At 48.2% G+C, this 121,896-nt stretch overlaps 9 protein-coding genes across 13 annotated transcripts in view; 5 read left to right on the top strand and 4 right to left on the bottom strand.

The window, feature by feature from the left end:
* The first annotated feature begins 3,911 nt into the window (after nucleotides 1-3,911).
* Nucleotides 3,912-49,678, top strand: LOC142890713 (uncharacterized). 2 transcript variants are annotated; one of them, XM_076029941.1, is made up of 15 exons: nucleotides 3,912-5,043; nucleotides 8,729-8,794; nucleotides 14,108-14,294; nucleotides 15,762-16,250; nucleotides 16,721-17,143; nucleotides 20,640-20,792; nucleotides 24,459-24,650; nucleotides 26,683-26,747; nucleotides 28,081-28,150; nucleotides 33,386-33,577; nucleotides 42,427-42,497; nucleotides 43,224-43,334; nucleotides 43,495-43,592; nucleotides 47,681-47,750; nucleotides 48,864-49,678. In XM_076029941.1, the coding sequence occupies exons 1-15, from the start codon at nucleotides 4,915-4,917 to the stop codon at nucleotides 49,116-49,118; spliced, it is 2,571 nt and encodes an 856-aa protein (XP_075886056.1). In that variant the 5' UTR covers nucleotides 3,912-4,914; the 3' UTR covers nucleotides 49,119-49,678. The 2 variants fall into 2 exon arrangements, with proteins under 2 accessions (XP_075886056.1, XP_075886055.1); XM_076029940.1 differs by having other exon boundaries at nucleotides 3,913-5,043; nucleotides 8,729-8,824; nucleotides 48,864-49,677.
* Nucleotides 49,679-52,818: 3,140 nt separating this feature from the next.
* Nucleotides 52,819-55,135, bottom strand: ascl1a (achaete-scute family bHLH transcription factor 1a). The gene is made up of 2 exons (XM_076029939.1): nucleotides 54,204-55,135; nucleotides 52,819-53,932 (listed from the first exon to the last, which is right to left on the bottom strand). The coding sequence occupies exon 1, from the start codon at nucleotides 54,897-54,899 to the stop codon at nucleotides 54,228-54,230; it is 672 nt and encodes a 223-aa protein (XP_075886054.1). The 5' UTR covers nucleotides 54,900-55,135; the 3' UTR covers nucleotides 52,819-53,932; nucleotides 54,204-54,227.
* A 2,754-nt stretch (nucleotides 55,136-57,889) lies between these two features.
* Nucleotides 57,890-64,639, top strand: itfg2 (integrin alpha FG-GAP repeat containing 2). Of its 3 annotated transcripts, XM_076029937.1 has the most exons (13): nucleotides 57,890-58,328; nucleotides 58,516-58,611; nucleotides 58,708-58,749; nucleotides 58,840-59,017; nucleotides 59,114-59,253; nucleotides 59,336-59,484; nucleotides 59,826-59,920; nucleotides 60,077-60,130; nucleotides 61,364-61,455; nucleotides 61,577-61,694; nucleotides 62,577-62,750; nucleotides 63,492-63,551; nucleotides 64,454-64,639. In XM_076029937.1, the coding sequence occupies exons 1-12, from the start codon at nucleotides 58,233-58,235 to the stop codon at nucleotides 63,518-63,520; spliced, it is 1,263 nt and encodes a 420-aa protein (XP_075886052.1). In that variant the 5' UTR covers nucleotides 57,890-58,232; the 3' UTR covers nucleotides 63,521-63,551; nucleotides 64,454-64,639. The 3 variants fall into 3 exon arrangements, with proteins under 3 accessions (XP_075886052.1, XP_075886053.1, XP_075886051.1); XM_076029938.1 differs by lacking the exon at nucleotides 63,492-63,551 and having other exon boundaries at nucleotides 58,689-58,749; XM_076029936.1 differs by lacking the exon at nucleotides 63,492-63,551 and having other exon boundaries at nucleotides 57,891-58,328.
* A 6,986-nt stretch (nucleotides 64,640-71,625) lies between these two features.
* nrip2 (nuclear receptor interacting protein 2) lies at nucleotides 71,626-86,737 on the bottom strand. Its single transcript, XM_076029935.1, has 6 exons — nucleotides 86,019-86,737; nucleotides 77,889-78,209; nucleotides 74,604-74,686; nucleotides 73,929-74,023; nucleotides 73,026-73,078; nucleotides 71,626-72,145 (listed from the first exon to the last, which is right to left on the bottom strand). The coding sequence occupies exons 1-6, from the start codon at nucleotides 86,172-86,174 to the stop codon at nucleotides 72,011-72,013; spliced, it is 843 nt and encodes a 280-aa protein (XP_075886050.1). The 5' UTR covers nucleotides 86,175-86,737; the 3' UTR covers nucleotides 71,626-72,010.
* Nucleotides 86,738-89,895: 3,158 nt separating this feature from the next.
* Nucleotides 89,896-101,607, top strand: LOC142890695 (endosome/lysosome-associated apoptosis and autophagy regulator family member 2-like). 2 transcript variants are annotated; one of them, XM_076029916.1, is made up of 22 exons: nucleotides 89,896-90,178; nucleotides 92,610-92,730; nucleotides 92,817-93,006; nucleotides 93,090-93,237; nucleotides 93,316-93,405; nucleotides 93,497-93,602; nucleotides 94,467-94,616; nucleotides 94,714-94,802; nucleotides 95,274-95,454; nucleotides 95,606-95,734; nucleotides 95,979-96,069; nucleotides 96,182-96,284; nucleotides 96,371-96,508; nucleotides 97,433-97,705; nucleotides 98,622-98,795; nucleotides 98,884-99,076; nucleotides 99,169-99,265; nucleotides 99,346-99,447; nucleotides 99,568-99,694; nucleotides 99,782-99,960; nucleotides 100,860-101,022; nucleotides 101,152-101,607. In XM_076029916.1, the coding sequence occupies exons 1-22, from the start codon at nucleotides 90,056-90,058 to the stop codon at nucleotides 101,224-101,226; spliced, it is 3,042 nt and encodes a 1,013-aa protein (XP_075886031.1). In that variant the 5' UTR covers nucleotides 89,896-90,055; the 3' UTR covers nucleotides 101,227-101,607. The 2 variants fall into 2 exon arrangements, with proteins under 2 accessions (XP_075886031.1, XP_075886030.1); XM_076029915.1 differs by having other exon boundaries at nucleotides 89,897-90,178; nucleotides 101,149-101,607.
* A 977-nt stretch (nucleotides 101,608-102,584) lies between these two features.
* Nucleotides 102,585-106,295, top strand: LOC142890706 (tetraspanin-9). The gene is made up of 8 exons (XM_076029932.1): nucleotides 102,585-102,822; nucleotides 103,830-103,878; nucleotides 104,005-104,084; nucleotides 104,183-104,374; nucleotides 104,446-104,622; nucleotides 104,718-104,849; nucleotides 105,198-105,281; nucleotides 105,833-106,295. Exons 3-8 carry the CDS (start codon nucleotides 104,022-104,024, stop codon nucleotides 105,902-105,904), a joined length of 720 nt encoding a protein of 239 aa, XP_075886047.1. The 5' UTR covers nucleotides 102,585-102,822; nucleotides 103,830-103,878; nucleotides 104,005-104,021; the 3' UTR covers nucleotides 105,905-106,295.
* Nucleotides 105,114-112,481, bottom strand: amdhd1 (amidohydrolase domain containing 1). The gene is made up of 10 exons (XM_076029927.1): nucleotides 112,146-112,481; nucleotides 110,386-110,492; nucleotides 110,228-110,292; nucleotides 109,414-109,691; nucleotides 108,740-108,965; nucleotides 107,933-108,057; nucleotides 107,731-107,824; nucleotides 107,473-107,633; nucleotides 106,545-106,658; nucleotides 105,114-105,900 (listed from the first exon to the last, which is right to left on the bottom strand). Exons 1-9 carry the CDS (start codon nucleotides 112,286-112,288, stop codon nucleotides 106,553-106,555), a joined length of 1,305 nt encoding a protein of 434 aa, XP_075886042.1. The 5' UTR covers nucleotides 112,289-112,481; the 3' UTR covers nucleotides 105,114-105,900; nucleotides 106,545-106,552.
* A 426-nt stretch (nucleotides 112,482-112,907) lies between these two features.
* snrpf (small nuclear ribonucleoprotein polypeptide F) lies at nucleotides 112,908-114,571 on the bottom strand. Its single transcript, XM_076029913.1, has 4 exons — nucleotides 114,415-114,571; nucleotides 113,770-113,895; nucleotides 113,406-113,470; nucleotides 112,908-113,151 (listed from the first exon to the last, which is right to left on the bottom strand). The coding sequence occupies exons 1-4, from the start codon at nucleotides 114,415-114,417 to the stop codon at nucleotides 113,085-113,087; spliced, it is 261 nt and encodes an 86-aa protein (XP_075886028.1). The 5' UTR covers nucleotides 114,418-114,571; the 3' UTR covers nucleotides 112,908-113,084.
* A 3,073-nt stretch (nucleotides 114,572-117,644) lies between these two features.
* ntn4 (netrin 4) overlaps nucleotides 117,645-121,896 on the top strand; it is a 22,103-nt gene continuing 17,851 nt past the window's right edge. Inside the window, exons 1-2 of the mRNA XM_076029924.1 lie at nucleotides 117,645-118,069; nucleotides 119,961-120,526. Of these exons, the coding sequence (XP_075886039.1) occupies nucleotides 118,024-118,069; nucleotides 119,961-120,526 (612 nt within the window). The 5' untranslated portion in view covers nucleotides 117,645-118,023. The remainder of the gene's footprint in view (nucleotides 118,070-119,960; nucleotides 120,527-121,896) is intronic.

Genomic DNA, 121,896 nt, shown 5'->3' with positions numbered 1-121,896 from the left:
CGGGACAAACCCCATCCTGTATCCATTCAAAGCGAGAGGCACCGTTTCATTGTCAAATACGGAACAATTCTGTATTTGAAAGGACGGTTGGCCGCTCTAGTGAAATGAAAGACGGTCAACAAGTTGGCTCCTAAACGCTTCAATGTTGTCACCTGCAGTATCTCTGTGCTCCAGCAGAGGGCGACATATGCCATTCCTGGCGTCCTCACCTACTTCCTCCCTTCAGAGGAAGAGAGCTAGAGAGACACCCCCGCTCAAAACAGCGGCCCCTCCCTCAAAGTCACAGCCTCTCCTAATCCACACCCCCCACCTCCACACCCCGACCACGGCCAGCGCCACCCCTGGTTGCCGTGGAGACGGCTCAGACGAGCAGGTGATGCATTGACAGGGAGCAGATGGTTCCCTGCGGAGGTAAGCACGGCCGAACAATGCTTCCATATTCATCATAAAGTCGCCCCCCCCCTTCAAATACATGTACACACGCACACACACATAACTCCAGAGTTGAATGTGCCATGTTTCCAAACACACACACACACACACACACACACACACACACACACACACACACACACACACACACACACACACAAACAGTGCTTGTTGTGTTGGATTTTGTTTTTATTGTTGTTGTTATGACAGGAAGTGCAGTGATCTCACCCTGCTGGGCCAGTTGACAGTGTTTCTGGCAGACACTATCTGGGGTCTTGGTCTTCTGCAGGTGTTTTCAGATGACTTTTTTTTTTCCCTTCTTTTTCTTTTTTTTTTTCTCCCCCTGCCACCGTAACTCACTCCCTCTTAAAAAGAAGCTCCTTCTTTGGCCACTGTCTCCCCTGGAGATAAAGTACAGACAGCCCACTCTCTTTTCTTCCAGCTAACTCCTGAATAATCCGCCAACAATACGGGGACTCTGGGACGGGCGGGCAGTGTGCAGCGATTCGCCCGCAGGCAGGCCCGACTTGTTATGGGTGGAGGGAGGGGGGGCACAGCGACATTATGGAGATCAGCTAATGCATGTAAAACGCTGCATCTATTTTTCTTTCTCTTCTTTTTTTTTTTTTGCAAAGGTGGGGGTGGGGGGGGGAGGCAAGTTGTAAAAAGAAGAAGAAGGAAAAAAAAAAAAGTGCACGGCACAAAGGAGGCCGTGGAGCGTTTTGCGCTTAACCCGACCACACCTGGAGCACGCCACGGGGGAGGGTGTGGAGAGGGCCCCCGACACCTCACCCCCGCCCGACTCCTACTCCCCTGCCTCACCCATCTTCGCCACCCGTACCTATCAATACAGGCTGCAAAATAGTTGGTGGGGAAGGCGTGGGGGAGGGGCCCGCCTGTATTCACGGCCTGACGATGATAAAGACGCACAGTGAGGAGCCATTCAAGGGCCCTGTGCCCATAATGGAGTCACTAATAGGTGCCCATTCAGCGGGAAAAGTGTTTTCTGCTGGAGGAGAGAGTGCCGGGGGGGAGGTGGGGTTGGAGGGGGAGGGGTGGGGGAAGAGAAAAAAAACTTTTTTTGGGGGGGGGGGAGGGGAGGGAGGCAGCAATCACTTTGTCCGCTGCCTTGTGTATGTAAAATTTATGCAGCGCTCCTCTACGGCCCCCCCCCCTCCCTCCAACACTCCAGCTCTTCTCCCCCCCCCCCCCCCTTTTTTTTTTTTTCTTAAAGAAAAGCGTCTCCCGTGAATAGGCGTCGTCCACAGTCTGGAGTCTTCCTTTCATGCTCACTTGAAAATTAATTGAATGCCTGTTCTGGAGCGGGTCCAGTCCGGCCGCACTGAAACTTCCGTACAATGGTTTCTTATTTTAATCAAAATGTAACGTAACACTGCACGCTCAGGCCCAGCACGAGGCTTTGCTGTCGATTGAATGTTTAATTGGCCGTGGTGAGGACCCGACTGAGGCCCGACTGCCTGGGTTCGGTTTTTTGCTCGTGTTCGTCAGGGAACTTTAACTTGGAACCTACTGAGCCAGCTCAGCTCAGCTCTGCACAACGTCCCACTTCAGCTTGTCTGGGCAGTGATGGGATGTACAGGGTGTCCCAAACAAATTGACACCATTTCGCAGGCCAATATTTTGGCAATTCTTGTTGAAATAACCTCAAATTTTTTGCAGAATGTATAGAACCAGATTGAGAGTTTATATTTGTTTTATTTTTTTCTGTTTTCAGGTTGAACCATGGCGAAATCGGTCCCATAATAAACTTATGATGTTCACCACTTAAAGTGTTGAATTTCATTGAGCTAGACTTAGTAGTTTTCAAGATAATTGCCCTTGAAAAATTCAAAAAAAAAAAAAACTTCAAATATTGTAAAACTTACTCCTTATTTTAATGTTATTAAAGACTTATTAGAGTCACTCAATGAAAACTGAAAATGAAAACTTATAGCTAACAGCTTAGAAATAGAGAGTTCCAACTTGTAATGACTGTGTATCCACAGTATATTATTATTGCTAAATATTGAGTGCAGGTGTGATTTCAAACTAAATTGCTGAGCTGAGCAGCACTAAAAACGAAAATTCCAATACAAATTAAATCTACAAACAATTTAAATCCATTGCATATTTTTTGCTCTGTTGTCGAGAAACGTCGTCTTTAATGAACCCTTCATTGGCTAAACAGCCCCCCCGCATCCCCGGCGGACCCTCGTGGGTGAGCCGACTAATCTGGAAGTTCTGGAACCATATTGAAAAGAGCCGGGGCTCGAGCCGAGAAATGCTGGGGCCATATTGTGCAGCGTGTCAAGGGGCTTAGCTGACAGATTGATGAGATGAGGGAATAACAGAGCCAACCGGGGGGGCTGGGGACATGGGGGGGGCAGCACCGGTGTGTGCAGCGCGGCACTGCAGGGACTCCCTGCAGGCCTGCTGGGCCGGGCCGCTGCAGGTCAGCGCTCTTTGACTCCGGGTCGGGCAGCGCAGTGGGCAGGGCGGCCGTCCTCTGAGCAGCCGCGGAAGGAAGCTCTTGTAATTGTGTTTTTATGTGATGGTCGAGAGGCTTTGTCAGCTTTTGTGGCCGTGATGTATGTGTTTATTCTGTTATTGTCATCCAAAGGGGGTTCGGCATTTGCATGAAACCACCGTTCGGTGTGAAAAAGCCACATTTTTTCCAAATCATTGTGGTCTTTCTTACCTTGTGACTGAAGACTGGGTTTCAATGTTCGCGGCCTGATAGCTGTCAAAGAGGTGATTATTAAACCATTATTAAATTAGCATAAATGTTTTTGCATTGGCTATTGCATAACATAATATAAAATAATATAATGCTAGCCTTTTCACTTATATTGTAAAGAGTGACACCGATGATGATTATGATGATAAATGATATATATGTATGTATATATATATATATGTACATATACATATATATATATATATATATATATATATATATATATATACATATATATATTTATTCCGAGTTTTATGAGTGTTTATTTATGTACTTTTTGGTGTCTTTTAGACCTGCTGCTGTCTCGGTGAGCTGTAATTGCATTGCCTTCCGTTTTGACAAGTGAACACGTGCAAGATATTTTCTAGTTTGCTTCAACCGAAAATCAGTTACTGAACGCCGAAATTAGCCATTAAAGTGACACAGCTCGGACTCCCTGTCAAGCCAACAGGAACAGTTTCAGCACGACGGTGGTCAAGCAACAGGAGCAGCAGGTCGAACCTTAATATGAGTCGATGAGTATATTTATTTAGACAAACACCTGTTGCATCTCCTTTTCAAGGGGGGGGTCGTAGACGCCGGAGCGGAACACATTTTACACACTTGAATCAAGAAACACTTCCACTTTAAAACTGCCTCGTTTTGGCTTCATAAAAAAAACAAAACCTGTTGCTCCCCTCACACATTTTCCAGCAGTGTCTTAGCAACTGGTGCTGCGGCATCTGGATTACCCAGAGAGAGAGAGAGGCAGCATGGAGCTCCCGTGGTGCTGGACAGAGGGACGCCTCGGGGTGCCTCAGGAAAAGGAGATGTAAAGTAGAGGTTGATCTTGATCACAGATTATCCCGACAGCTTTATAACACGTCGCCGGCCGAAGCTTTCCCCTTTGTCTCGTATTTTATTCTGCCGTCAGTTTTAGAAGGAGAGAAAAACATGAATAAAAAACACAATAAACAAAACCTGATTCCCCCTCCTCTTCCTCCTCCTCTGACTCGGGGAGTATCTGGTCTACATATCTGCGCGCTGGTGGTGTTTGGCCCCGGTCGCCATGGAAAACACCGACCCAGCGCTCGTTAATATTACACCACCAGCGTGTTTGCCAGGCCGGCAGACCTGCAGATGAACAGCCCTCCGACTCAAGTCACACTCTGGATAATGAGCTTTGATTGGGGATGCAGATAGAGGGCCTGTTCAGAGCACACACACACACACACACACACACACACACTTGACCGAGAGCTCTGATTTGCTGAATTAATAGGCTGCATTGTTTCCACAGAGCTCCCCAATGCCACGATGTGCCCTGTAACGTCATTAAGTCCAGGAGATTTATGCTGCTGTACAACAAACCCAGAACCTGATCCGTGTTGTGTCTGGAGCTTCTTCTTGAGAAAAGCTCCCTGCACTCTGTCCAGCTGCTCCCTGATCATCTCAGATCTGGTCTCTGTCACTTCCTGGTGACGAAGGGCCCTGCTCCATGCCTATTTACTGCAACAGTCGTCCAACTGTTTCCTTGCATAAACCTCGAAGGGCCGTTTTTGTCCCAAGAAACCCTTAGTGTGCCTGCAGTGTTGCAGCACCAGAGTTGGTAATAATTAACTGCTATTTAAACAGTTTCTTCGCCTCCCACAGAGGCATTTCTCAGCTCCTCTGCCCTCTGAAAGTTGCTTAACGCCATGAAGCCACCAAAGGCACCGGAGCACTGACGCATTTTTTATTCTTCCTCGCAGAGTTTATTTCCCGTCATGTCTTTCCTGGAGCGCAGGAACCAGGATGTGAGGCGCCGCCGGAGGCTCCTGACTCGGCCCAGGGCCGCCGGCCGCTCCGACACCTGCCGGCCCCAGGACTCCCACTCTGCACGCCGCCTGCCCAGGGTGAGTCCGTCCGGCCGTCTGTCTGTCCGTCTCCACCCGGCACCCCCCTCCTAAATCTGCAGCCCGCCACCGCTGCCGCCGCCGCTGCCCACAAACTTCCAATATCCCCCCCGCAATGAAAGACACGTCGAGGCGGCCGCCGAGGGAGCCCCACGCGGAGAGGACGGCTAAGAGCCGGCGCATCTGTCCACCTCTCTGACACTAATGAATGTTAAGTAGGTTAGCCGCTGGTGTGCCACCGTGGCGGCGGTCATTGTGGCCCGGCGGTGGCAACAGCGGCGGCAGCGGCGGCTCTCGGCTCCCTTTTGTGCGTGTGCGCCAGCCCCCCTGTGACACACCCAGAGTGGCTGCACAACAATCCCGACACCAGTAGTTGCCATATTGATCCGCCTTCCTGGCAGATTAAAGCATAAAGGGATCTCTGTCCTGCCAGCAGGGGGTCGTGGGTGTGTGTGAGTGTGTGTGTGTCTCCGCTGACTCACTCCCGGGGCTCATTTCAGGGTCAGGGAGCCCTTGCAGCTCCCTGACCCTGAGCCCGAGGTGAGCGCACACGGGGCGGTCCGGTGCGAGGCCGGACGGACCGGGTGCCTTTCCAGGGACCAAGCCCATTAAACGGGATCAGCGGGATGCTCCGATTCACGGCTCATTATAGCTGACCCCGGCCTTTCTCTCGCCCTCTGTGTCGGAGGCCTAACCTGGCCGCAGACATGCTGAGGTGTCGCCCTCGCCCTTTTGTGTCGCTCGGTTCGCTCGATCGGATCTCCTTGTCACTCAATTGAATTGTCCGGTTCCTTTGGTATGCTTTTAAAGTTCTTTTTTTTCTTTTGTTTCTTTTCTCTTTCTGTGCTTTAGATACTTTGTAGCGCCTTTGTCTCCGGGAGACAAAAATCCGGCTGCTGAGTCTGTCTCCGCTGTGTTAAGCCAGCAGCTTTGACGATGAAGTGAAACACTAAGAACGGCGACTTTATCAATCTGCAGCTAATCATTCCTGACATTTGGAAATGAATGAATTTAAGGGGTTTTTTTTACATCGGAGATGCAGCTCCGCTCTGTGGCGCCCCCTGTTCACCGCCTGGCCCCTGCAATGAAAGCCCTGATTAAATGTCTATTAATGCGCCCTGACTGCCATAATCAGGTGAAACGGAATTAATAAAGCATCCAGTGCAGTGCCCTGGAGAGGAAGAGGAGGAGGAGGAGGTGCGCTCCCATGAGAAAGACAGACAGATGGCGGTGGAGAATCAGGCCCCGGGAGGAGTCGGCCGAGTGGGAGCCGGGATAAAGCAGAAAACCAGCCACCACTTTGGTGATTAGCTCCAAATTGGTAATTTGATATAACCCCCTTCCACCTACTCATTATTGATAGGACCGGCCGTGTTTGCTCAGCGGGGACGGCGGCGGCAGCAGCACGGCGCTTCCTGTCTGCTGGCCCACGCCGCCCACCCGCCCCAACCTGACAGGAAGTACCTTGGCCTGCCTTGATGGAGCTCATTTGGGGGGGGGGGGGGGCATGGCATACACTCTGTGGACACACGCACAAAAGGGAAATCCCATCTCTGAGGAATCTCCTTAATCTCATCATCTGAATTGAAGGAGGAAAAGGGCAGCAGCAATCACTTTAGACAAACCTTATAAGGGATTATGTGTTGTACTCTGGGCGACGGGTCAACTGTCGACATCAAAGGAAGCGGGAGGACATTTGTCATCGTGTTGCACGCCCGCATTGTGTGTTTCTGCGTGCGGGAAAACAAAGGCTGAGACGAGTGCAAAGAGCCCGAAATTCGATTCTATGCCGATGAGATGTGCGATCTTGAGGCAGGTGTTTTGTTGACTTTTTTTGTTCTCAGTATGTCAACATACAAAGATGGATGGTGAAAGGTTCAAAACAACGAGTCGTCAGTGTCAGATTGTACTAATAGTAATCCCTGGTAAGATTTCTGCTGGTAAAATGAAATCAGTTATCAGTTAATAAAGGAAAAAGTTTTGATGCCTGAATGACACAGTGACTGTTGATGTCCAGTCTTTGTTTTTGGTGGGTTGCAGTCATGGATGTGTTATAAGAACTGGAGCGGACTGGCAATATGGCAGGGCGCCGATTTTTCCCAGTGGCCACTCGAGGTACTGCAGCAAAAAAAATCCCAAAGGCCCAAGAAGCATTTTTCCCATAGACCACAATACAAAAACAAAGGCCTTTAAAACAGCTGACAGGACGACTGTGACCTGAAACGCGATTCATAGCAAATATTTCGACTGTCGATTTTTCACTTATGGTCTATTAGACGTTTAAAAAAACGATAAAGGCCAGAAAATCACCAGAAAAGAGTTTATTCCCAGAATGACGGCACAACATCGTACCTGCTGCTGTGTCTCAGCTCGTTCTGATTGGCTGTGTCCTGACATGTCTGTCAGTGACATTCTCCAGGGTCGTTCTGATTTGCCAAATAGATTGTGTGGGTTACAGAGGCATGATGGGAAGTGACACTACTGCACATGCTCTATGGGCCCATTAATGCGGAGATCAAAAACCTTTTCAGTGTATGCACTGGGTGAGCAACTTCATTGAAATGAATGGGCCGCCATCTTGGAGTCTGGGGGCTTTCTCAGGAGAGGGAATGTACCGAGTCCCGGACATAACAAAGCGTGCTGCAATCTAAAATATAACCACTTGTTTTTTCTTCAAAATCGCCAAATGATAGATAGATAGATAGATAGATAGATAGATAGATAGATAGATGAATGTGTTTTATTGATCCCAAATTGGGAAACTACACTAAATATTATACTTCATCTTTAAGGCTGGAATTAGAGCCAGCAGAGTTTTTCAGCGAAACCCGGCAGGTACGTCAGGAATGACGCCTGGAGGCGGAGACAGTCGAGCACCGCTGCTCTCTGGCCTCTCCAGTGAGTCTGGCAGTGTGACTGGCAGAGAGCTCCACGTCAGTGCACTCCAAAGAGGAGTGGGAGCACACACACACACACACACGTCCTCGCCTGGCCATTGTCCTGCCGGCCTGCCAGCCTCTTGCCCTCTGTCACCCACCCTGCTCCGGGGTTACGGCCCCTGAAAAGAGGGGCTGATCCCTGGGAGGATCCCTGGAGTGGAGCCACTCCGGGGCTGACTCGGTGCTTCTCAGGCCTGCCGGGAGATGGATGAGCGCCGGGCATCGGGCAGTGGAGCGTCGCCGCCGTGATTGATGAGTTTTAACGCAGCACTGAGGGTCAGCGCGCACTGTCTGGAGGAAGCTACGTGTAAAGAAGATAAAAGAAAGCAGAGGTGGGGCGTGGGGGGGAGCAGACGTTTTTGTGAGACCAAGCAGATGTTGGAAAGTGGGCTGCGTGGGAGGGTGGAGTCTATCAGTGAGGGCTCAAACCACTGGAGGGGGGTGGGGGAGATTTGTTTTGCCAGGCTTCGGCTCATTGTGCTGATGCTGAAAGGTGTCAGAGGCAGGAGATGGACTCAGTCAAAGCAGTTCATCTCCCCTCAGCTCCTCTGACTCATCAATCTCAATTTGGCCCAGATAAACCATTTTTAATTGATTGTGCACCGGTACCTCTGTGATCAGCGAGGCTTCCCCTTTGTTGCACTGACCGCTTTTGTTTTGTTTCTCTCTCTCTCTCTCTCTCTCTCTCTCTCTCTCTCTCTCTCTCCCTCTCTCTCTCTCTCTCTCCCCCTTTGCTTTTCTTGCAGGAGCCCATTTATCTGTCTTTTGTCACCAAGGCCGTCCTGTGGGACCGAGGAGTTCCCCATCGCACCGTGAGTGCCGCAAACACCGACCAAGCACCAGTGAAAGACTCTCTGCTGAAAAACATCAATACAAAAATTGATGAGAATCACTGAATTTCTCCAATCTCAAGTCAATGTCTAAGAACACGTGTCTGCATGTTGAAAGGGATGAACAGGATGACGTAGGCTGAACACAGTTGCCATCATGTTTTTGTCATGCTCATTGATAATTCAAAGTAAAGAAATTACAAGTTACGCTTCAACAGACATCATTGTCGTAAAAAACTAGCTTTGATGACAGAGCACATTTCAATAATAATAATGTACAATGCTGTGGACTTAATTTAGTTTTTTTTATTATTATTATTATTAATTTTCTCCATAATTCCCCCTGTGATCATAATTATTATTATTATTATTATTATTATTATTATTATTACTATTATTATTATTATTATTATTATTATTATTATTATATCCTCCAGAATCCTTATTAAGACATCCTCCACTAGGTGGCAGTGAAAATGATTTGGCCTTGAATAACGTGAATAAAGACGCAGGTTTTCGTTTTGGCAGTTGAAGAAACACCAAACGTGGATTTAATTGGTTAAACAGACAACAGTCGCTCAGTACGTCTCACTTAAAGTTCTCCTGAAAGTTCCTGAAAACCTCTCCATCAATCAATCCGATGTTGTAAACATTACATATATTTGAGGGTTTTTTTTTTTGGAGGGGGACATGTCATAAAAAGACCCCAAAAAAAGTGCCTGAAATGCTTCGTTAAGACTTTCCGTCCAGGAAGTGATTCAGTCACAGACTGATTCAGTGAAAGTCTTTCACAACATCCACCGAAAACCTCAACAAGTTTGCCACTCTCCCAAACACACACACACTGCTCCTCTTCTTTTCTCTCCTCCGACACTCCAACCACCCCCGCCCCCCCCCCCCCAATCCCCCGCCCCACTCAGCTGCTGAAAAGACTCCGGGAGTGGATGTGCCACAATTAACAGTGGCGTTGCCGTGGCGACAGCGGCAGAGTTGTGTGGGCCGGCTTCCTGTCTCGGCCTCCGGTTAAACAAACACGTGAAGTCGGCAGGACAAAGGCGCTCGCTGCTCCTCGCCGCTGCTCCTCGACGCCTCATTTACATCCTCGTGCCGCAGGGCAGCTCGTCGGGCCCCCTGGCAGCGGCAGAAGCAGCGGTGGCGGCGAGCGGCCCATGGTGGCAGCCCCCGCAGCTCCGCCCTGCCCCGCTCTCGCCGCCGTGTCTCATAAATCAGCGGCGCTTTGTGCCGCTGAAGCTACATGGCAGCCACACGGCTGTTTTCACCATTGTTCCCAGTGCAAACAGGGCCGACGGCCGGTGACAAGAGGCTGTTGACCCAACGGGCCGCTGCCGTACACCGTCACCCAGGACACGAGTCGGCAGAGTGGTTCGGCTCGGCTCAGCTCAGAATGCACAGGTGCCCAAACAAGGAGTTGGAAGCGCTTTAAAATGCAAAAACTTTCAGTTCACCAAGTTTTATGGTTTTTAGCGGAGGCTCCCTTTAGATGGAGGGGAGATGAACTGCTTTGACGGAGTCTTCATTGCTCTCCAGCTGTACTGGTCGTGTGACCCAGTGGTTCAGAATCACAGTCATTGATGTTCAATCTCATGTAAGGGGACAGAAATCTAGACATATTTTGAACATAAATTTTTAATCTTTTGGGTTTTTTGTTGTTGTTTGAATCTGCATTGATTCAAAAGTAGATTCTGTGTTATTATATATTTCACTAAGAATTTTGTTCACCCTTTCTTTTACATTTTTTTTATCATATGCGTGTTGGTGGATCTGTTGTTGTGCGCGGTTCAGTGTGTATAGTGTGCCTGCATGAGTTGTTATCATGGCGACGGGAGTTTAACTCTTGTCTATGTTTTTGTGTAGTGAAACACCTCATGTTGCATTTTTAATTTTGCTGTAGGAATCAGAGATTTGAGTTGAGTTGAGGAATTAGCCCAGCTGTTTTATTTTTCTGGACTCACCCACACAGCAGAGCATCCGTTTGCAACCTGCAAAGCTCCCCCTGCTGGCCAGTTGAAAGACGGGCAGCGTCACTTTCCAGAACACTGCTGCTCCCGGCGTGTGGCAGCGGCAGCGGGCAGAGCCTCAAGGCTGATATTTACTATTATTGTATTTTCCACAGTTTTCTCCTTTGTTTCCAAGCAGATGCTGCCCAAATGGTGACGTGCTGTCACTCGTCGCTTCAGGTCTGTTGTGCGGCAGAGTTGTGTTTCCGGAGGCTTGTTGGGGAGAGGAGGAGGGGGATGGGGGTGCTCCTCTGGGGGCTGAGCGGCATTGAAAGTAGAAAGTTGCAGTGAATGCTAAGCTGTATGTGAGCCTGGGTTCTGACACGAGCTGATAATCAGATTTGCTCCCCTGGATCCTCCGGAGCGCCACAATGCGCCCCACTGTCATCAGCAAAGCTAATTACACCCCGCAGAAACACAAATCTCCGTGATTTAAAAAGTCACTCTTTTTCAGGGGGTGGGGGGTCGGGGTGGGGACGGAGGGGGTGGGCTTTAACCTTGTTAGGCTCCGAAGCCTGGCCTCGTCTTGTGCTGCAGCCCTCTGTGAGGAATTCTCTGTTCCTGCAGGACAGCGGGGACATAGACACACTTCTGTCCGTCCGCCTGTCGCAGGGTTCACACGGAGGCAGTGTGATTAAGTGCGCAGTCTGTGTCGCTGCCTGTGCGTGTGTGTGTGTGTGTGTGGGCGTGTGTTTAGAGGTGGGGCCCGCCGGCGCGCACGCAAGCGTCTCCTCTGCAGGCCATCTGGGACTCGGACTTCTGCACTTAATAGACTTCCTACATTCATGGAGCCCTGCTGCCGCTGCATGCTGCGTCTCAATTTAGGGAGCCGCTGACCACCAACAGGCCCGTAATGAAATTAGGCGGCTCTGGCAGCGCGGGGAGAGCGTGTGGGCTGCCTGACGCCAGGAGGTCAGCCCCGTTTCCTGGGGGCCTGCCGGGTGGGGCTGGGAGTGGGGGGGGGGGGGCCACACAGGCTCTGACGGCGGCCTCGCACCTTCTGCCGGACCGGGCCTCCCTGCCTGACATGTTCCAGCCGCTGGTCGGCCTCCTTCTGCAGCCGCGTCGCTCCTTTCATCCTCTAATCAGTCAGTAAAGCTGATTGTACTCTTGACCCGACTCAACTTAGAACATTAAAATCATCTTTTAAAGTTTTTTGTTTTTTGGGGGGGGAAATACCAGTGTTATAACGCGCTTCAGTACGAGTGAACGTGCAGTTTGTTGTTTTGTTTTTTTATCGAGTACTACGGCTTCACATCAAAGCCACGTCATCAGCGGCAGCAATTTAGAGTTTAAATTCACCTCGCCGGAGCCGGAGAACCCGGGGGGAACCCACGCAGACACAGGGAGAACATGCAAACTCCAGACCTGGAATTGAACCTGCAACGTTCTTGCTGTGAGGCGGCAGCACTGACCACTGCGCCGCCGTGTCGCCCGAATTTGATTCATTAACATTTTAAAAGGATAACCTGTGCAAAGTGTGTTATTCACTTCTCCGTCCTTCAGGCCGCGCTCTACATCGGCCCTCTGTGATGTCACAAAGGGCATCTACGCCTCTCCCACAGTAGTGACCGCACCATTGGTGCCCCGCCCCCTTGTATTTTGCTGTAAACACAGTGTTAAATACACTGTTTTTTTAGGATATTGAGAGGTTTATTTTTATGATCAACCACAGGAGGCTGCTGCACTGCTGACGAGGAGGAAACTTTTTTTTTTTTTTTTTAATTAATTGAATCTTTAATTTGAATCTTTATCATAAGCTGTACCTGCTGGTTAGTCGTGATGAACTTTCCCGATGAGGGCAACAGTACGAATGAAAATCTCACTGTGGGATTGTTCTGCTGTTCTGTTCTGGGAGATTTAGTTTTTTTTTTACCAGTTTTAATCAGTTACTCTGAAAGTCTGTATTCGTTACTGTCACCTGTGCTCGTGCTGCACTGTACAATAGCACGCACGGCTGCATCCAAAGAGCCTTTCTTGTCCCTCGGCGGGTGTTCGTGTCCGGACCTGCTCCTGCAGAAGGTCGTCAGCTCGACAACATCGGTCCGAGTCGCGCCTTTCACAAAGCCGCCGCCGCCGCCGCTCAGCCCTGAGCGACAGGTGATGGGGGAGGCCGGGGAGAGGAGCGAGGGGGTCCGAGCCACCGCAGCCACTGCCGCCTCTTGTTCTGCCCTTTTCTACCTCTTTAAATCACAAGAATGCAGATCTTTAAAGCCCTGAGATCTGAGGGCAGCGGCTCGCCGGTGATGGTGCAGGGATTTAAAAGCTGATCCTCCCTGTGTGAGTCACAGACAGCGACCCCTCCCTCCCTTCCCCTCCACCACCCCACCACCATGACCCCCCGCCTCAGGTCTCCCGGTTCATCGTTCTACGCAGACACATGCATCTGTGCATTTTCCCTTTGTTTTGTTTTGTTTTGTTTTTACTGTGTGCAGAGAGGGTGAGGAGCCTAAAATCCAAAGTCAAATAAAAGCCCTCCGTCCAGGGGGCATTTGTTATCATTGTTTGCTCTCTGGGGGGCCGGAGTCCACGCTTTGACTTAACACAGTTTGCTCGAAAAAGAAAAGTTTATCACCTTCAGGATGAGTGTTTCTTTTTTTTTTTCTTCTTCTTCTTCTTCTTTTTTCTTTTTTCACCGCTTATATTCTGGGGAAGAAACTGCAAGCAAGAGATGTGATGCCTTTGTCGAACACAAGGGGGCAGTGGTGACAGCACACAGGCTCTTCTGTCTCGGTTGCCGGAGGAGCGGCAGCAGTTCACTGGAGTGACTTGTGTGTTATCCGCTCAGGACTTATTTTATCAGCTCTAATGCAAACAGCAATCTGCAATCACACTTACCGCATTTTTTTATGACTTGCTTTGTTTCTTCTTACTATTTGATATGTAGTAGTTGGTTTAAATATGAGTTATCTGGGAACTGAGTGACTGACTGCCTTGGTTTCTTTCTTTTTTTATATAATACTATGATAATTGATCCTAATAATTTATTTATTTAACTTTTAATGCCAGTTTGATTTTTTTTGTCCATGTTTTTTTATTGGGCATTTATAATACAAACATTACAAACATACAAAAAAGAACTGTATTTACACTCTTCCATCAGTTTTTTGACTATTATGAGATCATATGGAATAGAACACTGTTCTGTTTATTTTATTTTATTTTTTTAAAGGATTCAGGTAATGCCAGTTTGATTTGGAATTTCCTGTTGATTTGCCATCACTGCTCTGGTCCGCGTTAAAAAAAAAAAACACGCTTCACCTTGTTCATCTTCCAGGCTGGTGAGCGACCTCGTCACTCTCCGCAGCCGCGCCCTCGCTTCCTCTCCCTCGTCAAGGCCTCCCCTGATGACCTCACACCTCCTCGCGTCCTGACCTCCGGGCCGCAGCCACCGCCGCCGCCTCATCTCCGGGGCGAGACGTCCAGTGGTGGTCGCACTCCAGCCAAGGCACAAACTCCAGAGGGTGAGAGAGCGACGCTAGGCCTTCTGACTTGACAGCGCCCCCGCCGCCTCAGGAGGAGGAACTGCAGCCCAAAACCTCATTAAGATATTCCCTCACTTTTTAATCTCCCTCTTTCTTCCAGCCGTGTTTGGTTTAGGGTAAATCTCCTGTTTCCTGCAAGTCGAGGAAGTGCCCACAGCGCCGCCCTGCTGGTGGCCCTCTGCAGGGAATGAAAGGGCCCTGGGGCGGGGCGACCTGCCGCTCTTTTCAGAGCCTGTGAAGGCATCTTTTTCCCAGCACGCACCTCGCTCCATCACAGGGCACCATGCTGGAGAGTGTGTGTGTGCATGTGTGTGTGTGTAGTAAAGATGGGGGGCTGCATTTCTCAGCATCAAGGTCTCATAATACTAATTATTCCACCATATGGTGGCACAATCGCCCTTAACCCCTGCTCCCTGCACAAACGTGCTGCCGTGGCGCTCTGACACATGTCATTCACATGCACGGCGGCAAACGCGGCTAGGCGTCTGCGTGCGTGCACACGCCCGGGTGTGCGCGTGCGCGTGTGTAACAGATGGGATACGCCGGTGCATTGTAAGAGTGCAGAAATGTGCTCTCCAGCGCCTCCTCTTTATCCAGCCCTCCACCCACCCACCCCCCCGTGCTGACTCCTCTACAGGAAAACAAGAGCAGATTGTCCCCGACACCCTCCACCACTCCACACACACACACACACACACACACACACACACACACACACACACACACACACACACACACACCCTCCCCGTGGTCGACAACAAAAAAATATAAGACCCAGGAGAAAGGAAGGGGTGTGCAAAGGCGGAGAGGGAAGAATGGAAAAGGGCTGGAGGGGAAAAGGGAGGGCGGGGCTGGATGGAGTCGATTTTTGCAGTGGAGAATTTCAGCCAGATGAAAGGGGGGAAAATGTTCAGGAGGAGGAGGAAGAGTTGAGATAATAAGTGCGGTGGAAAAGGAGTGCGGCGTGCTCCTGAAGAAAAGGGGGCCACTCTGTCATGTATTGTTCCAGCTGTTCTGGTCAAATTCCCCAGTTCAGTTCCTTTCAGCTTCTTGAATTGCCCGATTGGCGACTTTGGTGGGTTTTAACACGTTCCCCTAAAAACATTTAAAAAAAAACCCTTTCATCAGCATTGTTAGGATTTGTGAAAAGGAGCGGGGACATGAAGATTGAAAATGGCTGAAATTTGTCTTTGAAATTCTCGAGAAATTATTAGAACTTTTTCTTCTAGACAAACTAACATTTGTCTAGTTGAGCCTCTGGCATTTGAATTTTAGTCAAGAATTTATGACGGTCCAATATTGAGTCCTTTCGTGAGAAGACATGAAAGACCACGAGCTGCGACTATTGATCACGGAAACATTCTGCTGCTGCAATTCGAATTTGGCAGCTCTGAAAGTGACATTTAAAAGATTATTATTTTTATTTTATTTTTGTCTTTCTTTAAGGTTCCTGTCATCTGGTTCCAGCTAGGAGAACCGGTCCGGTCCAGACTGAGGCTTTGCTGGGAGACAAGAACCGAGCTGCTGCTGCTGCTCCTCCTCCTGCTCCTCCTCTTGATCCTCCTCCACCTCCAGTCCCAGCTACTCCACCATCATCCACCAATATTCCAACACCTCTCTCCTGGATCTCTGGAGGTCAGCCCAGCCGTCCTGACTCTCTGCCACCGTCTCCAGCTGAGGTCCAACCAGCTGCTTGGGAAAAACATGCAGCTTATTATCATCATCATCAGCAGCAGCAGCAGCAGCAGCCTCCTGCAGCGCTGTCCGTCACAGAAACCACCCCAGCACTGACTCCGCTGTCGGCCGGATGGAGCAGCCCGCCGTCGCCGACCTCCGCGGCCTCCTGCGTGTCTCTCTCAGACTTGAGTCGTCCCTCCTCCAGCCTGTTCAGCCGCAGCACCAGCCTGTCCAGCGGCAGGAGGAGCTTCCTGTCTGGTAACACACTGGTCTCCCTGTGCTTGTGGGACTAGACTCACCCCACAATTCGCACCAAAGGTTCGCGGCCATTAAAGTCAGTGTGCAGGTTCACACCTGGCATGGCAAAATAAATAAAAAAGTAAATACACAGCTGTTCCATTTTCCACGCTTAACGCATCGCGACCGCTCAATCCCAGCAGGTAGAATCGTTCATTCAGGAAGTCAGTGATCGGAAAACACGGTGGATCCAGTTTATTTTCATCATAATATACATATGTTGCTGGATTTAGTTTTTCTATGTGCTGGATTTTACTGTGAAAGGTCAACGTGACTCATCGGCTTCAACACTGTTCAGTTCAGCTGTCAAACAATGAAGCAGATTTCACTTTAAATCTGAAACTATGAGACTAAATTGGATTTTTCTTATGGTCTAATTTTTAGCTAATTATGTGACTCGACTGCCGAAAACCTTCCTGTGTGGTTTGCAGCCGTTTGCAGAGACTGGAACCCAGACGACGACCCCGCAGCCTGTTCCCCGCCGCTCCGGCCTTCACCTTCACCTTCACCGTCTCCTCTGCCCGACCACCTACCCGTTGCCAGCCCCGCCCTCCCGAAGCCCACCTGTGGCCCACCCAGGACACGCCCACCTCGCCGAGCCTCAGCCGTCCAACTTCTGAGCAGGGGTCAGAGTGCGCACGGCCTGCGTCCAGACTCTGCTTCCTGTGTGGCTGCTGAGCCGTCCTCTGGGGGGCACCCCGCCCTCCCGGCCTCCCTGACCTTCCCCTCCACCACCTGGTCGTCCTGCCCGAGCCCTCAGAGCTCCACGGCACCGAACCTCAGCCCCGGCGGCCCGGCGGCCCGGCTGGAGTCCCTGCGCTGGCCCGTCCTGCCCTCCATCTCTCCCGTCAGAGGTGAGGAATGAGCCGGGACACATCTGGTGCCGTTCACAGCCTCCTCCTCCTCCTTCCTTTTACTCCCCCCTCCCCCCCTTGTCGCTGCCGCCCGCCGTCCTCTGAGCCCGATTGTCCCGAACATGGTCGGACATTCAGCCCAGGACAATAGCCAGTGGTCCAGACAGCCGCTCTGATGCTCCTCCCCCACCGACACATTGTGAAAGCATCAGTGTCAACATCACCTCCTCCTCCTCCTCCTTCTCCCCTTCCCCTTCCTTCTTCACCTCCTACCCCTTCTCACTCCTCCTCCTCCTCTTCCTCCACCACCAACTCCATCGCCTCCTTCCTCTAAGCCACCTCCTCCACTTCCCCCTCCTCTTAATCCTTTTCACTCCCCTTCTCCTCTCCTACCTCCTTCTACACTTTCTCCAACTTTCCCTCTCCCTCTTCCTCTTCCACCTCCTTCTCATCCTCCTTTTCCTCCTCCTCCCCTCCTTCACTTTCCCCTTCCTTCCCCATCTCCTACCTCTCCTCACTCCAGCTCCTTCTCATTTCTTCCACCTCATTTGCTTCTCCACATCTACCTCACCCTTCTACATCCTTTCTCCATCTCTCTCTCCTCCTCTTCCACCTCCTCCTCTTCCTCCACCTTCTCCTCCTACTCCACTTCCCCTTCCTTCTCATCGTCCTGCTCCCCTTTGCACAGCTCCTCCTCCATCTCTTCCTCCACCCCTCCTCCTCCTCCTCCACCACCACCCAGCTCTTGATTAATAACCCAGAAAGCTTTTCTTTTTCCACTAAATCAGGGGCCAGAGATGGAGGCCTCTGCGATTGAAAAGCCGGTACCATTTGATTCGCCACTCAAAGGGCGCGAGACCCCGACAATAGGCGTTGGGGTGCCCACCTCGTGCACCGCGGCCCCTCGGGCCCCACGGCTCCGACAGCGAGCCGGCGTGCAGCCGACGGTCATAAATCCACGCGGGCCGCCGCTCGCTGGCAGCGGGGAGGAGGGGGGCCGCTGCCACAATAGAATAGCTGGGCGGCTCTCCTGCGGATGCTAATTTACCGTCCCCAGCGGGGATAAAGGACGGGGCCACTGACATCTGACTCCGCCGGGGGGAACTTTATGAAAGAAGGCAAACAATGTGGAAATTGTGCAGGGATTTTCTCCCCTTTTCTGCCGCAGCCGTCCACTGTTCTGCGTGCGGCGCTGCAGCCGTGCACGAGCAGCGGCGGTGAGAGTGGCTGCAGATGGAGACGGAGACGGAGCTCAACGTGGCAGCGTGTGGAAGCGGGGAGCCGTGCACTGGGATTATCACAGGCAGGGCTTCACTTCTCAGCTGTTAGAGTTCACTGCCCCTTGAAGTTTTGAAGTTTTGTACACTACCAGTCAAAAGTTTGGACACCTTCTCATGCAATCTTTTTTTTTTTTATCTTTACAACTTTCTACACTGCAGATAGATACTGAAGACATCAAATGTATGAGCAAGATATACAGTATGTAATTCTGCAGCAAAGAAAAACACGTTCCATAACTCTAAATATGCTTTTTATGAAAAGTGGCTATTTTGAAGAATTGAGATATAAAACGTGTTATTTTACACTTTTATTGTTTCCTACATAATTCCATGTGTGTTCATTCGTAGTTTTGATGCCTTCAGCGAGAAACTGCAATGTCAATAGTCATGAGAATGAAAGAAAAGACATTCAATTCTTAGTCCAAACTCTTGGTCTCGAACTCCAAATGTCTCGATCTGGTCCCCATCTCAACACTCTCTAGTCTTGATAATGTCTTGGTCTCGGTTGGTGCCGTCTTGACTACAACACTAGTTTCCGGTCACATTTGGGATGGCTGGAAACCGTTTCAATGGGGAACTTTTTAGGGGGGGGGGGATTCAGATCTAATGGAAACCGTTCGTTCCTCACAAGAGAGTCGAATGTGTGGCTCTCGCTCTGTGTGGCTGCAGGGGCCGATGGGAGCCTCCTCACCCGGCTTGGCCCTTTCTGATTGTTCCGACTCTGAACAGAACCCCCCCCCCCCCCTCCCAGACACCGACCCTTACAGTCCACACAGTGACCCCTGAGCCGGGCTGTTTTCAGCCAACGTCTCCACACTGTAACTGTCCTGCAGAAAGAAAGCCGGGCCACGGTCCCGACCCGATCCGACCCAGCTCAGCCCCCTCCCCCAACCTAACCAGGAAAGGAGCGGTGGCGGTGGCGGTGGTCCCACAGAGGAGGCCTTGTGTGCCTCAAACACTGTGGTGTCAATCTGGCCGAGACCCCGGGACTCACCTCTAACCTCCCTGCAAAACTCACTGCGGCTCTGCCAGAGCGACGGTGGCTTTGAAGAGGCCAGTCAAGTCCTTCCATTGTCCGCCTGAGGAGGGCACCGCGCCGCTCAAGTGCACAACAGGCCAGCGGTGTGTGTGTGTGTGTGTTTGTGTGCACAACTTGACGGCTCTATATGTACATTTTCTGTCAGTGTGTGTGGGCAGAAAGTGCTGAGTTTGCCTTTTTTTTTTTCCCTACATAAGGCCTCTGTGCACTGCCAGTCAAAAGTTTGGACTCACCTTCTCATGCATTATCTTTACAACTTTCTACACTGCAGATGGATGCCAAAAACATCAAATATATGAGCATGATATATGTAATTATGCAGCAAATAAAAATGTGTTAAATAATGCTTTTTATGAAAGGTGGCTATTTTGAAGAATTTAAATATCAAACGTGATCGAGTTATTTGGCACTTTTATTGTTTCCTACATAATTCCATGTGTGTTCATACGTCGTTTTGATGCCTTCAGTGAGAAACTGCAATGTCAATACAGCAGTCATGAGTATGAAAGAAAAGACATTCAAGTCATAGGGTGTGTCCAAACCTTTGACTGGTAGTGTATATATTATCCCTTTTGTGCTGCTACTGCTGCTGCAACACACACACACACACACACACACACACACACACACACACACACACACAGACACACACACACAAACGGCCTGTCAAAACAGTTTCCCCAGCTTAATCCTCTGACCACTGACGGGGACAAAGTGCGGCAGGTCTGTTGTGATGTTGGAGAGGAGATAAGTGATCAGTGATTATCTGGACGCTCTCCGCCTTCTGGTTTCAGCCTCAAGCCCCAAACCCAATCATCATACCTTCATTCCTTACCTGAGAGGGAGGAAGGGAGGTTGTTAGAGGGGGCGGGGCTTTCGCTCAGTCTGACATGACACCCAGCCAAGATGTGGAGGCTGATCGTCGGAGAAGGTCCCATCGCTTCCTTAGAATAATTCATCATCCCACATTGCACATAATTGCTGCAACAATGTAGTGCAAAAACAAGGGAAATTATATTAATTAAAAATAAATAAAAAAATAAAATACCATAAAATATTTAAGATGAACAAGATATTTACAACCGCTGGGTTTCTCTGTTTCTTCAACATCTCAGCGGGCTTGGAGTCTTCATTGTTTTCCTGAGGTGAACCTTCAGAGACGCTGCTCTCATTGCAGGGCGCTGCAGCTCGGCGGCTTCGGGCTCCTCGGAGGTCAGCTGCAGTCCGTCCCAGGTCTTCGACCAGCTGGAGGCCATAGCCCCTCGTTCCACTTCCTGTCCGTCTGTGGACGATGCGTCGGACTGGTCCGGTGGCCGTTCGCCCGATACAGGTAGACGCACAAATCTGGTCCAAAATTATTTTTTTTAAAAATGAAGACTGTTCACACATTTTTGGTTTTGAGTTGATTGGGTTGAGTTGTGGCCTCCTTCAGGCCTCCTTTAGGCCTCCAGGCCGTCCATCCACTCAATCACTTGTCTCAGCCAGTGACGTCCTTATCTGGGCCGTGTCAGACCGACACAAAGGCCACAGTTTGTGTGTGTGTGTGTGTGTGTGTGTGTGTGTGTGTGTGTGTGTGTGTGTGTGTGTGTGTGTGTGTGTGTGTGTCAGCTTGTTTAAGAAAGTGTATGTAAATGACTTCCTGCATGGCACGCTGGCCGCTAATCCCCGACAAGGTGTTTAACCTGCTTCGCTTGACCCGGAGCTCCATCTGACCTCCAGTGACCTTTTGCCCCAAGGATGTGTGGCCGGGAATCAGGGCGGGCGGGCAGGCGGCCCCTCGCCATGGTAACTGGCGGCTGATAAAATCAACTCAGGACTTGGGAGGAGCCAAACGTGCTCCTCCACGTGTGAGACGATGCTGATTTTTATCAGATGATGTGGCTTCAGCTGGCAGGATTTTTATTAAAATGTGCGCAAATCCCGATGACCCTTCCCCCGCCCCCTCCGAGTTTTAAGGGGGGATTCGTCGTCAATGGTTTGGGGGCTCTGTGATCAATACAGAAACTCACCAGTGTCAAAAAAAAATGCAGATCCAGGCGGATTTGGAGAAGCCATTGAATACAATCCGAAGATCTTTCCTCATCATTTTTCACATTTGACTGGAAAGTGAGGATGCAGCGGTGGTCCTTTCAGAGTCAAAGCGTTACGTTTCAAAACAACTGCTGTAAAGAATAATCAAGTCATTTTTGGATCAGCTCACATTTAGTTGTTTACATTGTTTTTTAAATATTGAAATGTAATAATTTTATTAGGGCTGTCAAACGATAAATTTTCTAACCGCGATTAATAGCAGAATCTTCATAGTTAACTGCGATTAATCGCGGTTTGAATTGCAACTGTAAAATTCTGTTATTTTCCATTTAAAGCAATGTTAAGCCCATAATAACCAGAGTCTTCATTGGGAATCAAATGAACACAAAGAAATAATTTCCTTTTTGAACTTTTCTTTCGAAAATTTGCAATGTAGACAAGCTTAATACAATGTCTACTCTAAATACAGTTTTCAATTTAAAGTGCCATGTAGACCCACTTGTCTACTTCAAAAATACAGCTTCAATAAAATGCAACAGTGTGGCCATGAAACCAGCCGATAGAAAACAGCTTCCAAAAGTGAACAAAAATAAAAATACAGTTTTTCAATTTGAACAAGCTGTTTAAAAATCCAGTCGCACTCTTTCCATCCATCACTGTTTTGTTTACTACAGAAAGCCGCTTCATAAAATAGCGCCACAGCCAGAGGGGCTAACGACAGGTTAGTAAAAGGGACAAAAAGGCTTATGTTTGAAATGTGATTTAAAAAAATGAACACGTTATGGGTTGTATTTAACTAATCATGATTCATGCATTAACGCTGACAGCCCTAAATTTTATATATTCTTGTTTTCCTCCTGAATAGACTTTTAGATTGCACAATTTAGTGACCTTAGGTCTTACCAGTTTCATTATCCATTAGGTGTTTGTGTGTGTGTGTGTGTGTGTGTGTGTGTGTGTGTGTGTGTGTGTGTGCGCGTGTGTGTCTGGCAACAGTCCAGCGCCTCACTCCTGAGATTAGCCGTTTGTTAGCCGCCCTATTGTTTGCACAGTGTCTTCCAGGCTCGCTGCTACACTCCCGGCTAATTGCGCGCTAAGACTCGGCGCGCGCGCGCGCGCGTGTGTGTGTGTGTGTGTGTGTGTGTCACTGCTCTGTGTGCCGTGGTCGCCGTTATCCCAGGGATTTCCTCTCAACGACTCGGCCGTTTATCAGCCACGAGCCGGCAGTTTCCGTTTTGCGAGCCGCGGTGTTGCCTTACCTGAGCGGAGGTTCACCTGGAGCAACGGACAGCAGTGGTGGAGGAGGGGATGTGGATGGGGATGTGCGAGCATGCGTGCACACACTCCAGTTTAACTTCACAAACGTCAATCGGAGCTGAAACCAGTGGTGTAGTCTAGTGCTTTTAGGAGGTCCGAATAACCACTTAAAATGAGCAAAAAATACGTATCAGTGTGTTTTTTGACACTAGGTTTACTTTCCCCTTGAGGAATGTGATTAAATGAAGTTTTTATGTTCTGATCTGTTTGAGAGTCAGCCATCGCTTTGGTGCCGCTTCACAGAATTGATTTGTGTCTGCATCACTTTTTGCACTTGATTGCTGAACTTTCTTTTTTTTTTTTTATGTATGTTGTCTTGTGACTGCTTTTTTTTTTGACTTTTCATTGAAGTCCAGTTGTAAATGACCGTTATATATCTTGTGTTGCCTACACAATACATTTACATTTAGACAGCACATTGTCAGTCTTTCATGATCTCTCATACACCACTAGCTGAAACTGACATGTGGGTTTTGAGAAACTACCTCATTTGGCTGGAATAAAATCATACAATAGCAAATGTTTATTGGCAAAAATTCACTTTTTTTTCCTCAAGTTTGATTATGAGTAAAAATAACAATAAAATATATGTACATTTAAAATTTGTCAGTGCAAACCTTCCTGTCTGCACAACTGAGTTGAAATCCGTTCATGAGAAATCTTGATTTCAAAACTAATGTGAGCAAATAAAACTCAAAATGAAATAAACCCCCCCCCAAAAAAATGTAAAATTCAAAAAAACAAGAAAAGAAATCAAATCAATATCCATTTTATGTGCATTTACAGTGAACCCTTAACTACTTTAATGTTAAAAGGGTGTAGAGACTGAAATAGTGTTCAGAGCTAGGAGTGTGTGTGTGTGTGTGTGTGTGTGTGTGTGTGTGTGTGTGTGTGTGTGTGTGTGTGTGTGTGTGTGTGTGTGTGTGTGTGTGAAATCCCCTCTGAGGCAGGAAGAAAGGCACCTCCTCCTCCCTCCACCCCCTCCCCCTCCGCCTCCTCTGCAGCCAGCCAGCATGTCTTGGTCTTGTCGGGGATTTGCATGAGCGCCGAGCTCCTCCGACACTGATCCACTTTTAATTGTGTGTGACGACGAGAACTTTGGAGCCTGGTGGAGTCGGGGGTGCGGGGGATGGGGAGGGGCCGCTGTGTAGGCAGTGCAATTTACTGTAATTACATAATCCAGTTATGCAAGTTGCTCAATCTGATTATTTTCAAAGGTCAACGGCTGTGGATGTGCAGGTTGTTTTTGTGGTGGTGGTGGTGGAGAGGGTTGGGGGGGGGGGGTTCCTGCGTGTGCCGCTCCTCATTTATCACTTCTCACACACACTTTTTTTTTTTCCCCCAAGCGGATAGTGAGTCCATTCTCATTTTGCCAGTATTTGAAGCAGCAGCGGATGAGCTCACACGAAGCTCCGCCTCCGCAGCTGCTTTAGACAATTTAGGGTATCGAGGAAAATGACTTGTTTGTCTTGTGATTATCAGCAGGTCCATTGCAGGCCCATCAGCTGCTGTTTAGTTATGCAAATAATTCAGCCACTTGAAAGGAAACCAGTTTTATACACACAGACTCAGACTGTTTCTGCCAGTTGAATTTTCTTTGAAAAAAAACAAAAAAAACATGTATGACTATTATGTGTGGTGTTTGCAGATCTGTCCCCCGGCCTGGCGGCGCTGACGGTGGGCTGCGACTCCGGCAACTTGGGCGCCCTGTCCCGCGTCCAGCTGCTGCTCCTGGACAGAGTGGAGGCCGGGACACCGCCGAGCCCCCTCAGCCTGGAGGAGGAGCTCCCAGCGGGGCAGGACTGGTCCCAACTCAGGCTGCAGCATCTGGATCCTGCAGGTAAACCAGGTCTGAGGAAGCACGCACCAGTAGCACCAGTAGCACCAGTAGCACCAGTAGGCCGAGACCTATTCTGCCCTCTGCCGGAATTTTGCTTTATTTTGTCGCACACTCTCTTGGTGCAGCCTCGGATATTTAGCCCTCTGTTCTCAGTCTCCTGCTAAAAACGGATGACTTGTTGTTCCACGGGTTTGGGAGTAGACGGAAAACAGGGTGGTTTTAAATAAATAAAAACCTTGTTCAAGAGGAATGTAACTGGTCGGGCAGGGAAGGGAAGTGGGGCAGATTTGTCGACCGTGTCATATCAGGATGAAATTAATCCAGACCTCGTCGACACAAAAGCCACAGCAGCTGGAGACGTAGCCAGAAAGAGGAAGTTGAGACTCCAGAGATAAAGTCTGAGTCAACACCCACTCAATATGCTTTTTTTAAGAGTCAACACGTATGAAATCAATCCCCCCCTGCAAGCCCATGATTTACCTTTGTCTTCTTTTAGTGATTGTATTTTATTAATCAATTCTTAAAAAATGTAGTTTTGCCAACAAGCAATCTCAGTTGTGTGACTGCGAGCCGCCAGCCGCCAGTTTAATGGAGATGCTGCTGCTGATAAGCACAGACGGTTGCTTTAGTGATGGGGAGGGGGGCAGACAGGTGCGCTGCTGTGTTTGGTTTGTGTGCGAGGAGAAAACATGACCACACAGCAGACACACACACACACGCGCACACATACAAAAAAACAACCAAACTTGTGGGCGTGTCACTGTCTGGGCCGGCCGCCGGCCGCCCGGCCTTGATGGCGGAGCGGCTCATCTTTTAACGGGCCGCGGCGGCAACTCTCATCTCATCCTGCTGCGGCAAAAGATTTTATGGTGGGGTGGTGGTGGGGAGGGGGGGGGGGGGGGGGTCAGGTTGTATTAGCAAAGATCAAACCGCTGGGGTGGATCATTAACCAGGGAAAGTCCGATAGAGATACGAGCGGGAGACTGTCCGAGTTCAGTTCGGCGTGTGGGCGGGGGGTGGAGGTGGAGGTGGGGTGGGGGGAGGGGACTGGAGGTGAAGCCATTTAGCCCGGCGCCTGTCGCTTTTATTGTACTGATAACACGCAACAAGGAGAAAACCCCACCTCCCTCCCTCCCTCCCTCCCTGGACCTGCTGGTATGTGATCACTGGCCCACTTACTGACTGTCGTAGTGGAGTCATTCATGCTCCTCCATTGCCAAGCAGTTCATCCAGGTACCTCATAAGCAACAAATTGTGACGGTGGCAGCAGGTGCGTGACGTAAAAAAAACAACAAAAAAAACAAAACCAAGCCCTTTTCTTTCATGTGCCGACACACACTAGCTAACCGCAAAAAAAAAAAAAAAGGGGAAACACGTCTGACACTGAGGGCTTTTTTCGTGATGTTTGCACTCAGAGAATCAGAGTCTGACTTTGCTGGAAGCTCGTCTTCAAACTGTCTCTGTGTGTGTACGTGTGTGTGTGTTTGCACCTGGCACGCTCCTGCGGACAGGTGCTCCTCGCCGGTTTTTGTTCCTTTAAAAAATTTTTATAAACCCCCCCCACCCCCCAACCACTGTTTGCTCAGAGATTAGGAGCCATAATTGGAGCTAATGCGACGCGTTGCTCGTATCTGTGTGCGCACAAGAGACGAGCGGATGTAAGCAGGGAGCGCTGGGGTCGGCTGATGCTCAGGCGCACTCATGCACGACTGCTCGCCAGCAAAACACACACACACACACACACACACACTAGTGTTGTAGTACTGGAGGTTGGTCTCGGTCTCCTGACCACTTTTTGAGGGTCTCGATTTTTACTGGGTCTGGTCTCGGTCTCGGACTGGACCGACTCGGGTTTTTTGATCCAGACCAGTCAAGACTGAGCCAGTACTGTAATGACACGATAGTAACAGAGAAGCTGCTGTTTTACGCTCTGTTTGTGGCACCTAGAGTGACACCCTGCCCCCTTATTCCTACTTAATTTGTTTTCCACTTTCATGAGGTTTTTTCATGTGCCTCTCTCCCTCTCTGTCAGGGGGTCTGCAGCCCCTCGCCTCTGATTGGAGCGACTCACCAGGGGAAGTCCTGGATCACAGATCGGTGAGTCTCCCACTGTGGATTTTCCTCCAGCAAATGAAGCCCCGCCTTCCCGCGCGTCCGCCCGCCGCCCTCACAGCAGCACAACAGCAGAACTGCCGATCGTTTGCATCCCGTCACTCCGGCGAGGGATGAGCCAAATTGTTGTTGATAATTGAGACGGGGGGCCCACCGCCGAGGGCACGCGGCGTGCAGCAGGTGCGTGGTATAATCGGCCGTGGGGCCCCCGACAGGGGGGCGGAGGGGGTTGGAGACGTGTGTAACTGTACAGCGAGTGCACGCTCCGCTTTTACAAGCGGGCTGCTTTTCAACCAAAGAGCGACTCTGTGGGATTGTTTTGGAGGACGTTGCACCACCTCTGGGATCAGGCAGCGGGGGTGGGGATGGGGTATGGAGAGGGTGGGAGGGGAGGGGTCGGGGGGTCAGGGATCGTGTGGATGCAGTGGAATGGTTGCAGGTGCTCCACACCAGCCGCAATTAATCCCCCCCAGCGCTCCCACCGGGTGGGGGGGGTCTGAAAAAGAAGCATGAATGAAAGTCATAACACCCCCCCCATGCAATTATGCCCCCCCAGCTCCTTTCATATCACACTGAGATGGATGAAGTGCAGGGAGCAGAGTTCATATGGTCATTTGCATTCCCTCCCCCGCCTCCATAATCCCCCCACCCCCCCACCCTCACCCCCCCGAATTTAGCGGCCGCGCGCTGGATTAGTGCAAAAACAGAGACTGGGCAGCGGTGTGTTGTGGGCGGAGCCTCAGGCCCTCCATCGGGCACACACTCTGGACGCTCACCGCCAATTCACACAAAAAAGCGTCTGCGGTGTCGCGTGGAAACTGCTCTGTACCATCTCACACCAAACCAAAAGTTTCCGAGCGGCGGCGGCGGCAGCGTGCCTGAACGATTCCACCTGCTGCCATTCACGCGGTGGCGAGCATGAAAAAGAGAACGGCCGCAGATTTTTCCAAAGCGGTACGCCTCGCCTGGTGTGAACCCGCAAACTGACTTTGATGGCTGCAGGTCAGAGCGCAGCACCGTGTGTCTCATACAGGAACCATCTGCACAAGTTGAAGTTGTTGTTCAAGTCTTAGAAGGCCGACGACGTCCCTGCACTCAAGTGAAGGCTGCGGGGTGTTTCCTGCACGACTCCCCATACACACTGAGAGTCACATGCGCTCCTCTTCTCCTGCTTCTTGCCGCCTCAAACCTGTCTTTGCTTGTCACAGCAAGACGTGTTCTGTTTAGTCCATGTTGCCCGTCGATGCTCCTGTGCAGAGCTGGCTAACCGCTTAAACCAACCGGTCCCTCAAGGTTCATCCTGCTTCCTCTCCTGCAGGACTCGTCGGACGGACGTTCCGGCTCTCCGTCGTCGTGGATCATCGACCGCGAGGACGCTTCCTCTCCTTGTGAGTCCCGAATCCGAGTCGCACTCGCCCTAAAAAATCTCTTTATGGTCTCATGTGCGTTGTTATGTTGTCACCTCTCTGTTGAAGGGGGAGGGGAGGCAAAAAGAAATGCAAAGATGCAGTCAGAAGGATTCTTAATCAGTACGAGAGCCTCTCTGCCATCAGCGTGTGATCCGCTAAAAGCCCTCTCGGCCCTCTCGCCCTCCGCTTGCTGCCTCATCAGCAGCCATTGTCTCCTCACTGTCAGGGCCGTGCTTAGCGTCCCCTGCCTCCGGTACACTTAAGCCAGCCTAATCCTCACTTTAGGAAGGTGGAGGGCGGGAGTGGGGAGGGGGGCAGCTGGCTCCGAGTATCACCTTCACCTGTGCGACGCGGCTCGTGTACGTTCACCACTGTACGGAGGAAGCAGGGGGAGGAGGAGGAGAAGGAGGAAGAGGAGGAGGAGGAGGAGGAGGAGGAGGAGGAGGAAAAGGTCAGGAGCACTGAAGAGCCACTTTTTGTTTTCTGGGCTCTCGGCGTCCGGTGTCACTCTTTGTTTCGCCACGCTAGCAATCCATTTTTCCCCGCTCGCGTCCAGCGTCAGACCACAGACACTCGGTCCCCCGTGGCGAAGCTGCGAGATCGATCAGCACGGCCCACATGACTAGGACGGAGATAACGAAGGTGCGACGTTATCTCCCGCCTGCATCGCATCTCCACCTCCTGCGCGATGACCGGAGAGAAACACCCCCCCCCTCTCTCTCTCTTCCCACCTTTGACCTCTGACTGTTGAGAATGTGCCAGGCTGCTCTGAGAGCTCAGACTTTCCTCTCCAGAGCCGTTTGCATTGAAAGATTCATTAAAAAAAATTCCTGATCAAAAAGAAATTTGTATTTAGACATTTTCTTGTTAGAATCCAACAACCTAAATCAGCATTCTTACACACACACACACGCACGTTGCCATCCTCCTATATGGACCATTCTGCAAACCAAAGCCGTTTGCTTCAATTTAAAAATGTTTTCTGCTTAGTTGTTGTATTTTATTGTATTTCTTCACATAAAAAAATATAATAAAAATGAAAAAAAAATCTGTCATCTGTAAAAAGTCATGAAAAGTTCTCCTAAAACATTGAGCTGCAACCCCCCCCCCCCCACACACACACACACACACACACACACACACACACACACACACACACACACACACACTCACACACACACAAACCACTTTAAACGCTGCATGATTGATTTATCGCCCTAATAAAGTTCTACGCCGTTCATCCATTGTCACGACGTACAATAACGCAGATTCCCCACCGCCCTTAAAAGCACCTTTTCCAACATGAAACAAGCCTTTAACTTGTTTTAACTGCGCGGTGAGAATGAGAGGCGGCGGCTGAGGAAGACGTCACCCTCCCGCTGCCGCTGGTGTCTCTGTGTGCTTTGACCTTTTAAAGGCCAAAGACATGGTCACACTCAGCAGAGGGTGAGTAGAGGGGCAGGAGTGAGGGAGGAGGGGGGGGTCATCAGCAGGGCGTGGAGGGGTCAGGCCCCGAGGTCGTGTCCCCGAGAGGAGCCCGGTGTGTGGGCACGTCTTTGTGTGGAAAGGTGAGCTGCGGCTCCCCCGGAGGTGAAAGAGTCTCCGCAGTAACGGCCGGCCGACGCAGAGCCGGAATGACTCAATACATCTGAGCCGTGGCCTCCTGACACCCAACACTGATCAGTTCACAAGTTCACTGACCGCTCCGCCCCCTCACTCTCTGAGCGCCGCGGAGGGCTCGTCCGCAGCGCAGAGTCGGCCGTTCATTAAAGCGCAAAGTGCAATCACGCCGAGTCTCAGCAGGTCAGAGGAGAAGCGTGAGACGTCCTGCGGTCGTTTCCTTTCACCATCCACAGCAGCTTTTTCTCAGAGTATTACAACTTTGCTTCTCTGGCTGGTATCGCATTTGCATTTCGTTTGTGCAACTCCAGCTCCAGCAATTGTCAAATGCTTTTTCCCCAGCGAACCGCCGGACACCAAATACGACCCTGACCACCTCTTTGGAGGTTGTGTTGTGCACTCCACACTGTTGAATGTTACAGCAAAACTAATACAGACCCTTTTCCCAAACTTTTGGATGCAGAAACCTGTGTGCCCTGAACAAATAGAGCAGAATTGTTTATTTTTGGTACTGTTTATTTAGTGCTGCAAAAGTGTAGTTTCCGAATTTGGGCTCAATAAAGTACATCTATCTATCTATCTATCTATCTATCTATCTATCTATCTATCTATCTGTATGTCTGTCTATCTATCTATCTATCTATCTACCCAGCTAGCTAGCTATCAATTAACTGTGTTATTTGATGAGTAAAGGTTAAAAATTAAGCTCTCTCATCCATCCTTCGTTCATCCTACAACAACATTGCTAATGTCAAGCGTGAGAAAGGAGGCTTTGGAAACAAAAGTAACGCACATTATTTAATTCACAAAAAAAAATCCTTCTGCAGTAAGCCCATTTCCCCCCAGATTTCCACATTTATGAAGCCAATGCCCCAGTCGGAACAGTCGGCTACAATTGCCGATCTGGAAAAAACTCGGCCACAACCGAGAAGCTTCCTGCTCCACCAGCAAGAGCCGCGACAGAGAAAAACCTTTGTCCGGTGGAGCTCATCGGGAATTCATAGGTGGGATAATCCCTCCGCTCATAATTGTTTCACCGCTGCCCCCCCCCCACTCCCCTAGTGGTCACTCGGTGCTGGCTCCAGTGTTTAGCATTCAGCTGCTACTAAAGATGTTGCCCTCCGAGTGAATGTGTCCACAAAGAGCACTAATCTGGACTGACCCCCACCACCACCACCACCCTCCCCAGAGCCTAGGAAGAAGCTGCGGGACAGATTAGACGTCCGGAGAAGAAAAAAAAAGAAAGAGGGGGATGCGGACGTTGCGAGCGGCGATTAGTCGTGTACCGAACAAGGCCTTGGCAAGCCGGTGCGGAGACCACACACTGACAGTGTAGCGTGTCAGACTCATCGTCCCATTGTCTCCCAAATCCTCTGGTGTCCCCCCTGCCCCCTGCCCCCCACCCTTCCAGAAAGAGCCGGACTGCCGGCCTTTGATTGGCACTTGTCAGGGGGCTGATAGAGAGACTGACGGACCCATCGCCCCCCCCCTGAAAGGAAAATCCTCTCCCCATGAATAATAAATTGCTGAGGATTGTCCTCCTCCACCTCCTCCACCGCCTCGTTGCCATTCTTTGGGAGGGACAGAGGAGAGGATTCGCTGGGTGGCATCGGCCAAACTCACCGCTCATCCCTTCGGCAAACACGCAGAGAAAAGAGAAACAAGTTGCAGCCTTCTTGCCTCTGCCTGGCGCTGCATGGTGTGCAGTGTGTTTAGGAGCATAGGGACAGCAAGCGAGCGGCGTGTGTGTGTGTGTGTGTGTGTGTGTGTTTGTGTTTATTGTCGCGGTGGCCTTTTCCCCAAATCATCCCCCTCGGGATTTGAGCAGCTCGGACAAATCCAGCTATCTGCCGCGTTCAGATGCCGGCGTTGGTATGGAAACCCCGTTTGTGTGTGTGTGTGTGTGTGTGTGTGTGTGTGTGTGTGTGTGTGTGTGTTTTCCAGCCGAGGCTCCTGTTTCCAGCTCGGACTGACCAGTAATCACCGCGCCGCACTCTGGGATTAGTGCGTGTTGGAGGCGCGGAGAGCAGGGGGCGCTACAAAAGGAGGAAACCCAATCTGGAATAATTTCCTCCCCCGAAGGTTCCACCTCGTTTCAAAAAAAAAAACTCGCGTATCAGATGAACCTCCTCGACGCGTCTCGTTTTGTTGACCAGCGGAGAAATATTTTTCCCTCGTCACGGACAAATAAAAACAGAAATGCAACGCGTAATAAAAAAATTGATAAAAAAAAAAAACAACAACACAGTAACAAAGTAATTGTAATTTAAATTGGATAAAAAGAAATTAATTAAATATGTTTTCATAGTATTTTGTTTGTTAAACCGCATAATGGAAAAGATGAATAGAAACAAAAGTTTTGTTTCAGTGCTGCTGTTTCTGTTGTTCTGAAAATAGAAGAAATTTGTATTTAAATTTTCTTCTTCTAAAAAATCCCATTTTAAACCCTTTTTTCAGATAGTGTTGCGAGTGATGCAGTACAAGTAAGGAAATCATCCTTGAGGCTTTTGTTTTTCCCCCGAACATTTGTCTCAACCGACACAAACGACCAGTCGGCAAGATGAACGACGTCCCGCTGTCCGTCCGTTTTGCGTGACATTGAACGCGGCGGCCCGCTGATTGTGTGCAGCCTGGCGGAAGACGTGCCGTCAAATGAGTCATGTCTCCACCCGTCTGGGACGCCTGGTCCTCTTTTTTATCCCCCCACTGCACTGGGGGACAAATGAACGTGCCGCCGCCTGTCAGCCGCTCCGCCGGTCAGGCCGCCGGCCGTCCGACCGAGGGGTTGGATTTGAAATATGTTCTGCCTGCCGGGCGTAGGAATTGGGGGAGGGGTTGGGCAAGAAAAGAGAGTCCCCAAAACTTTAAAGGAAAGTGTTGCAAAGAGACGAGCGGCGGTGCCTCCTTTAGCTCCGGCCTGCATGCCCCCTTTTTTTTTTTTTTTGTCTCCGCACCGAGAGCTGCATTCTCTGCACTGAATGGTGGGAGATAATGGGGGCCCTTAATTGGCTATTTGAGTTTTGGGGCCCGAGCATGTTGGTCCCTCAGCGAAGCCTCTAAAAAGGAGCCGCAGGAGATGTGGCTGCCGTGTTTAGAGGGATAAACAAAAGCCGGTAAGAATCAGTGGCTGCGTTTCCATTACGGTTTTTCGCACAGTAAAAGCGATATTTCTAAAATTTCGACAAAGTGCAATTGCAATTTGCAGGTGTGCATCAGCCGCAATTCTGGTGAAATCTCGTCCTGCGAGACCCCACTTTGAGGAGGATGGAGGTACAAAACATTTTGCGTTTTGGAGCATCACTTGAAGTGAACCAGTCACCCAGTGCACGTGACGTGTAAATGCAAAGAAAGTGTTTCCATGACCCTTTTGCGATATACCTCCATATCAATACGTCTGAAAAACCACCTCACGAGAGCGTCAAAACCTGCCCTGGAAACGCAGCTAGTGTTTGCCACATGGACGGAATTTGGTTTAGCGCCATCGATCGAGCGGCCGCTCCCTCCGCAGTAATGAAAGTAACGCAGTAAGAGGTGCGTTACTTTTCTTCTCTGCTGTTACTAAAGCGTCTCCTGACTCGTGCTCTCTGATCGCAGGTTCTGACCGAGGGGATTCGGGTCTGAGCCTCGCAGGACGGAGGGGCCGAAGTGAGTCGCCGGCATCGGGAGAAAGGCGGTCTGGAGAGGAGGAGCAGAGGAGGACAAAGGCCCTTGACCTGCTGTGCATGCTGCAGGAGGACACGCCCCTTCGGCCGGACGCCACCGCAGGCTTCTGCAACTTTGAGGACTGTGAGTTGATATGATTAAGAATAAGAATGAGAATAATGTTCGTTGTCCCACAGTGGGGAAATTGCAGTGTCCCAGCAGCATGTCGTCGGCCTAATAGCAAAGTTGCCGAAGTCATATTGGAACATTTTCGGAAAACAAGAAAAAACATATTTTTTAGCAAGCACATTGGTAAAGTTAGGCAGATATCGCAATTTGGCCAAAAATTGACATAGGCAATTATGCTATCAAGCTAACGATATAAAAAACACACAGAAGCACATAGACAGAATTACAAGGAGTAAAAATATTATATATTATGAGTAGGGATGCATCGATACCACTTTTTTTACAGAAGTAGACTACAAGTACTTGCATATCAGTACCGAGTACTTAATTTACACATTATAGAATTCATTTTTTTTCCACAGATTTTCTGCTATTTGAACAACATTCCTCAGCATGACAGAGTGACTGGCAGTTTTACTGCAGTACAAACACAAAATTGTCACATACATACATACACAACTGGTGTCGGTGTTGTGGTATCAGCACGTATTTTAGTAGTAGTAGTATTTAAGTAGAGTCCTTAACCCCAGTATCGGTACCAACACCCAATACTGGTATCGGTATCAGTGCGTCCCTAATTATGAGCAATTTGAATACAAATACAAATATATGCAATATTGTGCTGGGCGCAAGTGACGAGCGTATGAGGTAGTGGTGTAATTATTGGGATGCTGTGTGATCTCGTCACCTAAAAATGAGTTGTGGTGGAGAAAAACACAACAGATCTCATCAAAAGATCTTAATGTGTCATAATATGCTGTCGGATAAACAAGAACTCGTCAAGCAGCGTGTTTAGAGTGAAGAGCAGCCTGCGCGTCCCTCCCGGCTGCTGAAAAAAAACACATCTCCCATCGTTGCCACACTTGATTCCTTAGAGCAGCCTTTGTTTCGGCTGACGGGAGTTTTTCTAGACCTCGAGTTCTCCAAATCCGTCAAGTGCCTCATTTCTGCCTTCCCCGTCTTTGTCAGCACTGAGGTGGTGGTGGGTGGGGAGGTGGAGTCCACAAAAAGGGACTCACACCTCAGGTCAAGGCTCGGGGGGGCGGGCGCCGTTCCCCTGTGAAGGGGTCGCAGGGGTGACAGCGTGAACGGGCCGGATTGGACCAGTTTGTTCAGAAGAACCCTGAAACTGGCGGCGCCCAGGTTTCCGACTCGCGGGTAGAATCCCGCTGCAAATGGAGAGACGCTTCACAGCCACATTTCCAGACTGGTAGTTTTGTTTTGTTTTTTTTTCATTTTTCTCAAACCCGGAACTGCAGTTCAAACCCACGAGTAAAAACAGAGTGAATCTTAAAAAAAACAATGTGCAAGGTTACAGTGAACATGCAAACACAGCAGAGCAAAAGAAAAATGAATTGATTGCTTTTATTGTCAGAATTCCTCCTGAAATTTGTCTTGCATCCGAGACGCCCGTTCCTGAAACTTACAAGAAATCCCCACAGAGAAAATCGCAGCAAAATTACAAATATAAATATAAAAAACAAAAATACATAAAACAAAACCACAACTCAAACATCAAAGTATAACATCAGACATCAAAGTGCCTGCGTCTGTGACATCACAAAGGGCTGATTTCCGGAACAGCGTGCATTCTAGCATGCACGTTTCATGCACTCTGCATGAAACGTGTCGCAAGCAAAGGAGTTCAAGGATGGACCTGTAGTGTGTGTGTGTGTGTGTGTGTGTGTGTGTGTGTGTGTGGTCCGCTGTATTCCCCTCAGAAAGACACTCTTGTGTTTTCATGGGTGTGGCGTCCTGCCACAATCTGTCATGCTGCTGGCTTGAACATTAGCCAGGGCCCTTTTGTTTTTGGGCCTGCTGCTCGTCCCTGTGCGTGCTGACACACACACACACACACACACGCACAGAGGCGCGTGTGTCTGAGTGTGCTGTTTGTGGACCCGCTCGTGTCCAGACACTCGCACAATGCCGCAGCAATTCCTCATTAGGCGGTGAAAAGGAGGCCGAGCGGCTCCTAATTGTTTGGCAGCCGAGCGCTCGCCAGCGCAGAGGAGAGGCCCCTCCCACCTGCGGCTTCCTGTACGGCCGCCTCCACCGAGTCCCTTCGACTCGGTGACCCTCCCGCTCCGCCGTCGGTCAGCCGCCAGCTGCCGCTGGGCCGCCGTCAGGAGATCTGACGGGGTTGTACAGCTGAGTGTAAACATGGTGTCAGGTCCTCGTGTCAGAGACGCCGCCGTGATGCAGACGGCGGCTGTGGGACGGTGAGCGAGGTAGGTAGGTAGGTAGGCAGGCAGGCAGGCAGGCAGGCAGGCAGGCAGGCAGACAGACAGACAGACAGACAGACAGGCAGGCAGGCAGGCAGGCATGCAGGCAGACAGACAGACAGACAGACAGACAGATAGATAGATAGATAGGTAGGTAGACTGGGGAAATGTTCACATTTCCAGCAACTTGCATGCAAGTGTTAATGTGTTAATGTCGCCTAATGTGTAAGATGTACTTGTTTTATATTACAAGCACATCATAACATAAATTATTTTCAATACTTATAAGCACAAAAGTAAGAGGCATGTTTTTTCAATGTAAGAAGTACAAAATGTAGATATTTGTGCACAAATTTAGGGAGTAAAAGTGAAAAGTCAAATGAAAGAATTACTCAAGTAAAGTGCAGATACCTGAAAGATCTATTGAAGTACCTCCCACCGATGTTGCCAACTCAAATATTGATATGCGATTAAGATATTATTAATTATGATGAATTAATAACAGAGGCCATAATTAATTTGATTAATTTGATTAATCAAGTCTCACCAGTATATTCCCTTGAGTCTGTTTTGACTCTCCTCCATAGCTGACAGACAAAGGGTGATGGTCACAGTAATATTTCCCCTTGTGAATATCAAAGTCAATGGATACCAAGAGCAAAAAGACAACTTGTATCAACCAGCTAGACAGAAACCTTTAACATTTTAACATTTCGACGATCCCGCTCGGCAGCAGCCCGATCACCAGTTGTCCAGACTGCTGTGGCGGGTCTGGCAGGTGGCGCTGAAGGGACCCAGAGTGGCCGGCCGGCCTCGCTTCGTGGTCTCTTTTGTGGCAAGAGTGAAAGTCTGCGTTGATGCGGAACACCTGGCGGTCGGTGCCTGGAGGCGAGCCTGGGCTGTGACTCCGCCCACCAGCCTCCCACCTGTGGGCGGCGGCCTCGGGGATAATTGTTGTTTTCAACGAGCCGGCGAGCGACGGAGCGAGCCCCCGAAATAAAAAGGAGGAAAACAGTGTTAATAAGTATGCATGCATGCGTGCGTGTGTGTGTGTGTGTGAGTGTGTGTATGTGTGTGTTTTGGTACGCTGCCTTTATGTAACCCCTTGTTTGCTCAGCCTCCCTCTGCTGCTGCTGCTGCTGCTGCTGCTGCTGCTGCTGTGGAATACCTGGTTGTGTTTAGCCTGAGTGCAGAATGACTTGGGCAAACAAACAGGAAGCCTATTGACGAGCAGCGGCGTGGAATACACCCCGCCACCGAGAGAGAGAGAGAGAGAGGGAGAGAGCGGGCAAAGTGAATACGTCAAAGGTCCCCATTATGCGGGTGTCCAAACAGAGCGTTGTCTCCACAATGGCCTTATTAATGGCACAATGTCAAGGAGCGGCACCGCCATAATAGCCCCTGATTTGGCTTTTTGTGAGCTTATCTTTGCGACACGGACCTCGTCCACCGCGGCCTCTGGGACCGGTGAGGGCCGGAGGTGACGGCAGCGTCGGAATCACTGGCCGTAGGTGTGTTTGTGTGTGTGTGTGTGTGTGTGTGTGTGTGTGTGTGTGTGTGTGTGTGTGTGAGGGAGGCAACTGAGCTGTGGTTTTGCGGGGAGGAGGGTGGCGTGCAGCCAGAGACGGGAGCGTGGCCCGCTGCGTGTGTCTCTGTTTGTTTTTCCTGCCAGCGCCTGCTTCAAAACACACACCTACACACACACACGCCCACACACACAAACACACACACACACACACACACACACACACTGCTCTGCCTTTCTTTGCTTTCTTTTTTTTTTTAATAATTGTGAGGGACAGGAGGAGGCGGAGGAGGAGGAGGAGGAGGAGGAGGAGGAGGGAGTGCCGTTGTGTTTTTAATGGATCTGCAGTAGTTCAACACCAGCCAATCACGTCGGCCCTCTTCCGTGGCTCTAGTGGCCACTCCGGAGTGGGTTCACGTTGCCAAGTCTGTGCTGCGCCAACACCAACAGCACATTTGATTAAACTGATGGTTGAGTCTTTGTCACGCATCCACCTGGTGAAGATCCCACACCAGGCATTTTGGGCAACAGGTGGCAGGACCTAAAGGGAACCATTGGCCAGACGACTTGTCCGTCACAATGAAGCAGCCTCCTAAGCTCAGGGTTTCCTGTTGGCTTCCTGTTCAGGGAGGACATCGGCCTTTAGGTGACAGCACCTCCTGGTCTTCATCTGTGGTGTTTTCAGAGCAGCTTCTCCCCCTGGAACCTGGAAGCTGCTGATGGAACCTGCTGACTGCTTGACGGATGTTGGTGGAAATGACACACACACACACACACAAACACACACACACACATGCTGTGTTTCATTACCCCTAGAATTGCGCTTAACCTAAATATCGCAAGAAAAAAAAAATGGTCATGGAAACACAGAAACTTGGAAAAACCTCTCCAATGTGGCTAAAAGGTTTTGACGCTCTTATGAGAGGGTTTTCCAGACGCATCCATATGGAGGTAGATCGCAAAAGCATTTACACGTCAGCGGACGTGACGTATGGGGTCACATGACCAGTTCACTTCAAGTGCAAATGGTGCTTTATGTTTGGACGGGCGAGGAGACGCAATATTCTTTTAAGTAATCAAAGAGAAAAGGCAAACGTAATTCTAACGCATAAGCTGTAATTCTTGGCGTATTTTATTTATTTATTTTACTGCTTCTGCGCTTCACACCATTCAATGGAAACACCTGCAAGTCGCTGTACTTTGTACTTTGTCGAAATTTTATAAATATCGCTTTTATTTTGCGAAAAACTGTAATGGAAACGCGGCTCTACACACACGCTCGCCTGCCTCCCTCCCTCCCTCCGTCTGATAAGATTTCCATCTTCACCTCCGATTTGCTTCCACAAACGTACCCACAATGCCTCATCCTGAACTATTGTCGGCCGCCCACACTCTGCCTGCCCTCACAGGTCCACCGCGGCGCTCGGACCCCTCACACCTCCTTATCTCCCGCCACCGCCTCCGCCGCTCCTCTTGACACCCTTTGTCAGGATCATGGCATATTTTTGAGAGGCTGAATCCTCAACGGCCCCGTTTGGATTTCCAGTCTGTTTTTTCCCTCCGCTTTTGAGCTCTTAATCGCGCGTTTGGCCGCTCTGTGTGCGTCTGTGTGTGTGCGTGTGCGCTGTATGTGGGGCATGTGCATGCTGACACTCTCCTGCTGTTGAAAAGGGGGTCACCTCCGCTCCGTCGCTGAATGTCACCTTTGTTAAAGGAATTATGGGGACACTTTCTACACTGTGGCGGTGATGAGGAGGATGATGATGAGCAGAGACAAAAGTCTGGGATTAAGCGGGAAGGAGAGCGATAAACAAGTGAACTCGTTAGAACAACAATGGGGCCCCTGTGTGTGTGTGTGTGCGTGTGTGTGTGTGTGTGTGTGTGTGTGTGTGTGTGTGTCATTATAAACTGCATTCTGATGCTGTTCTACTGCTTATTTTTGGAAGAGTTTGCACTGAAAAAGTGTGCATGCTACGAGTGAAATCTAGAATCATTCCTCCTTTTTTATTACATATAAAACTATTTGTGACGGACTGGAACCATTACGGTTAAACGCTCAACTAAAAAATAAATAAGTAAATAAAAGCACACTTTGGAAACGGTCTGAACAAAAGGAATAACAAGATATTTGTCGTCTCCCAGAGGTCATAGCTGGGGATAAAAATCTCAATCATACACAGATGAGTAGCGGTAAGTTGTCACTGGAGCAGTCGGCTGTGTTCTCCATCCGTCAGCTGTCAGACGCCGGGGTGGGTGTGGTGGGGTCCGAGCGTGCCGCTAAATGAGACGTGACCCGCCGCTGCCGTCCGGCCGCACGAGCGCCAGCGCCGGCGGCGCCGACACCCGGCCGGCAGCGAGGGCGAGCGAGGCGGCGCAGAAAGAAAAGGGACAAAAAGAGGGAAACAAGCGGCGGTGAAAGGCTGAAACCTCCCCGCTCATCACCAGCACCACCCCCGACCCCGCCCCCCCCAGTCTCATTACAGATTACGGCCCTGGCGGAGTGGCTCTCCCTCTTTCTCCCCACACGATCGGCGCTCTTGATTAACATTTTCTGCTAGGCTTCACACCAAAGGCGCAACCTGTGCGCTTTAAAGGCTGCGTGAAAGGAGGTGGGAGGGATGGAGGGATGGAGGTGGTGGCGGTGTAGAGACGGGGGGGTGGGAAGCCATCAAGCGCTGGAGTGGAATCAGATAAGGCTATCGGCCGGGAGGCTTTGTCCTGCTCCTCCACCCTGCGCCCGCTTCCTCCCTCAATCTCTCACTCCGCTGCACCTTTTGTCCGGGGCCGACTCTCCCCTCAGCTGGAGACCCCCGGACCTCCACCGTCACCGCTGGGTGGGTGTGTGTGTGTGTGTGTGTGTGTGTGTGTGTGCACACGCAGGACCGATGTTGAGTTTGAACTTTATTACAGCCTTCTTGCACAGCAAATACAAGGCTGCCTCCACTTTTCTCAGGAAGCAGCAGAAGCCCTCTGTGATGTCACAAAGTGCCCACAGGTTAGTGGCCACACCCCCAGTCAGGTGTCGGCTCCACCTGTTTGTTTTTTATTGTCCTTTGTTCAAGAGACAGCAAGTCTTTAGCCAGATAAAAACTGATAGATTTTATTTTTGGGGCTTTTTTTTGCATGTTTTTAATCGTGTGCATCACTTGTGAAGTTCTGAATTGGTTTTGCACCAAAGTAGAAGGTCTTTTCACAACAAAAATTCTTAAATCCTTGTTCTACTTTTTCTCCACCTTTCAACTTTTATCAACATTCAGCGACTTGTCACATCAAACTTCAATAGTTTATTTTCTTAGTTATTCGTTATACTTCAAATAAAACATCAGATTTGTTTTTCTTTCGGTCCAGTTCTGCGAATAAAGTTCAGCAAACCTCGGCCCAGCCGACTCTGTAACCTTCTTGTAGAAACACATGTGACTCGTCCCTCGGGGCCAGTGGAGGTTCTAATAAGCCAACATGCTTCAGTTGGGTGAAGTCGTCACAGGTCAGCTGCTGATTCTCCTCCAGATGGTCCTGATGGACCTGATTCCCTGCGCCGGATCCATTCAGCGCCGTGCATCTGATCCAGCCTGGGCTTTAAAATGCTCACCGTGCCAGGCCAGGCTGGGCCGGGCCGGGCCGCGGCTGGCAGAATCCCCTCGTCCCATGAGTCCTTCTCATCGCTTGTATTTGCAAACAGATGCACCCCAAAAAATACAAACCACCACCGCTGCTGCTGCTGCTTTCTTCTTGGTTTTTTTGATCAGTCAAGCTTTAACAAGTCAAGTTGACTCGACGCGAATGTAACGCTTTGCATGTGAAAGGCCGAGGCCACGGAAGGTCTGGTTTTGATTAGGCCTAAGCTGATAAATGGCAGATTGAAGCTGCCCCCTGAGGTCCGGGAGCTTTAAATCCAGACTGATATCAACTCTGTTGCTCCTCTTTCTTCTCCGCAGCCACTGAATAGATCCATTATTCAGCCGACTCATTCTCATCTCCTAAATTGAAGTGGCAGCAGCTTAAAAGGCCCCCGTTCTCTCCCCTGATTTTCTTTTTCTTTCTTTCTTTTTTTCCCTATTTATTTTCCAAATCTCTCCCCTCCCACATTTGCCTTCTGAAATATTCATGGATGCCTCCGTTTGTCCCCTCCCCTTTTAATCTGCACTTTTATTTTTTTTGCGGATTTCATCAGTTTTCATTTTAAAAGGCAAACAGATGTCGAGAAATTACGATAAAGGGTTTTAAAAGTGCATACACAAACACATTTTCATTTAACTAATATATTTTTAATAATAACTGTTATTATTCAATTAAAAAGAACGTAAGATGGTAAATAACAGTTTTAGTAACTTTTGTTATATATACAGTATATATATATATGATATATGAATGTATATGTATATATATATATATATACATATATCCATACATCTAAAACACAAATATATACATATATATATAGTAATAATAATATTTTGGAATTAAACTGATTTTAGAATCAGTTTAATTGTGAAGCATCAGAAAATAAATTGAAGAAATTTAGTCAGATGTGTTTGAACTGCAGCTATGAACTGTTGAAATTGTCTTCTTCACCGCTGTAGTTGCCAAAACGCACATTTTCAGTTCAGTGCTCAGCCACTTTACTGGTTGATAAAAGTGGTGCAAAAAAAAAGAATCTCTTCCGCCTGACGACTGTCCAACACCTTTTTTCACACTAATAAAACACAAAAATTGTGTCTGATTGCTGAAGTTCTTGGCCGCTGACCCCTCCCCTCCCTGCGGCTCCTCCAGTCAAGGCCGACTGGACTCCCTGTGAACCCCTCGGACCGTATTGTCCTCCCTCCGTGACCCCGCCGCGACCACGGCAGAGAAATATTGCCCCAAATCCTCTCGGCACTCACACTGACATGTTGGTCCTCAGGCTGGAGATCTTCAGCTCCCCGGGGGGAGGAAGCACAAAACAAATGGGCGTCTTTGACACTGTGAAATGTTGTTGCGCTTCCAGTCAAAGAGGTCCAGTGTCGTCCCAAGACTCTGAAAGTTTGTCCTTTTTCTCCTTCTTCTTCTCTCCGCAGTCGACTTTCTGGCCAAGTACTGCATTTTCAGTCGGGAGAAGTTGGCCGAGTACAAAAGAGCTTTTCAGGCAGTAAGTGAAAAGACGTTTGGAGCCCTCTGAGGTTCTCACAGCAGCACCAAGCGCAACACGTTCTGCAGAAGCCAAAGTGTCACCTGACACCTGCCTGTTATTTCTCATCAAACAGGAGAGAGGAAAAAAAAACACTTGCGCTCTCAAACACAATGTATCAAACAAACACACGATAACGAGGTTGTTGTCGGCAGAAAAGCGGCAATAAGTGTTGATTCATGATGATGATGATGAGAATGATTCTGATGATAGTGATCGCTAGCTGCGTTTGCATTATCTTTACAATTGCACAAGACCATAATACCGCAATAAACTCAGAACTTAGAAAAACCTTTCAAACATGGCTGAAAGGTGGTTTTTCTTCAGACGTATCCATATTAAGGCATTTCGCAAAAGTGTCATGAAAACACTTTTTTCGTATTTATGGACCAGACGTACGAGGTCACGTGACCAGTTCACTTCAAGTGAAAATGGCGCGTTATGATTGGACGGAGGAGGAGATGGAATTTTCTTTACAAGTAATCAAAGAGAAAAACATAATAACCATTCTTAACAGCAAACAAACATAAACGAACAAAAGCAAACGTAATTCTCGTCAAATCTCGAACTGCAAGATTTGACGAGAATTACGTTTGCTTTTGTTTGTTTACGGCTCATGCGCTCCACACCATTCAGTGGAAAGCTTTTATTCTGCAGCTACTGATGATGACCTGGTGTCTCTTGCAGGCGGACGCCGACGGTGATGGCTACATCTCCTGCCTCCAGGTCCTCCTCACCCTGAAGACCATCATCCCTCCGAAGCTGCTGTCTGAGGAGGAGGAGATCTACGTCTACAGGGTCGGCTTCTCATTGGCTGTCTGACCCGGGCGGGACACGCGGACCTGTCGCACTGACTCCCCTCTGTGTGTGTGTGTGTGTGTGTGTGTGTGTGTGTGTGTGTGTGTGTGTGTGTGTGTGTGTGTGTGTGTGTGTGTGTGTGTGTGTGTGTGTGTGTTAGATCCTGGAGATGGTGGACTTCAGGGTGACCGACGGCCTGGTGGACCTGAGGCTCTTTGCCGTCATCGCCAGCCTGGCGCAGAAGGTCGCCTGCATGGAGTAAGTGAGTGCGTGAGCACGTGCGAACGCCACCGCCAACCCCGCCCCCTCCTTGACCCGCCATAAATAAGAACGTGAACAAAGTGTGTACGCAAATTTGTTCCGGCAATTTCGCTGCGTCGTGTGTGGGGCTTCTCCTTCTTCTCCTTCTTCTTCTTCTTCTTCTTCTTCTTTTTCTTCTACTTTGATCCTCGCTGCCCCTCCACGCTTTAAGTGCTGAGGAGGAGGAGGCGGAGGGGGAGGACGTTCAGTCCAACAGTCGAGTCTTTCACAGGAAACCTCTGCACAGTTTCAGGCTGTGAGATGTGATTTCTCTGCATTTTACATTCATTTTTTAAATATATATATACTTTATAAAATGATTGTCGGCACAAGACGTTTGAAAAGTCAAGACTTTTCGATTTTCACGTGTTGAGCACAGGTCAGTATAATGCAGTCGACCAATTATTGTTTAATTGATTAATTATCTTTTAAGGAACATAGAACATAAAATGAACAGAAAAAGAAAAGAGAAAAGAGCAAGTTCATAATACACACATTGTTGGCCTGTCATAAAAAAGAAAAAGAAAAAAAATTACTTCATATTACGCTGCGCAAAATAACAAGAGTCCAAAAACTAAGATATCTGGTCCAAATATAAAGGAGAGAAGGTGTTGCATTCAGTTTCTGGTTTGCCTTGTATAGCTTCAAAAAAGTTCCCATGAGTCCACTCTGTCTTCTTCTTTGCCTTTCAATATAGGAAGCATAGCTTCAAAGAAAGCTGCCTCTCCCATAGCGTCCAACCATTCCCTCAGATTACGAGTCACATTCGTCTTCCACTTTCTTCTGAGCGCTCTGGAGGCAGCAGTTTCTGTTACCCACCACGATAACAGAGAATATTTTTCTATACACATTTGGTAATTGAGACGTGTCCCCCAGTAGACACATAGAAGGAGTCTGGGGAGCAGTTCAACCAGACCGTTCACTCAGGAAATCCACTACTTTGACCCAAAATGGAGCCACTAATGTACCAGATTAATGATTAATTCAAACCCCTTTAGCTCCTGGTGCAAAGCAGCTAATATGGAAGCTACAACCTCAAAATTGCTCTTCCAGTTCCAGCGTCCACGGCCGACACCAAAACCATGTTTGTTTTTTACATAACTTCCTGAAAATGTGCGTACAAATGCAAACTGCTTGGATGAATCGGCCCAGCGTTGAACCCTGAGCGGACGGACACATCTTGACATTTCGCTCCATATGTCGCAGATTCCCACACACATCGTTTTTTTGGGGGTTTTTTTCCCTCTCTCCCTCTCTCCTGCGCCCTCCGCCCCGGGGTGAGTCGCTCGCTGCAGGCCGGAGTGTGCGGAGCCAAGACTCCTCTGGAGGTCCTGGGGGGTCAAGGCCTGCTCCCAGAGCCCGGCGCTGCAGCGAAGAGCAGCGACGGGGGGCCCCGGGTCACGGCTCCTGTGATTTACGGCTGGCCCTTTGTGCTGTGTGTGTGTGTGAGTGTGTGTTAGCCTGGCTGCCCCTGCTGCTCTCCACTAGGAGACCAGGGGGCGTCTCGGCCGTACAGAAGCACTTCTAGGAACCATCAAGAATGAGCGTATTTAAAAACTCGCCGTCCTGGACGATTTGAATAACAAGGAGTCAGCAGATCAGTGTTGGTGACGAGGTCTGCGGGAAAACAAAGGCATCCTTCTGTCATCTGACCCCCCCCCCCCCCCCCCCCCCCTCGACTGGACTGAAATGATCCTCTTACCTGTTTCACTTAATCCTGTTGCCTCTAATCCCATTTTAGGAATGAGCTGCAACAGTAGTTACACCAGCAAACGCGGACGGCTTTGAAACCCGAGGAGCTCCTCCGCCTCTCTGCCCCACGTCCACTTCCTCCCTTTGTGGACTCCCTACCTGCCACTAATTGCACCTCTGGCTCCTTTCACTGTCTCGCTCCTCCTCGGACCTCGTGCCTCTGAACTCTCCGCCCACTTCTCCGCCCTCCACCTCCTCTGCTGCAGTTTTGGCCCTCCCGAGTCAGCCCATCTGTCCCCTCCGAAAACGCCATTGTGCTCCTGAACAAGTCCACCTCACACAGCGCCGCATGCCCTCAGGGCAGGTCACATGATCTGCCCAAAGAGCACATTGCCATACAGGGTAACCCCGCCCCCGGCGCCCCTGCACCCGGAGGAGTGGCGCCCGACGCCGGGGTTTGCAGACATGCACGGGGGTGCGGAGAGTTACTGTAAGCCGCCTCCTTCCTGGAAATGCCTTGGCTGAGATGAGTTGGGGGGGTCATGAGACAGCAGATCTCGTGTTGACACACACACACACCACTCTGGCAGGGAGTGTTTTTTGTGAGAGGAGGCGGCGCCTAAAAACCCGGAGCATCGTCTCTGCAGCCCGCTCAAAACTTTTTCAAACTAGGTCAGGGCATCTTTGGGACCACCCCGCCCACACACACACACACAGCACACATATACTCCACGCCCCCCCCCCCCAACCAAACATCGCCACAGCCGCCGCCGCCGCAGCATGCCCGACTGTCAACAGACCGCCAAAAAAAAAAAAATCTTGTCTCGTTACGTAAGCGTGAAATCTGCTGCGTCGCCCGCCGCCGCAGGCAGCCAGAGGACGGCCTGACAATGAAAAAAAAGGACAACAAAAAAAAAATGGGGTTATCCTCCCCTCCACCCCCCCAACCCTCCCCGCTCTCCGTTTACGCCGGCCCATTATCACGCCAGTGTCCTTAAGCGCAGCAGCTCACATTTGCGAGCCCCCTTTTTTTGTGTGTTGCCACAAACCAAGTGCAATTAACGATCATTAGCTGCCTTGTCTGGCTTCATCTCCGTCAAGGCCCCTGGTTGGTTGGTTGGTTGGATGGAGGAGGACCGGGGGCCCAAGCAGGGGCCGGCGGGCGGAGGCACTCAGGCGTGGCGCTGTACTCGTTGGCCCGGCGCTCGGCCATTCCCCCCCCCCTGTCCCTCCCCACTCCTCTGGCGCACCATTAATGCGGCGGTGGCGAGGAGGCGGCCGGGGCGGTGGGGTCGAAGGGGGAGGGGCCGCTTGACACCGGGCGCTCGTTAGGCGAAGGGAAGCCCGCCGCCGCGCCACACGCTGGACTCCGGAGTCCCCCCACCACCCCTCCCCCACCCACCAGCAGCACAATCAGCCGTGTCTCTCTCTAATTATCCAATCTGGCCGCTGCTTTAATTGCCGTCGGCCTGTTTTGTTTTATTGTACTTTATTTTCCCCAGAGCGGCCACCTCGCCGCAGCAGCAGAGTGTGGCCCCGCCCCCGAAACCTCGGCACGAACCCGGCTCCCCCTGCACGCCCTGTCCACCCAACTCCGACCCCCTCCCCTCCCAACTGACCCCCCAAACACACACACACACACACACACACTCACACACACACACCAAACCAGAGCAGTTTTATCCGTTACTGTGGCGGGACATCCGCGTGTGCCCACGCATTGTTTGGCAGCCAGGCCGCTGTGAGCAACCACAATGGGCTCACAACACTTTACCATCAGGTCAGCGCCGGCGCACGGTCGCACGGGACCGACCCGCCAAAAATAACACTGGCGGGGCAGTAGCGGCGCGGCACGCTGTTCTACTGATGCTCTTGTCTCCAGTGCGGACTGAGAGGCGGAACAAGTGGAACTGCAGTTGGAACGTGATGTGACCCGGTTTGTGTCACTTTTTTCTACGACTTTTCTCACGCGTCCGCCTTGAAAAGCTCCAGTCTGAGGAGTTTTCAGCCGGTCAGAATGTCACTGGGAACTGTCAGCATTTTCCACTGAGGAGAAAGAGGTGGAGCCACAGCCACAGGGTTCAGCTGTGACAGGAAGAGGAAGCTACTGCTCGACATGACTGTGTGTCGTATTCAGTCTGATTCACAGCTGACACTATTTGAGTTTCCTTTACAGTTTTTGTCAAAATAAAAGTGAAAAAAAAATTCACTTTCGAAAATTTTGACAAAGTGCAATTGCGACTTGCAGGTGTTTCCATTGAATGGTGAGAAGCACATAAGCCGTTAAAAATCTCCCGTGAGACCCCACTTTGAGGACGGAGGTACAAAACATTTTTTTTTTGTTTCTCCTCCAGCGACTTCATGCGATCGCTCATCGGCAACATGGACTTCCGCTCATTAGAAGTCAGGCTCTTCAAAGCAAAGGTAACCCCCCCCCCCCCTCCCAAAAAAAAATCTTATCCATACAGCAAAAAGATTTTTTGTCTTCGAGGTTCAAGTGGCGATTCCAACATGTGTGCGCGCGTGTGTGTGTGTGTGGGCGTGTGTTTTGCAAAGCGCTCTCCTTCATTAATGAAACGCGGAGCTACTTATGCATGGAAAACGAGGGAGGCGAGCTGCAGGGAAACACAGAGCCAGGGCTGGTCTTCCCTTTTCATAGATTAGTGCAGGGACTTAATCTCATTAAAGTGGCCGACAGTGAACACGGCATCCACTCCGCCCTGGCCCTGTAATCACATACACACACACACACACACACACACACACACACCGCTGTTCTGAGACAGACCAGGGAACCTCATTCACACACAGGAGCGACTGAAAGGGACGGATTGGTCACCACAGTGATTGGTCGGGAGTGGAGGCTAAGCCCCGCCCCCTGGGCCAGGTAGAAGAGGCGCTGTAATTACAGAGCTGTTAGCGTTGTTAACTGGAGAGGCTGGTGGGAGGTGGGGGAGGGGTGGTGGGGGGGCGTGGGGGGGTGGTTGAGGGTAATTGCCTGGAGGATTACTGCCCTCATGCACACCGCACCATCTCATGCGCGTGCATACACACACACACAATACAATTATTACCTCAAACTGCATTAACTGTGCAAACAGGTGCACTCAAACAAGACAGGAAAAAAGGCTGGAGGAAACCTGAGGCTTCCCAGTGAGCGCACAATAACACGCACATGCACACACACACATACACACACACACACTGGCCTGCTTGTGTCTTTTTTTTTTATTGTTTTTGCCGATATCTGAAAAGCCGATAATGTCCAAGCGCTTAATTTCCGATTCCAATAACAACCGATCCCGATATACACAGGCGTTTTTCCCCAAAACTAATATATAAATCTATATATTATAGATATTATAGACAGACTCGGCTCTAAGCCCATTGCTAAACGAGCAAAAACAAAACCTGCATCCCCACAAGCATCCGTGATTGATTCATGATTCATTCATTATTATTATTATTATTATTATTATTAATATTAATAATAATGATCATAAAACTTGTCTCCTGATGTCTCTGCGTTCTGAGCAGCAACTCTTCCTGTTCCTGCTGGAGGAGCAGCAGGGCGAGCCGGGTCTCCAGCAGGGCTTCATCAGCGCCGAGCAGCTGCTGCTGGAGCTGAAGGCCGGCGGCATCCGGCTGGAGCAGGAGGCGGCCGTCCGGCTGGAGCTGCAGCGCGTCCCGCCGCTGGACCTGCTGGACTTCCTGGCCCACCTGCCGCTCTTCATGCTCATCCACAAGTCTGTCATCTCCAACCCGCTGGACGACTCCTCCAGGAGGCTCTGAGCGCCTCTCGGCACCCTGTCACTGTTTGCTTCTTGTTGTTATTTCTCCCCGTCCTCCCTCTGGGTGTCAACGTCGCCGTCCTGCGGGACACAACACATCAACAGGACAGGTGGCCGAAGGCAGCGACAGTGATTAAAAGTGTTTCCGTGGTCCAGGTGAGTGGCTCCAGCAAGTCGGAGCTACCAGGCCAGCGGAGAATGTTTTTCTTTTTTCTCCGCCCTTAAAATCAGGATGTTGGAGGAGTGGTGGGGGGGGGGGGGGGGGGGGGGTTCGGATTTAGCCTCAAGCAGTCGACGCTAGAAATTAGAGGCTCTCGCACTGCCCTGGCTTTGTGGAGGAAATGTCCTTTTTTCTAACAAGATTGTCCATTTCCCTTCAGACTGACTCAATTCAAAGATCCACGGCATACAAAGTCCATTAAAGTGAGGCCAAACTTATCAGACGCCCCCCATTGGCCAGGTGCTGTCTGTGGACATAATGTCAATCTAATTTAATACCTAATTTTTAAGTTATTTTTATTGAACAATTTCACAAACATCCCACATACATCTGGGACACAATGTCTTTTTTTTTCTTCTTCCTATTCTTTCTTTCTTTTCTTTTTTTTGAAAGGGGACAATACAATTTTATAAAACAGAATACACATACAATACATGAATACACATGGTTAAAAAAGCCAGAATTAGCCAAAAGGCTTTTTCTTTTCTCTTCCCCAACACAGCATCTCAAAAATTGACATGACACTCCTGCTGTCTTTTACTATCAATCAAAATACAAAATAACCACCTTTAAGTTAACACAAATGCAATTGTGTCCAGGGCAGAAGTGGTGATTTACATTCTACCTGATGTTTTGAACAATTATATTAGTTTTGCCATGTCAGAAATGTCCCAAAAACAGTCATTAAGACAACAACAATCATTTCTAAATTCTACTAAATGATAATTATGTAGAATTCATTTATAATTTTGTGTCTCTTGCGTCCCGATGTGAAACATCAGCACACATCAGTACAGCAGCTCTGGCCATGATTTTGTCCTTCATCTGCTGATTCCGGCTGAACATTTCTAGCTGTATAAAGTTTTTTTTTAACGCTTCCACCGCTTGTTTACCACAACCCTGTGCCGAGCTCTCCCCGCCTCGCTGCCCCCGAGGCGGCTCCATGCAAATGCTCTGATGCGCCGACCGTTTGTTGTTCCGCAGCAGCAATTTTAGAGAAGAAGAAGAAAGAAAGAAAGAAAGAAAAAAAGAAAGAACGCCATGTTTGAGCGAGCTGCTGCTTGGACTGTTGTGCTCTTCCATCCAACTTAATCAGCGCTGATGAATGATATTCAATAAGATATTCCACTAATATAGTTGGAGCCATTGTTTCGGCCCCGGCTTTGCAAATTAGATATGGCCTCGCTCTCCCGCGGCTCGTACACGCTTGACAGACCGCCAAACGGGGGAACGTAATGGGCTGTGACAGGCAGCGAAACCCGGCTTGTTAGATCATGGTCGTCCTGTAGGCAGCCACCGTCTTTGTCATGGTAAAATCTATGCGTAAAGAGAAATCCTGAAAAAAAAATGGAGGTTTGTCTTCAGTGTTTTTCCAAACTAGCGTTTTATCTTTTCTTCTTCTTCTTCGGCGCCGCTTTATTTCTTTCTTTCCCCCCCTTTTGTCATTGTAAACAAACCATTTCTATAACCTGCAGCCTGGCAGTGCAGAAATTATTCCAAGCTCATTCATAATTCCTTCATCAAGTCTTTATGTCCAGTCAAAACGTGTGCAATCTCCCTCAGTATTTGAAATAAAGTTGCAATTTACCTCAAATACCAAATAACTCACAAGTGCTGTACGTGTGTTACAGCCAAGTTAGTGGCTAATGTGTCTGAATTAGTCACATCCTACATGATGTTTTTTTTTGTTGTTTTTTTTTACATTGTATTGTAATTATTTTGTATGTATTGTACTTGTCTACTTGGTTAATCAATGCTCATTTCTTAAATGAATTATTGTATTTTATATTTTGGAGATTTGAAATAAACACAAACCATTTTAGATTGTTAAGATCATTTTTTAACTGTTTATCACTGGATTAAGTTTTTTTAATGAACACAAGACTTTTGTACTTTGTTAAAGTTTTTTTCTTAGACTTATGCAAACATTACAGAATCGGGGTAGTTGACAAAAGTCTTGCTCCTGCTTAATTTGAGAGATTCAAAAAGTAAATTAAACAATTCAATTTCAAAAGGCTTTCCTGCAAAGTTGGGGGTCTTTTTGTTTTGCAAAAAAAAAAAAAGGTTTTCATTTTTCACAGAGAAAGAAAAAACCTTTGAGATCAGTCATTTCAGAGTCGATTCATTTGGATTCTATGTGGATTAACAGTCCAGCCAGATGTTTAATTCAGTTTATCCTCTCTCTCTCTCTCTCTCTCTCTCTCTCTCTCTCTCTCTCTCTCTCTCTCTCTCTCTCTCTCTCTGACACACACACACACACACACACTCATCAGACGCCCCCCATTGGCCAGGTGCAGTCTGTGGACATAATGTAAAACTAATAACTCCTCATTTCTAAGTTATTTTCATTGAACAATTTCACAAACATGCCGCATACATCTGGTACACAATGTCTGTTTTCTTTCTTCCTATTCTTTCTTTCTCTCCTCCTCACCAACGCAGTACCTTCAAAATTGACATGACGCTTCTGCTGTCTTTTACTATCAATCAAAATACAGAATAACCACCTTTTAGTTAACACTAATGCAATTGTGCCCAGGGCAGAAGTAGCGATTTACATTCTACCTCACGTTTTGAGCAATTGTATTAGTTTTGCCATGTCAAAAAGCTCTCTCTCTCTCTCTCTCTCTCTCTCTCTCTCTCTCTCTCTCTCTCTCTCTCTCTCGCTCTCTCTCTCACACACACACACACACACACGCACTCCCAGGTGGTGGCTCGCTGTGGCTGCTGCGTGCTCGGCGGCACGCTGCTGTCAGCAGGCACGCGCTCCGCGCCTCCACTCGACCACCCTCCACTCCTCCTCCACTCGCCCATTCACTCTTTATTACCGCAGACACGCGCCCGCCTGCAGCCTCCGCGATCTACCTGTCAAACTTGGTTTCGCACAAAGTCCAGCAGCAGCTCTACCTCTGGGTCCGCCGCGAGGAGGAGGGGGAGGAGGAGGGCTCTCCCTCCCTGACATCCCCTCCTGCTGCCCGTTTAAAGCGAGAACGGCTCTCGAGGTTTTAATCCCTTGATTCACTCGGAAAGTCTTTTTTTTTTTCTTTCTCCTTCCCAACTTTTGTCATTTCTTTTTGCCCATGCGGTTCAAATTCATTTGTGTCTTTTCCGAAGCAACACGCGCTTCAAACTTCTCCAAAACTGGCCCTCGTTGCGGACTTATTTTTCGCACTAACTTGGAAGGGCAAAATCTGATGGAAAAAAAAAAAACTTTCGTTCTGATTGTTTGCTCCTTTATGAGGAGATGACGTTACCTGTTGAAGTGAGAGAAAATCCACCGCTTTGCACGTGATCTGTGCGCACACAGCCAAAACTCCCTCTGAAGACGCTGACTTGGGTTTGCTGAACGTGATGCGTTCAAGTCCCCCCCCCCCCCACCACCACCCCCGCCCTCCAAATGATCTAGACTAGAGCTGAAAGCCGTGGAAAAAGCCCCCGACCCCACTCCCCCCCTTGAAAAATAATAAGACTTAGATAAAGAGCATTCTGTAGCAAATTATTTTTATTCTTGGACTAGAAGTGTAGAAAATATGGTTATAATATCCAACATCTTTTGTGTGTTTGTGTCCCGTGTTGTCGTGAAGACCGTGTGGAGGCGACGACCGGTGCCACCGCCGCTGCTCTCGGTTTGGACAATAGCTGCATAAGTTTGTTTGATCATCGCGAACAGTATGGTAATGGTAATGATACGCAACAACAACAACAGGTTCTGCTATCATTAAATAAGACACGTCGGTGCTAGAGAGAGGGAGAGAGAGAGTGAGAGAGAGGGGGGGAAGGGGGTAGAGAGAGAGAGAGAGAGAGAGAGAGAGAGAGAGAGAGTAGAACAGCGGAGTGCCAAACCCCGCGTTGGGGGCAGAAGGGGGCGAGATAGACTACACGTCTACACAGGCAGGAGGTATAGAAGCAACTTAAAGCAATATATAGACAAAATATATGTACAAAAAACGATGTGTACAAAACATCTATAAATCTCTTACATACAAAAATATCTTAATATATTTCACAGAAAAAAGGCGTTTTTTTTCTCAAGATATAGAATTTCATAGAATAAAATCCGCGACTTGGAAGCATTTTTGTGGATGACAAACAGTCTGACAAGTTTTTATCAAATATTCGGTGGTCTGTGATTGGATTTAGCATAGTTTAAATACTTTTTTTTTTTTTTTTTTTTTTCGGAATGTGCTGCCGAAGAAGCTTGGATTCGCTTTAGATTTTTGTTTTTTGTTTTTCATGGGCGAATTGCGCTCGAGCCTGGATTTCCACGCTGTCAGGAGACCCGTCTTCCTTAAATCCTTTGGCGCTGAACTCTGGCCCGCTTTGCCCTCCCCAAAGTTCTCCTTCTTCTTCCTTCTTCTTTGGGACTGCTTGTCGGTCGGTGGGTCTTGTCTGTCTGTCTGTCTGTCTGTCTTTGTGTGTCAGTCTGTGGGAGGACCGAGCATCAAGCATGGAGGTGAAACGCACGCAAAAATAGACGGCGCGCCTCGTTCTGGAGGTCAGTCCGCCTCCTCCTCCTCCTCCTCCTGCTCCTCCTGCTGCTGCCGGTGGTGCATCCCCGAGCGCTCCAACACTGTTTCGGGTCGATTCGTGTCTCACTGTGGGGAAGGAGAAGATGGGATGTTGTTAAAAACCTCCTCTGAAAGATTGTGTGTGTGTGTGTGTGTGTGTGTGTGTGTGTGTGTGTGTGTGTGTGTGTGTGTGTGTGTGTGTGTGTGTGTGTGTGTGTGAAGGTTCTCAGTCATCCAGGTCCTCCTAAAGCAGCAGGGTTTCAGTCAGAGGGCAACTGGGACTCGTTCCTCAGTTGCCCTCTAACTGAAACCCTACTAGTCTCAGAAAAAAAAAGAGTGCGGTCGCTTCTTCTCTTACCTCGCGCCGTGCACGCGGACGCCTTCAGAACCAGTTGGTGAAGTCCAGCAGCTCCTGCTCCTCGGGACTCAGCGGGTCGTACGAGCCCTCGTCCGACGAGTACGAGGAGACGGGCGAGCCCGCCATGGAGTTCATGTCGGCGGCCGGGTATCCCTGCGCCATGCCGGGCGACAGCACGCCCGACTGGAAGGCGGCACTGACGGCGTCGTGCTCGTCGAGCAGCTGCTGCAGCGCCCGGATGTACTCCACGGCGGAGCGCAGCGTCTCCACCTTGCTCATCTTCTTGTTGGCGGCGCCGTTGGGCACGTGCTCGCGCAGGGTGGCGAAGCCGTTGTTGACCAGCTTGACGCGGTTGCGCTCGCGCTCGTTGCGCCGCGCCACGGCGTGCGGCTGCTGCTGCGGCAGCGTGTAGCCGAAGCCGGCGAAGTTGAGGCGCCGCTTGCAGCGCAGCAGCTCCGGGGAGGAGCAGGAGGAGGAGCCGGAGGAGGTGCGCGGCCGCTCCGCCGCCGCCGACCTGCCGCCGCTGCGTCCCGGGCTCGGCGGGATGATGATGCTCTGCTGCTCCGAGGACGAGGAAGATGAGGAGGAGAAGAAGCAGGCGGGCGGCACCAGCTGCTGCTGCTGCTGCTGCAGGTGGTGGTGGTGCTGCTGCTGGTGGTGGCTGACGGTAATTTCCATCTTGGTTGCGAGTTCCATTCAGAAGATTTTTCTTTTTAAAGTATATATATAAATATATGAATATATATATATTTATATATATCAAGTGGCACAAGTTGTGTAGAATCACCAAGTCTCGTGGTGGTGCGTCCCGCTCGTGCCGGTCACGCGGTGTGGGTGGGCAGTGCGCTATACGCTGCCGCCTCGCGCTCCTCAGACGTGCTTCTGAGGCGTCAGCGAGGCACGCCGCGGCTTTTCAACGCCTTCGGGATGCACGGATGGATGGAGGGAGGGAGTGGCCACGCCCCCTCTGGTCGCGTGGGTCCCACCTTGGGCTCGCCCGCCGGTGCGTCGCTGCGCGCGCCTGACGCGTGCCACTTGAAGCACTAAACAAACAGTCAGAGGTGAGGGGGAGTTTCCCTCTCTCTCTCTCTCTCTCTCTCTCTCTCTCTCTCTCTCTCTCTCGCTCTCTTTCTCTCTCTCTCTCTCTCTCTTTCTCCCTCCCTCTCTCTTTATCTCCCTCGGGCGTCACCGAGGTGCGTTACGGAGCAGAGAGGAGAAGTGTTGGCAGCTCAGGAGGAGCAGAAGCTCTTCAAGGCTCGACGCACGGAGCTTAGTTCTCAAGCCAATGCAGTTTGGGTTTGTTTGTTTTTTTAAGAGCTTCATGAAAAGAGCAATGCGGAACCATGAGAGTTTGAAACCATATTGTTTTGTTTCTGATGACATCAGCCACTGAGTAATAAGAATAATAAGAATAAGAATAAGAATAAGAATAAGAATAATTTAACTGTATATTTGGGCATAAAAAGTTGTTTTCTTGACAAACTGAATTGATTTTCTGCATCAGAACTAACTAGAGGTCAATACATCACGGAAACTTCCTGTCTTTGATTCCGAATGTTTGTGTAGCATTTAAGACAAGTTGCGTCTTCCTTCTTTGTCCCGTCCCTCCGGACCAAAGTGTGGTGCTGACGGTCAGCTCGCCGTCCACACTCACACTGCGCCTCCCTGAAGCTCTGCGCCCGGGTTGCTCTGCCCACCATCGGTTCAGGAGCTCTCAGGCGTTTTTACTCACCTCTTCTTTTTTTTTTCTTTTTTTTTTTTTACTGTTAATTCGCGGAGACGCTCATTCGGAGGCGCCATTGTGCGGCGAGAGTGGCCGAATTTTCCACTTTAGATTGGAGCAAATCGTCAGCGGTGCACAGGCGGAACGGAGAGGCGCAAAATCCGCCAAAGGGGCCCCGAGAAGCGGTTCCCTCGGAGGGGCCTTTTGTGTGTGGATTTGACACACCTGATGTGGTTACAGTAGCGGGGGGCTACTGGCGATGATTGCCGCGACCAGGACCGAGCTGTGTGACACCCTGCTTCTTGTCTGTCATGCGCGTGAGTGTGCGCGCGGCTACGCGGGCAGGAGGAATTGACAGGTTGCTATCTCTTTTTTTTTTTTTTTTTTTTTTTGCGCGTAAACTGTCTCCAACCAGCGTTCGTGCCTTCTCGTGCTCAATTTGTTGTGCGCGCGCCCTACCCCCCTTCCCCCACACACACACACCTTCCCTCTGTCCCTTGACCCCAGCCCCCACCAACAGCACGTGCGTGCGTGCGCATGTGCACGCGCGCCCCGCAGAGGTGATTGTAATAAACTGTGCAATATTTCTGCGCAGGCAGTGGCATTCAGAGCGGAGCCTGCATTGAGCAGCCCCTCAGTGCCTCCTCCTCTTCCTCCTCCCCCTCCTCCCCCCCAGCACCAATACTTTCTTTTATTTCCCTCCCCCCTCTTATTCTCTCCCCTTTTTTCTGGCCCAGCGAGAGAGTTTAGAAAAGAAGCGTGGGTTCTATTCAGGCTCGCCTCCCTCCTCCCCCCTCCCCCTCAGCACCCCTTTGCCATCGCCGGGCTTTCTGAAACCTATCCACGGCCTGTCAGTGCGCTTCCAGAGTCCAATTAGCGCTTTGTGAGCTCTCTGTCTGCAACTGCTGCTGCTGCCGCCGCTGCTGTGGCCGCCGCTGCTCCTCCAGAGGCTGGGAGGGCGCTCATTTTTCTCAAGGGGCTTTCCAGTCATGGCTTGGTGTAATAATTAATATGACATCTGGGCGCCCGAGTTCTCCTTTAACCACTTTTTATCTGTGTTTTTCCCCCTCCGCTCTCGCCGTTTGGAGACAATAAAAGAAAAGAAAAAAACAAAGCCATAAGCAGCCATATCATTCGAGTCGTCTTTGTTTGTGATGTAAAGGATTTTCTTTCAATTTGTTTGTCATTAAAAACAGTTTTTTTTTTGTTTTTTTTAAGGACAAGTTTTGTTTTTTGTTTTCCGCCCGTCTGGCAGGTGCTCCTCTGGCCGAGGGCGGGACAACTGTTTAGAATGGGCTTTTGAATGATAGGGGATTCTGACAAACCTTGTTTTTCTCATCTATGTACAAGTCGATAAACTTTTTTTTTGTTTTGTTTACTTTTTGACCACATCTTGCAATGAGGATTAAACCTTATCTAATATATGAAACTTCATGAGGCCTATTCGTGCAGGAAAATCGGTACATTATTCCATCACAGAGTAAAACATTGCAGAAGTTTGTCAAAACTCTGTCATAAATACTTACAATGAAGAGATTTCTCTGTCACGGATTTCCACCTCCTCTCCTTGCATTTTCTTTTGAGCGTGAAGTTGTAGTAGAACACTACCCTCTGGCGGACCATACTGGCAACGACAGTGCAAAACGTTCTAATAACTCGAACCAAAAATTAATGGGTGCTATTTAATCCTTGATATTAATTTCGAAATGCGTTTGACTCATGACAAAAATTAGCCTTTGGCTTATGTAAACAGAAAAAGTACCATCTATAGTACTGTAGGTAAATACTTATAAAACCATCAACTTCAAAGTAATTCTATTTTTGATATTTATAAGTTAATAAATAAATAAATGCTTCTTTCTAAATGTGTGGCGCATTCAGTTTAACAAGGTTTCAACAATAATTTGTTTTTTCAGTTTTGCAAAGCAGTTAATTTTGGTCTCCATAGAGTTTCCGTAGCTGTAGGTCACGTGCCTTTGTTTACTAGGGAGTAACGTGAGCGATGGCTAACCACCGAGTGCCAAAAACCTCTGTGCGTCATTAAAAAAAAAACAAAAAAAAACGACGCTATATTTCATGTACAGTGTTTTGCTGTAAACTACGTGTGAGTGTTTTTGTAATATTTTAAATGTCAAAGTACTTTCTTGAAGCACGCCGTAACATCGACTCGCCAGCCCGCTCGGGCTACCTTTAGCTAGGCTAGCTCCGGAGGTCTTCACTCTCTTTGCAACTTTTTGCAACCGCTCTTGTCGAAAAATGTTTCACTTTATTGCTTAGCTTCAGTTTGGTTTTGTCACCGCGGAACTATGCGCTCCGTAACCTACGTTCAACGTGTCAGCCTGGACTTCACCGGAACTCTGTTTCCTCACGCCATCTGCCTGGGAGACGCCGACAATGACTCGGTAAATGATGTCATATTTTCCGGTCTTGGTATCAAATTGTTGACTTTATTGATTTCAATGTAATACTAATTTTAATTAAAAAAAAAAAAAAAAAAAAAAAACTGCGCAGTGTTAGGGAGTATGTTTTCAATCTGTTAGAGCAGTTTTACATCATTCCATCATTTAGAATGTGTTTTCTTTTCTCCAGTTGAACGAGTTGGTTGTGGGCGACACCAGTGGAAAGCTGCTGGTGTACAAGAACGATGACTCCAAACCCTGGATCACCAGAAGCTGTGTGGGCATGGTCAGTGAAATGAAAAGATTGTGGGGAGAAAGACTGCAAGTGATACCTTCATTTTAAAGTATGTTCATTCATTCAAGTCTTGTGTTTGTGCACCAGCTGACCTGTGTGGGTGTCGGGGACGTCTGCAACAAAGGAAAGGTGCGTCCATCCTGCAGCACCACATCATGTTCATTCTCTCTTAAGACCCCCAGAACATTGTTTGTATCTGTTGCGTTCATGCCCAAACAGAACTACGTGGTTGCCGTGGGTGCCGAGGGCTGGTTCCACCTCTTTGATTTGACGTCGGCCGCCGCCAACAAAGCCGATTCATCCAGTCAGCACGAATTTGCGCTGTCCGAGGACCAGAAGCCACTGTTCACCCAACACATTCCTGCCAACACCAAAGTCATCCTCATCAGTGACATCGGTAAAGCCTGCCGCTGCACTCCCACTCACTAAATGAAGGTCTTCCGTTGTTCTCATTGCCCCGTCGCGGATGTGTGTGTCTGTGTGTGTGTGGTAGATGGTGACGGCCGCTGTGAGCTGGTTGTCGGCTACACAGACCGTGTAGTGCGAGCGTTCCGCTGGGACGAGCCGTCCGACGGGTCGGATGTTGGATCTGGGCAGCTGGTCCTGCTGAAGAAGTGGCTTCTGGAGGGGCAGGTGAAGTTCATTCCAGCACCTTTATAATCCACATGCTTCAAGTCGTTCGACGCTGACCTGTGTGTGCGTGTGCCGCTCGCAGGTGGACAGTCTCTCGGTGAACCCGGGTCCAGAAGGTTTGCCGGAGCTCATGGTGTCCCAGCCGGGCTGCGGCTACGCCATCCTGCTCTGCTCCTGGACTCAGCAGGACTCAAGCGGCTCGGAAGAAGAGGCCCCGGCCACCCCCAGCAGGTAGACCTCCTTCCAAAATAAAACTCTTCCATATGTAGCAGATGTCAGAAAAATTTCATATATATTCACTAGCAGTCAGAAGTTCGCACACACCTGTTTCTTCTTTATCTTTACTACTTTCTACACTGTAGATACATACTGAAGACGTCAAATATATGACCAAGTCATGTGGATACCTAAATGTGTTATGTTATATATATATATATATATGTGATATGAAGGTTGGCTATTCTAGAGCATCAAAAATATAAAACTTCGACTCGTAGTTTATATATATATATATATATTTTTTTTTTTTTTTTTTTTTTTTTTTTTTTTGCTTGTTTGTGCCTTGCTTTCAGCGAGGGTCCCTCTAGAGATGTAGTTCTCCATCTGACCACCGGGCGGATCCACAACAAGAATGTTTCCACTCATTTGATCGGAAGCATCAGTAAAGGTAGCAGCCACAATCTGTGTTGTTATAAAACACACACACACACACACACACACACACAAAGAGGGATTTTTCTCCTCTTTTTTCACTCCTCAGTATTTTTGTCATACTTAAAAAAAAAAAAATGAAATGATGGCCTGTGTTTTTTTTGTCCTCCAGGTTCCAAAGAGGAATCTTCTACCTGTGGGCTGTTTGCGCTCTGCACGCTCGATGGTGAGTCATGGAATCTGTGTCAACACACTAAGGGTGCAGCTCAGGATGCTGTGGAGTCTGAGTCTGAGAGACTCGGATCAGCTGAGTCCGACTCACAAGGGGGAAAACAATCGGGTCCAGGTCAACACAATAGATATTTACCCACAGCAGAGAAAGTTCCACACACTTGATCATTTATTCCCTTTTTGGCGGGGAGGTATATTTTAGCGGGGGAGTCTGGAGCTGCCGACGCAGTTGGCAGTAGCAAACTGGAGAACAGCAAACGTCTCTCTGAGAGCAGCTGGAGGCTTCGTCAATATTTAAATAGGAGCGGATCAGGCGGCGTGATCATTCTGGAGGGCTTCCTTCCGCCTGCCAGCGTTTGACTCTCACAACTGTTGAGGCCGCCGTGTGCCAACAGTGCAGGGACATCATAGGAGGTTGGCAGAAACATTAATGGAAAGTGCCACCAGCTTTATGATGCAGCTAAAAACTGATTCACCATCCTAACAGTTTTAGTTTTGTCTTTTGCAATGAGAGACCTGAACTGCTGTAGCCATTAAAACCTTTTAACTTTTCGCTTTTGATGAGCCCTGACACAAGTCACTGACCCACAGAGAAACTAGACTAAATATGTTCAGTTTGTCTTTCTTAATAGATGATTTTTATTTTGTTTTATTCAGTAAAATAAAGATGTCAGGATGTTACCTGCTTGACAGTTCGACTGTGACTCCAGTCTTCCTCAGAAGCGTCATCCGACGTGCTGCCCGCTGACGTGTCATTTAACAGCTGGCCGGCTCGACGGACGGACGGATGTGAATCATCACATCCGAGGCCAACAATTTAAAACAGTGGATAAAAGAGGTCCTTGAGATGAGGAGGACGCGAGCGGCACCGCCAACCTGGACGTTGGGGCGTTCACCCTCTCGCACACCTGGGATTCGCTGCTCCAGAGGCCATCCGAGGCCGGGGAGGTGCGGCCGGCTCGACGGGCTCCGATAGGGCCGTCGAGTTGGCCAGCTGTTAAATGACACGTCAGCAGCTGCACGTCGAATGAAGCTTCCGAGGAGGAAGACTGCAGTCACAGTTGAAACTGTCAAGCAGGTAACATCTTCACAATTTGTTTGTCTGAACAAAAGAAAACCAGACTAAACCACAGAGAAACTGTTGCATCAGAAAGCAACTCCTACGCTTCATGCAGCGGCCTCGAGTGGCCAGCGGCAAACCTTGAAATCTGTCTGATTCGTGCGGCAGGGACGCTGAAGCTGATGGACAGTTCAGAGCAGCTGCTCTGGTCCGTGCAGGTGGATCATCAGCTCTTTGCCCTGCAGAAGCTCGACGTCACCGTAGGTTGATGTTGTGTTTGTGTCTTCACCTGTTTCAGGCTGTATTTGATTTATTCATTCATTTATCTTTAGCATATTTCACCCCAACTCTGTGTGTATGTGTGCGTGCGTGCGCGTGCAGGGAGACGGCAGGGAGGAGGTGGTGGCGTGCGCCTGGGACGGACAGACCTACATCATCGACCACAACCGCACCGTCGTGCGCTTCCAGTTTGACGAGAACGTCAACGCTTTCTGTGCAGGTGACACAAACTGAGGTCTCAATTTTGTTGACGAAGATTTTTTCGTCATAGTTATCGTCACTGGCCCTTTTTTTTTTTTTGTTTGTTTTTTCAGATTAAAACGAGACGATAGCTAAATAAAAAGTCATTCACGGGGACTAAGACGATGACGAGGCGCATTGACGTTTTCGTCAACGAATAAAAACGAGACTGAAATGTCTGCCGGAGACGAGAGCCAATCAGAGCTCATTTTGTTTGTGGAAGGAAATGACGATGTAGAAAGTGGCGGGAAGAAAACCAATCACAGTAACGTGCTCAGGAAGTTACCAAGTATGCACACACAGATTATCTGGTACAGACTAGTTTGGTGTTGACTTAATGTCAACACCGGTGAGGAAGAGGCGACGGGACTTTTGGGCATACTTCACATTTGACATGGAAGAAAATAAAACACTTTGACTAAATCTACTGTCAGTTTAGTCGACTAAAATGATTATGATATTTTGTCAACTAAAACTAAAACAATTTAGATGATTAAATAATGACTAAAACTAAATCAAATTTTGCTGTCAGAGGCTGCAGACACAAAACTAAACACACGCCTTCTTCGACACATCTCAAAAACATGTGAGTGAAGGTTGAAATTACGGCTCGCCGTTGTCCCTCTTATTTCAAGTCACCGGTGGAAAGAATTCCACCACCAGGTGGCACTGTTTAACTCAGTCTTAACCTGCTCAGGGGGTCAGAATGGAGCTGATTGAAGGTGTTCAGTCGTCAGCCTTGATTGATTTGCATGATTTTATAGAGGTTTGATGTTTGGACGATGATGATGATGACGATGATGAACGGGTTTTGTGCCGCGTGTGTCATGATGTGCCTGACTTGACTGTGTCTTGGTTGCAGGTCAGTACACCTGCAAGGACGGCCGGAACAGCCCCTGCCTGGTGTACGTCAGCTTCAACCACAAGATCTACGTCTACTGGAAGGTGGAGCTGGAGCGCATGGAGTCCACCAACCTGCTTCGGCTGCTGGAGGAGAAGGAGCAGTTCAGCGGGCTGCTGAAGGAGCTGCGAGTGGGTGAGTTGGGGACGGGGGGGGGGGCCGAGGCGTCCCTCTACTGATGTCATAATCTGCTGGATGGAATCAAACAATAAAAAAATAATCAAACAATTAATAAAGCCAATAGTAATAATACTTTTATATTTTACTGCAGTGAATGAACACACACAGTGGTGCGAAATTCTTATCAGTACTGATCATGTAGAGCCGGCGAGGATGTTGGTTTTATCTGAAAAAAAATGTATCAAAAATCTTCCACATGTTTCAACACTATGACATCAACATAACAATCACTGTCAATAATTACAGCAACAAAGTAATTTGAAGTTAAATCAATTTATAGCTACTAATTATTGCTAATGTGCGCGCTGATCTGTTTGCACAAAGCTTTACTTTTAATTTTTTTGTTTTCCTCAATAATATTTTGGAATATTCTATTGGGTCTTTGTGGGGGGGGGGGTTGTTTTCCCTTTTTTTCGGCGTACACCAAGATCATGATGTGTGTGACTCTCTGTGTGTGACTGGAGGAGACTCAGGTGTTTTTCTGGAGGCTGTAATCCAACTCGGGCCTCTCTGTTTTCTCAGCCTCCCTCTCAGTGAGGAAAAAAAAATTGTCTCGCTCCCCTCCTCACACCCTCTGAACTCGTGACGAAGAGTCGTAATTATAAACCCAGACGCTGCTTTTATTTATTTATTTATTTATTTATTTATTTATTTATTTTTGTTTTGTTTTGTTTGCTTGGCCGCTCAGCTCTGCAGAGGCGTTTCCAGCTCAGCTGCGTGTCTGAGAACACGTCTCTGCGGCCGCCGAGGACCAACGTGATTAAATTCAGAATGTTTCCGCACTTCTGGGTGTGACGCGGGCGAGCAGCCAGGCGAGCGGCCTGGCCGTGTTTTCTGGGCTTCTGTGGACGCACTCCCCCGGAATCCAGTGTATTTTGCTGGCGCTGCCTCCGCCTCCCGCTGCTGCCGAGTCTGCGCCTGTGAGCCGTTTCTGTTTGCTGTGATTGACGATGAATATGTGATGCGGCAGCCTGGCGGGAGACTGCGGAGGGAGGACGCAGCAGAGATGAAAGGAAAACCTTTTCAGGGGGAAACAAGTCAAAAGTGTCATTCCAACTGGTTATGGCTCCAACAACTTTTTTTTTTAGCAGGTCGTAAACACAGGGCTAAATGATGATTTGTTTTTGTTTGTTTTTTTTAAATTTTATGCTGCTTTCCGGATGCTTGGAGAGTTTTCTTCGTTAAATTCGCAGTCATGCGGAGCTGGGCAACCCTTTGGACTGGTGGAGCAGATGGATGGAGTGCTTTGGTGACCCACCTCATAGGAGGAAAAAATCTCTCATGGGATATGTAGAAAATATGTTGCTTTAATGTCAATTGAAAATCAACAAAAGCAAAGTTACAGCAAAATCATTGCGTTACAAGCCCCACCGTACAGTATTTAGCTTCTTTATTTTGAAACTACTCTTAAAACACTGATGAAATACAGCTACTTCATTACTTACTTACTTACTATTAATATCATTTCTTCAAATCTGGCGGGCCGAATTAGAAAGCTCAACGGGCCGGGTATGGCCCCCGGGCCGTAGTTTTCCCATGCCTGCTCCAGGATGAAGGATGATTAAGGGCAGAGTGCAGGTTGGACGATGACGATGGGACCTCTGGGAGAAAAGCAGCCGAATCTAACCCGAATCTGACGTGACCTTCTGCTCCCACAGACCCCGAGGACCCCGCCGCCATCAGAGCCCTGGTGGCCGATGTCCTGTACCAGGATTCACACACGTGAGGCCGGGACGGACACACACCAGCCCTACCGGTGCTACCAGTGCTACCAGTGCTACCAGTGCACAGTCCCGGCTCCCCCACGGCTGTAAATACACTGTAAATAAACGTCAAGTCAACAAGAGGCAAGAGTCGATTTTTTTGCGGTGGAGGAATCTGAACTGTGTGTTTTCCGTCCTCCCAGCCTCTGAGATGTTTCGCTCCGACCTACGCGTGCGTGCGTGCGTGCGTGTGTGTGTGTGTGTGTGTGTGAGAGAGAGAATGCTGCCACTGCCGATGAAAGGTGATCTCTGATTAAACGCACTCCTTCATCCACCTGGGCCTCTTTTTTTTTTCTTTTTTTTTTTCTTAAAAGTGCCACTGGTGTTACGTAACGTAACGGTGGTTACATAATGCCACGGTTGGTTTGCTGGGAAGAGGGGAGGGGGGGGGCGCTTCGTGCCCACCACAGGGAGGATCCTGTAACCTCCTGTGTACGCTGCCTCGTTAAATAATAATGCTGTACGTGTGTGTCTGTGTCTGTGTCTGTGTCTGTGTCAGTGTCTGCCCTTAACCGGATTTTTCTTTTATCTGGTCCCGACGGGTATGTGTCATCCAAAAACATCAAGCAAGCATATTTAGCCCTCTGTTTGCAGCCTTCAGGAAGAATTGATGCTTTTCTGCACCTTCTGCATGTTTGGAGAGGGAACAAAAAAACAAAAAACAGGCGGTCTCAGAAGGCGGGGCCAACACCTGCCCAGGAGAGCTGACGGGTGGCGAGGGGGGCTGTGGTGAGGTATCAGTGCCCTTTGTGACATCACAGAGGGCTGATTTTTATTTTATTTTTTAAATAAAAAAAATCACCGGTCGGTCCAAGGCGACCTCTGACCTTTGGTTCCTTTCACCTCGTCACTTATGGAAGAGGCGACTCTCCCACGTGTTGAACCGGCTTCACTGAGCGTTTTATAAAAAGCTGCCGATGGGAGTTTCTCAAGTTATCCTGCGTTATTTCCAAAGAATTCCCGCGCGACGGCCGCCGTGCGGTTTTGACCATTCATGGTCAGGCGGGTTCCTGGCAGCTGCAGGCTGCACTCGTGTTTTTAGCTGCTATCAGTCGTCCAGGGGTCCAGGTCTGTGCTGTGAGAGCAGTCGCCTGCCCCAGATCCTTCCTCCTGGTGGGGACTCGGGGAAGTCCAGTGGGTCCTGGATGGCTGTTTGCTCCCCAGGCAGCCCGTCAGCACATTGACACGTCCGGCCACATCTTTGACCTTTTGGCCTTTTGTGGTTTGCATGCCTGCAGCCACATCAGCCACTCAAGTGCCCTTATTAAGCAACAGCTGGAGCTTCTTGGTTAGATAGAGAGTTTTGATCCGTTTTTTTTTTTTTTTTTTTAATGTATTCATTTATTTTGCTGCATAAAGAGAAAGAAGACAGCGCACAGGCTGAAGTCTAGCCAGCAGTGACAAATTACCACAAAATATTTTCCTCAATCCTATTGGACAAGTGGAAAAATACTTAAAATTACTTTTTTGATATAATTTTGTCTTTATTTTGCGAGTCCTTAAAAGTCCAGTGTGAAAGAAATGTGGCTTGATTTATGTTTTTATATTGGTAAGGCTTAACATACTGCCCATAAATACATTAGGAAAAGAGTATGCTGCAGTACAATAAAAGTAATTTGGTGTTCCGGCCCTTAGAACGGTTCTCGTATATATAAAAATAGACATAGAGCAATAAGGATCTTGCTCCTTGGTCTTGTGCAGCTATTTTTTAAGGAAGCCCGTCTGACTGTGGCCTGAATACGAAACCCGCTGTCAGGCGGGATTCCTATATACCTAAATACAGAGCTTCCTTAAAAAGTTTACACACTGGACCTTTATTGTAGTTTTTTTTTTTGTTTTAAATATATTTTTCCAATCTCATTTTGCTTGCATGTATTTATTTAGAAATCTCCTCTGGTCCTTGATGAATCTTGTAGGGCGTTTTCAGATAGGAAATGCGACCTGATGGTGGCGCTGCACATAGTTGTCGGGTCCTTGCGCCTGAACTCACTCGGTTTAAAAGCAGTCCCTGCTGTCGCCACGTGATGAAAGCGTCAAATCAGACATGAATCTCGCTCGCGCCCAGGGGCCTCGTGACTCCGAGACGCCGCCGTCTATAAACAAACACCGCCAGCAGACGAGCCAGTGAGTAATAAAGTCGTCACCGGGAGCTCGTCTATAGGAGCTGACAGCACTCCCTGTAGGCGGCTCCTCTGCAGCCGCCCATCACCTCTTATTTCACATCACCATCAAAAGTCCCTATTTCTTGGCCCCGCTCATCAGGGGTTGAACCCGTGACCTTCTGGCTGTGAAGCAACGTTGACGCCCTGGAATTCTTCTCGGTGACGGGATTTGTTTGCGGCGTCAAGATCTCGACGATGGTGAATCGCAAACAGCGCAGACACAACACTCACGCTGCCAAGCCGTTTCGACAGTAAACCGCAAGAGAGGCGTTCTGCAGAAAGTCTTCCCACCTGCCCTCATGCAGATTTCTGCACGACTCCCACTGCCTCTCAGTAGAGCCACAGATTAGGCGGAAACCTGCACCTCCACTTATTTTTGCTACAAGTTCACGGTGGAAACGAGGTCGAGGCAACTGGAGTCAGACGCTAGTATTTTGCCAATATCTGTTTTGACTCAAACGTGACTGAATGCAGCTTTTTTATGAATGATGAAATAAGGGGGGTAGTGGAGGAGAGGGCGGCGTCCATCACCTTCCACAGGAAGTGACAGACAATTTTTTTTGGCCAGCGTCACGCTTGATTGGCTGGTGTTTGTTCGAGCGAGCGAGAGTGATTGAGAGAGAGAGAGAGAGAGAGAGAGAGCCTGAGCTCCAGGATTAAACTGCACAACGTTTGGTTCTAATAGCCGGGGCTGTAACATCCCAACAGATCCAGGGAGGATTTCCCATCTGACAGGCGCTGTCATCATCAAAAACAGACAAAGAGGCTCCTCATAGTGTTTTGGGTTAGCCAATTAAAAGTTACACCAGCACGGCTGAAAATTGGCGCGCCTGCAGCTCAGGAGGAAGAGCAGGGTTGTCCAGTGACCGAAAGGTTGCCGGTTCAAATCCCGCTCTGTCGTTGTGTCCTTGGGTAAGACACTGAACCCGCGTTGCCTCGTATGAATGTGATTGGATGTCGGGTGGTGGTGGGAGGGGCTGTTTGGCACTGATTGGCTGCCACGCCTCCGTCCGTCAGTCTGACCCAGGGCAGCTGTGGCTACACCTGGAGCTCCACCACCACCACCACCAGGGTGAATGTGGTGTGACTGAATAATGAGTTCAATGTACAGCGCTTTGGGTGCCTTGAAAAGCGCTATATAAATCCGATTTGATTGGTCGAACAACTTCGAAAGTCAAGGTAGCGGTTCAATATTTTACCGCAGCACTTTTTGTAGGATGTCAATGGGAAGTTTATTTTTCTCCTCAAGGAGCCAGTTCTTCTGATTTAGCGGCACTGCTGAACAGGTGAGCCAACTTTCAATAACTGACGTTATCAAATTGACCAACTTTGGCCTCTGACGGGTTTGTACGTCGCTATGGTTAGCGTGTTGCTGCGTCGCTAAATGCACCCTGACAATGCAACAGGCCGCATTCATCGCTAATGAGCTTAAGCTAAAGAACATAAATCAGCTTTTTTTGGGGGAATGGGGGGTGAGAGTGTGGAAACGTACTTTAGCCTGCAAAAGTATCCAGCTGGAGCTCGGTGATCGTATTGGTTGTGTTTCCCATATAGAAGGGTTGCTAAGATTAAATTTGAGGCAGAGATTATAGGATAACTTGTTTTTCTCCACTTTCCCCCCTATAATTTGATTATAAACGTCTAATCTTTTTCTTCGGAGGCTCTCCCAGAACCGTACGTCTGTGTTTGTCTTGCGCAATAACTGCAGGAGGCCCCCCCAACACCTTATTAATATTCCCCTCACTGTATCCGGACTTGGCCTTGGGGGTCAAAGGTGGAGGGACAATAATGAAGCTGGCAGAGCATCTCACTGCAGAAGTCAGCTGGGAAAACAACATTTCCTGCATGGTGGATCATGCTGACAGGCGGCTGCCTGAAGAAACATTGTTGTGTTGTGCGCGTGTTTTATTGTCTTATCTGGGATGGAAACTGTTATTTTAGTTGTCGCCCTCCTGAAGGATGCGATAGAACTGCTGCCCCGCAGACATACAGAAGCCTCTCAGTTCAGGCTATGATGAGAGGACGACACCTCTGCTGCTCACACGCCAAGCTGAGCAGCAGCTGCTGGCGGGAAATCATCTCGGAAATAAGGTCAGACATGTCAAGACACCCCGCCTCTTGCCCTCATCTTTTCCTGTGCCTTTCCATCGGCGGTGCTCGTGGTTTTTAGAGACTCGCTGCCTCTTATTCTGCATAGCCCGCAGCGCGCTTTCTGACGCAACTGTTCCTCCTCTTGTGTGACAACAGGATGTGGCTACGAGTGCGATGGAAAGTACACGGTTGGGGTGTGAATAAAGGTGGAGGTACCTCCTCTAACGAGGTGCTGGTGAAATCACTTTCCTCTCAAGTCTTCCTGTCTCATGAGGACTCACCCGGAGCTCCCGACGCCTTTTTTGACGTTTCGTTAGCCGACTGCTCTCATTAGTTTGACGGTGGAAACTATTCCGCTGCCAAAGTGGAGAATTTGAAATTCTCCCACCAAAGCTCTGTTGGAAATTGTTCTACAACGCAACATGACGGCAAATCTCAGAAGGGCGTCTCGATCGCTTAGATTTCAAGTCTGAATTCGATTCAGATCCGTCTTGGGGAAAAAAACTGCAAATGGAATTGTTTTGTTTTTATCCGCTCAGGATTTGAACTGGACTTATCGGCATCCCACATCCTGGGTTCAGCTGTGAACGGGAAATAGGAAGCCAATGCTAGTTTATAAACAGCATCTGTGTCAGCGATGTTGCCGACACAGTGGACAACATTTCCTCATCAGAAGAAGCGCAAAGAGCTGAAGGACCTGCAGCCTTTTCTCTGCTGCTGACAAGACGTGTGAAATTAAACCATCGGACTTGTGAAACTTTCACTCTGGTCGCTCTGATTACAGTTTCATTCCAGATTTGGAGTCTCTCTCCTCATCGTCTCTGAGAGTCTATGAGGAGATTTAAATGAGCTTTAAACGAGTCTTGCGTTGTGGGAACATCTGCTTTCTCTGCTCGGACCGTTCTTTATATAGCAGGATGTACCCGCGAAGGGCACGTACGGGGAGTGCACGGATCATGGGAATTCCTGTGAGGGCCAGTGAAAGCAGAGAGTCTCGGAGTGCCGGCCAACCCACGGCCGGCCTGGTGACTCATTTCGCTGGTACAGATGGAGACTTCAACCTGCTGCCCTCTCGCATCAGCTCCCCTTGCAGCGAGCCGCAGATGCAATGGATGAAACACGGACACAGAAACAGAGCTAGCCAGAATACAGATTCTTTTTAATTTGGGCAGATAAAATACTGTTCAGGAGAAGAAGAAGAAGTAGATGAAGAAGGATAACCAAAAATAAAACTTTTTTCCTCTCGGTACGGCACAGGAAAGTTACGACACGCAAAAGAAAAAAAAACAATGAGACTGTTCTGATCAGAACGCGGAAAGTCAGGAGAGAAGAAGTCTTCTCCTCTCAGAATCAGCCACCGTGAGGTGTCGGTGTGGGCGAATGGAACCAAAGCAAAGGCGAAGCAAAGAGGCGGGACTAAAGAGACCGCCCCCCTGAATGAAGAGCAGAGTGAGTGGACGGAGTCGGCCTTGGCACAGAGTGCATCCTCACTGGGCGCAGTGATGGGCGTCTCCTGGAGGAGAGGGAAGGCAGCTGGGCAGCGTTTTGGCAGATCTCAGAGGGAAGCAGTCCAGGAGCTGGGCTGGTCCAGGACCCGGGCTGGTTCAGCAATCGGCCAGGACCTGGGCTAGTACAGGACCCAGGTTGGTCCAGGATCTGGAATAGTCCAGCACCCAGGCTGGTCCAGGACCCAGGCTCGTACAGCACCCAAGCTGGTCCACTAATGGGCCAGGACCTGGGATAGTACAGAACCTAGGTTGGACCAGAACCTGGGCTAGTCCAGGTCCCAGGCTGGTCCATGACCAGGTCCACTTCTTATTTCCCACGTGAAAGACAAAGTTAAACAATCTGAGCGCACGCATGTGCATTTGGACACATGTGCAACCCCAGCAGAGTCCCAACGTGACAGTCAGACTAGAACACAAACATGCAGACTTATACAAAGGCTTTACAAAGTCATGCAAGATGGAATGTTTTTTTTTTTTAACTATTATTTCTGAAGTCTGACTCAAGTTTCGCCGGCTGACCAGGATCTTTTTTTTTTTAACCCTAAAAACAATAAGAGGGGGATTTCAAAAGGAACTCTCTCTCAGCCACTGAAAATTATGTGTCCTCCGACGGGGGAAGTAAAGAGAAGGGGCTTTTACAAAATGAGAGAGTGTCGATCTCTTTGTTGTCCGCGTCTCTTAAGGAGGTAGCCTCGTCTGAACCAAACTGCTTTTAAAAAATAACATTTAGATCCTCAAAAGTTCCCCGAAACATCCTGAGTACCAACATCTTTAAATCCTTGATTGTTTTTTTTTTCTTGGGTATAGTTTGAGGTTTCAGGAAAATCGCCTTGTTGGCGTCCTTGACCAGCGACTGGTACTAATGCAGTGAACCTAGCCTAGCCTCAATCAGTCCAAAGGTAAACCTATCAACCTTTGATGCCTCACTGGTTGACTTGAGCTTTATTTGTAGCGTCTATTGGCAGAGGTTTTTAGATCAGTGGGCTAAACCAACTCACTCAATGACTCCTTGGCTATGCAACTTAAAATTTGCTAAAATCTTGTTTTGCCCCCTGGTGGCTGATTCCAGTATAGGCATTAGATAAGAAGTTGCAAGTTTCCTGGGTAGTTGGAAACCAATGGCAAAACAATGCTAGTTTTAAAAAAAAAATACTACTTTTGGGAAAATTAAAGGGGCTGTTCGTGAGTTATTTGCCGATAGTTTTACCTTTGGACCTGTGTTTTTGTGCTATTTGAGTGTTTCTCCCCACAGTATAAAAGATCATTTTGGATTTTTTTTTTTCTTAAGGCTGATTAATGATTTAAAGTATTTCTGTGTGTGTGTGTGTGTGTGTGTGTGTGTGTGTCATCAAGTATTCCACTAAAGTTCCATTTAATTGATTAAAATATGTATTTTTTTTTCTCTCCGACAGCGCCGGTGCAGCTCAACACAGGGTTCATTTTGAGTATACAGAAGAATCAGAAAGACGGAGACGCCTCCGCCGCCCACCAACTAACTCAGCAGTCGAAGAAGAAAAAAATCATGGCCACCTACAAACACGACGATGTAAACTGGAGGACAGCGGCAGTGGTGGCCACCGCCTGTCCGTGTGCTGAGAGGGGGCGGAGCTGCACGCCGTGATTGGACGAGTCCGGACACAGACGCCGCCCCATCCAGTGGGTTTTTTTCCAGGGAGCCGTCAGGACGGCTCTCACAGGTTCTCGTTGGTGTCGTGTTGGCACTGGCTGTCAGAGGGCGGGGTTAGGAAGGGCAGCTGGTCCTCGCCGCTGCCGTCCTCGTCGACGCTCTGCAGCTTCAGGACCTGGCGGCTGAAGTCCAGGCAGCACTGCAGGGCACACAGGTAAACATCACCAGGGCGTTGGTCTACAATGTTGGTTTGGCTGTTTGTTTCTTTGTCTTGTTGCTGTGTGTCGAATTTCACAGTTTCCCCACCTTATTTTTGTTTAATGATTCTCAAGATAGGCAGTAAACCATCTGCCTAAACTGTTATGATGAGTTTATTCTCCACTTTAACCAACGATTTCTGCAATTTCCACCTCTAAAAAAAAAATCTGTGATTTTGTAATTCATCATTTTAAAAGAAAATAAACAAACAACGTATTTTGCAATAGGAACTGCAAGCATCACCAGCTGCCAGAATCGCTTAATGAAAAAGCAGACAGATGCGGCGGCAAGCAGGATTTGATATGCGTGAGATGGTGCCGAGTGTCGCAGAGGAATCCCTCAGCTGAGAGCAGCAGCGAAACCGCCGCCGTGTTTACACCACTAATCCCTTCTAACGTTTGTCGTGACGAGAGTTTCAGGCGCCCAACGCTGAAAATGCTCCTGTTAACGTCCTTCAGGGAGAAAAATCTTTTTCTCTTATTTATTTATTTTTTTTCTTAAATTTATACAGAAATCTGAGCTCATTACCGACCTCCCCCCCGGGGTCACAGTGGAAATTAGATCTGTTGCCAGATGCTAACCAGATGAAGCTCATTGGCTGATGACACAAGTGAAAGCAGTTTAGTTTGCGTCGCCTCCTTCGCTGGTCTCCGAATTGCATTTCGCCCCAATCGAATGGCTCTCGTGAAGGTCATTCCTGCACTCAGCTGGAATAAATGTACCCAGCGTGCCCCTCTCCTGCCCGCCTCTGTGACCAGGAGGCTTTGTTTCCCTCCCAGAAGACCCGGTAGTAGAAGTGTGTGACGTGAGAGGGGTCTTACTTGGAGGTCCAGGAGAGTCTGGAGGCCCAGGCACAGCTCAAACGTCTCATCCTCTGTGGGTGAGGAGGGGGAATTCAAACACAACAACACGGTGAAAAATCTCACAATTGTGCTCAAGTCACATCAAGTTCCCATTTGTTCAAGATCCAATGCAAATATATGTTCAAATTCCACTCCCAACAGCTAGGTGGCAGTGTTGCGATCCACCGGTTGATTGTCAATGTAACTGCTAGACAAGTAGATTTAGTTTTCATCGAACTGGGAGTGACATTTACTGGTGTTCCGTGTCTTTGTTCAACTGACTGTTTTCTTTTTGTCGTTTGAGCCACGGCGACAATTGCTGTCCGTCACCGTCATCAAGCTCAAACGACAACATGAGTCAAAGCCTGCATAGAGACTGAATTGTTTGTTGCTCCGACTTGCATAATGTTGCAGCAGCAGCAAGAAATAAAAAATCAAAGCAGAAATGAATGTTATTCTCGTAAAATCCCATTGACCTCGCAGTCATTTTATTTCCTCGGCGCAAGATTTACTGCGAAAACAAGCTGTTAAGCAACATTTTTGCTGCATCTTTTTTTCAAAGTTTAATTTTATTCTTATTTCAAATGTTGATGACATAATATAACCAAAAAAACACTTCAGTGAATTTTGGTTATATCTTAGTTTGCCAGACCACCAGTCGCAGTCGCAACACTTGGCATGCTCACTCACATGTTACGCTAGCACACATTCCGCTACGCCAGTGTTTCTCAAAATGGTTGCCGGGGGGGGTGCAGAGCCATGTTGGCGGAGGCGCGAAACATGAGGTTTTCACCATTGTCAGGGTCAGGGGCCATGAAAAATTGTCGTGACAATCAGCAGAGAACCTCTGAGAACCTCTGAGAACCTCTGCGCTTCGCTCACCTTTGATATAAGCGGAACACTGGACACTCCGTCGGCCGAGCTGCAGCTTCAGACCCGTCACCGAGCTCGGAGAGCTTTCCTGCACCGGCGCCAGTCTGGCAACACAAACACAACATTATCACAACGTCAACATCGCAGACGCCTTCATTTCCACCATTTTTGTTTTTTGCTTCAACTCGTTTTTGGCAGCGAGGAATTTTCTCAGTGTTTGTCGCGTCGCCGTCGGCGGTGAGTTGTTGCTGCTCCCGAGCTGCTTCGACCGCTGCTGTTCTTTTCCAGCGAGGCGCAGGCAACATTGTCATTCTCTGCACACTTTTGCAGCAGCGACGTGCACTGCACACTGCCGCACTTCCTGTCGAACGTTAACGTCTCAAAGATACAGTAGAGGTGATGTCAAGAAGGAGGAGGGAAAGAAGAAGAAGAAAACCCTTCCTGCAGAGATAAGAGGCGGCCGTGATTAAACGCTTATTTTTAGCCGCTTCTTTTAAAGATGAACTCTTCAACTTCCTCTGCATCTTTACTCTCAAACCGCCCCGGTTGGGATGGTTGGGCTAGTCGGAGTGCGTGTGTGTGTGTGTGTGTGTGTGTGCGTGTGTGTGTGTGTGTGTGTGTGTGTACGGAAAGCCTCTGAAGGTGTCAGGTGCCTCGTTTGAGTCGTGTTTCGAGGCGTCTTACCCGAGCCTGCGGCAGCAGGAGGCGGAGATGTGGTTGTGTCGGCTGCCGGTGTCGACGGACGCCTTGACTTCAGTCTCACAGCACTGTGGAGTAAAGAGGAGTTCTCAGAGAATATACATTGTCTTTTTGTTTTTTTTGCGGAATTAGCAGAATTTTCAGGGAAACCTTTGGAAGCCGGCTTTTTAAGATGATTTTTATTTATTGCATATTGAATAATTGAATAATATCCAATTAAAAAAATGAACAGCACGTTCACGATGTGGTGTAAATATGCCGGAATTAGCAAGGACGTAGACTTTCATCTGTAGTCCCCACATGAAGCAATGAACATAAAAAGAAACTACACAAACACAAAGGACCATACGCATTAAAAAAAATGATAATAACTAATTGATCGAAAAAGCTGAGCTCCACCTTAAAAGACCTAAAAGATGGACCCTCTATTCTATTGGTGGCCAGCTTGTTCCAGTTCATGCTGCCCTGAAATAACAGAACATTTTGAGCTGCACCCCACGAACCCGGTTGGTGGTGGCCCTTGTCCCAACCGCCCCTGTTGGGGAACCAGAACACGCAGCTTCATTTAAACGTTCAGGCTGTTTGGAAAATACACCAATTTTGAATTGGTTAGTGATTAATCAGCCGAGCGTGTGGACAAGATAACTCTCCCGTTGCAAAACTGGCACTTTTTTCATCTTCGTCGACTGTTTTTGGCCAAACACTCAGCATTCCGTTAATCTAAAAAAAAACAAAAAACATCACGAGTTGCTTTTATTATTAACCAAACTGCTGTTTTTTCTCCCCCAATTCCTTGCTTCAGCAGGCACGATTCGAGGAAGAAAAAAAAATGAACGATCCAGACGAAACAGAACACATTAGTTTCTCATGAAATATTAACCAAGTATGCTGCATGAGTGGATTGTGCTCATTAGTCAGCAACGACATGCAGCCGCAGCCAGTCGGTGGTTCGATCGGCTGCAAATTATCAGTGTTGTCATCATTATTTTCACATTTTTACATTCATCACCTCATAATTGAAGTTTGCTCACTGGCGATGGCTCATCACATCTCACCTCTATCACTTAGAGCCATTCTTACTTATCAGATAACATTGATAATAAAAGACTATCAATTAGAGCCAATGATTCTCGCATGTGCTACCATGAGCATGAGCAACCGTCGGCAAACTGGCTGCGCGGCTTCAAGAAGCTAATCGCTGCTAATTACGTCCAGAGGTCTGGCAGACCGAGAATAAATGAATGCAAAACCATTTGTATAAAAAAGCTAATGACGCTACATTTCTGCTGTGCTTGTTGGCTGTGCTAAGCTAGGCTATCGCGCTAATGTCAGGGTTGGTTGTTTTGTGGATTGAAAAACCGTCAGCGCAGGTTCGAGGGGTTAAACTTAAGTCAAATGAGAGGGAAGATAACGCCCCTAACTTAGCCTAGTTTAGCTTAGATTTTAATGTTTTGCATAAAGACTTTGCTCCGCTAGCAGAGCATCGCTCACATCGTCGTTGCTTCTGTATGCCTCAAACCTGTACGTCGTGGAAAGCAGTGATGTCATAAGAAAAAAACACAAGAGTGACGTAGTGGAAACAAAATGAGATACATTCTCGGGACATATGGACGCTCAGCATGCCTGAGCTGTGCTAGCACCTTTGCTGGCAGCGCCCGCGCAGCTCACGACCGCGCATCACCACATCCATAATTTAGATGTTCCTCCCTCCCCCATCGACAACAACCGGATCCCCACTGCCAGTTTCAGTGAATTGCCATTCTTCACTACTGTTGAGGGAATGGGGTTGATCTTTAGAGAACCAGCAGTGGGGAATCCTCCTAGTGACCATGGAGTGGGAAATATCATGTTTACTTCCTGTTCCTGTTACAGCTAAAGCCCGGATGCAGCTCCGCCCTCTTTCTCCTCAGAGGACAGTGATTGGTCCAGTCAAATTCTGACTTGGGGGGGAAAAAAAACATGACAGAGAGAGACTTCCTGTTCCCTCAGCAGACTATTTTCTCTCTCTCTCTCTCTCTGGCCGTGATATTCAGATCGACGCCTCCTCCACTCCACCTGATGGCTTTTTTTTTTTCACGACTCCTCGCCCTGATCCCTGACACTGAGCTGATTCGCTCCTCCTTTTGTCTCCGCAGGCCTGTTGTGCTTATCAGCGGCTGCCACAAACCTGCTCCTTTGTCTCTTCTGCAGAAATCCCTTTGCTTCGGAAGAGAGCGAACGCCAGCCAGAGTGCTTTGCATTGAATAAGTTGATGATAAAAACCTGAACAAAGCACCGACTCGTGGCGGCGGGGGTGGGAACACTCAAATTGCTGCAGTCGACGTTACAGGACGGGGAGACTGAGGCGGAGAGCAGCTGCTGGGAGATTATTGATCTCCTTCACATGATGAAAGAGCCTTTTGTCCTCAGTGCCTGTCGTGGCCTCGCTGTTCTTTCACAGAGCAGCACCACTCGGAAAGTAAAATGTGAGGATGGTTCTCAATTCTCCGCCTTCGCTCTGTTTTGTTTCAGTCACGTCTTTAATCTGGCTCCTTTGCGTGAATTTGGATTAAAAACAACGGCAACCTAAAATGGCATAAGGTCAGACTGACCCCCAGTGTCGGTGACCTTTCTGCTCTCATGAATCTCGACGATGTCGGTAGCAGGTTTTATCTGAGGCTGCTGCTGCTGCTATTGACAGCGGCTGAAGGTGAAAACCAGACGGATCAGTCTCATGTGTATTAGCCTGTGATGTCATCAAGATTAGGTCAGAGTAGGGTTGGTGCCAAAAGGACAAATTATCAGGACTCAGTAGCTGCGTTTCCATGAGCCCTGGAATTGCGTAAAACCTAAACATCGCAATAAAAAATGGCCATGGAAACACCTAAACTTGGAAAAACCTCTCAAACATGGCTAAAAGGCTTTGAAGCTCTCATGAGGGGGTTTCCAGACGAATCGATATAGAGGCATATCGCAAAAGTGTCATTGAAACATTTCCACGTCACCGGACGTGACGTACGGGGTCACGTGACCAGTTACCTTCAAGTGAAAATGGCGGAAGAGGAGACAAATATTTTTTACAATCAAAGAGAAAAATATAACAACCCTTGTTGACAGCAAACAAACGTAAACAAACAAAAGCAAACAAACGTCATTCTCGTAAAATCTCAGCTAGATCTTCGGTTAGCAAGCTAATTTTAGTTTCGGAAGACGGATCGTAATTTCACTCTCTTCTGCACGCTTTTTTCGGCAAACATCCACGACCAACCGTGATTGAAGCCACTGCTGTACCTTGCACTGGACCACCAGGGCCGTGAGGAGGCCGTGGCCATCAGTGGCTCCGCCCCTGGGCCGCGCCGCCGCCGCCTCGCTGCTTTCATCGTCCTCGTCGGAGCGCAGGCTCCTCTCGCTCTCCTCCAACGACTCGCGCTCCTCCGTGGAGTCGTCGGCCGTGCTCTCACTGCGCTCCTCAGCCTCGCCGCCGGCGCCGGCGCCGTCCTTGTTGTCGGCCAGCGGCGAGCGCACCCTGGCGCCGGGGTCGCGGGCCCCCTCGCCCCGCAGCCGCGTGATGTTCCCCTCCAGCAGGCGGCGCTGCACGATGCTGTGAGGTTGCTAGTACGGGGGTGGGGAGGGAGCAGGAGAGGAGAGTTTTGAGTCTGGAGAAAATAATCGGCAATTTATTTTTTAGATTTTAGATTTTTCACTCAAGCTGCGTTGCTGTAGATCTGTGTCCGCATCTTATCTCAGAAAAGAAAACATAACCTCTTACACGCAGACCGAGACAGAGTTGTGTGCTTTAAAAAAAAAAATCCACCCATTTGAGTCATTTCGGGCCATTTGTGTGTCAAAGGCAAAGTGACAAAGTGGGCTCGTTTCTCCGCCGTCTGCAAGGTTGGAAAGATATTTATAGGAGTTTTATCTCGGCGTTGCCACCGCCGCTGCTGCTGCACGTCACTGCAGGCTGGTGATGCCGGAGACCTGCTGCTGCTGCTGCTGCTTCTGCTGCTGCTGCTGCTGGGCCCCGTGTGAGGCAAGAAATGTGGGCCAATGTGTTAAAGGGCCAGAGGTTGCGTGGACTCGGCCCGTGTCGTGTGCGCGATCCAGGGACAGAGTCACGTTGGCGCTGAGGCTCATTCAAGCCAATTGATTGTTGTTGTTGTTGTTGTTTGTTTGTTTGTTTTTTTTCATCTTATTTTCCACCACCTCTCTCAACACAATGCGTGCATGTTCTGTGTAGTTTTCGTCGGAAACGTTTTCACAAATTGCCCACTTTTAGCGTCAGTTGGCATCAAATTCTGCCGTCGTCGGAGGCGCTGATGCCCGACGTCGACGTTTTTCCTGGTTTCATGGTGGCCGCTCGGACTGGCAGGAAACTGCTTTCAGTCTCGCTGTTTGTCATGGCTCCCCACGACGTCCAGCCGTCTCCTGCGTTAATGTAGATTAATGAGCGTATCCACACTGACATGGACCTTCTTCCACTGCAGAATCATATCAAGGCCAAATTATATTTCGAGCCGTCTGTTCCTGCGTAATCACATCACGGCCACGGGAGGAGAGCAGGTCGGCCAACACCAGCGCTGACTCACTGTCAAACCGTCAAACTTGGAGGTTTTTCTTTTTTTGTTTGTTTGTTTTTTCAAAGAGCAGCTTTTAAAACGCCACTTTGAGACATTCCTTTTAAACAAACAGGAAGCTAAAGGTTTATAGAAACGCCCGCCCCACAGAGCGAGAACAAGTGCAAGGCAGCAGTGATTCAGGCTCTTTGATTGGCTCTCAGGAGGTGCGGCAGGTCGTCCGCTGATTGGTCGGATTGTCGCTTGCATTCCATAAAACTGTCAGCAGGTCGGTGGGTCATTCGTCAGGACCATTCACCCACAATCACAGCTGACGGACGGTCAGAAGAGGTCAGCACGGCGCCACCTTGCTGTGAGGGAGTGAGTGGACACCGTTGATGACAGCATGGCCGGCTTAGCGCCCGGCTTGTCATGAATCGAAAGATAAACTTTATGAATCCCTGCAGAGGGTGGGGGGTGGGAGGGGAGGTCTCAGCAGGACGACATGAATCGTTCCCTTCCCACCTCCTCTTCCTCTTCCTCCTCTTCCTCCTCCTCCACGCTAACCCTAACCCTACTCTTCTTCCTCCGCCTCCTCCTGTTCCTCCTCTTAATACCCCTTCTCCTGCTCCTCCTCCTCCTTCCCTCTTCCTTCTCCTCTTCCTCCTCCTCCTTCCCATTCTAATCCTCCTCCTCTTCCTCCTCCTTCCTCTCCTCCTCTTCTTCCTCCTCCTCTTCCTCCTCCTCCTTCCCATTCTAATCCTCCTCCTCTTCCTCCTCCTTCCTCTCCTCCTCTTCTTCCTCCTTCTCTTCTTCCTCCTCCTTCCCATTCTAATCCTCCTCCTCTTCCTCCTCCTTCCTCTCCTCCTCTTCTTCCTCCTTCTCTTCTTCCTCCTCCTTCCCATTCTAATCTTCCTCCTCTTCCTCCTCCTTCCTCTCCTCCTCTTCCTTCTCCTCCCTCTCCTCCTCCAAGCGCAGAGATTTAATCCGATAGACGGAAAACTCGACATAATTCCATCCGTTTCTTATCGTCTTCCCCGCAGCTCTCAGACGCCTGGCGCCTGTTTTCAGCCCTGACCCTCTGGGCTGTTACCCAGGATGCACTGCTCAGTGTGTCGTGGCTGAAGGTGACTGAAGGTCAATGGGGAGGGAGGTGATTAAGGTCCTCGAGAGTCCTTCAACCCCTTTGATTGGAGTTTTTGCTCAGCAACCTAACGGCCTCCTGCCGTCTCCCGCTGCTGACTGTCAGATGCAGAGAATCAACAACATTGCGTTGCTGCTTTGTTGACCCTCTCAGTGTTCGTACGTCTGTTTCTGTCCACAACTTTAGGTAAAAAACAGTCATTCAGTTTAAGAGCAGATTTACACCTTTCCTGTGTGTTTTAACGAGTGAAATGTTTATTGCCTTTCGTGGTTCAGCTGTGGAAAATTAACATCCCATAATGGGCTGACTGACCTTTAACCCCCAGGCTCTCCTAAAGAGACCAGTTGTCGGGGTTGTTGCAGGAATTTGTCGCCGTCTTTCAGTGCGAGGCCTGACGACCAATCAGGAGCAGGAGGCCATACGTGACCCCAGTAACCTCTCCCCCTCGTATCGTCCTCTCTCGCTCTCTCTCTCTCTCTCTCTCTCTCTCGCTCACTCTCTTTCTTCCCTCCGTGACTCAGATCAGAGGCTAATTACCTCACAGACTAATTATGGGACTTCAGCGGTGGCCTCAAGTCCGTCAGTCAGTCAGCAGCTCCTCTCTTCCATGTTCACCTTCCACTAATTGAGTTCCATGAGTTCTTCTGTGTTCTTCTGTGTTACTTGTTTAATATAAATATATATATATTTATAGATTTATATGGGGGTGTGTGTGTATACATATAAATATATATATATATATATATATATATATATATATGTATATATATGTATATATATGTATATATATATATGTATATGTATATATGTATATGTATATATGTATATATATATATATATGCAAATGGCCGTGTGGATGTGTTAATATTAACATGTAATTGGATAAATTCCATCAGTTTGTCTCCACCAGGCAGCAGCAGCAGCAGCCCCGAAACACCAAGTCACCAGTCGCTTATAATTGAACTAATCTCCAAAAGTATCTTCAGCTGTCGGCATGAAATCCTTCACTTTGATGAAACGACCCCGACTCTGCCGCTGTGCTGTGAGTCACCAGCAGTTGTTTTTGTTTTTTGTTTGTTTAACCGTGCTACAGGCTGTGAGATGAGTCGGCGTCAGGTCACAAACTTTGCGCTCACGCGAAACCATTGTGACCTATGGCGGCCGCCAGCATCATATTCGTGTGACTTTGAGACTCCCAAAAGATTAAAATAATACAGGAAGAGAACAGCAGCAGCAGCAGTCTGGACCCGGGGGGGCGGGGGGGCGTCACATGACCAGCAAACAAACACAACTCATCCTCCAGCCTCGCTATCATTAGTCAGCTTCTCTGTTTTCTTGTGTTTGTTGTTTTTTTTGTTTTTTTTTGTCTGTCAGGTATTTTTAGTGGAGGCAGCTGAGGCTCCGCCCCCTCCCACGGCTCCAGATGACGCTGAGCGGCCTCAGGCTCACACTCCCACCTAATTGTCCCGGAGATAATGATAACGTGAGCCTGTGTTTAGCTTCGGTTCTGTTTTTTTCGGTGGATCATGAGGAGGAGGCGGGGTGGGAGGGGAGGAGGGAGAGGAGGAGAGACAGCGGTGTTGTTGTATTGTTGTGTTGTCGCGTCGTCGCTCGGCCTTCTGGGCTGTCGCCGCTGCAGCTCAGGGAGTCCGGCGAGGGAGGAGCTCGTACGGCCTGCGTCATCTGTTTTTTGCGGCTTCCCGAGAGAAACGACGCGACTCTCTCGCTCGCTCGGCTAATCATTGAGCACCTGCCTTATTTTGTTTAAGGGGGTTGTTGTTTTTTTGTCTCTTTTTGGGGCGGCCAGCGGCTGATTATAGCTGGTTGCGTTTCCTCCGTCGGTCGGAAACTAAGCAGGGAAAAAAACAGAAGCGTCACCTGAGAGTCGCCTCCTCCGTCCCAGACAGTCAGTGAAAAAACACTGAATTAATGCATTAATAAGCAGGACGGACGGATTGTGGAGGAGTTGTAGCAGCCGAAGCAGCTGACAGATGGGAGTGTGGAGCAGGACGGCGATTTAGTTTCCACGCTGGCGGTCAATTCTGTTATTTCTCCCTCCTCACTTCCTGCAAGCTGCACTTGAGCGTTCAAGGCCCAGTTCTGCTGCTTTTGATCAGGTTCAAACGGACCTGCAGACGACGCGGAGCTAATTGGACAGACCTGCGCGTGCACATACGCACAGAGACACGCACACCACGCACACCACGCACACCACGCACACCGGCTGCCTGGTGTGTGAGAGACGGATGTGAGCGAGCAGACAGACAGTTGAGCCGCAGGGGAAGGAAGAGCAGAGGCGACGTCGACACTTTCTCTTTTGTTTTGTGGCTCTCAGATTCAAAGACTTATGAACCCAGCACCCCTCAATATACACTTACAGTCAAAAGTTTGGTCACACCTTCACATGCTTCACAACTTTCTACACTGCAGATAGATACTTAAGACATCAAATATACGAGCAAGATATATGTCATTATGCAGCAAAGAAAAACACGTTCAATAACTTTGAATGTGCTTTTTATGAAAGGTGGCTATTTTGAAGAATTTCAATATAGTTATTTGACGCTTTTATTGTTTCCAATATAATTCCATGTGTGTTCATAGGTAGTTGTGATGCCTTCAGTGAGAAACTGCAATGTCAATAGTCATGAGAATGAAAGAAAAGACAGTTTGTGTCCAAACCATGACAAAGCTGACAGTGTGTGTGATATTGCAGCCTGTGACCTGCAACACAACTGGGACTGGAACTGCAAGCCTGACCTCTGGAGATCAGCTGCCGCACCTGCTTTCACTTCGCAGAACCTTCAGGTCAGATAGAAAAGCTTTTTTATTTACTGAAAAGTTGCATTTTCAGGATGTCCTCCAGCGACGAAACTGAACCAGACGGTGACTTTCCCCCGAAAACCCTGAACATTTATTTGTGGTGATTCGTTTTAAAGTTGTGCTCCATGCTGTCCTTCTCCTCCTCCAGCTCTTCCTCTTCCTCCTCCATTTCCACCACCTTCCCCTCCTCCCCTCCCCCCCCCTCCCCCCCCTCCCCCGCCCCACCACCGCCTCCTCCAACTCCTCTTCCTCATTTCTCCCTGCCGCTGCAGCTCAGTGAAGCTCAACATGACATGGCAGTTACACAATGAGTGGCTGTGTGCTGAGCTCAGGTGTTGGGACAAAAAAGGGGCCTCAGATCTTTCCGCACACACACGCAGAGATGGGGGGAGAGCGAGAGAGAGAGAGAGAGAGAGAGAGAGAGAGAGAGAGAAAAAAACTTCTCCATTGCCTCGTTACATAAATGGTCCCGGTGTTTGTCCTCCGTGACCCACATCTCCAGCTCTCCATCTCTCCTTCCCCTATGCTGCTCCTGCACTTCAGCGCTGCTTTCTTTTTCCCTTTTTTCCCCCGCTTTTTGCCCTTTTCATGCTCACTACCCCCCTCCCCCACCCACCACTCTCCACCACCACCCTCCACACCCACACACACACACCACCTCCCCTCAGCGCTCGGCAGCACAACATGGCTGAAATGATGCTGCTGCTGCTGCTGAGAGTCAGAAGACCCCCGAGGGCAAACAAGCTGAACAAATTCAGCCTTACATAACATGGGCTCTGCTGCCAAATTACACACTAGACTGGACAGGCCAGTTAGCTGAAATAAATAGGAGGAGGAGGAGGAGGAGGAGGAGGAGGAGTGGAGGAGAAACATCTACAATGCATGAAAAGACAACCGGCGACCAAAACAAAACGAGACAACAAAAAAAAGAAGCAAATGCTGACATTCAAACACAAATAGATTTGAGGCGTCAAAAAGAGTGGCAATTATCATTTTTCCAGAAGCTGCTGGGACGAGATGACTTTTAAACTGTGGACAGCAGCAGCAGCAGCAGCCGCGCTCTGCCGCTGCTCATCCGTGCCAATCATCTGCACAGTTGCGCTCACGCCGCCGTTGCAAAGCGGCTTCTCTGTTCCCAACAAGCAGGAAGACACAGGTTCTGGGTTGAACGTGAAATTGAAAGCAAAGCAAACTATCCAGTTGCTTGACGTTGTTGGATATTAAGTTGTCATATTTTTCGGTGCAGCCTTGCCAAGAAAGGCCACGAAATAACATCTGCCGTTTTTTCGTTTTCACTCTTTGCGTTTGTGTGTTTGACACGATTTTGCGAACGTGTTCTTTGTACATCCAACAGATAGGGGGCAGCAGAGTGACGTTGAGAATCTCTGCTGACAATATCCTCCAGAAAAATGTTGCTCGGCTGCTGTTTTGTGACGTTATTTCACAAAATTTAACGTCAAAAATTGTGTTTTTGTTTGTTTGTTTGTTTGTTTGTTTGTTTTTAAAAATAGACAGTGGAACTCGCTAGTTTTAGTTACCACGTTGCTTTGACGCCCACTTGACGGTTTGGACGTCTTCTGCGAGTCCCTCTGAGGGGACTGTGACCACATTAATGCAAATCCTTTTGAAAGCGACAAATCTGGTGTGTAAGTCATTTAGAAGCACACATTATTTAAAGCCGAGAATTATGACGGAAATGAGAAAACTCGGCTCGGCAGCGGGGAAGGATTAAGAAAAACCCATTTGTGCGAAAGCGGAATATTTTCAGAATATTCAGGGTATTTATTTAAGGGGCTATTTGTCAACGCTGGTTGGCGACGCTCAGCGGCAGATTGATTGTGTGGAGGTTCTCCCAGGGGATTCTGGGAAAAGCCACCGCGGAAGCAAGAGTCCCGTCTCGGGGAGGTCGGGCTCATAAATTATTTTGCGATCTTTAAGGAGGGGGGACGTTCCTGCAGAGTGTGTGGGAGGCCTCTGGAGGAGGGGGCGGAGCTTCAGGACCATCCGTCGCCGTGAATGTTCGCCAGTGAAAAACGTAAATCTAAGGGCGCCGTCGCTGTGTTTCCACTGGGGGGGTCGGTGAGGGTCTCCTCATCTGTATGCTGTATGCAGAGAGCCAGACGCAGTGAGGTGGATTTCACACTGGAAGGATTTTCACCTGTTTCGTACAGAAATCAGCGCGTTTAGCCCGGAGTTTGTAGCCTGCCACTAAGAATAAAGCTTTGTCCACGTTTAGATAGAGGTTGCAAGTGAACTAAGGCACTCTCTCAAAGGGCGGAACCAACACCTGGCAGAGGGCGTGAGAGGTATGAGAGGCTGTTTGCCAGTAGTCAGCATTTTCTGCACAGAGTTTATGAGAAGTCTGAGGACTTGTGACAAAAGTGAAACTGAATAAAGGAACCAAAGGTTGGACTCTTGTTCAGTTTGAGATGTCATCAACAGGTCAGAAACACAGAAAAAAATCCAATATACAGCACCAATATGTGGAGTTAGCGAAACGTGTTATTCGCAGATTCAGCGATAAGAAGCAGAAGCAGCAGTGAGATTTGGCTGCTGGTTGTTTTGATTATTTTACATATTTGCAGGACTATGTTGAAATTTCAAAATAATCGGTTTGTATGTGTTTGTTTGGAGCCACGGTTGGAGGCGCAGCAAAACCAACAATTGAATTGAGAAGGTGTCCTATGATGCAACAGGATGTCCTAGCCACATTAGCTAACATTAGCCGCTCAACAGTCAATATCCAAACCAGCCAAAGCAGAACTGTCTTTTCTTTTATGAACAATTCATCTGGATTTCTCACAATCTGCTGTTGCAACAGTCTGAAATGCATATTTTCTTATGTACTCTCTAGTGCCTCAGACCTTCACACACACACGCACCCTCCTGCGCTCCACTCACCAGGTCTTTGGAGGTGCCCAGCCTCTTCAGCCCGTCCAGAGGCAGGAGGTCAGCCGAGTCCTTGTGCGTGAACTGGGTGGCCTGTTTGAGGCGCCGCTGCTGGTGCAGGATGGCTTTATCCCTGATGGCCAGCTCGCCCTTCTTCGTCTCGCTCATGGTTCCCTCCACTACTCCGCTACTCAGCTCTCTATCCCCACCTTCTTTTCTTCTGTTTTTTTCTTGTGTAGCGACGGTGAGAATCAGCAGCAGCAGCAGCAGCAGCAACCAGGAAAATAAGCCGATGTTGCCTTTGGCCAGGAGGCTTCTGTCGCTCCTCCGTCCGTCGTCGTCGTCCTCCTGGTGCTGCTGCTGCGCCTCCGGGGATGTGTCCAGCCCAGGGAGCTCCTACAGTGTGTGTGTGTGTATTCTGCTTGCAGCGCCAGGATGTGTGTGTGAGAGAGAGAGGGAGCGCGAGAGAGAAAGAGAGAGAGAGAGAGAGAGAGAGAGAGAGAGATGTTTCCTCCGCCCCTCAGCCGTGTCTGTCCTTGGACCGCTCGCTCTCTCCCTCCCTCCCTCTCTCTCTCTCTCTCTCTCTCTCTCCCTCTTTCTCTCTCTCTCACACACATACACTCTCTCTCGCTCCCTCTCTCTTCCTCTCTCTCTTACACATTCTCTCGCTCTCTTACACTCTCCCTCTCTGCTTCTATGTGTGTGTATTCAATCTCTCACACTCTCTCACACCCACCCTTGTGCCGATGAGAGCTGTGTGTGTGTGTGTGTGTGTGTGTGTGTGTGTGTGTGTGTGTGTGTGTGTGTGTGTGTGTGTGCGTGTGTGTGTCGTGAATCTACACCAAACACCAGACTCGCATAGGTCGCTCACACTCTGTCTGTCACTTCCCAATCCGTGAAATGTTTTGATTTCTCAGGATGTGATTGGCTCCCAGGGGGCGGGGGCGGAGCCTGCACCTGCACCTGCACCTGATCAGTTTTCGCCCGTCCTGCTGCACCTCAGCCAGCTATAAAAACCCCAGTCGTCCATGTTCATTCCCTCTTCTTCTTCTTCTTCTTCTTCTTCTTCTTCTTCTTCTTCTTCTTCTTCTTCTTCTTCTTCTCCTCCTTCTTCTTCTTCTCAACTTTATCACTGGGGAAGCCAGGATGGCAATTTATGTGTCAAGAAACAACAAAAGAGAAGACTAAGCAGCTCAGGAGGCAATTGACATAACACTGCCACAGTGAGGCTGGAATCCAACTTTTATAAAAATGAATAATGACTTGAACGTCTTTAAAGACATTTGTGGTTACAATAACATTTTCTCGTAGCTAGCCTGCTGATTTATCTATTTACTCATGTATTTATTTGTTCATCTATTTTTATTTGTTAAATTTTTGGTAAATCTGTATTTATTTAAGGCACTTTTAGAATGTGGAATGTGGTCTTTTTTACTGTGTAAATTTAATAGCAAAATTTTTCTTCATCTTCTTCTTCCTCTCCTGCAGCTGCTGTCAGTCTGCTGCTCTGTCAGCCTTTACCTGAGGCGACACACATTCTCACGTCCGTCAGAGACATGCGTGCCGGTGTCACTGCCCGCTGTCTGTCTGTGTCCGTGGGAGGGAGTCCTTGTCAAAGTGAGGTGGGAAGAAAGTAGCATTGCTGCCCCCTGCTGGTAGGATATTTCATGAACAGCCAGGCTTACTGTGAAATGTGGAGAGATATTGTACCAAGAGGAGGAATTTATGATAATGTAGATGTCAGGTTGAGGCCCGTCTTGGACGTACGTGTTCTCCGTCAGCCGCGCCCACTCGCCCATGGCCACGTTGTACAACTGCACCATTAGCCCGTCGTCTATCTAAAAGGGGCCTCTGCTGGTAGCGGACAACGACAGGGCACGAGTGGGACACGGTCCAGGTGCCGGAGGCCAGCCAGTGGCAGAGCACCGCTAGCAGCTTGAAGTTGGAGCCGGCTTCCTGTCCAACAATGATGTTTGATTACGTTTACAAGGAGCAGCTGCTGGATCTCTTTGGAAACCTCAGCATTGCTCTTCATCTGCTTCTAGCTCTACCAGTCACTGTTGCTTCTGGAGAGAGAAATGTTAAAACTATTTATTTATTTATTTATTTTTTAAAAAACCTACCTCAGGTCAACCATGTCCCAGGAGAGACTTACTGGACAATGTCTTTGGATGTAGACAACCTCGTGACAGCTTTTGCACAAGCCAAGGCTCGTAAGCACCAGTTTTAGAACCAGTGGACCTGTGGGTACCCTGGGATTTTTAGTCCACTGCTATTCCACTGTGAATTTTGCACGAGCCAAGCCTAACTTTGTACTATTTATTTTATTTGACATTATTTATTTCCACTATTTAATTGTTTTCTATATATATATATATATATATATATATATATATATATATATATATATATATATATTGTGGCAATTTTATTTTTCTTTTGCTGTGGCCATAATTGTTTTCTATTTATTCAGGTTTGTCTTGTTTTATATTTAAAGTTTAAATAATTTGCAGTACACTTTTGTAATAAAGAAAAAAAAACATATTTCATATATCTTTGTTGGTGTCACTGTCAGATTATTTACAACAACGATTATTAATAGGCCTGGGCTTTCAGGGACCTCTGGTGGCGGTCCGTCTCTTCCGGGTGGTGACGTCCAACTTTTCCTCGTCAAGTCGTTGTGACGTTGTAGTTTCTTGCTGCCACCTTGCGGTTTGTAGAGGGAATTGCACTAAAGGTTATGTTTTTCTTCCGATTTTTTTTCGTTAGGGTTTTGATTATGTTAATTGATTACTATGTATTTGACTACAAGTCAATTAGGTCACTGCGGTTTAAAATATGCAGGCAATATTCTAAATCAAACATAAAGGACGATATCGCATACATTTATTACATGCAATTATTTCAATTACTTTGTTCGGAAGCGCCATACCAGAAAAAACAGGGCTCGGGATAACGTGAAAACTATCACGTTTTTAGTGATAATTTTCACGTTAGACCGTAAAACTATCACGTTATTTCGTGATATCTTTTTACGTTATAAAGTGATACTGAGCCCTGTTTTTATTCTAGTACGACAGCAATGCGTTTCCGTAGCTTTGTTATCAAAGGCTCTCATCGGGCTTCACCCCCCACATGAATTCTGCCAACTGTGATGTGCCTCGCTCTTGTCGCTGCCTGTGCAGGGTTATATTAAACTCTGCAGACAGCAGACCTGTCTTCCATCTCCGACTGCCAGTCCGGATGACAGTCCTTATCACAGTCCTCGCGTCACCGTCTGTGTGAGGGTTTAGCCAGAGAACACGCTGAATAATCTGGCTCAGGCAGTGGCGCCTTCAGAATAAAAGCCTAAATATAAATCCTGTACTGTTGCTAAATTCATTAATTAAGTTTATTACAGTAGTAGTAGTAGTAGTAGTAGTAGTAGTAGTAGTAGTAGTAGAGGTGTGGTGGCGGTGGTGGTAGTAGTTAGTAGTTAGTAGTTAGTTGTAGGCTACTTTGATATTACCACTTATTCATATAAACGGATATTTTAAAAGAGCACAATCATACGTCCTGTAAGTATTTTTTTTCATATTCTTCAACTACAAAATTTCTATTTTTGAATCAAGTTGTGTTTTTCGTTTAATTTGCTAGCATTCTGAAGTGAACATCAAATATTCTAAAGAAATAATTTCTAATAGTGCACATTGTAGAGAAATATATCACAATATATTTTATTTGTAGTTTGGAAATTAAATAATTAAAAGGATTATCGCAAGAAAGACGAAACGTTTTTGTTTGTTTGTTTGTTTATTTGTTTTGTTTCTCAAACTAGTCATATGTGCTGTGCTCACTTGTCTCTTGCGTGACACGGCTTTTAATTTTCAAACCGGAAGCGGAAACCTAATTTTCGAGCTCAACCGCTTGATGATGGCTGTGGGCAGGCGGTGAGACAAGCAGGTGCGTCAATGACGGAGTCGCCCACACACGAACACGCGCCGCTCATCCTGATTCTCGTCGGTGGTTCCGGCCAGCAAACCAACAGCAGCGTGTGACCCGAGCTGAAGATGGAGCTGGCGGGCTGCTTCCGGCGGTTCCGCCGCTACTTCCCGCCGCTGCTGCCGCTGCTTCTGCTGCTGCTGCTCACCGCCTTCACAGCATCAGCGTCCGCTGTGCGGCCGTGCGGGGAGGTGAGCGCTCCTTGTTCTGCTCTCATCAGACTCAACCTTCTCACTTTACACACTCTCTCTCTCTCAGTGCATGTTTACAGATTTTTTTTTTTTTAAGAATATATACGTATATATCAATGACTCGTGATTTGTATTTAAATTATTTAAAACAACCAGTGGCAATCCATCCAATTTCTTTCATGCGGTAAACAAACCGACCTAATCACTCTGCAAACTAAAGATAAACAATCCGCCATTCTGCTCATTTCAGTGAATAGTAGCGCTGTTAAACCAGCAGCAAATTGAATGTACTGCCATTAAACACAAACCAACGAGCCGTCATGATCGGCTTAAGATGCTCTGCAGCATCGCTCCGTGCTCAGTGTTCCGGCTGGAGGCAGCCTGCTGCCGGCCAGCCGCCTCACAATCAGCCGCGGACATGCCGGGGGTGCCCTTTGTATTAGTAATTTCATCTTCACATTCGAGCCAAGTGCTAATCTACATTCTAATTTCACCTCGGTGTATGTAAAAATGAATGTTACGTACAAAAATGACATTTATTTTGAAAGAAATCTTTCATTTCGCGGTTAACTTCTCTCACGTTAAAGCTGCAGGCGAGAGACGGTGAACGTAAAGTCACAGCATCCTGCCGAGAAGTAGTGACAACTTCAGCTCATTGTGTGACAGATTGTTTGTCGAAGTTCAGAAGTTTAGGTTGAGCTGAGAAAAACGAAATGCAAATGAAATGTTGAAAGGGTTTTGATGCAAATGTAAAGTGTGTTACCCTGTGGAACTTCAGGCTCCCCCAACTGTTGAACCCAACAGTACACAACATACATACATACATACATACATACATACATATTTTTCACCCAAAAAGGTTTAACATCTTAACATTTCCACACTAAAATTGCCAAAACATCAACATCTTTGTTTGCCTCACAGTTGCAATAACTGCAAATATTTCCAGTGACATTTAAAATGATTTCACGCAGAGCATCAGGATGACAAGATGAGTGTCCGTGTTCCTCTGCAGTCGGCTTGACTCAGAGGATGGATCGCCATGGCGATGAGTTTTTTTTTTCTTCTTCTTTTTTTTTTACCCTCCCCCCTCTCAGTCTCCATGATAACCAACAATGAGTCACCCTGGAGACAGGCGGAACACATTAACCCCACCCCACTGTCAACACATTAGTGCAGGGCTCGGCCTCATTGTTGGTCCGCAGGCTGCAGGTGAATCAGTGCAGGTGGCCGTCGACCTCTGTGTTTATGTGTGTGTGTGTGTGTGTGTGTGTGTGTGTGTGTGTGTGTGGGTGTGTGTTTCACGGAGCATGAATGGGGGTCAGAAAGGTGATGTGACCTTTTAAGCTCGTCTGTCACTCTCACACACAAACGCACACACACACACACACACACACACACTCAGCTCCTTTATCTTCACACACTCTCCCTCCGTCTCTGAGTTCTCCTGCCTGCCTCGCGCTAATGACCGCTCACATTTCCAATTCCACCTCCCTCCGCTTTTATCAGCAGCTGATCAGAGGTCAGTGCTCTCTGCCCGGCAACTGAGGCAGGGCTGCCCAGTGACACTGACAGGAAGTTGTGTTTTATATTATTAGAGAGACTCCCGTCTGTTGAATGTTCCTCCCCTGCAAAGATGCAGAAAGTAGAAAACCAGACCCCCAAAATAACAACAGTTAAAAATAATAATCATGATAATAATAATCATGATAATAATAATAATAATAATAATAATAATAATAATAATAATAATAATAATAATAATAATAATAAATACGCATAAAAATTGGAGATATTTTTTACAAGTTCTCAGTAGAATGGCACAAGATAAAAACAGAAACAAGCCACGTCAGTGGGAAGTGTGGACGTCCTGATTCAGCAGCGTCTTGGTCAGTCTGTCGGCGCCTCCCGGTAGTTGCCATGGCGCCTGGCGGTGGCAGAGCCCCTTGTTTTTGGACTTGGTGTCCCTCTTGACATTTTGCCTCAAACAGTCCCCGTCACGTTGCATCACGGCTGCTGCTTATGCTGCTTCTGCTGCTGCTGCTGCTGTAGCCTTGACCCGCTGCCGCCGCTAATGGCCCATTACTGCCCCAGCGGCGCTCGGTTGCCATGTCGATCAGGGTCATCCCGCCCTTCCACCACCGTCCTTCTGCCCACGTTCCCATTGACTCTCCTGTGCAGCAGCTTCACGCGGGTCATTTGCATGAAGGATTTACATGAAGGATTTGATCAGGCGCTGACAGCTGGTCTCGAACCCGCAGCCTCCCGAGCACGGCAGTTGTTTTTATCACACTTCTCTATTTTATTGCCCACAATAAAAGTCAATTGGTTGTGTGCTAACCTCAACTTGTGTGTGTGTGTGTGTGTGTGTGTGTGTGTGTGTATGTGTGTGTGTGTGTGTGTGTGTGTGCGTGTGCGTGTGCGTGTGCAGACGGACTACTACTACCAGTACACTGAGTGTGACAGCACAGGCTCTCGATGGAGGGTGGCCATCCCGCTCAAACCAGGCAGCTGCTCCGACCTCCCCCCTCCCACCAGAGGAACAGACTGCTGTGAGTTCCTTGTGTGTGTGTGTGTGTGTGTGTGTGTGTGTGTGTGTGTGTGCTCCTGACTAAGCGCTACCTCTTCCCCACCGCAGCCTTTTCCTGCCCGGCGGGGATGTATCTGGAGATGACCTCTCAGCAGTGCACGCCGTGCGTCGCCGGCTCCTATTCGCTGGGCAGCGGCCTTCGTTTCGACCAATGGGACGCCATCCCCGCCGGATTCACCAACCTGGCCAGCTTCCTGGACCCCGGGCCCAACGGGGAGGACGTTCAGGCCTGCAACAGGTGACGCAGACGCGAATGGGAAAATGGGAGCGAATGACCGAAAACGGTCTTGTAAAGCTTCTTTGTTTTTCTCTGTGCCGCAGTTCCTCGTGGCTGCCACAGGGGGTGTACCTGGAGTCCAACCGAGACGAGTGCACGGTGTCTCTGGTGTACGCTGTCCACCTGGAGAAGCAGGGCTCGGTCTCCTTCACCTACCAGTACCCCGACAACAACATCTTCTTTGAGTTCTACGTAAGAAGTGGAGGATGTGTGGTCATGTGACCGAGACAACCGAGAGTCTCCGCGTGAACTTGTGCTGTTTTTGTCCAGGTCCAGAACGAGCAGTGTCAGGAGATGGTGCAGAACGACGACCAAAAGTGGATCAAAGTCACGAACAACGGCGAGTGGGGGACACACACAGTGAGTGCCAGCAGGGGGCAGCGTTGACGTCTTCAATTACTCTTCTCTCGAGGGACCCCTCACCACATCCTGTGTCTGTTGCTGCTTTCAGGTGGGTCTGAAGTCAGGGATGAACATCCTGTACTGGAGGACCACCGGCATCCTGGTCGGGGGCAAAAAGGTCAAACCTGTGCTGCTCAGAAACATCCAGATCGAAGGTAAACACCCAGTTTGAAGTTACAGTGTGTCAAATTTTTAAGGAAGCCCAGTACTTAAGGATGCCCGCCTGATAGTGCCCTAAATAATACAAATCTTAGAAGAATAAAATAATAGAATATAATAAGAAATAGGAATAATAGAAATAATAGGATTTCCAAATTACTTTTACTGCACTGCGATTATACACTTTTATTAATGTATTTATGGGCAGTATGTTAAGCTTTTACCAATATAAGAATCATAAATCAAGCCAAATCAAAGTCACAAGGGCCACAAGAAGAGAAAAAAATTTAGATAGAATTTCTTTTCAAGTTTCCAATTTGAGAATGAAGTTGAAATTTCAAGATTATAGTCAACATTTTGAGAATAAAGTTGACGTAAAAAAGCTTAAATTTTGTGAATAAAATTGAACTTTTGCAATTAATGTCAAGGTGAAGTAAGTCAAAATGTCGTGAATAAAGTCGAGTGGAGTACTTCCATTTTCGCTAGTTTTCTGATTACTGTGGGTAACTGGGTTAATCCACCATCCATATCATTAACCTTTAAATTTCCACTTTATTTGCCTCAAATTTATTCATGAAATTTCTACTTGATTCCCAAAATTTCGTCTTTTTTTACCCTCGACTTTATTCATGAAATTTCTACTTGATTCCCAAAATTTCGTCTTTTTTTACGTCAACTTTTTTCATGAAATTTTTACTTTATTTTCACGAAATTTCAACTTAAAAATCTAAATGAAAACTTAAATAAAAATCTCCTTCCTGTAATATTTTTTTCTCTTCTTGTGGCCCTAATCCTCTTTCGTAAAACTCCTCTCACTCCTGTGCCTGTTTTTTCTTTACTGCCACCTGCTGGCCACACAGGCGTGGCCTACACCTCCGAGTGCTTCCCGTGCCGACCAGGCTGGTTCAGCTCGGCGCCGGGCTCCTCATCCTGTCAGCCGTGTCCCAGCGACACCTTCTCCACCAAGGGGGCGTTGTCCTGCACGCCTTGCCCCGCCCACCACTACTCAAGTACGAGCGACCTTCACACTCGCGTCTGTGCGTCTGCGTGTGTCTGCGTGTGCGCGCTGTTGAAACCTTTTGCGCTCCTGCTCTTCCCTCTGCTCAGACGAAGGCTGGCCGCAGTGTAAAGTCAAGCTGCCGTGCTCGCAGAAGGATTTCTTCCAGGTCCACACGGCCTGCGACGGCGAGGGGAAGGTCCGTCTCCATATCTCCATCCTGTCAATCGATCGCATACACACACACACACAATTCTTTATTCAGTAATTTGTAGTTTTCTTTATTTAAGTGTTTATCTCTTTTCCCGTCTTTTTCTGTAATATTAATTTTGTTAACGCTGCTCTATTGTCTATTTTTGTTCACACTATAGAAATGTATTTCATTGCCATTTGCTCTCTCTGTCCCTCTCTATTCCTCTCTCCCCCTGACCTTCACCCGGGTCACACTCTGGGGTGGTAAACTCGATCGTTTACAATAAATCTGTCAGCCGTCATAAAGACATTCGGAGCCGTTGCTACTTGTCATTCAGGCCAGACAGGACGAAATGGGCCAAGAAAGAAACAAATTCAATCAACGTTTATTTCGCAAAGTCACTAAATCACTAGCGCAGGCGTCTCGAAGCCGCTCGGAAATGACAAGCGCCTGGCGTCTGTCTTACTCTGCCCGCAGACGCAGGTGTTGTACCGGTGGGTGGAGCCTAAGATCTGCGTGGAGAACGTGACGGGGGCGGCGGCCCTGCCGGCCGTAGGGGAGAGAGAGCCCTGCCCCCCCTGCAATCCCGGCTACTACAACAGCAATGACTCCACCTGCCTGCCCTGCCCGGCGGGAACACACTCCGACGGCACCAATGGTACACACACACACACACACACACACACACACACACACACACACACACACACACACACCTTTATCTCACAAAATAAGCTGATTGTCGCTGTTGATTCTTTGTCGTTTCCTCTGTATGTGCATGTGTGTGTGCATGTGCACGTGTCGTGCAGCGTGCGCTGCCTGTCCGGCCGGCACGGAGCCGATGCTCGGCTACGAGTACAAATGGTGGAACGTGCTGCCGTCCAACATGAAGACTTCCTGTTTCAACGTGGGAAACTCCAAGTGCGACAACATGAACGGTGAGAGCCCAGAAGGTCCAGGAGGTGGCGCCGGAGCCAGATTGCAACCGGATGGATTGCAAAGTGCTTTTGAGTTTTTTCAGCATTTCCTGTGTTTACCTCCCGGTCAAAAGTGGCTGCTGAGTTTGTGGTGCAGAATCTCGCAGCGCCGCAAAGCAAAAAGTTGACCAGTTGCCGCACAGAAGAGAGAAAACAAGTTTTGAGAGAAGGTCTAAAGTGCCTCCTTCGTGTGTGATGTCATCAGGATGGGAGGTGGCTGGAGACCACATCCGCAGCGGCAGCGGCAGCTCTGATAACGACTATCTCATCCTCACCCTGCACGTCCCCGGATTCAAGTAAATCTTCACACCGCTCAGCGGGAAACTACCATTCTTTTTTCTTCTTGTCTTTTTGAATTGCGTCACACGTCGCCTCTTGTCAGCTCACGTGCTTGTCCCTCTGCGCCAGGGTCCCGGCGTCGCTGTCCGCCGTCACCCGCAGCGACTTCGGCCAGATCACCTTCAGCTTCGAGACCGCCTGCTCGGCCGACTGCGAGCTCTACTTCATGACGGTGCGTTTGTTTCCCACCGCCCTCCTGCTCCTTGCAGTCACTCAGCTTAACGCTGAGTCTCATTCTGTCGCTGGCGCCCCCTGCAGGACGTCAACAGTAAGAGCACCACGGTGGTGGAGTCCTGGGAGGGAACCAAGAGCCGGCAGTCGTACTCACACAGCATGAGCAGGAACGCCTCCGTCACGTACACCTGGGCCTTCCAGAGGACCAGCCGCGCCCTGGACGTACGCAAAGCACACACACACACACACACACACACACACACACACACATGCATACATCCTTTCACAACCGCACTTCTCTGTGCAAGTGTTAACACTCTAAGTTCATCCTGGAATATGAGGGAGTATTGTTTGTTTTTATCCAACACTGATTGAAAAGGGGGGGCGGGGGGGGGATACTCTGCAGTGCAAACAACAAGATATAAACACGACTACGACGACATTTAGCAAAATGGCCGAAATCGCTTTTAACGTAGCTGTGTAGTTTTTAATAACCGCCTCGCCCCAATGAGCAACTCATCTAAAATTAGAGATGACCTGAAGTTTTATCGTGTAAAAGTCAGACTCAAAATGGGCATCAGAAGAATGAACAAACCACAGGATAATAAAGTTAAAGTCCCAGTGATTGTCACACCACTAAGGATGCGAAATTTGTCCTCTGCATTTGACGGATGAGCAGGGAGGCAACGGGTACCATTTTTAAAGTCTTTCTTTGGAAGGTATCTTTGGTACCATCTTTGGTCTCAGGGCGGAAACTCGACCACTAGACCACTGAGCTGGTAATAGGCACTGGAGCAGGCTTGGGCAAACTACGACCCACGGGCCATGTGCGGCCCATTCAGCTTCTCAATCCGTTTTGTTGAAATTATATTAATAGTAAGTCAATAAAAAAGTAGCTGTATTTCATCAGTTATTTTTCGGTGCTCTAAGAGTCATTTCAATAAAGGGCTAAATATCCATAGGGATATTTTGTTGCAATCCTTGTTGCACATGTTTTCTACATATCCCACAATATATTATTTCCTCCTATGTGGCCCCGCTAGTCAAACAGTTTGCCCACCCCTGGGCTAGAGCACCAGAGTGTAACTTTCAGCTCTGTCTTGTGTGTGTGTGTGTGTGTGTGTGTGTGCGTGTGTGTGCGCGCAGTCCCGGAGTTTCGTGGGCGACACGGTGAAGCTCTACTCCATCAGCGTGACCAACGCCGTGGACGGCGTGGCGTCCTCATGCAGGGCGTGTGCACTGGTGCCCCGGGACTCCCGGCGGGACAGCTCCTCCTGCGTGCCCTGTCCCGCCGGCTTCTTCATCGAGGGCGACACCAACCGCTGCCTGGAGTGCCCACCCAACACGCACCTGGCCGTAGGCGTGGCCTCCGGCCAGGAGGCCTGTGTCCGTTGCGGGCCCGCCAGCATCAGCAACAAGGTGAACTGAATTCTTTATTTGAGCATTAGAAAAAACACAAATACTATCAATGAAATAAGAAAAAGAAGAAAGAAAAAAAAATACAAGCCTAATACTCAAAGAAAACAAATATCCAAAAACTTCAATATGCTGGAAAAGGAGCAGGAAGAAGTGGAAAAGTTATTCACTTCACGTTTCATCTGCATTTCATTGCAGTCTTCATCAAAATGTATTAAAACAAGATATTTTATGCAGCTGTTAAACATCATCTACTACCACATCACTACAATTATATTACCATTATATTACAGCATTATGCTACCGTATTTTACGTATTATACCTGGGCACTGCGGGTATTATGCACATACACTATATTAGTACTATATATAGACACTATAAATAATATACACTAATTACCATATTCCAGATAATATATATTAAGTATTATACACACTAATACCATCAATTATGATATATTAGAGGACAATATTACAGTGTCCATATAAACACCAAATCATACACTATTGCCACATTATTTAAGTATAATAAGCTATGTGTAAACACTGTAAATATAATGCACACTATTACCCATTCTTACAAACACATTCCAGTTTTGATAAGCATCAAGGTGGAGCACCAGCTGAGTACAGGAAGTTTTGAATAGAATAGAATGGAATGCCTTGATTTATCCCACATTGGGGAAATTTGCGTAATTACAGCAGCATGTGCAGTGCAAAGAGAAGAAAGAAAGAAAAATAAATAAATATTTATAAAACAGTGAGAAAGGAAAACAAGCATTTACATTGATATGGACAGTTGGATTATTAACTAACCAGTTACATAACATTGAATATAATGTTTTTATTGCACCTTTATTAAATGTAGTTGATTGAGAAATGACTTTCACTCCTAGACCTGATCATATTTTTCGGGCAGGAACACTCTCGCTGTTACAGCGACTGCCTCTTCAGCCACACGGAGAACAACCGCACGCTGACCTTTGACCTCGGGCTCATGAGCGACGTGGCCTCGTTGACCGTCGGACCCAGTTTCACCTCCAAAGGGACAAAGTACCTGCACCTGTTCCACCTCAAGCTGTGCGGCCATCAGGTGAGTCGTGGTGGTGGTCATCGTCGTCTCCGCCAACGTTTTGAGGCGCGACCGCACCGAGCTACCGCCTTCCTCCTCCCACCTGCAGGGGGAGCCGGCCGCCGTGTGCATGGACAACGTCACCGACGTGTCCAGCAGGGACGAGCAGGGCGACGACGCGGCCCAGTTCGTCAACTCGGTCAACGGCTTCATCTGCCAGTCCACTGTCATCCCGGCCGATGGGCGGGGCTTCCGCACGGCCATCTCCTCCCAGTCAGTCAGCCTGGCCGACACCTTCATCGGTGCGACTTTCACTCCAACTTCAGCTTGCAAAATCCTGCGCCGAGTGGCCGATAACGACGACAGCGACTCTTCGCTTCCGCCCCCTCCGCAGGTGCGACGGTGGAGGCGGCGCTGGACGGCGTGGAGGCGGCGCCGGATCTCTTCCCCGCCAGCTCCAGAGACCTTCCGGACATCAACTTCTTCTACAGGTACGGTTCACAGAAAAAGCGCAGACCTGAGCGAGCCCGGTGACACAGAGACACACAGATCTGACAGTGAAGCCTTTCAGGTCGAGGAAGGCGACGGCTTCATGTGAGCAGGGCCGCAGCTCCGTCGTCAGCGTCCGCTGCGACCCGGAGAAGTCGGAGCGAGGAGAGCCGGCCGTGCCCAGGTAGCCGCTGCACACACCTTTATTATTAGAAATACATTTGTGTGTGTGTGTGTGTGCGTGTGTGTGAGTGTATATATACAATCAGAGTTTTGAAGGTTGCTCTTGTGTGTTTGTGCGCAGCTCCTGTCCTGCTGGAACATGTGACGGCTGCACGTTTCACTTCCTGTGGCAGAGTTCCAGCGCCTGTCCACGCTGCACCGAGGATGACTACCATCAGATAGAGGGGGCCTGCAAGGGAGGCATGCAGGTAACACACACACACACACACACACACACACACACACACACACACACACACACACAGAAGCTGATCGGGTCTCTCCTCTTTCTGCAGGTAACGCTCTACGTGTGGAACGAGCCAAAGCTGTGCACGCGGGGCGTTGCCCTGCCCTCTCGGAGCTCCTCCCCCTGCGAGGCCATCACGCTGTGGCTGAAGGTCGGCGTCGGGGGCGGAGCCGTCCTGGCCGTGCTCCTCGTCGCGCTCTCCTGCTATTTCTGGAAGAAAAACAAGAGGTCAGAGCCTGTGACGCAGCCCTTCCTAATCACTGTTGTCTGTGGCGAAGACGTCCGTGGGCGTTTCTCACTCAGCTGTTTTGACCACGATAACCACTTCCTGTTTGGCCCAATGCTGTTCTTCTCCCTTCCCAAAACGTTTAAGCCATGGATGTATTAGAGAAGCTGGATACCGGACTGCCAATATGCCGGCGCGCCAATTTTTTTTCCAGTGGCCACTCGAGGTACTGCAGCTAAAGAAATCCCATGGGCCCAAAAAGCTTTTTTCCGATAGATCACAATACAAAAATAAACGCTCCTTAAAACGCAGCCAATCACACACATACAGCGTTGTGACGTCACTCTGGGAATAAACTCTTTTCTGGTGATTTTCTGGCCTTTATCATTTTTTTAACGACTTAAATACCATGAGTGAAAAATCTGCAATAGAAAGATTAGCTTTGAATCACGTTTCAGGTCACAGTCGTCCTCTCAGCTGTTTTAAAGGCCTTTATCTTTCTATTGCGGTCTATGGGAAAGTGTTTTTTGGGCCCATGGGATTTTTTATGCTGCAGTACCCCGAGTGGCCACTGGGGAAAATTGGCATGCCGCCATATTGTCAGTCCGGTACACAGTTCTTATAATACATCCATGGTCTGTAAGTGACCTTCTCCAGGGTCGCTCTGATTGGCCAAATAGATCATGTGAGTTACAGAGGCATGGTGGGAAGTGACAGTACTGCGCATGCTCTACGGGCCCATTAATGCGGAAGTCAAATACTTTTTGGGCGAAAGCGCTGGGTGAGCAACTTCATTGAAATGACCGGGCCTCCGTCTTGGGGGCGTGGTTTAACCGCCTGGACGCTGGCTGTTCCCTGCGCGAGGTGTTTCTTTTCCTCAGCCTCTGTGGTTTGTGGGCAGGCTGGAGTACAAGTACTCTCGCCTGGTGATGTCAGCCAACAAGGAGTGCGAGCTGCCGGCAGCTGACAGCTGCGCCTTGGCTGAGGGGGAGGAGCCTGAAGACGACGTCGTGTACACCCAGAAACCCTCTCTCCTGCGGAAGCTGCGCGCCATCGCTAACAAGGTGGGATTTCGATTTTGTTTCCTCAGCGGTTTTTCAAAGGACTCGCTTCAACGGGTGTGCATTGAATTGACTTCATTGACCTCAGTCACCGATTGATCCAGCCGTGTTCCATCTTGTGCCCTGCAGCAGAACCAGGAGGGCGAGAGCAGCGAGTCGGTGCTGCTGAACACTGCTGCCCAGTCTGACCGATGGGTCCTGGGATGAACAGGTCCAGACAGAAAATGGGAGGATGAGTGTTTGTATGGTTGAGGAGCTTTGCCCTCCTCGTAACCCCCCTCCCCGCGGTGGGAAGCAGAACCACAGAGCCCCGTGTGTGAGCTGGAAAACGCTGGGAGGAAAAGAAGAAACTGGGACCCAAACTTTTTCTTTCATTTTTTTTAACCAATTAAATCCAGAACACACAAGAAACAGGCCGTGGCTTTGACGCTGTTGAAGTTCCAGTGAGAGACAACCAGGAGGGAAAGGTGCTTGTAAGTTCTGTTTTTTTGTACACTTTTTTTTTTTGTAATTTCATATTGTGTTCAGAGTTAGGTATTTATATATGTATATGTTCTAAAGATGATCCTTTAATAAAGCCCTATTTAACCTTAAGTATTTGGTGTCTTTCTTTTTCTCTCTGGGATTTGCAAATAACACCTTTAAAATAATTGAAAGAGAGGTACTTAAAGTTCAAAAGGTCTTTTTTATATATATATATATATTATTAATTTTTCATTAACATACATACAGACAGGCAGCACAGCTCTAACAAAGATACAGTAAATAAAGCACCAGTGCTGTACATGAGTTTGTTCTGTGAAATGTGCAGTTTGTGTTCAGAGAGCAAACATTCATTCGTGTTAAGAGGACAGAGACAATATTTGGAATTTGCACTTTAATAAAGTTCATTCCAAAGCACTGAGCAACTGTTACTTTATCTTTTTTTTTTTTTTTTTTTTTTTTTTAACAAAGTACTTAGAATAGTCATTAGCAATTGATTACTTATGAAACAAAGTAGTTGAAGAAGTAAGTAGATTACATTATTAAGGAGTAATCGGTCGTTGCATTACTTTTCAGGAGTAATCCCAACAACACTGCCAATATCTGGATATTAATGGACACTGACAGATACAGTGGAAGTATGTTTCAATTTCTTTTTTTATTTACACTTGACGCAGAGGGAGGAGACTTGGGTATTAATGCTGTGCAGAAATTGAGGGGTGCGCTGCAGCCTGTGTAAGATTGACTCTCCCGGAGTCTATTGCATGTAAATACATTCTTCAAAGAGGTTTTTATGTGGAAAGTCTCCACGGCGGTGGTTTACGGAAGTGTGGTGGTCCCAGGGCACTATTTAACTGCAGTACCGCAGCTTGCCACAGGGCGCTGAGCAAAATTATTTATCTCCTCGGCGCCACTGTTTGTTTGAAACGAAGTCGTATCAGGTCGACTGCGACGTGACGATATTTACACAGAGCTCGTTCGGTCAGTGACCGCCCGGTCTGCCACTCTGCGGGCCGGAAGGAAACTCCTCCAGTCCGGGTCCGTCCCTCTGTAGCGCTCCGCCTTCCAACCGGACGGAAACTCTCCTCCCCCCCCTCCTCCTCCTCCTCCACAGCAGCAGCAGCAGCAGCAACAGCAGCCATCGACGGAACTTCAAACAACTCTGCAGCAACTCTCGGACGTCGTCGCTCTTTTCCAAGATGGCACGCTGAGCCAGGGAAAAAGGAGCAAACCAGCAGCACAAGCCGGAATATGAGCGTCTCAGCGGGCGGAATTCGTCACGTCAGCGGGGGAGAGACGAGCTCCAGCCTGTAAGCGAAGGTGGGTAACTTGTGTTCCCGTCCGCGGCTGGAAACAATCACGGCCCCCCGGTCGAGGCTACGCTGCCTGCGGGAGTCGGTCGAAGCGTTCACGGCAAAGGAACCTCGGAAGAAAAACTAATAATAACAATAATGAGTGAGTAAGTAAATAAAGAGATGGGGGGGGGGGGGTCCACCCCCCCTACTCTGTGTGAAGTGGATTAATGATTATGAGTTGGACGGCTGTTGCGGTTTGTTAGGGACCGTCGCGGTGTTTCCCCCGCGAAGACGTGTGGAAAACGCATTTTGAGGGGGAAAAGCTCGGCGTTGTTTCGTGTAATAAATCTTTTGATTGGGCTAACAAGGTGCTCTACTGGCATATTTTTTTTGCGCTCTGTCATTCCGCTTCATAGTTGGTTGTAACAGAACAAGTCATCCCCTCAAGTTAGGGTTGCGAGTGTGTGTCTCGACCCCCTAGCGAAGAGTTATAACTTTTTATTTCAGACTTTTTGTTTTTGTTTTTGTTTTTTTCGGACATGTTGAAATTTTGGTTCCCATCACTTTTTTGTGTTAAAATTCCGTCTAAATGTTACCCTAGTGAGTTTCGGGATGATCTGAGGATTCGGAATTAAACCAAGAGTGCGATGACTATAACTCTTTGGGTTTTTCTTTTTCTTTTCTTTTTTTTTTTCAAACGTGGTGTGACTTTGTGCTCGACCACTAGTTTGGACGCGACACAAATAATGTTTTTGAATTCTTTTGTCCTCATCAAAAATCAACATATGAACTGGAAGGAGGTGAACTGAACTGAAATAACTGTTATGATAGTTGAGAATGAAAAAGACTGATAGTGATAGTATGCAAAAAGTCAACATGAAAATCGGAGGGGAAAAAAGTTTTATTAGACACATTTTAATATTTATTTATTTTTAATCTGGCAATATTAGAAAAATGAAGATGTACAACATTAAGTGACAATTCTCATCACTCTCGGCGTGTCGTTCTCTTTTTTCACGCTTTGACCCGCAGAACCGGTCCACACCAGCATCTCCGTTCTCCAGCGTCTCCTCCTGAACAGGTGAGCTTCACGCCAAACCTTTGCTGCAAAGGTCGGAAAAATCCTGCCAACTAGGCACACGTGAAGATCACAGATGAGTACGTCGATTTTTGCAGCTTGACTGTCGACCACCTGTCTGTCTTGCAGCGCCTCTCCACTCCATCATGGCTCGCGGTTGCATCTGCTGCATCAAGTACATGCTCTTCCTCTTCAACCTGCTCTTCTGGGTACATTTCCGCTCGCTCACCCGGTACCAGTACCTTCCTGTGGATCAACAGGACCAGGAAGCGCTCTTAACAATTCTGATGTCCTGCGTGTGTTTCAGCTGGGCGGCTGCGGCCTGCTGGGCGTGGGCCTGTGGCTCTCGGTGTCTCAGGGCAGCTTCGCCACCTTGTCGCCCTCCTTCCCGTCGCTCTCCGCCGCCAACCTCATCATCACGCTGGGCAGCGTGGTCATGGTGACGGGCTTCCTGGGGTGCCTGGGCTCCATCAAGGAGAACAAGTGCCTGCTGCTGAGCGTGAGTGGCGGGAACCTCACTCGCCTCGTTGACCGGAAGAAGCGGCGACTCACCTCTTCTGTCCCTTGCAGTTCTTCATCGTGCTCCTGATCATCCTCCTGGCCGAGCTCATCCTCCTCATCCTCTTCTTCGTCTACACCGACGAGGTGAGCAACAACGCCAAGCAGGACCTGAAGGAGGGCCTGGTGCTGTACAACACCGACAACAACGCCGGCCTGAAAGACGCGTGGAACGCCATCCAGGGCGAGGTGTGTGTCTCCGTGTCTTCGTGATGCACTGAGATTCCGACGCCGCGCTCACTTTGGTTTTAACGCGCAATTCTTTCTCGTGGTTTCCCCCTCAGTGGCGGTGCTGCGGCGTGATGGGCCACAGCGACTGGTACTCGGCCATGTACGAGAATGTGGTTCCCGACCGCTGCTGCCAGCAGTTCTACCAGGGCTGCGGACGCAACGCATCCAACACCTTCTGGACGCGGGTGAGTCAGGCAGTAGTTTGTGTCGACTCATGAAGTTGGATTTTTCAAAAAGGGGGCGGGGGGGTCGTTAGACGCTTGTTAATAAAATTGGCAGATTTTCCTCTAAAAGGCTTTTTAGAAGAAAATCTGAGATTTTACCTAATTTGTGTATAAATAAATAGAAGTGATAGATAAATGTAACAAATGTATTCAACATTTAGCTTTTTAAGCCACCCTGCATGTTTAAAATCAATGCAGTTTTGACAAGTAATTGAACACTTGAGATTTTTGTTTTTTTCCTCCTTGACTTTATTGAAAAATTGCAGTTGAGTCAGTGTTGAGGTGAACAGCAGTCGTTTGTTGTTTCAGGGCTGCTACGAGAAGGTGGAGGAGTGGCTGGACGACAACAAGCACCTGCTGGGAACCATCGCCATGTGTGTGCTGGTCATTCAGGTGAGTTCCTCGGGTGGGGCGAGTTCACTTCCTGTCGGTCCGTTCAATCGCCCGGCGTGTCTCTACCACTTCCTGTGTCGAGTCTCGGAGGCTCTTTTCTCCAGACGTCGGCGATGCAGTTCGTCCCCAGGTGTCGGACAGTAGGGGGCGCCCTCCTCAAAGGTCAATGGTCCTGTGTTGGACCTCCACAGCCTCTCTGGTGCTTCTTTCTGCTTTCCACACAGAGGACCTGAACACATTTTCAGGTCTGTAATGTGCTTTTGTCTTTAGCAGTGATCAGATATGGCTGCTTTTTTTTCAACTCAGCCATATTTGATCACTGCCACAGAGAAAAACAGGTCATGGACTGGAAAACGTGCCTGGGTTGTCGGTGTAGAATGCAGGGAGAAGCACCACAGAACCAGAGAGGCTGTGGAGGTCCCAACAAGTGAGGAGGGCGCCTTCTGCTGTCCAACAGGAAGTAGTGGAGACACGTTGGGCAGCTCGAACAAACCTCCTGGCCAACGAGCAGCAAGTTGACCTCCCCTCCACTTCCTGTTTTGCCTCCTCAGCTCCTGGGAATGGCCTTCTCCATGACCCTCTACCAGCAGATCCACAGGTTGGGGAAGAAGTATGAAGCCTGAGGACGGAACCACAACGCAGCCTGTTACCTTTTTTTTTTTTTTTAAACTTACAAAATCTTATCTCACGTTACTTCTTTTTTTTTAAATGCATGCGTTCTTTAGTAAACAACGTGTCTTGACAATCAAACCCGAGAAAAGACTGAAAGTTTGAGGAGTGAAGGGACAACTTGGATGCTTTTGTCACCGAGGTTGTGTTCAGAGCGGCGGCGGCGGCGGCATCGTGCCTTTGAAATCTTTGCCGAGCTCGGCCGGATTAAAAATGACTGTTTTCGTCGGCTTCCAGGAAGCTTCACATAAACAAAAGTCATTTTTCTGCCGGGGGGGCGGGAGGGGAGGGGTTTTCGAAAGCTCTTCCGAGCTGTGAAAACACTCTAAACATAGCTGTGGCCTCGCTCTAATTACTGTTCCGGTTAGTCTCCGCCCCCTGCCGCCGCCACACACACTAATAACAGCCATCTGCTGCAGGTTAACCTCGTTCCAAGACAACAAGCCGTCCCCGTGGACTCGAGCCTGTGGACCAGAAATAATCTGTGTATGCATCTAAAGCAAGTGTTCAGTACTAACATGTTGAATAAAAGCACTACTAGCCACAGCGTTTGTGTGGTGTGTTATGTTGTGTTGCGAGCGTGAGTGCGGCTACCTGCCTGTTTACAAGTCCAGCGTCTGGTGGTTGTCGTGCACGACGTGGCCTTTGATGACGACGGAGCGGATCAGATCCTGGTGGCCCCCCAGCTGGTAGATCAGGTGCTCCCACCTGCAGCGGGAACTCAAACCATTATCATGATGCTGGAGTTTCAAAACTTTGATCATGTTAAGATTATTATCATCATTTCCATTTCATCTGCATTCATTAAAGACCAAAAAAAAATGTAATTAACTTGACTACCACCTGCATGAAATGCTGTAAAAAAAAAAAAAATGAAATCTTAACATTTCTCTCGGTCAAGCATGGGACAGATTAAGGTTTTTAATCCGGCCTGCCGAACTTGAAGAAATGATATTGATAGTAAGTCATAGAATAGCTGTATTTCATCAATTTCTTCAGTGTTTTCAGAGTCATTTCAATAAAGAGCTCAATACCGCTGGGCTTCAAAGACACTGATTTGGTTGTAACTTTGCTTTTGTTCATGTTTTATTGACATTGAAGCACATGTTTTCTTCATATCCCATGATATATTTTTTCTCCTACGATATAAATCACCTAAACATTCCATCCATCTGCTGCTGCTCCGGCCCCTCTGTCACATTTTAGAACCCATTGTGGCCCCACCAGTCAAAACGTTTGGCCACCCCTGGGTGAGGTGATATTCTGATTATTTGCATTATTATTTATTTATTATTATGTTTATTACTTATTTATCTTTGTTAGTCAAATAAAATTATCTATCGTGCATTTAAATAAATTCATGAACGTGCGTGAGAAGAACGTAAATAAACATTTCTAATTGTGAGTTCCATTCAAACTGGGACTTTAATCACAAATTGTGTGAACTTGAGTAACTTTGATAATAATCGATGCTCCAGAGGTGTGGGTGTGTGTGTGTGTGTGTGTGTGTGTCGGAACCCACCTTGGGCTGTTGATGAGCAACAGGTCCCCGTGCTTGCCCACCTCCAGTGAGCCGTGCGTGTCGGAGCGCCCCAACGCGTACGCTGCGTTGATGGTGGCGGCCGCCAGGGCCTCCGGCATGGACATCCTCATGTTGACGCAGGCCAGGTGCATGACCACTGGCTGACAAGGTGAGAGAGAGAGAGAGTAAGTTGGGGGGGGGGTGTGTGGTAGCTTTACCCATCATGCAACAGTCCTCCTGCGTGGACGCTGGTCCTACCATGGAGCAGCAGTAGGCGTTGGGGTTGAAGTCGCTGCCCAGCGCCACGATCACGCCGGCGTCCAGCATGGCTCGGGCCCGGGGCTGCGGCAGCCTCAACACACACACACACACACACAGCAGGGCTGTTTATAGGAGACTCTGTGTGTGTGTGTGTGTGTGTGTGTGTGTGTGTGTGTGGGAGTGTGTGACTCTGTCTTACCGGAGGATGTAGGCCGTGGTGGGCAGCAGGACGGCGGAGGTTCCAGCCGCTGCCATGGCGGTGATGCCCTCGTCTGAGACCTCCTCCAGGTGGCTGATGGCCAGAGCGCCCAGCTCAGCACCCAGCTGACACACACACGTGCACGAGACAACTCATTTTAATATATGAGAAAACAACATTAAACACATAACAAAAAAATCTGCATTTTTGTAGATATAACTGCTAGATTGCTGCTTTTCTGTTCATTATCTGGCTTATTCTGCACTTAAATAAAAGGTAAAGGGGCCTTTTTTTCCTATTTATTTCCTTCATAAATGAGACTCCATATTAAGAAAAAATAAAATAGTAATTTAGGATTATTATAATATTATATTATTATTAAATGTTATATCATTAAAACTTGACATTTTCGAGCAACCTCCAAATAATTTAGTCACTTAATTCACTTAATAATTGATCAAATAATGAGCATTTTGAACACAATGCATCAATTTTCAGTTCCAGACAAATTAAATCCCAGCAACAGTTTTTAAAAAGCCTCTAGTTAGCAAAAAACCCCAAAAAAGAATAACTTTAACGCATGAATCAATAAATTAGTCAATTCTCACAGCTGCTTAACTTAACTTTTGTTTACCTATACATGTGTAATATATATTTCTATTGTATGTATATTTCTATTTCTTCCTTTTAGAACACTAGAAAATTTTGTTTCGTTCTGCTTGCAAAATGACAATAAAAGATTGAGTCTTGACCAAACATGAGAACGCTACAGCCCCTCCCCCCAGTGGCCGCAGACGGTAAACGCACCTGAGCGGCGTTCATGGGATGCAGCTCGTCTCCGTGAAAGTTGATGTTGAGGCCCATGTCCCTGCCGGCCTGCAGGATGGAGCGGGTGGCGTCCAGGTCGAAGACGCCGCGCTCGCAGAACACGTCGATGTTGTCGACTCGCAGCGTCCCGGCCGACATCAGCGCCCGCAGCTGCGGCAGCTGCACCTCCAGGATGTCCTGTGTGGCCTCAGCTACAGTCTGTCCCCTGCAGGACACCAGAGCGACACCAACTCACTGGGAGGCTGTGGTGGAGGAGGAGGACTGTGAGGACAAAGAGGAGGCGGAGGAGGAGAGATAGGAGAGATAGGAGGAGGAGGACGGTAAGGAAGAGTAGGGAGAGGAGGAGGAGGACTGCGAGGAGGAAGAGGAGGTGGAGGAGGAAGATTGTGAGGAGAAGGAGGAAGAGTTAGAGGAGGAGGAGGACTGTGAGGAGGAAGAGGAGGAGGGGAAAGAAGGAAGGAGGACAAAAATGAGGAAGAGGAGAGGGGGCAGAAGGAGGAGGAGAAAGAGGTGGTGGAAAAAGATGGTGAGGAGGCAGGAAGAGGAAGAAGAAGAGGACATTGAGAAGGTGGAAGAGGAGGAGGTGGAGGAGGAAGCTGAGGAGGAGAAAGGAGGAACAGAAGCAGCAGCAGGGAGGAGGTGGAGCTCCGTACTTGGGGACGGCGTGAGCGCCGCAGTAGGTGGAGGAGATGTTGATGGGCAGCGTGCGCCGCGCCTCCTCCACCACCTGCAGCATCTTCACCTCCGTCTGCAGCTCCAGGCCGTAGCCGCTCTTGCACTCCACCAGGGTGGTGCCGGCCCGCTGCATCCGCGCCAGCCGCCCGCTCAGGGAGGCCAGCAGCTGGGCGCCGCTGGCCGAGCGGGTGTGCTCCACCGTGAAGTGGATCCCTCCGCCCGCCCGATGCACGTCCATGTAGGTGGCGCCGGCGAGCTACAGGGGTGGAGAAATGCAGTGAATTTCAGTGTGAAATATTTGGCTTCATTTATGTATGGGCAGTACGTTAAAAGCTTAGCATTCTGCCCATAAATACATTAAGATAAGTGTATACTGGCAGTACAATAGAAGTAATTTGGTTTTCCTACCCTTTGAATGGTTCTTATATATTTTTAAGAATATACATAGCTGCCATATTTCTAAGGAAGCCTGGTGTGGACAATCGCATCTTCAAATAAACTAACGTAGAAGAAAGTGGATAAGGTATCCAGGTTTGGGTGCGCAGGCCACCGTAGCTCACCGGCAAGCTCAGGAGGGGGAGGGAGAGTGAAAGACGCTGCAATCTAAAGTGTAACCACTTGATGTCACTGCTGCCGCTTCTTTAAAATCCCCAGATATTACACACTTTACCTTTAAATTTCTGCTGTTTATTGGGTCAACATTTTGGTCTCTTAACCTTCATCAGGACCAACGCTTTACAACTGTTGTGGAGCTTTATATATATATAAAATCCGAAGAAGAAAAAAACTCACCTTCATGGCAAACTCGTGCACCCTGTCGCCAGCCCAGACCGGGTGTGTGTGGGTGTCCACCAGCCCTGGAAGGGAGAAACCGTTGAAGTTACAAGTTCGTCACGTTGCAGCACTGCTGCTGCTGCGGTAGAAACACAAACTGCGAGACGGACGCTCACCAGGTAAGACGCACATCCCTGCAGCATCAATCACCTGATCGAATGCCGCCTCCGCATACTGAGCCCTGATGACTTCAGCAGGCCCCACGGCAGCAATGAGGCCGTCGCTGCAGGACACACACACACACACACACACAAGCTGTGTTTCAATCACAGTTTTTCGCAAAATAAATGCTATATTTCTAAAACTTTGACAAAGTACAATTGCGATGCTAATAATTGGTGTTTCCATTGAATGGTGTGAAGCGCATAAGCCGTAATTCTCGTAAACCCCGTCCAGCGAGACCCCACTTTGAGGAGGCTGGAGGTACAAAATATTTTGTATTTTGGAGCATTTTCACTTGAAGTGAACCAGTCATGTGACGTGTAAATGCGAAAATAGTGTTTCAATGACACTTTTACGATCCACCTCTATATGGATACGTCTGTATAAACACCTCATGAGAGCACCAAAACCTTTTAGTCATATTTGAGAAGTTTTTCCGAGTTGAGGTGTTTTCATGAGCATTTTTTTTATTGCGATATTTAGGTTTTGAGCAATTCTGGGGATAATGGAAACGCAGCTACTGACAACAGGTTTCTAATCAGGACAGCAAGGGGCTTATTTCAGATACAAGGTGTCCAGAAGTCTCCAATAATAATGTCAATAATAACTGTCTTAATAATAAACCTAAATTATTATGGTACATTAATGAAATTTTAGCTTTTTTTTTTAAGTGCAATCATTTTTCTGTTGAAAATCGTAAAGGTTTGTTTGTTAATAAATAAATAAACCATTTTAATTTTCTGCTGTAATGAGTTGATTCTTACAGCAGATGGTGCTATTGTGTTCAAATTCAGGGGCTCCCTGCTTTTCCCACACCTTGGGCCTCCAAACAGCTTCAGCGTCTGGCTGCGGAGCCCTTTCGCAAACCAACAGACAATACTACAAAATATGTAAAGAAAATACAACTTACATTTTTTCTCACTTTGATTTGAATTAAATAATTCTTGCATTTGTTTAGATAAATAATACAAACAACTAAAATCTTGATAATCATGGCAATTTTTCTCTGTGTGGATGTAAAGACATAATTAATATGCTGCCTCATATTTTCTTATTTTGGTCTCTTTGTCACAAACCTGTCCGTTTTGTATTACCGAGGCTCGCTTGTGGAGTAAATCGCCTTAATGAAGAAGCGCGTCACACACATGACGCCATGGACAATTTTTGTGACTGGCAGAAATCATATGATATATTATAAATAATATTTGATAATGATTAAACGATAATTAGACAAACTTAATATTCACCACGCAAATATATTTTCAAAATAAAATGAATGTGTGCAAAAAAAACTATGCATACAAGGAATCTAGTTCATCCAAAGTCAGGTGGAAACTAGAAAAGCTTTCAGTTATAACAACTTCATTTTTTTCTCTCCTTAGGATGAATTAGTAGATTATAGATAGAAAAATCAATGACATAAGTCCGGGGTATTTTAATTTTGAATTCAACATCCGGTTGTTCTGAATTCAACCGGGAAAACTTGTATGTACTGTATTAACCTGAAGATTTGAAGCATTCATCACAATATAACGTTTAAGTAAGACTTTCATGCATTTCGTGTAAGCAATTTTCAGGTCGTGGCTTCCATGTATCAATGCCGCAATGCACCGTAAACAAAGTGACGGCGCGCCACTTTCTGTAACGACACACTCGAGTAAAACATTATCGAGCGAGTTTAGATGAATAATCAACAGTGTCGCTGAACTCTTACCTTCCCACCACGACGCTTCCGTTTTCGATGATAGTGAGGTTTTGCATCCCATGCTTGGTGAGGAACCTCTGGCCCTGATTGCAGACCACCACCACCTGTCGGGCGTCCTTCACCAGTAGTCTGTAGTTCCTGGACATGTTCATTCACCCGGCTGGACCAACTCTCACTGACTGACTTAATGACTGTCAGGGTTTCAAACCAGCATTTGGGGAGGAACCGGGCAAATATTTGCCCAGAGTTTAAAGTGCGCCGAGAGGGGCGGTGCTGCGGCAACACACATGAAACATTTAACCCGCAACAAGTTTTAAAACTGGTTTCAACCTGCAAAAATTTACACGTTATGGCACAAATGCACCATCTCGTGGTCGCTAAATAAATAACATTAAATCAGAGCAAGCCGGAAGTTGAACCACTGAGATTGTGACTTCCTGTCTTTCAAAATAAAAGGACGCTCTTCCCGGTGATTGAACGCTACAAAATAAATCGCCGTCACTTAATGTCAAAAGGAAGTGTTTGTTTTCGTTTAAATTTAGCCGTTTCATTTAACCTAACAAAAAAACACGCATCAGTTGCATATTAGCATTATTTGTTCTAACTATTACACAGGGTTAGTGTGGAAACATCTATACAATACTGAAATAAACCTTAAGTCAGTTTTAAATTGAGATCATTAACAGGAGCAGTCCTTTTGTAAGTGCAATTTAGTTCAACTTCTGATAAATTAAATGACATATTTACAATATAAAAATCAGAAACCTGTGGTTAAGAAAGGGAATATTCATCATTTATTGTGTCTGTATCACAAAGTCACAACATAAAATTGGTCGTATAATAAAAGAAAAGAAAGAAACAAGAAAAACAGCCGTTTGTTTCACATGGTGAAAACACTAGCACATAACACAAATTCAGACAAGCCAGGCCACACCCTCTTCGCTGTCATCACTCTCTCATCTCTCCATCTTCCTCCTCTTCTTCTACGCCTCTGATGTACAAAACATTATTGCACCTGCAAGGGTTGAAGCGCAAGTCAGAACAAACAAGCCTTCACTGTTTCATATGTGACTTTTATTTGCTTTTAAATAAACGCAGGTTGGTTTGCGGGGTATGTATTTTTTCTTTATCTCTCTTTGTTATTATTTTCTATATTTTAGAGACTTTTAAATGTGTCTAGGGGAAATGGATGTAAATTAAGTCTTTATTGCTCCCTTAGAGAATTAATTTATTTTGGCGAGGGTGTTTTTTTGCAGGGTTGATTAATACCTGATCAGAACTTCACCGAGATGACCTGCCAAAGCTCCATCCACAAACTCTTCTGTGTTTGCAAGCTGTCAGGGAAAAAAAGACATTAAAAGTTATGAGTTTTTTTTTCATTGTAATTTTCACATCTGAAAAAGAGGAAGCAAACATACAGTGAACGAATGCCCTTGTAGTAAGACACGCAAGACGTACACAGGTACCGTGAACATGATATATAAATTTGTAATTCAGTCACAGTGAGATACACGAGTAAATTTTGTGTTTTTGCAGAAGAAAAATATTTTGCTGAATGCACAAAGTCCCAAACATTCTTCAGAGAACAAAGAACAAGATGAACCATAATACAACGACTTGCTGTCTTTCTCACCTGCATGTTCATGTAGCCATCCACCGACACCAAGTAGCCCTTGTATTCCATTCCCCACTTCAGCTTCACCATTACTGGTTTGCCTGTCAGGCCGTTGAGGAAGGGCTTCGGGTTCAGAGGTAAACTCTAGAGAGATACACAAGGCGCAGGTGTAACTTGAAAACATTTAAATGCAGGATTGCTTGAGTAGTGAACGGACATGTGTTGATACTCTGCTCGACTCAAGATTTTAGCTTCAGTTGTTTCAAATACCCCGTTTAAATGTGTATGTTATTTGAAACTTTTTCGCTGCGGTCTTGATCAGGACTCCATAGTATAGGAAAATATGAATCCCGACGGGACCAATGGAGTGATATAAAATGGTGTTGTTTATAAAATGTACTTATGTGTACTACATCTTTAACCACGGTACATCAATCAATATATTGTTCTACTCAATTCAAATCATACAATTTAACTCAGAAAGCAGTCCTTCAAACAAACGAAAAAGTAAAATAAAACAACCAAGTCATTCATTCATGAGAATGAGAAGCTAACTTGGCTAAAGCTAGCTAGCTAGCTTGCGAGCGGCTAAAATCCTTGAGCGGCGAAAAACATTATAAAGGCCCATGTGGAGCGAAAACAAACACTAAGATACAAACTTACCATGTCGGTTGTATTTATCTGTGATTTAACGTAGTGAAATGTTGCAACTATTCGTCACAATAACGTTCGCTCCCCGCAGACAAGAACACGCTTTGCCGCCGAACAGGAAGTGGAAGACTCTGATGTCGTACACGGTCTTCACTTTTCCAAACACCGCGCCCTAAAGGTAGGGGGTATGAATTGCAGCTAAATCACCAATAATTCAAACTTGGCTGATTTTTGCTTGGAATCACAGTGCAGTGCAGCTGAAGACAAAGAAATGTTTGACGACATTAAATCTCAAAATTCAGCTTTTACATATATCTTCTAAGCCGAAACAAACTAACGTAGATTGTCAATATATAGTTTAACCCCTTCAATCGGGTTGATTATCTAAAAACTTACCTACAAACACTGCAAGCACTTTTAATTTTTAAATTAATCAGATAAAAAAAAAAGGTTGTTTCTAAACGTATTTTTCAAAAATCTATTCGTTATTATTTTTAATTCATTTTGTTGTAACTTTTGTAAATAGCCGATGTAAAAAAAAAAAAGGCCGATGTAAAAAATAATTGAATTCATTTTTATTATTTTATTATTTATATTTATTAAAAATATTTATTATTATTATTATTTATTATTATTATTATTTTAAATAAGTCAATGTCTTTTCCATTGCACAGCTATGTGAGCAAAGTTTGCTGCATAGAAAAAAATTACTTGAAGGAAAACTGCCAAAGTGTTAATCAGTCGAAAAATTGGACCTGACCTGTTTTGGAGAGAAATGACTGTCAGATCTGGGCCGCGCATCATTTCTGTCTAGGCAGCTATTTTCTCGCAGGGCACAAAGAGTCTGCAGAATTCAAATATTTAAGTGTTACTGAGGCATGTGACAAGTTCAGACCCAGCTCTAAGAATTAAACTAACATCTAATTTCTTACAGTAAGGGCCTTGGTGCTGTCAATCAAATTCCTGTGAAATTGCACCTTAGCTTACTTGGCACGTTTGACATGCTTGCACTCTTACATCATCCAGCCTCCTTTCTGAGCCGCTCTCTGTGTAATTACCCAATCCATCAGTCAGTAGTCACGTCAGTCGTCGCTTGACAGAAATACGTTTGTGGGTCTGTGTTGGTGAACAGAGGAGGGGCAGGATGGGGCGGCCAATGGAGGGAGAGATCTGGATCCCTGGTGACCTCCTTGTTAGAATCAGAAGGGTCTGACAGCTCTATGAGGTCAGAGTTAGTATTCCTTCATTGCATTTCAATTAAAAAAGACCACAAACATACTTTGTGGACTCAACAATCTGGAAAAAGACCTAAAAACAAACCACCGCCACCATAAAGAGATTAAAAATTAGCCCCAACATGTGCCTGACAACTAGAACAGAGTGAAAAATTACTACCTAGGGGAGGAAAATGCAGCTACAAAGAGACACAAAAGTCCAATAAGGTGGTGGAGAACCACGAAACAAAAAATAACACAGGAGACAGAAAACAACAGTAGCGATACACACAGATGTAATACAGTGATGGTGAATCATAGAATTCAGAATTAACCAGGAAGAGATGGATAACATGCCCAGAAAAAGCACCAATGAAGTTAATCAAAGAGCACAAATAATTGCAAAGCAGGAACTGAGAGAGAAACTAATCTAATCTGAAACCATAAGGCCACACAAGGAGGAAGAGATGACAAAGAAAAACGGTTTCAAAACCGATAAACGTCCAAGATTAGCATTTTTCCAACTCGAGTGTGTAGGTGTCAGGCTTCTGTGGGAAACTGATGGTGCAGATCTTCCCTCATGGTATCATGGTTTGGAAGGGGAGGCGGCTGGGCTGCTGAAGGGGCCGCTTGGATCATTCCGGTCTGATGCCGAGCAGCTCTTTGAAGTCTGCAGACAGCTGAGAGGAGCAAAGGGGCCTGTGGAGTGGATCAGCCATGATCCGGGACTCGCACACACTTCCATCGCCGTGTGAACGCACTCCCACACGGGGTGAGGGTGTGTCTTTTGAAGCCCTGCGGCTCTGAGGGTGCCAGCGTCAGCGCGGAGAAGGTTGGAGACACCGGGGGTTTGGGCCCGGGACGAGGGGAACCGGGAGGGGAACAGGTGAGACGGTTTCATTTGGCCATGGGTCAGGTGTCCAGAAAGCAGGTCACGGTCTGATTACACAGCAGACAGAGAAGCCAGAGTCGTGCTGTGTGCACTGGAGCTCAGCCAAAACGAGCCTGAGTGGAGAAAGACAGAAAGAAAAACGGAACACTTCCAACATCAGCCTCCACCACTTTGGTTTAGTACTGTGAATGGACACAGGGGGGCGCACTGCGCACCTCGGACGCAGGTCGGATTTCTTGAATTCAGAATGTCTCTGCATCGGTACAAACTGAGGAGTCTGACATGCAACGTGTATGTCAGCAACAAAAAAAAAAAGTCATTGTGGTCCATTGATCTGCTTCTCTCATTAGAATATCAATAAAACAGAATATGCATCGTGATCCAAAAAAAGTTTTTTGTTTTGTTTTGTTTTGTTTTAATCCAGCCTACTCAAAATAAAATCTGGTTAGGAGGATCATGAAAAAAAAAACTGGGTCACATGACATGGTGAGTCATTTCAAAAAGATCACTTTTCAATTCAAAATAGTGAGAAAAACAGTGCTTCTGTCACGTGAGTAGGTGGTGTACTCACTTTCTAATTACTTCCCGAATGTTAGAAAATTAAGTTGCACATAATTGTCAGTCCAATTGATTGTAACGCTTATTTGAAAATGTAATTGAAAATATAAATGCAAAATAAATATCATTACAACTTCTTCTTCTTCTTTTTTTTTAAAAGAGTAACATTTCAGTTAATATTGATGTTGACTTTGCGTCACTAGAATGATACCATGTTGACGGTCCTTAAGAAGACAATGCTAGGTTCTGATCTGTTTCCATCTTAGAAGAAGAAACCAGGAGGGAACAAAACAAAAAAAACAAAAAACAAACGCAGCAAAGTAAAGTGCGAACTGACGGCTGCTGCTCCGGCGCTGTCAGCCAGCAGCACCGCTCCCTCCCTCCGTCTACTGTACGTGGCCCGGCCTGGAATGTTCCTTTAAGTCGGGGGGTGGGGGGGGTGGGTAGTCGGTAGGCGGAGCTGCGGCTGTCACTGCGCGCGCGCGCGCACACACACACACACACACACACAACACGGACTGTCCGCGTCTCTCGGTGAGCTGCGCTGCTTAGAAATAGATGAGCGGCGCTGAGGAGGAGAGAGACACGCCGCAGGTCCCGGAGCAGCAGCAGCCGCAGCAGCAGCAGCAGCAGACCTGGGCAGATCCTTCCACCTCCTCCACCTCCAGCTCCTCTCGTCTCTCAGCGGGACATCGCAGCGCACCGTCCGGGACCATGGTGGCTCTTTCCGAGCTCTTTTTGCGCCTGCTCGGATCGCAGCTGAGAGAAAGAGAAAGTCCACACCGGAATTAAAACCTGCGCACTTGTCCCAGATTTTCTCTTTTTTTTTCTTTTTCTTTCTGTTTTTCCCTTTTGCGTGTGTGTGTGTGTGTGTGTGTCGTGCCCTGGCCAGCCGTGCCGGATGAGTCCGGCCCTCCGTCTTCTGCTGCACACTTTGCGGGACTAGTTCCGGGAGATATGTTGTATTTGCTGCTGATCAGCCTGGCGGTGCTTTTAAATGCAGGTAAGAGTTGTTGTTGTTTGTTTTGTTTTTTGTTTTTTACACGAAACAGCCCATTTTGTTGGCTGAGTCCCTTCTGTCTACTGATGCTAAACAAGTCTCCATGTTCAGTCAGCTTCACTTTCAGAGTGGAGAGAGTTTGGATTTCAATGTGTTGAAATGAGTCTAATAAATATTCAATGCACAGTGTCCATACAAAGCATGGCAACATGCTGCACTGTGAAATACAAAACTCTGCCCCATTTTTGTTTACTCTCCTCTGATTTATAATCCAATCACCTGCTAAAAACTCTATTATTGTGATTCTATTTACTTTTGGGAAAAGATGAGTCCTAAGCCGGCGCTTCTGCGGTGTCAGTCTGAATACAGGGACAAAGAGAGAGAGACAGAAAGTGAGAGCAGAGACAGAGAGAGACTCTCTCAGGTGCGAGTTGTGCATCCTGCGCATGAGAACAACGGAGGAGTCTAAAGGTTCCCGTCTGACCTCCACCACCTACAGACCGTTACGTAATTCAGCCGGCACGGTGGGCGAAGAGAGAACACGCTTCCAGCCAGGGTTGGGAGTAGGGGGCCGGGGGGGGGGGGTCAACGAAGGTTGCAGGTCGCCGGGGTCAATAAAGCCAGGCTGTCTGTGAGGTCCGAGACGACACAGTGAGAGATGACACGGCAGGAGGAGGTGGAGGTGGAGGAGGAGGTGGAGAGTCCACACTGGCTGCCTGGCTGGCTGGCTGGCTGGAAGGCAGGCAGGTGCACAAAGCCTCCATTATTCCCCCACGTTTATTACTTTTGCGCAACGTTTCCGGCTGAGGTGCATCACTTGACTTGTATGGACACACACACACACACACACACACACACGCCGGCTGAGTCACTCTGGGCTGACGACACGTGTTTCCAGCTGCACACTTGAGTGAGAAGTGCAGAGTGTCCAAAACTTTCTTGCCCATTATCAGCTGCGTGAAGTGGCAGGCATTATTATTATCATTATTATCATTATTATCATTATTATTATTATTATTACATAGTTTCTCTCCTCTTCCTCCTCCTTCTTCCATCCACCAGTGATGAGAAGACTCCCATCCTGCTGTGTGAACGCGACACACTAGATGGGGAAAATGGATACATTACACACATCCAGGTTGAAGTGTTGATTTAGAAAATAATAATAGTAATAGTAATAGTAATAATAATCAATATTCAGTGTGTTATGGTAAACTCTGCAGTCAGTTGAAGAGGTCCAAGTGGAGCAGCCGACTGTCTCTTCCGACTATCTGAGAGAAGAAGAAGAAGAAGAAGAAGAAACATTTCAGTTTGTACCTTTCCAAGACGACTGTGCGACAGTTCAAACTTTAACCCCCCCGGTGATTCATCAGCGCCGCCTGTTTGTTTTCTCCGGCGTGTAAAGTTCACGTCCGTCCATCACGCAGAGCCTTCCCGCGGGCCGACAAAAACACCTTGCGCGGCGCCGATCCGGATGACTTGACCCTCTCGGCTCGGGTGACCCCTGGTGACCCTCTCCCCAGCCCACAACTCCACCCCGCCTCGTCAAACACACCTGCCACTCCAGCTTTCACTCCTTCCCTCCCTCCCTCCCTCTCTCTCTCTTCCTCTCTCTAGCAGCGATTCCATGGCCCCTAGAATTGCGCAAAACCTAAATATCGCGATAAAAAACTGCTCATGGAAACACCTCAACTTGGAAAAATCTCTCAAATATGACGAAAAGGTTTTGACGCACTCGTGAGGTGGTCGCAATTGTACTTATTATATCGCTTTTGTTTTGCGAAAAACAGTCGTGGAAACGCAGCCTCTCTCTCTGGTGTTGTTTCCTCCCAGATGACGTCAGCGGCTCTCGCACGCGCGCGCTCGCTCTCTAACCGTCCGTCTGTCCCTGCAGGTGTGTCGCTGGAGGTGTTCCGCGCAGGTGTGGCCCCCCGCTGCGAGAGCCGGGCCTGCAACCCCCGCATGGGGAACCTGGCGCTGGGCCGCCGGGTCCTGACGCAGACCGTGTGCGGCAACAACGGCACCGAGCTCTTCTGCTCCTACTCCGGCTCCGCCCCCGGCCAAGGCCCCACCCCCTCCTGCGGCGCCGCCAAGTGCGCCAAGTGCAACGCGGGCCTGCCGGCACTCTCCCACCTGGCCGCCGCCATGTCCGACTCGTCCTTCCGCCACCCTGACACCTGGTGGCAGTCGGCCGAGGGCGCCGAGTCGGAGACGGTGCAGCTGGACCTGGAGGCCGAGTTCTACTTCACGCACCTCATCCTGGTGTTCCGCTCGGCCCGGCCCGCCGCCATGACCCTGGAGCGCTCGCGGGACTTTGGCCGCACGTGGGAGACGCTGCAGTACTACGCCAGCAACTGCAGCGCCACCTTCGGGCTGGAGGAAGGAAGGATGGGGGCGGGACGGGACGGCACCACCTGCACGTCCAAGTACTCCAAGCCGCATCCCTGCAGCCGTGGAGAGGTGAGATCAAAGATCAGCTGCTGAAATGGGTCTGGGGCCGATTGAGTTCAATCGGGTTCTTTTTGCTTGTCAGGCGCAGCAACCAGCCAGTGAGCAGAGAATTTAATTAGTTCGACTTCATTCATTCAGTTCGACTTCATTCATTCATTCATTTTCCATACCTGCTTCTTCCCGAGCTCAGGGTCACAGGGGTCTGCTGGAGCCTATCCAGCTGTCATAGGGCGAAGGCAGGGTGACACCCTGGACAAGTCGCCAGTTCATCGCAGGGCCACATAGAGACAAACAACCATTCACACTCACATGCACACCTACGGACAATTTAGAGTGTTCAATTGACCTGACATGCATGTTTTTGGAGTGTGGGAGGAAGCCGGAGAACCCGGAGAGAACCCACGCAGACACAGGGAGAACATGCAAACTCCACACAGAAAGGTCCCAGGCCCGGAATCGAACCCACAACCTTCTTGCTGTGAGGCAGCAGCGCTGACCACTGCGCCATCGTTTGACTTTTGTTTGTTTTTTACTTTATATAATTGGTTACAGCCAAAAAAAAACGACACTACGTCTCACACTGCCCCCTGGTGGCCGAAACAGTCTTCGTTATGTAGGTCACAGATTAGGACTGCAAATGCTGAGAAACTTTAAGTAGCAGGAGGAAGAAAAGGGCAGCAGGAAGTGGCAGTGTGAGGAAATCCACTTGGCAGGAGGCAAACTCACACTTTTACTGTTAAGCTTTTTTTCTCCTTAAACGACCCCGAGGTCGTCTCAGAGGTCAACATGCAATCGTGGCTGTTGAACTGATACGATTTATACATATATGTATATATATATATATATATATATATATATATATGTATGTATATATATATATATATATGGAGCGCTGCTTCTATTACCACCTGAAGTGCTCCTACTTCAGGTGGGACTCTATGAGAAAGCAGGTGGACGCACACCTGCAGTAAAACAATAAAGGGAAAGAAAAAGGGGGAAAACAAAGAGGGCCGGTGCTCAGCTTTTGTGTCTCCTCTGAATGGCCCGGTGATGTCACGCTGTGCAGTGGGTGTGTGTGTGTATGTGTGTGTGTGTGAGACGAGGTGAAACTAGCCGCGGCCGCTCACCGTGCAGCACACACCTCTCTCTCTCTCTCTTTCTCTCTCCCTCTCTCTCTCTCCCCCCCGACATCCGAGCCTCCGGCCGGAACTAATTCGCCAGTGAGTCACGCAAAAACATGCGGGAGTCATACGGCGTCGTTAGCACACGGAGCAGAATGAAAGGCGAGCCTGCCTGCCTAACTGCCTGTGTGTGTGTGTGTGTGTGTGTGTGTGTGCGTGTGTGTGCGTGTGTGTGTGTGTGTGGCTCGGTGTGTATGT

This window comes from Nelusetta ayraudi, unplaced genomic scaffold, assembly GCF_046127955.1.
Source record: "Nelusetta ayraudi isolate G7.1 ecotype Tasmania unplaced genomic scaffold, CSIRO-AGI_Nayr_v1 ptg000027l, whole genome shotgun sequence".
NCBI classification, from domain to species: Eukaryota; Metazoa; Chordata; class Actinopteri; order Tetraodontiformes; family Monacanthidae; genus Nelusetta; species Nelusetta ayraudi.
Note: the sequence above shows the minus strand (reverse complement) of the source record. Positions and strands in the feature narration are given on the sequence as shown.

Bases quoted from the DNA above. Each gene is read 5' to 3' on its own strand.
- LOC142890713 (XM_076029940.1), top strand. From the start codon at position 4,915: ATGTCTTTCCTGGAGCGCAGGAACCAGGATGTGAGGCGCCGCCGGAGG. The intron at 5,044-8,728 runs GTGAGTCCGTCC...CTTTTCTTGCAG, and splicing joins CTGCACGCCGCCTGCCCAGG to GAGCCCATTTATCTGTCTTT. The intron at 28,151-33,385 runs GTGAGTCCCGAA...CTCTGATCGCAG, and splicing joins CGAGGACGCTTCCTCTCCTT to GTTCTGACCGAGGGGATTCG.
- itfg2 (XM_076029936.1), top strand. From the start codon at position 58,233: ATGCGCTCCGTAACCTACGTTCAACGTGTCAGCCTGGACTTCACCGGA. The intron at 59,254-59,335 runs GTGAAGTTCATT...TGCCGCTCGCAG, and splicing joins AGTGGCTTCTGGAGGGGCAG to GTGGACAGTCTCTCGGTGAA. The intron at 61,456-61,576 runs GTAGGTTGATGT...GTGCGCGTGCAG, and splicing joins TGCAGAAGCTCGACGTCACC to GGAGACGGCAGGGAGGAGGT.
- LOC142890706 (XM_076029932.1), top strand. From the start codon at position 104,022: ATGGCTCGCGGTTGCATCTGCTGCATCAAGTACATGCTCTTCCTCTTC. The intron at 104,085-104,182 runs GTACATTTCCGC...CGTGTGTTTCAG, and splicing joins TCTTCAACCTGCTCTTCTGG to CTGGGCGGCTGCGGCCTGCT. The intron at 104,375-104,445 runs GTGAGTGGCGGG...TGTCCCTTGCAG, and splicing joins ACAAGTGCCTGCTGCTGAGC to TTCTTCATCGTGCTCCTGAT.
- amdhd1 (XM_076029927.1), bottom strand. From the start codon at position 112,288: ATGAACATGTCCAGGAACTACAGACTACTGGTGAAGGACGCCCGACAG. The intron at 110,493-112,145 runs GTAAGAGTTCAG...TGTGTCCTGCAG, and splicing joins GGAAGCGTCGTGGTGGGAAG to CGACGGCCTCATTGCTGCCG. The intron at 106,659-107,472 runs GTGGGTTCCGAC...TTCCCGCTGCAG, and splicing joins TTGCTCATCAACAGCCCAAG to GTGGGAGCACCTGATCTACC.
- ascl1a (XM_076029939.1), bottom strand. From the start codon at position 54,899: ATGGAACTCGCAACCAAGATGGAAATTACCGTCAGCCACCACCAGCAG.
- LOC142890695 (XM_076029915.1), top strand. From the start codon at position 90,056: ATGGAGCTGGCGGGCTGCTTCCGGCGGTTCCGCCGCTACTTCCCGCCG. The intron at 93,238-93,315 runs GTAAGAAGTGGA...GTTTTTGTCCAG, and splicing joins ACATCTTCTTTGAGTTCTAC to GTCCAGAACGAGCAGTGTCA. The intron at 95,735-95,978 runs GTGAGAGCCCAG...TGATGTCATCAG, and splicing joins CAAGTGCGACAACATGAACG to GATGGGAGGTGGCTGGAGAC.
- nrip2 (XM_076029935.1), bottom strand. From the start codon at position 86,174: ATGAGCGAGACGAAGAAGGGCGAGCTGGCCATCAGGGATAAAGCCATC. The intron at 78,210-86,018 runs GTGAGTGGAGCG...CCCCCGTACTAG, and splicing joins TGGGCACCTCCAAAGACCTG to CAACCTCACAGCATCGTGCA. The intron at 74,024-74,603 runs GTAAGACGCCTC...TTGTGTTGCCAG, and splicing joins TCCTGCTGCCGCAGGCTCGG to ACTGGCGCCGGTGCAGGAAA.
- snrpf (XM_076029913.1), bottom strand. The intron at 113,471-113,769 runs GTGAGAAAGACA...TTTCCCTGACAG, and splicing joins ATGGCTACATGAACATGCAG to CTTGCAAACACAGAAGAGTT. The intron at 113,152-113,405 runs GTATTAATCAAC...CAACCCTTGCAG, and splicing joins CTCGGTGAAGTTCTGATCAG to GTGCAATAATGTTTTGTACA.